This window comes from Calidris pugnax, unplaced genomic scaffold (assembly GCF_001431845.1).
Source record: "Calidris pugnax isolate Ruff unplaced genomic scaffold, ASM143184v1 scaffold54, whole genome shotgun sequence".
NCBI classification, from domain to species: Eukaryota; Metazoa; Chordata; class Aves; order Charadriiformes; family Scolopacidae; genus Calidris; species Calidris pugnax.
In genome coordinates, this window is record NW_015090864.1 from 10367831 (window position 1) to 10512009 (window position 144179).

Sequence of the window (144179 nt, forward strand, 5' to 3'; positions counted from 1 at the left end):
GAAGACTCAATTGTGTGTCTTTACCTATACTCTTTCCCATTCTGGTAGATACATCCTTTGCTATCTTTATGAAATCTGGATTCTAATTTATGTTCTTGATGCACAGAAATAATATCAACTTCTGAACACATTTTGATATGTGCCTAACAGGATATAGCTTAGTGAACATGTGAAACAATTTTCCAGCTTGCTTTTGGCAAGCAATCTATATTTGCATCGGTACCATCTTGCATTAATCCTACCCACACAGCAAGAGATTTCTGAGTATTATCAGTGATATTGCACAAAATTGACATGCAAAGCCCAGTAAAATCAGCACTGTGTTTTCTGGGCAGTGGGAAAACATTTCAACAACTATTATATTCCATCAGATTTCTTTCAAGCACTTCAAGCAATTAGCTCTGAGGACACTGGAATGCCATTCAAATAACATGCATTTTTCCTTCTTTTTTCTGGTTATATGGATTATTTTTTGTATGGGATTCTTGAAGATTGCAGGTGATAATCAGCAAATATTCAGGAGTGCTGTGTCTCTGTCAGACATTCAGTGAGGTATATGAGGACAGCAAACCCTTGGTTTTCCTTGTCCTCAGTAGGGTCAATAGTTATGGAAAGCAGGCACTGGAAGACTGTGAGCTTTGCAATTATAGTTTCAAGCTAATACAGGCTGAGAAAATAAATATCCAGCCAGAAAAAGGGAGTAGAAAAAACAACTCTGGAAAGCCTGGGGAAGCAAGTTTGTGAATATGCTTCATCATAAGGTTGGGTAAGATGTTGTAATGGCTTGGCTTCCAGCACTGATTTCCCCAAGATCAAGGCTTTGTTCTTATATCTGCCCCTAGATCAACATAAAACCTTGGGAAAGAGGCCCTGAGTGCTCACTCTCAGAGATCAAACTGCACAAGTTGTATTTTAAGCCTAATCTAGAATTCATGCAGAAGGATGGAAGATTTATAAAGTGCTTTTAAATTCAAGCTAAGGTGTCTTTATGGATTTGGCCATAATGGAATTTGAGTTGCACCTCCACCAGCACACTCCAGCGGATGGCATGCTTTACACATCAGTTATAGTTAAGCTGGTCACTTATGAAGCAGGTCTGCGTGGATCACAAATATAAGTACTCACCTCAGTACTTGAAGCCAAGCTTTGTGTTATCTGACCAAAAGATCTGGAAGTGCTCTCTCTGGTGGTGACTTGGTGCCCAGAGCAGTGCCGTGCACCAGAGAGTTCTGGACAGAGATGTTTCTGCAGTCTGATAAAAGCTGTTTGATAGTGGTCAGGTCTGCGTGAAATGGGGCACCAGCCATGCTTGGCTCCTTTGTCTTTCATGGGAACTTCACCTTAGTGAGAGGGACAGCACTTGCTCTTCTCCTGGGCCAAGCTGATAGCAAAAGCAAATCATTTTCCTATGTCTGCATAACAGAGATCCCCAGCAAGAGATATGACTATTCTATATGAACATAGACAGACTACAGTATTACCCATATTAGTTCCTTTTCTCCTCTGCCTTCCCTTTCCTCACTTATTATGGACACTCTTCCATAGCTCTTCTGTCTCCATCTCTTCTGCTTTTCATTTCTCTGTCTCTGGCCACATTTCAGTTACCTCTTCTGGAAATGGACTCACCGCTGCCTACTATCAGCAGTGGAAAATTTGAAGGTGATATTTTAGAAGGCAGTAACTAAAATGAATATACAACCCATTAATATTAATTATGGGTGTCAGAACGATACCAACAGCAGTGATGTTGTTAGAAGCTTGAATTAGTACCATTAGGCTGCCCACTCAGCTATGGGCATTTTCAGAGACAATACGCTATTTGCATTTTATTATAATGTATCTTTTCTGAAAATTCCCATCATGGTGGTGACATCAGGGAAACTAATATTGATGGCATAAGGCAACCATTCGGATAGGTGATGTACAGCGCTGGGCTGACAGGAGCACCCTGTGCTTGCACTGCTGGAACAAGGAATGTCCTCAGGATGGATGTCTCTCTGCCAGCTCCCTCTGCCCCCTGCCAGGCTCGCCAGCTCCCTTTGTGCCCCAGCCTTCTCCTTGCCCTGCCCAGTTCCTGGTTTTTCCTTACTGGTTTCTGTTGGGAAGCACCAGGGCAGGGAAAAGGAATATGAGTAGAGCATTTGGGCTTTAAAAAATATATATTACAAAAACAATTACTTAAGAAATAATAACTAATGTTCCTTGTTTCCCTTTTTCTTTCCAGACTGTGTGTGGGCTGAGATGCCTGGGGACCTCAGCCTCACCAGTTCTCTCTCGGCAGTAGGAAGGGTTGCCACTCCATCACCCGGGTGCCCATAGGCATATTTTAAATAGCCTCATCAGTCTGGGTAATTCTCATCAGTTTCTTATTCTCAGACCTGCCAGAATTAAGAAAAGAAGGACTCTCAAGAGGCTTTTCCCAACAAAACTAGGAAAATATTATTGCCACTTTATGCAACATAGTGCTGAGCCTTTGTTGGAAATAGCCTGTCCAATTCTAGCAGGATCAGGGAAGTGGGGGCCAGCTTTGAGGAGACTCGCAGGGCTTCGCTTGTTTAGTCTGGCAAATGAAGGCTGAGAGGGATATGATTTCTGTTAAATACATTGTGGGGTTGACATCAAGAAAGGAGAAGAGCTATTTACACTGAAGAGTGATGCTGGCACAGCATCAAATGGGTATAAACTGATCGTGAATACATTTGGTCTTGGTTCTAGAAGAAAATACCTGCTACCCTGGAGCTATGAAGCCTTTAATCAGAATAGTAGGGGGCGAAAAATAGAGTTAGATTTGAAAAAAATGAGTCCTATGTATTTATGGGGAAACATGTATGAAGCAGTGCTGCCATGGCAGGGGAGTCGATTCAGTGACCCAGAAGGATCACTCAGTCCTATTTCCATGTTCCTCACAGTCTTTGTCAGAAAAATGAATTGATAACAACATTGACACTAAAATCACCCTTCAGAGGCAATCTTCAGAGTCTTCAGCCTAGTGAAATGAAAGGTGGGAGATGGGGAGGGAGTTCATCTTTCATACAGCTATTGATTTACTATCCCAGCTCATAGCAGAGAACAGCACCAGTTTGCACTCACTTCACACTTGAAAGTTTTTTTTTCCCCTTCAAACACTGAGACTAGAAATGATTTTGTTTAAAAATCAAAGCTCAGATTCTGCAGATGTTCAAGAATCTTTGATGGGAGTATGGGAGTGACTCCTGATTCATCAGTGATTGAACTAAAGTGTATTTGAGTAGGATATCATTCTTTCATTATAAAAGATAATAGAAGAAGCAGGAACACCAACAGTAGCTTTCCTCCTTCATTTCATAGTGCTCAGAAAGCAATGATGTGTCCCATTCAGATCTTGGATTTGTCAAGTAGCAGTATCAGCTTTGCATAAAGTCTTTTCTTCTGAACCACTCTTGATGAGAATTGGACATATAATTTTAGAGAGCCAGTCTAAGAGCTTATTGTGTATCACACTTCATACAATTTCTAGTTAGGAAATTGAGAAGATTGTTTTCCTGGCAGCCCAATTTTCCCTTTCCTCCTCCTATTTTTTTCTCCTAAATTGTTTCATGCTTTAAGAATCAATTTAGGATAATAGACTCTCTTCCTCTTTATTTTGTCCTTTCATGCTACTTTAAGGGAGTCTGTCATTCACTATTAAAAGGAAAATATTCTAGCAAAACTTGTGATTGCAATTCCTTGATAATTTTATTCAGTCTGCAGAAACATTGAAGCCTTTCATGGGATCTTCGCCATCGATTTGTTCTTTTTAATATAGCATCCCGTCAGTCAGGCTTTTACGTAACCCTATTTACCAATGGCTGCAGAGTAATTTATACAATGAGGAATGTAGTAAGTGCTCTCATTTGTCATCAAAATATTGAATTACACATGTGGCTTGTGTAGCAGACTACATGGCTGAACTAAAGACACCCTTTGCAGTTGTGTCATCCTGTGCTAATTATTTCTTTTCCTATTTCTTCATAGAAGACTGGAAGAAATAATTTTTGTTGTGTTGTAATTCAAGGCAGATGATTATGAATTAGCTCGTACCAGAAAGGCTGATTTTTCATTGAAGGAAATGAGTATTGTTCGCCTCACTAGCTCATTTTTTTTTTTTTTTGGAGACATTAATTATTAAACTTTGTCAGTCATATTCATAAGAGGAATCTTCCCTCATACAGTTGCAAATGAGGAGTTAGAAACACCAGCTTTCCTCCAGTTCAGTCTTGTCTGGACGAGCATTGGTAACTGCTAGCTAATTAGATGTAACAAGCAATCAATTGAAGTTACGTCAAAACCAAGAACTTCTTATTGAGGCAAATCCTGAGCAGCCTTGCTTGCTGCTGCTTCACACATCGAACAAAAGCTCTTGTCCCTGCCAAGGGACATAAGACTCTTTACAAGGGTGAAATGTTTATGAAAGTGGTGCATCAGTGGAAGGAAGCCTGTCCCTAACCTGCAGTGATCCCGCGTCCTTTGCTGGCCCTACTCCGCAGTCAGGCATGAGGGATGTGCAGCTGGCCCACTGAAAACTTAGACATGAGTGGATGATAAATACACCTTCAACTGTGTGTTGTTACTTGTATTGCAGAAAGCCTTCCTACATTCATACCTCAAAAGTAATCCCCTAAACTTTGCACCTACTGCTTTCCAGTTGCAGACTCACTAAAGCAAGGGCCTTGATGTTCAGTAGGTAGATGGCCATCATACCTTCTGAGCCTGCACCAGAGCCTGGCAGAAAAGCTCTCCCATGTTGCTCTATAGTGACACTGCATCCACTCATGGGAAAGTGTCTGTCTGCATTGCAATCGATAAAACATCAGCCACAGACCCTGTCTTTGCTCTCTGCAGGCAGCTGTCATGGGAGTTTCTCTCTCCTTTCTCTAATGCTGCTCAGTGACCATCTACTCTTGCCTGTAACAGGGAAAGATGCTGGGAAACAAACCTCAGGGACTTGTAATGCTGGGGCATTACTCACAGGCTCACATATATAAAGTTTCATGCAGAGCAACAGACATATGAGAAAGATGGCTTATTTAAATTATAAAACAGAAAATGAAACAAGGCATTGTGTAAATGAATTCTGGCAAGATTTATATTTGGGTCTACTGCTGGTTCCCGGCATCAAGGTAATGGCAAAGGTGCTGTTAATACTTTCAGAAAAGACAAGGCATGATGCAGAGTCTACATGGGAAGAAGAACATAAAGCCAGCAAGCATGGATGGAACACACAGAATGAGATCTCTGTGCACATTCACTGGATCAAAGAAGAACTGATAATATATGTGAAATTAATGGGACATTTCTACAGTAAAATAAAGGAATTTAATCTGTCAGCTACATCCTGAGCGAATGCTCCATACATTGCATTATGTAGGGGACTCAGGACTAGAAAGCACTATAATCTGAGGAAGGTGCAAAAAAAGTTTAAATTCCACCTTTATCTCATCTTTGTGTTGGTACCTCCTGTTCTAGGTACCCAGGTGTTACCCAGCTCCTACCTGAAGGTAGGAAACATCTTCAGCCTGTTAGTTGTCTAGAAGCCAGGCACTGCCACACTTGGTGTGTTCACACCTCCTTTTCTAGGTACAGCTCTCAGATACTATTGTGGTGAACATAATAGGAAGACTAATGGGGAAAGCTCCTGTCAAATAATAGTTTTCTTTAGAGCAGAGTATAAACAGTTTGCAGTACATAATGGAGAGGAAATGGGCACAAATTGGAGTATAAGAGGTTCCACCTAAACATGAAGAGGAACTTCTTTACTGTGAGAGTGGTAGAGCACTGGAACAAGCTGGGTCTCCTTCTTTGGAGGCATTCAAAACCTGCCTGGACAGGTTCCTGTGCAATCTGCTCTGGGTGGAACCGCTTTGGCGAGGGGGTTGAACTAGATGATCTTCTCCTTCTTTGGAGGCATTCAAAACCTGCCTGGACAGGTTCCTGTGCAATCTGCTCTGGGTGGAACCGCTTTGGCGAGGGGGTTGAACTAGATGATCTCCAGAGGTCCCTTCCAACCCCATATGATTCTATTATTCTATGATTCTATGATTCTTGCAATACAGATAACGAATCAAAAATACCTGCACACTGTGTGAGCACGCTCCTCCACAAGTCATCAGGACAAATCTATCAGCTGCTTAAGCTGACAGGAATATCTCATGGTATCTGATGGACCTTAGAACAAATGATGTGCTGGTGCTACATCAGGTCTATGCAGACAAAGCCCTTACCACACAGATCACAGCACAGGTTTGGTTCCCTCCTGGAGGGAATAAGGTCTTTAATGGACTTTGCAACACCCATGACAAGCAATTATGTCCAGGGCTGTGACACTAAATGCACAAACGTGGCAGCACAGATCTTGGAGGCTGTCACAAATTGACACTAAATAAATTGTCCAGGACCCTGGCTTGGTAGAGCAGTTGCTTTCTTTGCAAATAGCATGGTGTTTTTTCTCTGCAGACTGGATTGGAACAGCAATGCAATTACTTCCTGTTATGAGGATTAATTGACCCACTCTGTTACTTCGAGCCAGTGAAAGTTAAACGGGGACATAAAATCTGAGCATTAGTCAGTTATTTAGAGCCTAACCAAGGAATGTTTGTTTTTATCTCATCTAATTCTCTGTATCACCCTGCTGCCAAAATGGAACTGTACTTAAAATGACGACATGTCAATATGTTCTGTGTATGTAAATTGTATTAAAATAAAGTTGTTCAAGCTCCTCAAACACAGAAAAGAGAGAGAGTGTCAGACTTAAGAGTTTAAATGCATTAAGGGTGAAATCTGTCCACTTTTCAGCTCAGTTCCTAGAGCAAATTTGCTTGGCATCCCTCACTAATAAATCTGAATGGGACATACACGCTGGTACAATGTGTAAATCTCATGGCTAGCAAAATGTGCTGTGGAAAAAAGGATCATCTTTTTAATAACTGAAACAACCCTTTGAAGAAGTTTTAGTTTAGTTTCTTGTAACCTTAAATTCAAAACAATAAGCTCAGGGAGCTACAAACTATACTCCTCTTGCAAATTACCCAAGGTCATAAACTAAGATCAATATTAGATACAGAGTGTTACCAACTTGTTTCTCTACTCTATGGATCCATACCCACAGTTCGTACTCCAAAAAAGAGATTTATTTAGTCATCGCTTCGCTGTGTGTAATCTCAGCCTTAGTCACAGCTGTTGGTTGCCTGGCTATGAAGGAGGGATGTTCTATAGACCACCTGAGGTGGATAAACAGGTCTACTTGGGTTACTGAATTCGGTTGAGTTTCCTACTCTTATGGAAAACGTATCCCACCTTTGAAATTAATCAAGCATCATTTTAAGTCCTGAGATGCTTTTTTTTCACTGTAAGATGATGCTTCTTTTAGCTTCTTAAATCTCCAGAATCATCTTGAATGAGTTAGAGCAGTAGAGTTCATTATAAGGAATGTCTCTTCAGATGGTCAAAACCTATCACGTTCCTTATAAAATACCTGCTGAGTTAGGACTGTTTCCAGAAGAAACAGTCACTTCTGTGTAAGGAAGAACAACTTCCAAAAAATGAAGAGGAGATGGGACTGATGCAGCTGGAATTAAAATAGATATATATCTGGTAGATAGAAATACATGGAATATAAAATGCTGGAAGAACAATTCCCATAGAAAAATCTAATTTAAATCAAAGACAGAGTAACACTTGCAGAAATGGTGAGAAACATTACACTGGGAATTATTCTTTCCTGGAATACATAGGTTACTTTGATCTTCCATAGAATTATGAGACTGCAAGTTAGCCATAATTGCTTTGCCCCCTGTTTTTAACCTTATAGTTATTCTAAGCTGCCTCAGACTTTGAGAAAGTCCTAAGAAAAGATTATGTCCTCTCTTCAAACTAGAGTCAAGCAGGATAAATTGTGCTCTACATGGCTCTAAGAAGTGGTAAGTGGCGACAGTTAAATCTACCCTGTAGCCGACACAAAGGACACATTTGGCCCAACAACCCACCACGTTCCCTTTCTGCTTATGTGTGCACTGGTGAGATTGCACAAGAGGTTTGTACCTTGGCACTGAGCTACTTGCCTGTGTTTCTGCATGCCATCCACCCCAACGGGAGCCACACTGGAGTGAGGGAGTCCAACTTCTTGCTCTGGCTGTGAGCAGACTGCTGATCCTCACCATGTGCATGAGCCCCTTGCTCCCCTTGGGGTGAGCTGCAGTATAAATGCCTGAATTAGGTTTTTATCAGTATCGTTAACTTTGAAGCTCTGCATCTGGTCCCACCACGTGTCCTCTAACCCCCTGCCTGTTGCAGAGAAAATGACGTGGTCAGCACCTCACCAGAAGGGAGACGCAGCAACTCTAGGAGTAAATAAAAGAGCTAATCCTCCTGTGCTGGCAAGTGTCCCAGGCCCTTCAGCGAGCTTGTGCTGAGCTCCAGGGAAACGCCAGCCACAGCAGAGACCTTCACGCAACCATGGCCCAGCGTTCCTCACTCCTTGCCTACCCAACAGTGCTGAGCAGGTCTCCGGCTTTCTGCAGACTTACTCATCTGTGCTTGTAAAAGAAATACAGCTGCATTCTCAAGGAGGCCAAGGAAGAGAGGGGTGAGCTGGAAAGATGGGGAAAGATGGATTTTTTTTCTGCAAAAGGGGCCACAAAGCAGCTCACAGTTTCCAAGGTGGTTGCGTGGGATGGGAGCTGCAAAGTGATCACAAGGCATCAGGCACCATTTCCCTTCTGTTTCTGTGTCATAAAACCCTCGTAGTAAATAAAGGCTTTCGTGTGTACCAGGTGTCCCGACGGCGGAACTGAGCATGCAGAAAAGACAAGCACTGTTAAGCGATGCTTTCTGAGCATGGGGATGGTTTCATTCAGAGTTCAGGCTAAGGGGAGGATGATCTTGTACCTAAAGTATTCCGAGAGATTCAGTCAAGCCCTGGCTCTTTGCAGGGAGCTGCGGGGATACGTTTGTAATCCGGTGGGAGGCAGAGCTGAAGGCCATATATGTAGATAAAGAGAGGCTGAAAGAGAGAAGATTTTTTTGATTTATCCCTGCTGGCTCAGGCGTATGTCTTAACCCTTCTAGCGTTGGCCCTCGCGAGCACAGCGTAGTATCTCTGCCTGAGCACCAGGAACCTCCGTGCCTGCCATCCCCTGACCTTCCTGCTGTTTGTACACAGCACAAAGCTAACGGCAGAACAAACGTGTGCAAACAAACAGAGGCTGCATAACTGCATCCCAGGATGGAGAGAAATCCCCAAAGCTCGCAGTCGTTTCCTAGGGAAAGCTGGAATGAAGTACAGGGCTGCAGTCCCGGAGGAGGTTGGATTTATTGGCAGGGAGGTTTCTGATGCTTGAGGGGGTCCTCTCCATGCTGCCCTGCCCTGGCTCCCAGCTGCATGCATGAGGGGTCTCCTCACTGGAGGGTGCACACATATGTGGACCTATCTGGGCAGGGTTAGCCACGTGCTGCCATACATGAACAGGTCAGGGCTGGGCACTCAGCTGAAGAAGCTCCTGAGCTGAGAGGGCTGCAGAGAAAAGCAGTTTTGCTCCCTCTGTGGGCTGAGAACACAGGGTGGGATAAGAGTGGTGGGAGCAATATGCCCCTTAAGTCCCCTCCAGTACTGGCAGAGGGAAAAAACGTGTTTCATTGCCCCTCCTACCTGTCCTTCCCCAGAGGCTGCAGGTGCTGCCTCGGCCGTGGGGCACCTGGACAGAGTGTTTTGGAAATGAGCAGGAGAAAGACCACAGAGGGATGTAGCCACAGCAGCATTACTGCTGAAGCTGCTGAGACCCCACCATTGAGTCCCCTCCTGAGTGAGGGCAAGGCTTTGCACTCAGTGGTCAGAGCAGCTTCACGGCAGCTCCTGACCCTGGAAAGGTCTTAGTGAGGACACCACAAAACCCCTCACCTACTCAGTTGGACAACCAGACCTCACAACAGTTTTCTGGACACCCTTGTTTCATTGGCCATATCCATCCATGCCAGCAAGAGGAGCCAGTGGCATTCTGGTACAGGTTGCTGAATTGCAGCACCTTGCTCTTCACCAAGGCCAGTTTACTGCTGCCAGGCCCTCCTTCTGTGTGCAAATATGCACAGAGATGGAAAATTAATGGGCAATTACTTTTCCTGGAAAATGGTGCTGAGCATCACTTACAGAAACACAGAAAGCCGCAGGGCCCCCACAGTCAGAAGGGCAGTGTGGAGGAAAGGGTGGCCTGCAAGAAAGGCTTGTCCCAGTGCCATCACTTTCCTAACTCAGCTTTCAGTAAGGAAAATGAATGCAAGCAAATCCTGGATGGGCAATAAATCAGAGAATTGAAAATATAGAAAGAAGGTTCCTATATTATTCTAGTTATTGTTACACATGAATTAGGACATGGGCTTTTTTTTCTTTTAAAGTACAGGAGAAAGTGAAAATGATAGTCTGAGACTCTATACAATTACAGGCATTGTAGATACAGATTGTTTACAAAAAACATGTTAATTTAAACAACAGTTGAACAGAAGTGCTCCACTGCGGGTCAGCTTGCTGTGATCAAAAGCTCTACTGGGAAACTAGGCTCAATTCCCTGTCCACTGACATTTTTTGTGTGTGATGCTGAACAGGTTTCTTAATCGCTTCATCTCTCACTTTCCCATTGATAAATAATTGTACTTCTGTTAGTACAATTATTTTTTTCCTTTTCCTTAGAAATTGTATTTAAAAAAAGAACTACTCAAGATGCAAAAATGTGTACTGCAAAGCTGGGAGATTAATGCTGCATTAAAATTTTCTTGATTCTGCCTCTTGAACTTCCATTTTGGACTCTCCCTGAGGCACGAGTGATTCGACAATTAAATTCTGTAACATAATGCAGATAGGGGAGAGAATTAAGGTTGCACACTAATCACCCCTTTCCTTCATCTCCAGTGCTTGACTTTGTAGCCTAAATAGAATTCTTTTAATGTATTGCTAAACATCACTTTCTCTGTAATTTTCAATAAATAAGTAAAACCTCAATTATTTTATGTCAAACTGTAATGTCTTTTTCAGTATGCATTTGTTCTGCAGTATTACTAGAAAGGGCATGCTGACTACTCGACGTTGCTACCCCTCTGCCAATGTCTGGCCATACCTGGAGGTATTTGTACAAAGCTGCCATGTAGGGTATTGATGATGGGACAAGAGGTGGCCCACCAGGACACAGGAGGAAAGGGAAGGATTGAAGAACACCAGCCTCTCTTTCTTTTCATTTCCACAACATCTGATACAGCCTACAGAGCTGGTCACCAGACCTGTAAGGGCCTCACATGGCAGCTAAGGCCACTCCAACCCATGTTTGCTCTGGAGAAGCAAAGCCCTCACTGGAGGAGCACGTCCTATCAGTGGGTGTGGGGCGGGCCCTCCTCAGCACTCCCAGCCCTGCTGCGTGGATGTAGATGTGCTTTGGTGCACAAGAACAGTCATGAACAACTAGTTTGAAAATCCACTATTAACTTGAAATCCACTATAAAAGTGAAAGGACAGAAAAGAAACTGCCATTTTCAAAGTTCACACCTCAGCAAAATCTGGATGATTTTTTATGGAAAAAGAAAATGCATTTCCATTTATTTGCTCCAGGGATTCCTTCTGCAACATCTCAAAGGCCAGCTGCAAACAGCAGCAATGCAGAACCTCTCAGTAACAGAAAGTATTAAATGATCAAAACAGATGGGTTAATATTGACAGTAGAGGTAACGACGCAGTCCTGCACCAGTCTGTCAGATGTTGCTATAATCAGTCCCTAGGTTAGTGTGTGGTTGCTGGGATTCCTTCTGCTCTGTGTGCTTGGATGTCACTGGGTGCCTGCCTGTTGGTGTGTGTCCCCTCTGCATCAGCCGAGTCTGCTGGGGAAACCTGAATGCAGTGAGGAGAACGCAGTCTGATGCTCTTCCCTAGGGAGTGCTGGCAGCTCTTGCCACGGGGGAGAATGAAAATATTCATTGACTCTGCAAAATGTGGGTCAGTGTAGTGTTATGGCTGGTTTTTGTGATTTATTTTGTTTTCACTTAGTATTAAACAATAGTATAAGAAAGCCCTTGTACAGCGATCGCCTAGCCTGCCTGTGTTGTTTGGATTGCTTGGCAACAGGCAGAGATGTCACATTGGTATCAAAAAGCAAGATGATCTAGATGGTTGGAAACCTGCTGGTAACATCATCTGGTGATGGGAGCATCACAGCCTGTCTGTCCTGCCCTGGAGACTGTAGGAGCCAAACCGCGACCAAATTCCTGGCAAATGGACCAAACCTGGTCCTCTCACCAAGAAAGTAAATGGTCTGAGTGGGAACAATAAGGAGAGTGCAGCTGGGATGGCTCCTGTTTATTCACAATTAAAATGGGAGCCATAACCATTTCTAGAGCGATGATTAGAGAGAAGAAAACAAGTAGAGAAATAAATAGAATGAGCAGGATGGGCCATTTAACCTCATTCAGATCTCAGGTTCAGGAAATGAAGAACAAGTGTTTTCTGTATTACAGTAGTCAATTCGAATGGATCCAAGTGCCACAGGCATTTTTCTAGGTGCCAAACCTCCTTATTTTGTTCAGATATTTTCTGAAGATATTTGGGATTAAGTCATTCCAAGATCATCTTTTTCCCTAATGTAGCTTTTCTGATGACCATTTGATGTTAAAACATGGCCTTCCATGTTTCACCCAGTTAGTAAAATGCAAATCTGAGTTTATCAGCCCTTGGAGGGAGGGAGGGAGAAGTGGTGGCTCATGGCTCTGACCTCAAACATTCACATATCTCATCATGGAAAAAGTTAAAGAGGAGAAAAAAGAGAAGACTCAAACCTCTTAATTTGGGAACTCTTATCTCCAGAGTTATTTGTCAGCTATTTCATTTCAGTAGCACTTCTGTCTCAGCTTGGTTTCCAATGAGAAAGGAGTTCATTGTGTTCATTGCTGACACTACACGTGTCTCCTTCAGAGCAGGACTTTCTACTGGGGAGGGAAGTGACTGCAATATTTTGGCTGTGCACCATGCCAGGCCAGTGGCAGCATAAAACCCCAAGCCACTGGGGTGGAGGTGGGTTGCAGAGCAGGTCCCCGTAGTCCCTGACCGTGGCAGAGCTGTGCAAACCAGTTCAAGATTAACCACATGCCTGCCCAGGAGTTCAAGGTGAGACTGCTTTCCTTGATTCACATGCAACACCAAAGGCTCCAGATTCCCATTGAGAAAGGCTTAAAAAATGCAGAATAAACCAGAAGGTGAGTGGGAGCAAGCTTTCCTCCCTGCCCCCTGACTGAAGAGACTGAGAGCTGTAAAAAGAAAAGGTTGGTGTAACTTTGTCGGTATTTTGGCAGTGATTTCACTAGGACCCAGATCCGATCTATTGATTTCTTCCTGTTGAAAGGTAAACACAAGCCCGTATCAGTGGGTAAACATGCTGCACCCAGGAATTTGTTGACCATGGTCATAGCAAAAGATGTAGTAAACTCAGATATTGGATTATTTGCAAATTGCAGCGGTGAAACTAATCTAACCTTTCAGCGGCTCTTTTAAGTGATATTATTATTAGCCCTTGTTCAGAGGATGGCAGGCAGGCAGCCAGTAAAGCACTTAGAGTTTACCATCATCCATCTGCTCCTCTATAGATTTGAAGACTGTAAGAAATTCTCCTTTTTAGGACTTACTTGGAATATGATTAGTGGGCCACTTGCCACATTGCTATACAAGCATGTCTGTGTGCTTTAGGCAGAGGTATGTGACAGGTATTTTATCAATGAGGGACTCCCGATTGAACAGTATTTCCATTCATTCCTCTGCTTGTTTATTTGTGTAGCAAAACCACCCCTGGTGTTATCAAAACATATCAGGATAACAAACGGTTTGCACTGCAATAAGGGGGTTATACAAGCATACACATAACCTTCCAGCTCTCAAGGACATTAAGGTTAAAATTAAAAGATCTTGTTTTTAAAAACCTGAATGATATGGCTTTGTCTTAAATTTTATAATTATAATGGCTAGAATAGCTAGTAGAGCAGTGCCTGGTAGACACTAGTCAGGGATTAATATTATGGCACTGTGGGGTGCTGAGAGACAAGAAAAAGTCCCATGCAGTCTAAGCAGTCATTTTATGCTGCTTTTCCTGTGATTTTTCAAAGTGTATCCTGGCCGGCACTGGCCTGGCAGAGCTCGTTGCAGCTTGGTGTTAACGGGGCTGGGAGCACTGAGGGTGAGTTCAGCCCTTCTGGAGAGGCACCGGGAGCTGGGAAAGGTGATTTACACAATGGATCCCACTTTACGGGGAGGATTCATATAAAGTCAGTTCTTCCTTGCATTCTTTCAGGGTTCCACGTTCACTATTTCATATATATGGAGAAGGTCAAAGGTGTAATTATGTTAAATTATGTTAATTTGCACCAGCCTTCTGTTGCGATATCACAGCTTTTACCTGGGCTCCTGCAAGGCCCTACAAAGCTCCTGCATTCTGCCTGTTGTGCTCCACTGCCCCTGCTCCCCAAGGGTGCCTTTCCAGAAGCTGCCATTTTTCATTTGCTCTCTGATGAGCTTGGGAAGGGCTTTGAGCACGGTGTCTCCAGGTAAGCCTACAATATTCCTATCAATGTCTCCAAAATTGTGTGCCAGAAAGGGGGAGCTTCTGCTTCCAAGAGGGAATTTGAACTGTGGGGAGGTGAGAAGTATAAACGTATCTCGTGTTCACAGCACAGCCCAGTTCACCCACATAGGCTCCTTTGGCTGTAGCACCACACATGCTTCTTGGTTCTTAAATGTGGTGGGGCACCAACTTCAATTAAGAGGTAGTTCCTGCTCCAAAAAAAAAATATAATTTCCTAACCTGGACTAGGACACAGAAGGATTTATCCAGAACATCCCCCGTCAAAGAGACTGGGCAGATGATTTCTAAGAGACCCAAGTCTTTATGCTATAGATAAGCAGGTTCCACCATGAAATGCACAGATTGATGGAGGGACAAAATGACGCCTCCATTAAAATTTTGCCTTGGGAACGGGGATGATTCCTGGAGAGTAGGTAGTACTTGTGAGAAGAGGAGGGCAGCTGATGATGTCAGAATTTGGGTGAGGGACCAGGTCAGACGTGAGGTGGCTGGTCTCACCAGCCTTGCACAGGGTCACACCAACTGGGCACGCAGCCCCTTGAAGCCTTTATGGGCACCTCAGCGGGTCCCTCTTTCTACCAGGCTGTGACCTTCCCCACACACATTTTGAGTGAGTGTCTGCTGACTTAACACACTATCAAACCTTTGAAGACCCATTTTGTGCCTCTTTCACAGGCAAAGTGTGTCGCATAATATTTCCTTGCCACTTCTGATGAAATTTGGGTTGGCAGAGGCCACAGGTTTCAAATGAGCAGGGGATGAAGGGCTATGATCTGCAGGCAGTCCTACTGACTTGTTTGTGTTGCTTTGGTACATGCATGGACCAGTGTGTGAGGAACACAGAACATGGCTTTGAAATCACTGAAGCACGCGTTCAGCTCCCGTGGACTTCATTGGGCTGTAAGGTCCTGCTGCATAGGGCTTCTGACTGGAGTAAATGCACTTGGATTAAACTTAGACAGAGAAATAACAAGCTCTTTCAGGTTCAAAAAATACATCTAGTGGCTCATTAAAAATGGTTTTCCACAAGGGTCCTCTGAACATCTGCAGTTGGTGTCCTGTTCTCCCACACAAACTCAACACAGTCTGATCAAATCCTTTCCTTGAATATAAATGTGGTTTTATCTGGGAGAAGGTCCACTTCACCATGGAGGACCCCTCTCAGCAGGGCTTCACACTCCTCCTCGGCATCAGCCTCTCTCCCCAGAGAATGGACTCTCCTCTGGCTTCCAGGATGGGTGGCCTCACACCCTTAGGCAGGCCCTAAAAATCAAACATCCCGTCACTGGTTCCCACAATCCAGGCTCCATTGTTGTGGGTACACTCGAAATTTACGAATATTTAAAAGCAACAGTCATATTATTTTTTTCTTTGTATTCTTTGTGTCTGGAGAAGACATAAGGCAAGTGGATAAAAGCTTTCAGAAACACCAGTGGCAATAGATTCCCCACCTGAAAATCCTTGACGGAGGCACATCTTTTGTTTTCTGGCTGTCAGGGGTTTTTTTTCAGAAGAGTACTGAGCACCCCGGTTTTCAAATCAGGTTTCTTTGAAGACTTCTCAAATTGGCTGTCCAGGCATACCAATCATTTTTTGAGCACTTAGGATATGAAAATCAGGCAGCCTGTTCCTTCTCTATATAAAACTGAAAGAACATGAGGAATAGTGGGGAAAAAAGAAACTATTTTGCATAGGAAAATGGCAGTTAGGAGCTATGCTTAAGAAAACTGCTGAATATAAAAAGAAATAAAGAACTTCTTCACAAAGAAAATCACTTCCACTGTACCTGCTAAGACATCCAAATTGCTGCATAGGCAATTAAAAAAGACAAGGTTATTACAACAGGTGTAATTCTGGCTTTAATACTATATAGATTTGGCATTAATAAATAACAGTGACCAAAGGCCAGAAGATGTTAATGCTAAAAATATTTGCTAATCAGACTATTTTGAGAAAACATTGTTTTCAGGCATTTTTGTTTTCAAGAGGGCTTTGGGTGAGCCATGTCAGATATAGGAAGGCAGCAGTGAACATGTAAAGACTTTCTTTACTAAATTATTTAGTGCTCATGAAAGGTGCCAGATGGAGAGCCTTGGGGACTCAAGTCTTCTTTTTATCCTCAAAACTGCCATAGAATAAAAAGTGACAAATTTACCAAGCTCCTTTTACAGGCGGCTCCCGTGGCTGTCTGAGCACTGACCTGGAGCTCTCGCCCCCGAGGGGGACAGGTTTGCTTTGTCACCTGCCCCTGCAGCCCTGGCTGTTCCTGCCGCAACGCGTGATGAGGGCGATACGTGGTGTGAGAGACGAGGCAGAGACTCATCTCTCCTCCAACAGAAAGGCTGATTCTCCCTCGTCCTTCCCCTGCTCTGCAGGCAGGGTGCTGATAGACCCAATAGTGGGTCAGCCTTGGGATTGAACTGGTTCAACGAGGTGAAATGCCCGGAGATGAGTGAAAAAAGAGATCGCCCATTGTCAGGGGTGGGGCTGGGTGATTTAACGGGCTATTTATGATCTGTCTCCCGGCTATAATGATCCTGTAAGTAATAAGCCATCCAGTCTGCTGGAACACTTCAGATTTGTAAAGCCCCGTCAGTGTGTGTATAGCGCTTGGTGGCTAAATCAGCTTATGCATCTCTGTCCATATGGTCGAAGCCGAACATATAACAAAATATGATACAATAAACAAGAGGAGGGCTCAGGAAGTCCATGGCTGCCATATGCCAAGGCATTAACAGGTAAAAATATGTGTTTTCTTTACACTTTTTTTTTTTTTTTAAACACAGGACCGAGACAGAAGGCAAACCTGTTCAATTTGAGCTAAGTGCCTTAAAAAAAAAGTGCAGTAAAAATCTGAACTGCTGGACTAAGGGTAACACTGCACCACTGCTTACTCCAGTGGTGCAAATGGCAATCTCAAATCTCAAAAGTGGTCTGAGTCCACCTAACAGAAAAGTTTGCTCTCTTCAAGCCAGAGTGGGATCATTAAACACGCATTAAACAACTGACCATACAAATAGGAGAAACAAGGACAGAGTACAGGTGCTGACAAAGCTCTCATCATGGCCTGCTAGGATATGGAATGAATAAGAGATAAGGAACCTCCAGCCCATAAAAGGTGTGTCCATGACTGATATATGGGACTATGCCGCAGGGGCCCAAGAAGAATGTTTCGTTCTCTGACAGAAGAAACCTGATTCAGGTCCTGAGAAGGTCCTTGTAGGAAATCATGTCAGCTGTCCAGTAAGGTCTGACCTGTCAGATGGAGATAAAATCATTGCCAGTTCCCTCAGAGTCCACAGAAGAGGAGGAGGGCTGTGTGTGCCAGCAGGCTCCATGCCAGACTACAAGCAATAAAAGGAGTTTCTTCAGCCCCTGGAGAGGGAATGTCTATAGGATCTGGCTCTGATGCAGTCCAGACCTTGTCTGTGCTCTTCCAGGAGGAGTCTCAGGACACCTGCAAAGGCTGGACTGTAGCTCCAGACCCCTGCTCTGGAGACTGCCTAGTGTACTTCAGGCTGTGTCTGAACCAGTGCCAGAGCACGGATGAATGTGACCAGCTCTGTTCTCAAAGGTGAAGTGAGGGAGAGGGAAGAGGTTGGCCGTCCTGCCTCCAACCATGGGAAGAGCCAGCTGTAAAGAAGGAAGCAGCAAGAGAGGATGGTATGAGGGAGGGGGAGCCATCTTCCGGATGTTCACGTACCTGATCTTGTGGAAACAACAGCCAGCTCCAAGGAGGCAAGTCCCAGAGGGGTCTTTTCTCACAGCAGTCTGAATCAATGGTCCCAAAGAGACCCAGGCATCTGGATACATCATTTTGTGGATCTGAGCCATGATGTCCTACAGAAACAAATAACACACTGAGGCCTGAGAATTAAAAAAAATTGTTTCCTTGACTTTCCTGGTAGCTTTCCACTCTGGTCTGCTGGTATCTTGTACTGGGGAAACCCCAAACTGGACACTTAGTGCAATCTCACAAGTCCTGCATGGAAGACTTGTGAGAACTACCCTACCTCCCTCGACTTGCTGGCTGCACTCTTAATAATGCAATCCAAGATGTTCTTCTTGCCCCTATTTCCACCTTTTCTGCAGTCCCTTGCTGCAAGAGTTCCTGTCTGAACCAGAAGCTTGTCCTTTCTTTTAGATCATGTAGCACAGGAATGCCAGGACTGGTACTACTTCATTATAGGGCAGGTGAGAAATAAAGGCCATTTTCATTTACAGAAGAATTACATTCATTGCTACAGCAAATAGTGAGTTTTCTGAGGAGCAGCTGAGTCAAAAAACCCTGGCACCCACAAGAGATGAAGCTGTGTCAGTCTGCACATGGATCTCAGAGATTTCCATTTCCCAGTGTGACATCTTGCCTTGACCAGAACCTGGTCAGCTGAAACTCTGTACAAAGAAGGAAAAGCAAAACTCTGACAGAACCAACAGATGACGAAGAGCTTTGGTGTTGGTTTATTGCCGTGAAGAGTGCTGCAGAAGCTCAGACACCATTTCAGGAATCTGGGAAGTGTTTCTCATGGGGAGCTGGAAGGTGTGAGAGCAAAAGCACCTGTAGTGTAGAAAGAACCCAGTTACAGTGCTCAGAATCCAACGGCGCAGGCAGGCAATCACGTATCACAGCGAGGGGCACGCCGCCAGAGCACAACTTAGACGGAATATCAAAATCTTCAGCACAAAGATTCCTAGCAAATACAAAGGAACGGGGTAAGTAATCTCCTATCATAGAAACATCTAAGATTTGAATTAACCTCCCTAGGCCTTAAATTTCATTGCTTCACATGGGGCTAGTGTGTCTCAGGTTAATTGTGTAGACCTCTGGTAATTGGCCCAAATATAGCACAAGGAGATTTTCATGCTAAGCCAACATCAATACTCCGCATCAAAGGCTGCCCTGAATTCTCCCCCTTGGTTGCTCAGTCATCTTTGATCTAAAAAATGAAAAGAGTAAGGGATTTTGTTGTTATTTTTATTCCTTCTCACCTACCTCAAGATTGAGGTTACTGAAAATACAAACAGAGAAAAGGTGGCAAAACATAAAAAAAAAATTTAAAGAGAAGTAGGGATGGTGAAGTAAACAGAAAGAAATAGGCTTAGGGAAGAAAAAAGAGTTGCTGATGGGAGAAGGAGAGATGATGTAAACATGGGATATCACAGTGAATGGGGTGGTAAAGAAAAGCCCATATGAATGAGAAAAAGGGATCAGTCCGTGATTTCTGTAGGATATGAGAATCATATCCTGTCTTCTTAAGCCATCTACCTGCTGGCTATTTGACCTCACTGTCGTCTGCTTCAGAAGCCATCAGGAAGCCACTAAGACCTGCAGTACATATGCAAAAGGGCCTTGTGCTTTGAGTCTTGTTGGGCGTAATAATTATTTGGGAAACCGTTGTTTGGGGGACCCTCTTAATACTCATATAAAAAGCAAAGGGGGCCCATGTCACCCCTCCGTTGCTGGCTGCGGAGGTGGGAAGGAGATGCTTCATCCACGCTGACCTCGAGGCAGTGAACCAAGCCTCTCATGGGCAAAAGAGGGATACCAGAAGAGCCAGAGAGAAGAATGTGTAGAGGGAGATGGGAAGCAGAAAGGAGAGGACACGTGGAATTCGGGGAATTTTGGGATTTGGAGATTCAAAGTCTTTGTTCTAAGATTGCACTGGGGACTTGACTCTCCCAGCAGTCCCAAGTGTTCCCTTTCAGCAGCTCCACAAGAAGAACAACTTGCTTTTAGCGACCGAGACCAAGCAGAGTTGAGCCCTGGGATTATGAGAGTTTGGCTCCAGGAAGCTGTTCACAAGCTTCCCATTCAGACTTGAGCTTCAGTCCCATTAATTACAGAAGGACAGATCCCCAACTTGGAAAGCTGGATGAACTCACAACACTCACAAGGACACTCAGACCTTAATCCTCCAGTCTGGCCTCACTCCTAATTTACAGCCCCAGGAAATCTGTTTCCAAGAAAGCGTCTTCTTCCTTATCCTGTGCTATTATCATCTCTCCTCCCAGCAGTCGTATATTCGCCTCCACAGAGCACAGTTCTGGGGAATGAAGCCCAGCAAAGTGTTTCAGACAACAACAAAAAAAAATCAGTAGAGATGGATTCATGACCTTGCAAAATGGAAGGTTTGTTCTCGTTTGATGCCAAGCTGATTTCTTAAAGGGGGTAAAAATGAGCTCCTGATGAAATACTGCGTTTCAAACCAGCTCCAAATGCATATAGTTCACTGACCCTTTGTTTTCCAACTTGGCCACTAAACTGGAAAACCTGCTATTTGCACAGCTCCAATTATGAATCATTTGTGTTCTTGGTTATAAAAATGATTTTTAAAATATGCAAAAAAGAACAAAGAGAAATAAAAAAAATCAGGAACATCTAACAAGTAAAAAAAAAACAAGAAAAGAGAGAAAAAGAAAATTAATTTCTGAAGCTGTTTGAGCCAGTTTGATAAAAGTATCACCAGAAACTTTTGCTGTATTCAAACAAAATCTCATCAAAAGTTCTTTCTGTTCTGTAACTAAAACCAAAGCACAACATTTCAAAAAGTTACCAATCTGAATCACAAGCAAGAGAGACTCCATGTTTTTTGTTAAAAATTAAAATTATAAAGCAAAATCTTATTAGGAGTGAAAATGTGTTTGTCTGGGCATGTGATGTGAGAGAGCATCAGGCAGCATCAACAAGGTAAACAGATGAAAATATGAAGTCCCCTTCTACATCCCTGCCAGAAAAACAGTGAGTATGTTTGACATACTAAAAATGCACGTACCGTTATGTTGACTTTTAATTGAAATCATTAGAAAAAATGACCTTAGCAAACACGGCTTTACCTTCCCACCTTTTGTTGCTATATTTTTTCCTGTCTCATCACTGTGCTCCTGCATTGCAGGCTGATACTTGAGCCTTGCCTTTGCTGCCCGTTAGGGCTCTCACCAGCGTGCCATCTGAAGCAACATGCTCATATGGAAACCACTATCAATTCCCCTGCAAAGCCAGATAATGGGATTCACTCTCCCCCCTCTTCCTGTTACAGTCTTCTAAGGGCCAAATCCTCCCTCCACTTACAGTCCAGAAAGTCCCATCCACCCGGTGATGCTATGCTGCATTTACACTAATGCAACTGACGGCTAATTTTGGCCCGAAGTTATTTGTGTACTCGGATATTAACTTAATGTAGGCCATTTTCTGAGCTTGCTTCTTCTCTGCAATGTATATCAATTTACTGAAAGCAAGAGCATCCTTCCCAGCTTCCCGTATCACAGGTACCCGTTCAGGGCGTAGGCAGGGAGAGAGTTTTCATTTTTCCAATTATGGCTGCGGTGGCAGTAGGATGAGATTGACTTGCACTTACATCCATTACTGTGTTGCGAGCCTTGTTCGGCGCAGAATATTTTATACGATGGGTTCCTTCTGTATCATTTGGCAATCAGTTCTTCATCATTTGAAGTTCCCTTTCCTCGTTGAACTGCTCTCCTCCCGGTGGAGCTGGTTTGCATGTTGATTTGGAACAGAATGAAAACTCAGTGAACTACAAAAGCCTGTTGCAGAGATTTTTGGTGATGTATGACCAACATCCTCTTTATTCCCAGCCCGTTACTTCCTTCAGCATCTGCTCAGCTGATTAGTTTTAATGAGCAGTAGCTCCACTGGTGCATAAGGGAATTCACAGCTCAGTAGGTAGGGGAAAAAGAAAGAGGGCAGTGGAAAACAGCTGCGTGCAGGTGGCTGTCTCTGGAACATGCACCTTTCTATGCACATCAGATGTGCAACGGGAGGAAACGTCCTGCTTGTGCACTGCAGCCAGGGAGAAACTCTCCTGTACCGAGTAGTGGTTCAACCCAAACACTGGAAGAGGCTCTTTGAGATCCAAAACCACAGGCAGCTGCTACAGATGCATAGGGAAAAGTGAAGTGATGTCTTGGGACTGTTGTGTCTTCAGGTACACGTAAGCCATGATTGGTTATTTCCCTAAAAAATGCCGTGTTGTGCTATGCACGATCAGAGGTGGAAGCCTCCATGCTTGGATTTTGAATTTTGCAATTTCCCACTGCCTTGCACATTTGTCCAGTGCTTTTCCCCGGGGCCAGGATTCCCCCTCCTGCCCTGCCCCCGTACACACAGCAGAGCAGCTCCGTGCTGAGCAGGGACCACAATGACCAGAAACCAAAGAGCAGCTGTGGGAGAACAGAGCACCACTTGCAGGCAGAGCCACTGCCTCCAGCCCCAGCATTCGCTCCTATTTCTATGCCTGGAACAAGGTAAAACCTTCAGGGCGTTGAGTTCCCAGTCATTAACAGGACTCAGAAGCTGGAGAGCACCTTTCTGTAGGTCTGCTCGCTGGCTGCATATCTGAGTTACGGAAATATCAAGGTAAAACCAAGTCCAAACAGCAGCAGAGCTGTCTCACTCCTGGCCTGGTGTCCATCATTCCCTGGAACAGTCTTCCTTTTTCAGTCACTGCAGAAATAATTTCAGCAGGAGACTGAGGATGCCAAACATTGTAATGGAAATGGTAATAGTCAGGTGGGAATTGTTTATTTTCTGTAACCATACAGCACACACCCTGCTAACAGAACCACCTCAGCAAAAACACATGAAAGTGATCTCTTTTTTTTTTTTTCGCTCTCTCTTTTGTCTTTTCAAACTGGGACAAGAGTTACTCAGCAATCTCTACTTTCATCTCCATGCAGAGGAAGCCCTGCACTTCCATCACATGGCAACTGTGTGGTTTTGGGTAAACAACCCCAAAATGGGCGAGGCAGGGGCTGTGGCTGACAAACACAAGGCAGACACAAGCCACCTCTCTGGAGATCGCAGCCCTCAGCAGCAGCGTGGTCCCTCTCCTGCACGGGGATGCTGTGTGCTGCAGGTTTCCAGGGCACAAACCTGCTTACACAGGAGAGTGTGCTTACACAGGCGGCTGGGGTGAGGTGCTGCAGGAGGGGCAGGACAGTGGTGCTGAGCACCAGCAGCACCTTCTCATACCTTCCCCAGGTAGGGGTAAATGCAATCAGACCTTGTGGTCCCCTTCCCCACCCATAAGGCTCATATCTCCCTCAACTTTGGCTGTCTCCTCCTGAAGAAGAAGAAGAAGGGAGGAGGAGGAGGAGGAAGAGGAGAAGGCGAAGGAGAAGAAGAAGTAGGAGAAGGAGAAGGAGAAGGAGAAGGAGAAGGAGGAGAAAAAGGAGGAGAAGAAGAAGAACAAGGAGAAGAAGAAGAACAAGGAGAAGAAGAACAAGGAGAAGGAGAAGAAGAAAAAGAAGAAGAAGAAGAAGAAGAAGAAGAAGAAGAAGAAGAAGAAGAAGAAGAAGAAGAGGAAAAGGAAGAGGAAGAGGAAGAGGAAGAAGAATAAGAGGAGGAGGAGTAGAAGGAAAGAATCTGGCTGTGCTGCTGCATTGTACAAGGGGCTGGGGCTGTCTGAGTGATCCTGCCTGCATCCTGCCAGCAGCAGGACTGACATCCTCCCATGCATCCATCCCAGGTGCTGGTGGAAACAAACCCTTCCCACTTTCACTTCCTCTGCGCATCTCTCCTCTCTAGACTGGTGAGGGCAATTTGCAGTATCAGGTTGCATTTGTAAGGTATAGTTGATAAAATAAAAGTGTACTTATTGTCCTGACCTGACTGAAAAGCCACCTGATGCACTCATTGTCAAAGCTGTTGGAGGAGTAGGTCCACCACGGGGATACCTCTCACCATAGGTCTACTGCTGCCTGAAAAAAGGCCGAGAGAAAAGATCCATGGTATGTATGGTCAGACCGCGCTGCGCACAGCCCATATGGAGTCTATCTTTAGCCATTAAAAAAAAAGAAACAGTGACGGTTGCTCAGAGATACAGATTTTCCTCCCCTTGCAATCTCATGCAGAAGAAGCCCCCAACATAACGGTGCTGAGCTACATCATGTTGAGAAGCCCATTGGGCCCACCAGCACCTAGCTGCTCCACCAGCAGCCACACCAGTCTCTGGAACACATGGAGGTGTAAACACCTGGAAAGGCTTCTTAGCATCTCCTCGGGCCTATAGGACCGAGCTGTCAGCTGCACTGGGGCCAGACTGAGTTGGGCTGCCACAAGCTACATCCCCTCTCTGGGGAGCACCACCAGCGGGACTGCCGGCTTCTCAGGGAACACAGCTGATCCCTAACTCTCATCAGGCCATTTAACTTAAGCACTTTTTTGACTTGAACATTGCCAGCAGAGGCTTTGACAGGTGGGTTTTGGGAGCAGAATGGGCAGGTGGAGCAGTGGCACGTGTGGGTCTGTGGAGGTGCCCATCTGCCACAACAGTGTGAGAGAGGTGGTGGGACAGGCTGGGGAGCCTCCTGTGCCCTGGGGTGGCTGCAGCCAGGCCAGCAGTCACTCTGTGCCCCATTCCAGTTGCCATTGTGAAAGACACTGGAAATCTTCCTCTCGCCTCCTAAAAATTGATCTGAACAACAGAGCTGTAATATCACACCTCATGTAAGGGAAACTCACAGAAATCCTCTTTACTCTCCGTTTTTTCTCTTTCCCCAGCAAACAAACACTAGGCATCCAGCTTGCATATTTCTAGCTGTCTTGAGTGCACTGTTGTACTACAAACCATGGTGACGACTTTTATGTGCTAGAGATGCTGCAGCTGGATTAGACAGAGCCCTAGGCTAACACATGGGGCTGGAGGAAGCCCTGGGTAGCCAGTGAAATGCTCATGCTTTGGCATGGTTCCTGTGAAACACTTGCACTGTGCCACAAAATGATTTGGGAAGCTATCAGTCCCATAGGCAACACAAATCAAAGCAGCCTGTGCCATCCTCCTTCATGTTTCACAGAATCACAGAATCACCATGGTTGGAAGGGACCCCTGAGATCATTGAGTCCAACCACATACAAAAAAAACCCAACAAAAAACCAACAACAAAACAAAAACCACAGCATCCCACCACATCACACCCACCCACAAACCAATAATCTCAGGCACTAGAGCATGCCCTGAAGAGCCATGTCTACACGTTTCTTAAATATCTCCAGGGATGGGGACTCCACCACCTCCCTGGGCAGGCTGTTCCAGTGCCTGACCACCCTCTCAGTAAAGCAACTCTTCCTGATATCTAATCTAAACCTCCTCTGCCACAACTTTAGACCATTTCCTCTGCTCCTGTCGTTATTTCCTTTGGGAGAAGAGGCCAACCCCCACCTCTCTACAACCTCCTTTCAGGTAGTTGTAGAGGGCAATGAGGTCCCCCATCAGCCTCCTCTTCTCCAAACTAAACATGCCTATTTCCCTCAGCTTCCCCTCATATGACTTGTTCTCCAGACCCCTCACCAGCTTGGTGGCTCTCCTCTGGACACGCTCCAGCAGCTCAATGTCCTTCCTGTAGTGAGGGGCCCAAAACTGAACACAGTACTCAAGGTGAGACCTCACCTGTGCCCAGTACAGAGGCACAATGACTTCCCTACTCCTGCTGGCCGTGCTATTCCTGATACAGGCCAGGATGCCATTGGCCTTCTTGGCCACCTGGGCACACTGCTGGCTCATGTTAAGCCCGCTGTCCACCAACACTCCTAGGTCTTTTTCTGCTGGGCAGCTTTCCAGCCACTCTTCTTTCCACTGTATTTAGAATGCCCTGAGCTGAGAATGAAGGAGTAAAGAGAATAAAGTCTCTGTCCTAAAGAGCTTCCAGCTGAAGGAAAAAGGACAGAAATGTGCAAATGTTCCATTAACCAAAATATTTCAGGGAGTGGTTTATGACCAGCCAAGCATTGGCTTATTCTGACAAACAATAAGAGGACCTGGTGAGTCTTGGACTCTAGAAATTCTAGGAAGGATGTACATCTGCCCCATTGGGCGGTCTCACGAGATGGTCACGCTGTTAGCTGTTTCCCTGCAGTGATTTTGAGTTAGTTGGTATTTTTTATGCTATGTATAAATACTGCCAGAGATAAAATTGAAGTTTCTTGTCCGTAGGACCCATAGGTCTAACACGTTTGCTAAGGAACGGAGCAAACAGAGAGAGCTCTGTGGCTGTTTAAGGCCAGCAGGATTGGACACGGACAGAGCACGGTTGTGGTGTGTCTGTACAGGGCTTTAGCCCAGCTGGGACCTGGGACATCACTCTTTCCCAGGTGCTGCTGCAGTGCGTGGTGAGACAAGGGGGTGCTGGAGTCGGTCCCGGCTTCTCTCAGCATTTGGGGCTCCTGCGGTAGGATGTGGTCAGGAGTTGTGACAGTCGTTTTCTCCACTCAGGAAATGCTGATCAGGTGAAACCAAAATTTTCCTTGAAAAAATAGTGCTTTTCTTGAAAAACTATACATAAGAGGTCAAAATGAGTAGACAATAAACCCAATGTCAGCTCTTCCACAAATTAAGTGTCCTGACCAGTGGACTATTTACTAGCTCTTCTGGTACCCTTTTTACTGTCAGCATATGAAAGATTCCTTTTCCTCTGAGCAAAACAGAATAAAATTCATAATCTCAAAAAGTGTGGCAGACTGTGAAAGCCCTTTTCAGTGCAGTTTCATTTGAATTCAAGAAATTTCGTTTCTCTCCACTACCCACAAACTGTCAGATCATTTCATCCTAGTAAGTGCTACACTGAAGAGATGAACCAAATGAGAAATAAAAAGGAAGAAATTTTTAGTCTTACTTTTTGATTAAATAACTACTCATATTATGCATATTAATTGCAGACATAAAAATAATAAGAAAAGTGAAGTGAGTTAGTTCAACAGGGGCATAAAACCAGTGAGTTGCTATCTGCTGCCATCTGCCCCTCACGCTTCAGCCATCAGATAGCGATGGCTGGACAGGCAGAAGGAGCTGGTTCAGTTGGTTTCTGCTTTTCACCCCGAAGCAGAACCAGTGTTAAACCCACCGTGGCTTTCCCACGGTGACCCCTCCTTATCTCCAGACGGCTGCAGAGATGCCGGCGGCCGCGGGGCCTCCTGACCAGGACACGAGATGCTCAGCCTCCCGGGCTCACATGTTCTTTTCTCCTCCTGACAAAGGCAGCCTGGGAGCCGGGGCATCACGGCGGGGCTTAATCCTCTGTGCCACAGCCCTGGTGGCTCCCAGACAGTGTTTCTCTGGCGGAGAGAGGAAAACATGTGATGAGGCGTCCGGCTGTGTGCACCATGAAAATGTCCCTGTCTGCACTGATTTTAATGAGAAATCCCTCGAGCCTGTGAAGAGCTGGTATTTCCTGGGTTGTCACCTGGCTCCATGACTATCTACGGGCAAATCACACCCTGTTCCTCCCCCCTGCCCTGCTGAGGGGCTATGAAACTCCCCCTCACTAGGCTGGGGGGACAAGGCTTTCAAAGGGATTCTAAGGGCAGGCAGGCAGCTTCACCGCAAGGGAGAAAATGCATTCTTCATCACACAAAGTCACTTCCCAAATTGCAGAAGCCACAAATGACCACTTTACCTCCGGAGCAAACAGGGGTGCTGCTTCGGCGCTGTGCCTGTAGAACTGCTTTGCATTGTATTACCTCTGAAACCCAACGTTGAACTATTAAACTTTAATGGCACTAAAGAGGCTGGGGTGTGAAATCCTTAATGCGCATTCATAATGGGCAAAGGGAGAAGCCTTTCAAGCCAGATTTATTTCTGCACCCTCGGATAACTGCTGAGAAGAGACAGGTCTGGGTTGCAAGGCTCCACCGTCCTTCCTTCTGCCCTCTAGTGCCAGATAGAAAAATTAAATGTAAAGAAAGGAGACTGCAGTTTGCTTCTCGCAATGCAGTAGATAAACAGAAGAGGAGGGAGAAAACATTCTTGGTAGCTGCATGCTTTGATACCAGTTAAGAAAAAAGATGCCAGAAAAGGTAATGTCACGGGGGCCACTATCAGGCAGGGTTTGTGGTGCCGGTTGGGAGCCAGCCGAGGGGACAGGGCACGGTGGCATCACTCCTGCTGCTGGACTGGGCCCAAGGCTGCCAAAAGCAATGGAAGCCCCCGGGGAAGACAGGGGCTCTCCGCTTCATGCTGCAAGTTGGGACAGGGGTATCTCCATAACCGCCCGAAGACACGTCTCTCCCAGTCTCACTGCTTCCTTGAGATTAAAACCCTGACAAAACTTTGTGCCAAAATATTTACACTAGGGAAGTGCCTGCTGTTTAACACTAGGAACCTCATTTAATTCACACTTGTTCTTAATCTCTGGCTCTGAACACCACCTCGTCGGGCTGAGTCAGACCTGTTACCCTGACTGCTCTCCTCCAAAAACGCTGTGGGAAAGGCAGCTGTGCCGGGGGAGCGCTCTCGGTGCCGGTGTTTGCTTTTGTGTGATTCCCTACTCGGCATCTTTACGCTCACCAAAGGTGTAAGGGAAAAGCCTCGCTGCTAGAATCTCAGCAGCTTCTGTAAAACAGGGGAGCTGTCACCTGCATATTCAGCTGCCAAAAGCAGACGAGAGCCCTAGGACACCCTGGGTACAAACATCAACAAGAGAAGACACAAAAGGTAGGTAGAGGACTGGCTCAATCTGACGGACGCAGGCCCAGGATGATGCTGAGGACCTGGTAAGCCACTGTGTGAGGCTGGAAATCAATTACTCCAAGGCGACTGATGCCAAGGAAGCCTAATGAGGAATGATGCGGCTGAGCCCTCAAATGGACAAGGGGCCTGTGGGAGAACAGAGAGCACTCCCCGAGCCATGCAGCAGCGTTGCACTGGTCTTGATTCCCATCAGCCTGCAGTTTTGAAGCTCTCTTTTCTTTCATACCCCATTATTTTTCCTCCTGCCTTCCTCTGCTGCTGCTTTGCCTTTCACCTAGGCCAGTGAGGTGAGACCCCGACCCATTCTGTCCAACCTGGGGACCTGGCTGCCACCAATGGCTCCCCTGGAGCTGCCTTGGGCACCAACAATATCCCAAAGATACTGTATCACTCCAGTCTTTTCCCATCCTCTCCCTTTTCCTCCTCTGTGCACATCTTGCAGTCACAGAGGAAGCAATTAGGAGAAGTGGCCAGAACCAAGTCTTCCCTCTTGTCTTTGTTGCTTGACAAAACAAGAGCTTTAAGCCACATCCTCCCTTTGAAAAACCAAGTTGTGATTATGTATGTTTTGCCTAACTACTCCATTTCAATTTCAAAATGCTTATTCTTGGTTTTGATCTATTTCTCTTGTGTATCCTAATCAGGATGTTTCAAAACTTTGGCATGAATTTTCCAGCGTGTCCTCTCTCGAGTCCAAGCCCTGCAAGGTGCCAAGCTGTTCAGTGAGAAATTCAGATTTAAATTGCTGCTTCTCTTGATCTGTTTATTTGTTCAATGAGTTCCTCACATCCTCCTACAAACAGGACTTCTGCCTGCACAGGGCACCGGCAGTGCAAGGTGCTGGGGAAGCTCTCCAGGGAGGCCACTGTCATTTTGGGGTGACTACAGCCCAGGCTCCATGGGGGTCAGCTGCTGAGGGGAGGCAGGAGAGGACACAGCACTGCAGCTTCAGCTGAGGTGCAGGGAGTTGGCCATGACATTGCTACTGGAGAAAAGATAACAGAGCTAACCCCTCCATTTCAGTCAGGGCTCTGCTGAGATCTTTCCTCCAACGTCAAAATTGGCGCTTCAGGAGGACGTTCATTTTCTGTCCTTTTTCTTCTGCTCCCTGCTGTTCTCAGGGGCTTACAGTCTGACATACACTCTGTGGGAAGAAACTATGAAATATGGGAACTTGTTATGGCAGCTGCTTCTGCAGGCTGGTACAGCACATTTCAGAGAAGTTAGTGATGCCTTCAAATACTGGCTGCCACAAGCCGTGCTGTAAGCACAGTACATGCTCACTGCTCCTTTTTCCAGCTGGTTGTAGGAAGCCCCAGCCTTCTCTTTCACTATCAGGCTGTGGAAATAGTCACAATTCCACAGCAAATAGCCGAGATCTGAACTAGCCTGAAAACACAGCACAGGTAAGGTACAGAGGGATCCTCTGAAGGTTGTGAAACATGGGGAAAAAACTGGACGAGGACAGAGAAAAAGCATCTCATAAAAGCAAGCTTGGGTGGAAAAACTGAATAAAAGCACTTCTGAGGTTATTTCTTTGCCCATCAGAGGTCAAAGCCTACCTTCACTTCAGTTACTCCTGCATTGCAGGAAAGCATTACATGCTCTGTGTGAATAAACAGGGCAGCATCGTGGAAAACGAGCTTTCCGACATAATTTTCTCCTCTTCATGGAAACAGTTCTCAGGATGGTTGGACAATTCTCAGGTCACACAAAGAGTAACACAGGTACGCATACATGTGTGCTCCTTGCTCTTGCACCCACACAAGAATGTTTCAGAAGCAGCTGGGGGGATTTGCTGCTGCCTTCCCCAGGAACAGCAATGGTCACCAGAGCACGTTGGACGATGCTGCGGGAGGGTCAAGGCAGCATCCTCTTCCCTCCTGCATGAGGTGGAGTCAGCTCTGCCAGTGCTGTGCCATGTCCCCAGCCACGACAGCCTGCCCACACTGACCCCAGCCCAGCAGCACCAGTTCCCACCCATCATTAACCCATCCAGCCAAACGAGTGCCGCAGCAGCCAGGGGCAGTTCCCTGCCTGAGTCTGATGTCTCTCTCCTCAGCTAGTTGGTCTATTCTAATGCCGTCTCAGCCTGAAATGGTGTTAAAATCTCCAACCTGCTACCATTTAAAGCCTTTTAAATTTTATTTAGAAAACAATCCAAGCCTTCTCTGGTTATCTTCTTAGGGACAAACTCTGAGACAGAGCAACTCGGGGAGAGCAGTGCTGGAAATCACAAGCTTTGCCTTTGTGTCACACAGGCAATTAAAGAAGAGACGAGAAGCTTCTTCCTCCCTCACCTACGACTCAATCTCCCTCAGTCCAAAGATAATGTGCCACTTTACTGCACTGTAGTGAAGGTGAGGCATCCATCTAAGCTGACACTGCTCAATAAGGGGAGGACCCAGGGGCTTCACAGGGACAGAGATAACACCAGAAACATCTTGCTGAAAATTGTACATGGCTGTGCCAGCAGATCAGATGGCCAGCTGGAGCTGGAAGAGGGATAAGGGAGCAGGACCACACAACCATGCATTGGCTGGGAACACCAGGGATGTTGAGATCATCCAAACCAACCCCCAGCTCAAGCAGTGTCAGCCAGAGCAGATTTCTCAGGGATGAGTCTGATCAGGTTGGAATATCTCCAAGGACAGAGCCTCCACCTTTCTGGGCAACCTGCTCCAACACTTGACCATCGCCACCATAAAAAAGGCTTTTTCTTATGTTTCAGTGTAATTTCCTGTGTTCCAGTTTGTGCCCGTTACCTCTCAGTTCTCTGGATACACTGAGGAGATCCTGGCTCTGTCTTCTTTACTCTCCCCAGCGGGTATTTATACATGTAGAAAAGATCCCCCTTTTCTAAAAGAGAAGTTTCTCTTCTCTGGGCTGAACAGTCCCAGCTCAGGACTGGAGAAAAAAGATGCATTAAGAACCATGTATGTGATGGATAAAGAGCCAGCGGCAACTCCATGGGCAGGGCAACGAGGAGCTCAGCAGCAGCAGGTCCCACTGAGCAGCTGCTAGTCTCACTGATGGTGTGAACACCATAGCCCAGGTCCAGCCTCTTCCCAGCCCAGCACAGTCAGTCACTCATAGGCACCGGGGCTGGAGCACTCTGGGTGGCTGATGTACTGGGCCCATCATTGGAATGCAAGGAAAGCAAGGGAGAAAGGGAGACGACGGTGCGTGTCCTCTTCTTGAGCAACATTGTCCTCCTGGGTTTTATTTTGTGTTTTGTTCACTTTCACTTCTCATGTTTGGGTTTGCAGAAACCACCCTACATTTGCTATGTGTAAACAAGTCACCTGTTGAAGCGCTGCCTCTCCGGATAAGCCTTCCTCTCCCAAGCTGAAGATGCCAGATGCCCCCAAGCCCCACATTGTGCCCTCTGCTGCTGTGCCCCATGGTGAGGTGTTTGAGCGTGCAGCCAGTCAGAGTTGCACAGTGGGGACAGCCCTTGCCACAGCCCCTGTTTGCCCATGCTGAGGGCACTGACTGGCGAGTACAGCAGTACCCAATGTGGCCCATTGAGGTGGCCACCTTCCACCTCCTCCACCACCTCTGATAGCGCCCTTGGTCAGGCCCTGCCTGGGACCTCCTCCCACCTGAGCTACCTCAGCTGTGTGCCTGCCCCAGCAAAGATGCTCCCTGCATCCAGCATGGTTTATGCCAACCTGTGCCAGATGAATCATAGAATCATTTAGGCTGGAAAAGACCCCTGGGATCATCGAGTCCAACCATCTACCCTACTCTACAAAGTTCTCCCCCACACCATATCCCTCAACACCACATCTAAATGACTCTTAAACACATCCAAGGATAATGACTCAGCCACCTCCCTGGGCAGCCTGTTCCAATGCCTGACCACTCTTTCTGTCAAAAACTCTTTCCTAATGTTCAGTTTAAACCCACCCTGTTAGAGCTTGAATCCATTCCCTCTTGTTCTATTGCTAATTGCTTGTGTGAAGAGACCACCACCAACCTCTCTACAATGTCCTTTCAAGTAGTTGTAGAGAGTGACGAGGTCACCCCTCAGTCTCCTCTTCCTCAAACTAAACAGTCCCAGCTCCTTCTATCGCTCTTCGTAGGATTTGTTCTCCAGGCCCTTCACCAGCTTCATTGCCCTCCTCTGCACTCGCTCCAGCACCTCCATATCTCTCTTGTACTGAGGTGCCCAAAACTGGGCACAATACTCCAGGTGTGGTCTCACCAGTGCTGAGTACAGGGGGACAATCACCTCCCTACTTCTGCTGGCCACACTATTTCCAATACAAGCCGGGATGCCATTGGCTTTCTTGGCCATCTGGGCACACTGCCGGCTCATTGAATTAAACCCACCCTACAGTTCGTTGCCGCTGGTGCTGATTTGGGATGAGGCCAAATCTCTGCTTCCCAGCCTGGCACCCGGAGGAGCTGCCTGCTGCGGGTGCCCTAGTCCCTGAAATTTCAGTGACGGGGCCCAAGTGATGTCTCCAAGGCTCCTCTGCGTTCCCCGCCGTGCGAAAGCATCCCATTCCCCACAGCCTGGTCCCTGGTGACTCAGAGGCTTCAGAGGCAGCGCAGAGCATCAGCTGCTGCAGAGCAGCTCTGACAGACACGCCGGGGAGAGGAACAGCCGAGGCACAGCCAGAGGCTCCCGACGTGAGACGGTGGTTATTTTTAGAGTGCCGTAGCGCTAAGGATATGGCATGAGCCGCTTCCCTCTCGTCACTCTGACGCCATCGCTCGCCGCCCACACGCCCACTAAGTGGGTTATCGCAGCCCATCAGGCTCCCAGGGAGAGGGGAAGAAAGCAGAAAGGTCACTTCTCTCCCCGTGCCCATAAACAGCAGAATACATTCAGCACTGTGGTATTCATTAATGGACTTTGGTTTGAAGTCTCCTGAAGGTGTCTTGCGCAACACATCATCTCTCCCGCCGCTCAGAGCTCCAGGACCAGCTATAAGTCTCTGTCCTCCCAAATCCATGACAAATCCCAGAGCTACAGCACTTAGAGAGAGCTTTCCTCTGTCTCAGCTGATAAGCTACTTTCAGTATCCTTGATTTTTCCCTGACCTGTCAATATCTTTTCCTCTCTGCTAGACATCACTAAAATCACTGTGATCGCAGCTACCATCCCTCTGCTCAGCTGCCTTCCCTGTCATTTTAATTTTCCCACCTGACATCAAAATTCACACTCGACTGAGATGTTTGTGTGTCCTTTGTGCCACAGTATTTAAAAGGGACTCCCAACTGATGTTGTTATCCTCGTCTAACACAGGGAAGCAGCGCAGACTCCCCATCCTCCACACCAGTGAGAGATGAACAACACGCTCAACACAGCGGAGACCATCCCAGCCCATCACACCTCAGGGTCACGTTTTTTCCCTCCTTTCCTCTTTTTCCTTCATTTAGAGTCAATTCACTGATCCACAGACCTCGCTCCTCCCCAGTCACCGATCTGTGTGTCCTCCCAGCACAGAGCTCCTCACTGGGAAGCTTCAGCCCATTCTGTTGCACTATTTTTTTTGCACATTTTCCTTTCCCCAACTCGCTTTTTAAAATTTCTGGCACCAACAAGGCGCTTGCTGAAGTAGCACATCTCTGCTCTTCATCTGCCTAACCATCTGCTTGAGAGAGAGCGGGGCAGGGGGGGGTTCTGCAGAGATTTGCAGACTGAAGGCCAGAAGGAACCAGCATGGTCTAGATCAGCTGCATAATAAATGCTGTAGACAACCAGGCAGCAGCTCCCACAGCAGGTCCTTCATCACTCAGTGCACTATCCCTAACTAGTGACGACCCAGCCTTCCTGCCTTTTTTTAATGGCATTAATTAAAACATTATTTTGTACTATGAACATATGTAACTTTGCAGGGAGAGGGCAGCTCAGATTTGGAAACCTTAATGACTAGATTTGGGAAGACTAAACTCTTGGGAGAGCAGCAGTTTATACAGGTACATGTACACACAGGCCTAGCATTTTAAGCTTGCACAGTTCTAATTTTCAATTTGCAAAATTCTAATTTAGAATATTCTAAATAAAACATGCTGAAATTCCTAAACCTTTTGTTCCAGCTAATAATGATGCTCGCCTCTTTGGGGAGAGCTACAAGGGGCAGGAGCTGGTGCTGTGTTGAAGCGAATCCCTTGCATAAGCCCAAAGCAGCGTAACGGGAACCTCGTGGCAGCCCAAACACTGTTGGGAGAAGCCCTACCAATACCCCTTGCTGCAGGAAGGAATGCCACCTTGCCATCCAGCCCATGGCTGACAAGCCCTCCAGGCCCCATGGCTAAGGTTACCCCAAAGGGCTCCAGGCAGCTGCACACCCACAGGAACAGACCCAGCTTTGCTCCCAGCCACCAAAAAGCTGTCAGCTCACCTAACCTGGAAACACAACCACCGTTCCTCAGTCTCAGGAGGCTGGAGAATCCAAAGAACCTTAACCTAGATGGAAGTCTGCTGTGCTCTATTCCCTGCTAAGGGGTACACAAGAGCACAGGGTTATTAGTGCAATCTGAGCTCTGCTAGCTGTCCCACATGTCTCCATTTTAATCCTGCCTTCCAGTAGCACTGCCAGACACAGGGAAGACCAAAGCCTCCTCGCTCCACAGCCATAACCAGCAGACTCTGGTTTGGCCCCAGCAATAAGCTAGGTCTTACTGGCTCAAGTCAGATCTCCCAGCAAGTCTCCCTGAAAGCCTAATTATAGCCCAGATCACCAAAACTAACATTAGCCTGGAGAAGTCTGGAAATTCCCTTCTCTGTGCCAGAAAATACCCAAAGCTGAAGCCCAGCAGCACAGGCGTGACCTCCACCCCAGGGTCTGAGGTGGGGTTGGGGGTGGTGGGGATTTAATCAGCCAGTCGTCTCCCCAAATAAAGGGCAAGAGAGGCTAATAGATGCAAGCTCATTAAAAACAGGCATGAAAATATTGATTTTCTTTGTATTTGTAAAGACAGTCTTTTACTCAAAAAATTGATGTTTTCTTCTTAAAAAAAAAAGACAAAAAAATCACTATAGCTTCCCCAGCAAAGGCTAAGTCTCGTTAACAAAAGACAGCGTGATACATGGTGTTCGTTTAGATCTCTACACACGGGAACATGCTGCAGGCATCTCCGTGAAGTGCCTCACAAAATGACTTCTTTTTGTATCACTAATGACAAAGGGCTTCAGCATCTCTCTGGGTAGAAGCTGACATCTTGTGGATAGTGCACTCGGGCCTCCCACGGAGAGGAACACTGAGAAGCAACACGTGGAGCTCCACACTGGAAGCCAGTGGGAGAGGGCTGGTGTGCCAGACTGCTCTGCAATTTACGTCCAAGAAGATTTGTGTAATTGGACAATGTCTTCAATACTGTAAAATATATAGAGGATCCTACAAATCTTTATCTGCGGATTTCTTGCTTAGTAAAAACACATTATTCATGGTCAAAGAGAACCAACACTGATAATTTAGTATTTAGTGCCACATTTTAGTAATTTTAGGAACCAATACAGTCTGAATAGCATGACAATCTGCTAGTGCTGGCAAATCTCTTTTTTTAAGGATGGACTTAAGTAAAAGCAGAGTGGTTGAGAGACACTTAGTTGATTTAGCAACATTGGTGGCTATTTCTGTTGAAAGACACTCTCCTAAAAGAGTACTGCTGTCTCTCCAGACCTCTGGGCTTAGAGGCACGGTTACCACCAGGGAACAGGCAATGTGCAGTAATTGACCCCATGTGTGCTCTTTGTCTCCATCAAAGATGAGTTTATTTGAGTAGTTGCTCTGTACAGTCTTAGACCAGCGCTGAAAGCAAGAGACAGCAGATGCATCCAGACGATTTCCTTTGAACAGAGCAGCTGAGCCACATCCAAATGACTAAGTTCAGATAAATTGAGTCATCAGATGCCCACTTAAGACAAATTAGTTTAGAAAGGCTACGCTGCATTTGTCAATGGTTTAATGCAGTAGAAGTGTATTTATAAGACAGGGCTAATTTCCTACTCCTCGAAGAAGAACGCTTTGAGAAAGCAACTGCTCCATCTAGCAAAGTTTTCTCAGATGCAGTTAAAAAGGCATTCGGAGCATTAGTTTACGACAGTACATCTTTGGCCAAGAGTCACTCTTAAGGTTGAAGAGGTACAGTCTTTTATTTTTATGATACGTACAGCTGAAATAAATGCCAATCCACTGAAGACATCATAAAATCACATCGTGCAAGTTTTATGCTGCTTCTCTTTGACCAGGTTAAGTAACAGCTGAAATGTAAATCAGCACCGCTATTACATTATTTCTTATAAACTGGATTTTAAAATTCCAACAGGGAATGATCCTTTTACTGCAGCATCCGAAGCACCTCACTTGAGCCAGCTCTGCCTGGGAGGGACTTTAATAAAAATGCACCCATCTTTGCCGACGGTGGGGCCAGCAGTATGTCCAACCTCCCTCCATTGCTGGCCACGGCACCCTGCGGCTGCTGGCACACGGGTGTACGGTGCATTGAAACCCTCCTCTCAGCACAAGCAGCAAAAAGCCTTATTCTCTAGGACTGTAAATTTCTTCAGCTTTTCCCTGTCTGTCCTTTCCTTTGCCCCTGCTCGTGCCTGGTTCAGGCTCCTTCCCTGTGTCCCAGAGGATGCACACATCTGAGGGGGCATAGGGGAGGGGGCTGGCAGTTGGGTAAGGACAGGACAACACTGGACTAGGTTGCTTGGGAAGGTAGTTTCCATTGTAGAAACAAAATAAACATAAGAAATAACCTGTCTGGCATGGAGGGAACAAAACCAAGGCAATTGACTCATTTCCTGAAGGCCCTTCTAGCCTTTTTTTCCCTGTACACTGAGATGGCAATCCATGCTTTCAAAAATTTACTGTCTCATAATAGCAGCCACTGGGTACAAGAAAAAAACCCAGACAAGTACTCATCAACTCTGAAAAGCGATGATCGGGGTTATGAGCAGCCACTGTGACTCACTTCAGACTTTGTCAAACGCTACACAACCTCTTAAAAGAAGCCAACTTAGGAAATTTTCTAAGTCTCCAGTTATGCCAAGGTAAAAGACAGCTAGAATTATTCTCCTTTGTGTGGAAAAGTGCTAGAAGGTAGACTGCAGTTAGAGTATTGGGTCCTGGATTGAGCCCCCGAAAAATATCAACAAACTGGAGGCAGTTCAAACTGGAACCAGTTCTGAAGAGATCACCAGGGTTGTTGGGGCTGGAGCACTCACCCTGGGTGGAGAAGCTGAGGAAGCTGGGCCTGGGCAGCCTGAAGATGGGGTGGCAGCTCCCCCATACCCATGGGGAGCCATCAAGGAAACAGAGCTGGGCTCTGTGGATGAGGGAACAGGCACAAGGGCTTAAGGAAAAACTCCTTCCCCATAAGGACAGTCAAACATTGGAGCATGCCAATCAGACAGTGTGTGTGCTCTCCATCCTTGGAGGTTTTCAAGACCCAACTGGATAGTGTCCTGAGAAACCTGCTCTGGTCCTCCTTTGAGCAAAATGTTGGACCAAATACCTCATGAGATCCCTTCAGACCGGAGTTACTTTATGTTTCTCTAGTTTTTACTGAATCCGCATCTAGGAAAAGATTTAATAGCAAACCCAAAAACATGCTGTGAGTTGTAGCCACTTCCAAACAAAGACTATCAATTAATTGTCATTTAGACCACTAAAAATGTGCTATGTGTTTTTATATTAATAAAGAATTGTATCACTTGGCTATTTTCATGTACAAAATTGAGTTCACAGATCAAGACATGCAGCTATAGGTGTCTATACAAGCCGTGTATATGTAGCCTCATATTTCAGTGGAGCCTGAGGAGCTACTCAAGCTGATCAAGATGCAGGATCAAAATGCAGCCGATCAAGATGCAGATGAACAGCTCTCCAGGCTCCATTGCCTATTGATCCAGTCTCCACGGACTAAGCAGACAATTCAATTTATGTACATCTGCAAGCTGACTCCAAACCACTGCCTTAGTAGTTTGTAACTTAATTTCTGTGTATTATATACACATTCCTTGCTCTTTTATGCTGCATTAGCAGACAACGGCCTAACACAATCTCCCACTTAACTGCTTACAAGGCAATTCCAGTGTCATTTGCTTGGGAGTTTTTACCATGCTGAGCTCAGTCTGACGTGGCAGCTGTGGGTAAGGGATGGGAAGACATTGTAAAAAGTAGAGGACACCAACAAAACTTTATACCTCTCAACACAGAAGTGTCTTGCAGTCATGGTGCTCATGTCTCCATAGAGCACAAGAAGCCCCTACACTCACCTGGCTAACCCTGCTCTTCTCTCCCTGGTGCAAAGCACATCATTTCCCCTGCACTCTGCTTTGTTTCCATTTACTAGACAGTACCTTTTACTTATTTTTAAACCATCAGTTCTTATAGAAATGGGATCAAGACAGAAAACACTTAGATGTCCCTGGAACTGCTGCCAAACACCTGAAGGTGGTGGAGGAGCACACCATTAGTGCTGCTGAATCACCAGGATCCCCCACAGCCTGAGGACCCACAGGTAAATGTGTCCTGGCTCAGGGCACACTTGGAGAATTTGGAAGGCACATGGAGATCCCCATCTGTGTGCAAGCATCACATCACACTAGCAAGACGACATGACTGCTTGGTATTTACTCAGTAGTGACAGTGGCAGGTCCCATGTGCTGCCATAAAACACCAGCATCTTGTGTCAGTCCTTGGCCCTACCTACAGAGAACACCACTTTATGTTACCTTTGCTCCTAAAAGGGCAATAATGGCGAAAGTTGGAAAGTAGTCAATAGTCAGAATTTGGACTAGTTACCCAAGTAACTCAGTTTCCCCTTCTGACATGCAATTGGAACAGCTAGATGGAAATTTTTTGGAAATATTGGAAAACAATACTATTTCCTCTAGAAAATTAAGTTACTATTGAAATTTGGTCATTCAATTCAGATATTATTAAATAGCTTGTTATAAAGTAAGTTCTTTAGAAGATTTCACCTTTAGCACACACTTGTTGATGGCTTTGAAACACAGTTAATTAAATGCATCAAATATGAACTGTTATTTCACAACATGGCAGAAAAAACCCACAACCCACATTGAAAACTATCTGCTGCTAAACCAGAGCACAGGAGCCAAACCTCGTCTCTGAAGGGCTCTGTGTGGAGAAAGAACAGTAGGTCTCTCTGGGGATCAGAATACTCAAAGAACAATATAATCTGAATTTTTCTATCAATAACTAAGAAAGACTATCTTACCACCTGGCAGCTGGGTCACAAAAATCCCGGTCTGGTTGAGGCTGGCAGGGACCTCCGGAGATCATCCATCCTGAACTCCTACTCAGAGCCGGGGCAGGCAGAGAAGGTGGATCAGGGCTGTGTCTGGTGAGAACTTGACCATTTCCATGGATGGAGAACCTACAACTTCTCTTGGCAGCCCCACTAGTGTTTGATCACCCCTAGAGCAAAAAAAGAGGTTTCTTCTGCCTGAACAGAATTCCCTGTTCTGGTTTGTGCCCACTGTCTCTTGTCACCGCTGGGAAGAGTCTGTCTCCATCGTCTTTACTCCCCTCAAAAGGCATTGGTACACATGGGTATGATCCCTCTGAGCTGTCTCTTCTCCAGATTGAACAGTCCCGACTCTCCTTGTATGACAGATGCTTCAAATACCTTAATCATCTTCACAGCCTTTCACTGGACTCAGTCCAGTATGTCCAAGATGTTTTTTGGGCTGGTCCAACACTGGACCCAGAACCTCAGGTGTGGCTTCACCAGTGATGAACAGAGGGGAAGGATCACCTCCCTTGACCTGCTGACACTACTTCAAGTGCTGCCCAGGATACCGCTGGTCTTCTATACCAGAAAGGTACATTGCTGGCTCATGTTCAACATGTCACCGACCTGGACCCCCCAGATCCTTTTCTGCAAAGCTGCTGGGCACCCCCTGGGTGCTGGGGTTATGCCTCACCAGCATCAGGACTTTGCATGTCTGTTCATTGAACTTCGTAAGATGTCTGCTGGCCCATTTCTCTTGTCTGTTGAGATCCCCAAGTCTACAACATTCAGGTCAACAAAACAAATTTTTGCTATATCATGGCCAGCAATGCAATAGATAAACATCAGTGACCCACCCTCTTAAAGACCAACCCTCAACAGAAACTACAGCTTGAAGTTACAGGAAAACGGGCTAGGACCTCTGGTTTCAGACAATCCTACATCGTTTGGTGCAGAAATATAGAGGCTTTTCACACCAAAATGATGCTAACATCTGCTGCACCCTGGGATGTCAGAACCCCTGAAGCAGCAGCACCTGCTACAGCTGAACGGCGAAGCATGTGGTGCACTGTCTGTGTGACAGTCCAAGTCCAGCTCTCCTGTACTTCCCTACCTTCCCATTCTGGAACCCCTTGTGGTACCTATATCCCCTTTTCCATCTCAGAACTAACAAAACAGTTCCAAAAAGCATCTCTTGGGTCCTTTTTTTTATTTTCAAGCTCAACATACATTAAACCTGGCACCTAACTTCCATCTATCCAACCTGGTGTGGTTGCCTCCAGATTTTCTGGGCTAGGATGAAAGCGCACACCAGTACACGGGACGGCAGCCAGCGCGGCTGAACTCAGTTCTCCATGGGAAGAGCTAATTCAAAGTAAAAGTAAAATACAAAGGTTTATCCGAAAGAGGATTTGCTACCGAGGAAGCGTTTGATTGCCAGTCCAAGCAATCAAATCCCCTGAGAAAAATCACTCTAGTAAATCGGTCACTCCAGGGTCTGCTGCCTGAATCAATAGGTCTCTCCAATGCTCACTTGCCATAGCTTCGAGGCAGGCATCTTCCCTCACTGCCACCATGAGTCACACTAGAGAAGATGGAGCTAGCATTTCCTGGTATGTAGGAAGGACACAGATTCCAGCAAAGACAGAAATGAAGCACCATAAACCCAGCAACAGCTATAAATATTCAAAGATAGAGCCTACTTTTTTGATTTATTGTATACCTTACAGTTTGGGAACCTAGAGCCTAAGAATTGATACATATCAAGATAATCACAGAATCACAGAATATTCATGGTTGGAAGGGGCCTACGAGATCATCGAGTCCAACCACAAAAAAAACCACAACAAAATACCCACCACACACCACACCTACCCACAGACAGACAAAACCCAACAATCTCGGGCACTAGAGCATGCTCTGAAGAGCCATGTCTACACATTTCTTAAATACCTCCAGGGGTGGTGACTCCATCACCTCCCTGGGCAGGCTGTTCCAGTGCCTGACCACCCGCTCAGGAAAGTAATTCTTCCTGATATCTAATCTAAACCTCCCCTGCTGCAACTTTAGACTATTTCCTCTGGTCCTGTCATTATTCCTTTGGGAGAAGAGGCCAACACCCACCTCTCTACAACCAAACTACTTTCAGGTAGTTGTAGAGGGCAATAAGGTCCCCCCTCAGCCTCATCTTTTCCAAACTAAACATGCCCCGTTCCCTCAGCCTCTCCTCATATGACTGGTTCTCCAGACCCCCTCACCAGCTTGGTGGCTCTCCTCCGGACACGCTCCAGCACCTCAATGTCCTTCCTGTAGTGAGGGGCCCGGAACTGAACTCGAGGTGAGGCCTCACCAGAGGCCTCATCCTCCCGTGAGCACCAAATTTGCTTGAACAAGTGAGACAAAACAAAAAAACCTCCAGCAAACTTGAAATGTTTCAAAACACTCAGCCTATTTCTGAGAATAGGTGTAATTCTTCAGAGCAGGGAACAGCAGCTGCCATCTTCCACAAGCGATGCAGCTCTCAGGAGTGAGAGCCCTGAATCACTAGAAAGGAGGAGGAGGAGAACAGAGCGGGAAAGGGAAAATCTTACACATCCTGTTCCTGAAGGGAAACCAGAAAGAAATCACATTCTTCCTTGTGGAGGACTAGGAGACTGCACAGACACTGCAGATCCCCGAGAAGTGTCATTTAGGAAATAGGCCTTTCCCCCCCCCAGGAGAACCTATTTAACTGCTCATCTCCAAAACCTCTAGCTCCACCACACAGCATGTCCCGCTACCCTCCTGTCCCAGTGAGGCCCAGCTCTCCCAAACCCCTCTGCTCTGCTGCACCCAGACATCCCGAGCCCACACTGAGTATGCTGAAGTCATAGACAAAAAAGCAAGACTGACGATTTCTCACGTGTGTTACAGCCTATGAACTGTAGTTCCCGGAAAACACTCCCAGCCCTGGAGAGGAGACAGGTAGGTTAGACCTGCTGAGCCTCACTTGTTCTGCCCAGGCTGGCATCTCAAGATGCACAGAGAACATACATACGACTTTGGCTCCGTTTTGGAAGACATTAGAGACATTTCATTAGGTATCAATAATTCTGTCCATGTAGATTTCGTAGATCCTTCCAGCTTTGGTATGTTTTACAACTCTAAATTAATTCATTTATCCCTGCTTTCTCAGAGCATCCTTAGCCATAGTAGATTTACTGCTCTGCAGACACCGCCTGCCTACGGTAAATGGGACGTAAAGCCATCAGACTGCAGGATGGTTTCCACACCGTACGTGCGTAACACAAGCACACAGAGCAATTTGCTCTTCAAACTGATGAGAATTTAAGAGAGATTAGGGAGCAATTTTATCTTAGACTCCCTTCCCTGAGCACAGACATGTTTTGCCCTCCATTTGGCAAAACGCTGAACTGCTCCCAAACCAGTTGTGACAAGTCGACGCACAAAGACTTCCAATTGTCTATCACCATGAGACAGATTTCAGATTTAGTTCATTTACATCTCCAAACAATAACCAAAAAGGCTAAAGCAAAACCCAGACCCTTTCTCCTCCCTTCTTATCCTCATTGTGAAAATAAGGCTCAAAAATGACCAAGCTTGATGAGATGAGCCACATTCACCCGAGCAAGACTACAGTCTAAGCCAAGACCTTCTACCTTCCACTCATCGTAAGCTGATGTACAAATACTCAGCTTGCTTCAAAGCCTATTTAAGACAGTCCCTGCCAGGACCATTATGTGTCAGCCTCCTCTGGACACCAATAGCGCATTCCTGTCCTCTCCTCCGTTCTCCTGCTGGTCCAACTGCTTCTGACCTATTCAAAAAATAAACCCTCTCTTTGGGTTACTTTTCAGGCAGGCCAGCATGCTGATGTGATGGGGCCAATGGACACGGCACAGCTCAGCACAGCATTTTTGTGCTTATTTGCCATAACAGTATTCCACGCGCCATCTCAAGAGGAGCAAATTCCTTCCTGGTCAACTGAAGTTGAACATTGAATTATATGAAGGACACACATCCATGCTGGGAGTGGATGTTGCAGTAACTGAGCTACTGTAAGCGGATGGCACCAGGGCTCTGTGCAGCTGATTCTCTCAAGTGCAGAGATGAAGTAGGTAACATTCCTTCCACCTACAAACCAGCAAAATTTGAAATTCAATCACTTCCCTTAAGCGGTTGCACTCATAAAAAACCCAGCCATCGTGATCAGCAGAACAGGAGGTTTTAACTTCCAGGGGTTTGTGAAGCAAAAGCATGTTAGAAAACTTCAAACTTCATAAAATCTTTTTTTTTTTCCTGAAGAAGCCTTAGGATCCGCATGCAGCGAGTCACAGTTTATACGACAGTACGTAATCTCTGGATACTGAACTGTATGTAATCTTCCATATTCACCAGTTCTCCTCATGCCCAAGAGGAAATGAAAGAATTTGTTCAACATGAACATTGGTGCATCCATCATCGAACATCACTTTGGGGAAAACAAGCACAAAGGAAACAAACCAATTTTGTTGCATGAACAAACAAATCCCCACTTTCTGCCAAAGCTGGGGTGGTCCTGAAGAGCCACACCAGGATTATGACAACGTTGCTGACAAATTTCCATGCATTTTTACACGCTAAGTAATAGATACGGAGTTCCAAGGGCAGAACAGGATCCTCCATCGGAAGTGAATATCATATGTCTTCAACTACTTGTAGTCTATGTCACCAAAGCCTGATGTTTCACCACTTTTCTAAGATGGAGAAACCCGCGGTGCCCAGCGTAGGCTGGTGTTCCTGTGCTGCCCTACTCTGCTGAGCAGACGGTAGCAGGGAAATAAAGCAACAAGGCACCTGCCCTGCCCAGCAGCTACAGAAGATCCAGCCTGAAGAACAATACTGCAAAGCTTCCCAAGATGCTTATAAAACAGTAACTGTTCATACTTCCACACTTATGCCCATTGTTATAAACTTGCTCAAAGCTGAATGAGAGACAAACCTAAAAAAAAAAAAAAAAAAAAAAAAAAAAAGGGTTTAAAGGGTTTCAAGTATTTCCAAATTAGACCTCTTACTCAGAGGGAGTATATCCCAGCAGCTCTTCTTTCCTAGAGGCACGACCGGAATGACCTCTAAAACCAGTCAAAGCCAAAAATAATCCCAGAACACCTCCAGATTGAAGAGTCATGCAACCAAAGCACTAACCCAAACGCTAAAAACCACATTTAAGACCAAAAGGCAACAACTTATCTAAGAATTTGAGGAAACCACTAATGAAGATAATCTCTAGTAAACAAAACATCACATGAGCTGGTTTTGTTTGGTTGTTGGTGGGTTTTTTTTTAAAAATGTTAACCATAGTTACCTAATAGAGACAGATATTGCTGCTTTCAGTCATACTACAGGTGTTCTTGCTGCTGCTCCATAGCCTTAGGTGGTGGTTACAACAGCTGTGCTGAACAGTAAAAGCAAGCAAAGATATTTTTTTCCCAAAATCAGAAATATACAATTTCCAAAAATGGGAGCAAAAGACAAAAAGTAATGAAAAATACTGCTGAAGAAAGGTTTAATTAAAAAAATCAGGAATTCAACAGTGCCTAAATCTTTATTTTTCATAACCTACATATTTTTTTTTTTTCAAATTAGACAGTTTTACATTTTATGACACAAAAGGAAACTTAAATTACTGATAGTTTACATGTAAGCTTGATTCCAGTCTTAATGGAAGAAGAACAAAAACAAAAACCCTCAAGAAGGCTCCCATATTACACTTCTATTTCATGAACTGGCAGCTGTTAGGTCTCCTTAGAAATCGTCGATTGTCTGCTGCTATTAGTGTAATAGGTTACAAAGCACATAAAACCCCTAACTGTAGCTAGCTGAAGGAGGTCCAGAGATAGGTATGCACCATTACACTCGGCTGTTGCTCCTGATACACTGCACCACACTCAAACGAGGGCCTTTCTCTGCCCAATGCTGAAGACTTTGAAAGATGATGCGGCAACGTAAAAAAATTTGCTGCTGTTCACAGATTTCTAAGTGGCAAATGACAGCGTCACAGTGGGGAACTGATCTGAAACATTAAGTTTTAAAAACAACCTTTGGGGTTTTTTTTGTTTTTTTTTTTTTTTTTTTTTTTTTTTGTTTGTTCAATGGCCTCTGGAAGAAGAGTCTCAGATCCCATTTTGACTTGTTTTCAAAATGAAAAGCATCACCACACAGTCCTACAAGGTAAAATGCCAATTTTAATTACTGTATCGCCGAACCCTTAACCTCAGCTACTGCTTTTGGGAGGGTTTTAATTTTAAAAGCCACATTTTCATCTCTCTATGTATCATAGCAACAGTCTGCATGCAACTTCACAACTCTACTCCGAAAACTCCATTTTGTCACTGAGTGGAAAAAAAAAAAAAAAAAACTCAAAGTAAAATGCAGTAAGGATAAATTGTATATTACACAGCTATTTGGCGTGTCACTTTTTTTTTTTCTTAAAAAAAAAACAAAACAAACTATAAAAACCACATCAGAGGCAGGTTTTAAACTTTCGATGCAACAGACTGTTGCTGGGTGAGCAGTAATTACAGTGTATTGACCTCACACAAATGGCAGCAGAAAACATTAGAACAGCACGACACGTCCCGCTGGTGTCACCATACCCCCTCGGGTACCAGCGGAGCCTTCTGACTCGTTGCTGGAAGGAACCACCCGAGGTGGTTTGTCGGTGGAAAGCCCTTCGCTGGCAGCAGACACACAAAACGAACCGTACAGCCTGGCCTAAACCACACACAACTCCAGCTACCGTGTTCACTGCCACCGGGGAAAGGAGAAGCGGATTGAAAATGCACTGACAGAACCGGCTGAGCGGCCTGGGGGGGGTTGTCAGAGTCCTGTCTCCTCCCACAGCATTCACAAAGTGCGCTTTTTAAACGTGAGAAATCAACAGATTCCAGCGTGCCCGATTTTGACCAATTCTGCAGCATACAACAGGCTGGATTTAAAAGGTCAACTAGTTCCCAATTGATCCTTGTAACAGGAAATTTATCAGGAGTCAACTCTCTAGTTACCTTACGGTTCTACGAATCATACACTAAGGAAAGCACTGATATTCTTGAAAGCAGACAAGTAAGCTTCAGTGTATATTTTTGTAGCAGTCTAAATTTTTTTTTTCCAATTAAATTTGATTTTATTAACGACTTAAAATTACAGTTTGACTGCTAAAATTCACTATTTACATTGCAGAACACTTTTGAATTGGTTAAATCGCTTGTTTTTAGAGGGACTTAGGAAAACATTTGAGGGCTTTCAAATAAGACTTTCGTTCCATTTCCCTTTTGCAGTGAAGAGGCAGAGTCAGTTCAGCACACCAGAATAAAATAAGAAAAAGAAAAAACAACAAATTAAAGTAATATTCAAACCACAACATTTAGTTTATCTACATCCAGCTCAACAGCAACATTTATAATATCAATAATTTTTATCAGATTTTTTCTTTAGGGTACCTTTTTATATGTTCTGATTATTTACAACTGTACAAGCAAAGCACACACTTCCAAGTGCACATATTTAATACAGTATTGACTATTTGCATTTACAGGTTTTTCAACAATCTGAAAAAGATCAACTGTTTAAGATCTTTAAGGTATATTACAAAAACTGCTGCTAGTTCCTGTACTACAGTATGTTTACCCAGTAAGACCAGTGACAATAGATACATACTGTAACTGAGTAATTCTGTATTCCACTCGTGCTAACCCTCCACGGGGTCAGACCTCATTAACTCTAAGCTGTCTTGTACAAAAGTTAAGGCAAAGTCATTTTCAAGTTTAAATAAAATTCAAGTCTTTAAATATTGGATGGAAATAATTCTTTAAAAAAATCAGTTGTTTAAATAAACATTTTTGTGGAATAAACTGTACTGTCATAGTCAGCAGGAATGAGTTTTGTCTGAACTTCCTGCAGTTTAAACACTTAAAGAAAAGCTTTAGGCATTTTAAAACAAAAATAATTTATATTCAACTTTATTAGAAACTTGCTAATTTAGTGCATCCTTGTCCTTCAGAAAGCGCATCACTTCTAAAGTAAATAAGTGTGAGAAACCTCATCCCAGAGGTAAATATCAGGGATCTCTTCCTCCACCACACAAAACAAACACCATTATCTCACGTCCTGAAAAATTTAAATCCGTATGCCAATGCTTGTAGTTACAGGAAGACGTCAACACAAGGCTGACTGAGATATGGACTCTTTCAAAGAGCACTTGGGGCAGAGTTTTAAAAAAAAAAGTCTACACAGAGCACAGGGGTAACCAGAACATACAGCGCTGACTCAGTTAACTCCCTTACAAGCACAGGGAAGCTGAGGTTATCACGAGAAGGCTACGGTGCTTTCTCCTGATAACATCCACTAACAGGCTTCACCACCATAGAAGCTCACAGACTTAATTCTTTCTATTCACAATGTGCTTTGTATTTGCAAATTATAACATCAGTTTTAATCTGGAGTGAGAAGATGGTTACTCGCTTGCAGTAAGTCAAAAAAGAAACGTTTTAGAAAGACTGCTATGGTGCTCCGTAGGATTCATTTCATGTGTGCAAAACATCAAAAAAAAGATTCAATTTTTTAAAAACGCTAGAAACAACTACTTATTTAACCTAAAAGTGCAAGTTCATTTGCTGACACTTAGTACAGCAGCCCAATAAAAAAAATAATCTTGAAGGTCACGTACTAATTTGTAAAATATATCTACTTCCTTGCACTCTACACACTAGCTGCCGTTACCAGTCGTTTGGACACTTTAGATATGTACTTGCAGACCAGTTTATTAAAAATATTGCAGCAGCACATTTCTGCTTAACAGTTTAGAAAAAACTCACTATACAGAGCTTGCACTCACACAGCCACAGAGAGGCTTAATAAAAAGTTGATTTTTTTTTTTTTAAAGACAAATATTTTACATCTTGAAAAAAAATAATCACACTAAGCTTCACCTCCAATTAAGCACCAACCTAAATGTAAGGTTTAGAACAACTATCCAGAAATATCCAGAAAAATAGAATGTGTGTTCAAGAGGGGAAAAAGTATTTCACAGAAAAATAACTTGCAGGCATTGTTATATGCCTAGTATCACTGCAAGCTCCTAACCAGCAACTCATTCTCAGGTATCTTAGTGGGAACATGGGTTTAATTTGTGGGAAGCAGACCTCTTTTCAAATCCCTCCCAGGTGGTAGTTTCACTGAGGAGATTTTGGAGGGGTACTCTGTTCTTTATTTAAGCGTTTGCCAACGGCTGGAGGGGACGATCTGCGTCCTGACTGTCTCCTCTGGTCTTTGGGTTGTCCAGGATGTGACTTTGCAGGAGGAGGTTCTCTGTTTTTCTCTATTGTTTCTGTGGGCTTTCTTTCTTCTTTCCCACATGCTACAGTGTTTGGCTTCTGTTCTTTCTGGGGTTGCAATGTAGGAGGATCCTTAGTTGTTCTCTGGCAAATTTCTGCATAACTAGGTTTTCGCAGTTCCTGTGAAACCAAAAGCAAACAAAACAGCGGATTAAACAAAGCATCTTAGCAAAAAAAAATATTTACTTTTACGAATAAAAACGTTAAAGTCTTTGTCCCAAAAGATGGCTGCATTAAAACACGCAGGTGAGAGCTTGAGTATGAAGTTTACAGAAGCTGTACAAAGTTCACAACAAAGCAAAATGCAAAACAGTATGCCAGAGAAATGGGGCACTCTAATAAGGCAAAATAATTCCAATACAAGAAAAGTCTAAACCAGCTTAAATACAATGAATACTCTGCTTTAACTATCAACACATGTATTAATGCTTCTACTCCAAGGATCCTAACATGAAGAGACTTCAGATAAAGAACTATCATTTGCTGAGTTGTCTTGAACACTGTTGTGCTGTTAATTGCATAATTGTATTATGCAAGTAACCATGAGGCACCAATATGCAAATTTAAGGATGCTGGGCTCACATGATTAAGTAACCCTGGAAGCAATATTCTGTTAAATACATCAAACCGGATCATTACAAGAAAGTGAAGGAATAAGGTGACTTACTATGGCAGCCCCATTGACTTGTACCGATTTACACGCAGTGCTGAGTGTGGAAGAAGAAAGCCTTTCTGTGCTCTGCGTCTCTCTCTGCTGCTTCTCCACAACCTTGGAGTCCCTGTAAGCGTTCAGCAGGAAGCAAGGCTCATGAGAAGTGAAACTTCAGCACACATGAATGACCTAGCAATGGGTCTAAAACTTTCTTTTAGTATGACTGTAAAAAGTTATAGCTATAATTCACCTGGCTCATTATGACTAGCATCACATTTAAAAAGGCTATCAAATATTCAAAAAACAGTATTCCTGGGGAACTTGACACTAGCTGTAATTTGTGACATTCTGATAGCATTTGGTTATTCACTTATCTTACTCCTATCACTCAAACACCTCAATTTGATTTGCAGGTTCCAAATGAAATCTTACTGAAACCTTCTTCATTGTATGGACAACGGTACTGCCCACACGATCATGGGTTTACTCTCTATGCTTCAAAGCTGTCTAAATACAAGACAGCATCATTAAACTCTTTAATACTTGCAGGCTAAACCACAACAATAAACTTTTGTCTGCTCGATGGCTTTTATAACTGAATCACTATTATGATATTGCTCTGAAATTAAGCTTTATTGCCTTTACTACAAGTAGAATGTAGAACAAAATATCATTTCTTTCATTAAGATTTTAACAGCTATTTACAGTGTTCCATCAAGCCTTCTGATGAGAGGAAATGCAAACATGATTCAGAGCAGAATAACTATAGCCATGCAATTAAGTGCTTACTCAGAAGACTGGGATGGCGAAGGAGACCTTTCAAACGTCCTGGGCAATGTAGAAGAAACTGGCAACAACGGCTCTCGAGGAATTCCCGATGGAGTAGTGTTTGTACTTGCATCCACATTAATGTTCTGAAGGAGGAAAAAAGGCACAGAAAGGCAATAATAATATCCAATTAACATGGTTTTTCTGAAAATTAACACAATCAGGAAACAGTTTACAAGTTTACTTATACGGATAAATTAACTTTAGGAACATACAGAAGGATCTAATATATGTATTTCAACAAGTCAGTTTTGTCTGTGTTTCTAAATAATTGTAAAGGAAAAATAAATCACACATCGTGGCTTTTTCCCAGAAAGTTGGGAGTTAAGTTCCCTTTGGGACACGTCTGGATGACAAGATCCCTTCTTTCAGCCTGGGAATTTTGTACCTGCTGCTGATGAAGCAGGCTTTGTGCCTGTTGACACAACCACAGTCAGCCCAAGACAAGTCTCCTACAGCCTTGCACTAAGAATGGTCTTCTTCAAAGCTCTAACTCTGCATCACCCCAACAGCTGCTGCTAAAACCTCCTAACCTTAAAAAAAAATAAAATTAAGTTTTTGCAAACTAGGATATGACCATCATTTCAAAGTCCCTTTCTTATGCTACAGTGTGATTTGCTACCAAGCAAAAGAGGCTTTTTCTATAACCCTGAAAAGCTTTTGTTAGTGCCAAGTGATGCTGTGCTTCCAGGTAACGGCCAAGTAGGTTCAAGATGCACACATGAATTTAAATTGTAACAAAATAAGAAAAGAGAAAGAAGACTTTGTATCTTGAAAGAGGCATTTCTGATGTTTATAATAATTTTGTTTGTTTTAAAAAAGTGTTATGTTCTTTTTATTGCTTCTGACCTGTCTGACTCCAGAACCAGAACAGAAGGGAGAGCAATGGGAGAATACAAGCACAGAAGGACCAAGACAGCCACCCCTTTCCCCCAGCCCAGCCACTGTTCAAAGGTCATCAAACAGGAGACTCCTGTGGTCACTGTTAGAAAGGAAAGTGACGACACTGTTTAAAATCAGGCAGCATAGGTCACTGCAGTGGAACTAAGCCTAGTTTTACTCCGAGTAACAGTAAAGCTGTAAAAGGTGGATATTTAGAAATACAAGAACCGCTTTTATAGTTTTACTCACTGTAGTAGTAAGTGCAAGGGCTTGCAACTGCAAGTTGCTGAGCATCCTGGCCCAAAGTTCATCAGAACTTGTAGGCACATGGTTAAATGTGAATGGCTTGGAGTCAAGCAGACATGCGAGCGCCGTTCCGAGGCACAACCACTCAGGCCCTGAGCTGACTGTGCTGCAGCTTCCCAGTTAGAAAACGTGGCAAGATTAACACCTGCCATCCCCCAGAGCTACATCTAGAAGAGCACCACAAAGCAAAGGGCATAATGATGCTTGGATAACAACTGCTGGAAATTACACAACCTAAGTTCACTCAGCTTCTGTACTCTGGACTTGCCCGTCTATAAAACAAGAGCAGCACTGTGTAACTCTACTTCAGCACTTCATAACTCTGTATCAGGTGACATGAAAAAATGTTGAGATCAAGGTGAAAGGCAGCTTGTATACATTGGCAAGATTCTAACCTTAACTCAAACACATTTGTAGTAGAACACAATGGCTCTTTGGAGCCAGTTGCTGTTATCTTATTAATGCCAACAAGGAAAGACACCGCAATCCCTTTCTTCCACACAATAGCACAGACTAACTTGTGTAAGCTGGAAAGAGAAACTGGGAAATCAAAGGAAGCTTTTTTAATGTGACTGTACATTGCACTGTCATAAAACCTCAGTGCCTGACTGATAGTAAGACTGCCTCTACAGGGAACAAGTCTTAAGTTCTGTACAATAAGCCCAGTGCAAAGCAAGTACTAGATTTGTAGTGGGAGGAGCACTGGGTTTTCAGATCCAGTATCAATAGCAAGTGCTGGAATTATATTTAAAACCTGAAATATGATAATCAAAAACCACTTCAGAAATAATAGAGGTAAAGTACTTTAAAAATAGATAGACCTTGGCCAAGAATAGGCTACATATAGTCTGTGCTACTGTACTGGCAAGTTAAATGCTGCTGTTACCACGGCACTGGCCTGCACATTCCCTCTGAACTCAAGCCTGGAGCGTGGTTCCCCCTTTTGCCACTTGCAGGGGACACACCAGGTGGCCTGTCTGCACAATCACTGCTGCACAATCACTGCCCTGCTGCTTCCTCTTTCCTTTACCAACAAAGGCCCTCCCTGCCTACCCTGATACGTGGACACCAAAGAAAACACTTCTGCAATAGACTGGGTTTAGAGACGAGACATGAGAGAGGTTTTGGCATTTCATTAAATTGCCTTGCACTGCTATACCCAGGGGTAACTTCTTCAGTTGTGGTACAGCTAGAAAAACACTAGTTAAATTAGAACTAGCAAAAAAAGCCAATATGGACTTCCATAGACTGTTCCACAGTGCACAGGGTTATGCGAGTCTTGGGGAATATACTGTCACTCACAGATGGCACGGCAGAGACAGTTCTAAGAATGAAATCCACAAACAGCTACTCAACATTAATTTTCAACTGCAACTCTACTACATCTAGAAAGCAGCGGTTGCCAACTCATTCTGGTGTATTTTTATCTTGCAATATGACAAGACAACACTGGGATCCAGCTGGTTTTGGTAACAGTTCTTGTTCCAGCTATCATACCTAGTGTGCCCAGATTATGTAGGCAGCTTCTTTATATTTCAGTGCTTAAAAGTTTGTCCCTGGCACTTTAAAGTGTTTTATATACAATTCCGGAGTCTGACTTTGAAACAGGAAGAAAATTTATCACGTATCTTCCACCTGAGTCTATAAAAATGCCTGAGGCAATTATGAACAGCAAAGACCATATTTTCTAATCTCTGCTATTAACATCTACTTATACTGGTGCTCATACTTCACACTATTTCAAAGAGAATACCCAACAAATTCTAAGATAAGTGAAGAAGGCAGTGGCATATAATTTGACAGCTGTTTTTTAAAAGCATTTCTTATGACCCATGTAAAACCACACTTTTTTTAATGTGTGTAAGCCACCAAATCTGAAAAAAACCCCCCAAAAAAAAGAGGTGTGCAATTCTTTGTTTTCCCAACAAAAATGAACACTGGCTACTCACTCTTTCTTTTGACGTTCCTATTACCACACTGGACAGTCTGTTTTCAAAAAGGTCTTCGGTCTTTAAATTACCAGCAGCCCCGGGTAATGGAGGAAAGCTAGATAAACCCAGTTCAAAGCTAGGAGATGGAGGTTTTGGGGGTGGTGGAGACTGTGTTTGGCCTCTCTGGAACAGAAATAACACATTGACGTTACTCCACTGCATGACAGAAAAGAACAACATGGGACTCTAAACTGTATTTTGCATTTGATTTATATCTGTGAAGCCCTAGAGATGCCTCCCCGACCCCACCTCCCAAGAAAACTACACAGTGCCGAGAAATAGGAACATTTTCCACTGTTACCCTTAAAATATTTGACTGTTATTTAAATGGCATGGCATAAGCATCCTTAAAAATTTCATACACATAAGTTTTAGTGATGCTGGTACAGTAAGCAAAGTCTTCTCACTGACCCACCCTTCCAGATGGAGACTCAGACAGGTTTAGATATCAAGATACAGTGAAAATATCAAGCCCGTTTATGTGCAGTTGGCAACATTCTAAATGAAAGACAGAAGTCAACAAGAATCATATACCATATTCAGCTATATCAAGAAATGGCAAGACAGCATGCTTGGCATGTAGTGTAGTCAATGGCCATTTTAATTTAATTAATATGAATTTATATGGTCGCTTTGCAAAAATGCAAAGATAAATGTCAATACTGTATTTGAAATGGGGAGAATTTTTCTAGTTAAATCTAAGAAAAACAACATCCCAGTCAATAAAAAAAAAAAAAAAATCAATGGCCTAAATGCAACTACTTTGCACTAGAAACAGCAGTTCAGGAGTAAAGAGTACCACAGTTGAAGATCATTTAAGAATTTGTAAAGCTAAATTCTATTTACACTGAAAAAAATAGAATTCCTTTGTAATGTGCTGTAACTGAAGTTACCCATTAACTTCATCTACATCATGTAAACAAAGAAGTAACTGTTTCATGACTGCACTCAGACCTGTGCTAAGATGATGTCTGCTGCAGAATACCAAATGCAAAGCAGTCTTTGAGACAACTCCCATCTTGAAAAGGAAAATATTTACGGGCAGATAGCCAACATGGTCTGAACATGAGAACAACGCTTCTGGACAGAAAGGTGTTACATTACTTACTTTTTTTTTTTCTTTTCATGAAGAGCAACAGACACAAAACCACCCTTGAGGTCTTTTTACAAACTACTGTTTATGACGAGAGAAGTGTGTGTCCAGAGGGAATTAGGGAAAGAATAAATACACAGGCAAAAGCAGCTGCAACTCCTAGGACTGCTACTGACCCAGCGTGACCCCCAGAACACAGTTTAAGAGTGCTATAGCAATAGAGGCTGCAAACCTCCAAAAATAGAACTCAGATGACCCATCAAAGGGTCACGGAGAGAGACTCCACTTATCCAGCTCAAACTGCAAGAGGAACAACCATTGTCATTTTTATTTTTTTTTAAGAACAGTTCTTCAAATCACAGCAGTTTTCTTAAAGAGGACAGAAGTCCTGCAATAGCTAATGCTTTTATATTCATTACAAACACTAAGTTACACAGATGAGTCCTAAAAAACCCAACATATTAAGAGACAAGCAGCATTAACATCTTAAATTAGTGAGAGAAGGTATTCACCTTGAATTTAAATTTACCAAAACTGTGATATTTCAATAGTGTTAAGTATACCTTTACCAAATGGTACTTGGAGAGGCATTTAAGAAACAGAACTGACCACTTAATAACTAACGTTGTAGCTGTACATTATGACACATGGATCCATAGAATGTTCTTCAACATCTACATGGATGAAAATCAAGTACCAAGTGTCTTTCACTTTAGCTTAGCTTTTTAGCTCTCCCTGAGCACGAACAGTGGCAAAACCATGAACATGCTGACAAAGTAACACTGAGATGGAAATTTTTTTCTACTATGAAAGAGTAATTTTAACTTTTTCCTGATGTCTGCATTAATAGACAATCCTCTCTGAAACCCAAATGCAGTAAACTCATGTGACTCTAATGAGCTGTTGTCTTTAGTCAACTGTGACATACAATTGCTTGCACAATAAGTTATCCCACCTGCTACTCCACATAATATCCATACTACTGCCTTGTTACCCTACTTTTATTATAGATGAATACAAATCATGAACACTCACTGTAAACTTGTCTTCCCTTTTCTTTCGGTAGCCATATGAGTTTTTCCTAAATGAAAGAAAGCAGTTATCAGAACCTTGCCTACAATGAATGGAAGGCAGTTGGTGAAAACAGGAGAAATTAATTCAAATTGTTATTTCATCATCTTCATTCTAGACAGGTTATTAAAAAAATGTTTTAGGTTAAAATTTCTAGCAAGCTCTCATTAAAATAAAAGTACGCATCTTATACAAGTCAGCACAGGAATACATTGGTAACAAATAATTCCTGCATTAAAAGCATCTCTCAGTGCCGATTACATGTAAGGTTTAGACAAAACCTTTCAATATCCAAATCAAAGGTTTTAGTCTTTGGGTGTTTTGGGGGGAGGTTTTGTTTTTTTTTTTTTTGTACCTATGGAACTTCTGAAATATGGCTATTTTCAATCGAGATAAAGCCCCTCCAAAACATTTTCAGTCCTTCTCCCCCAGCCCTTCTTCAGGCAAAGCCCCTCCAAGCAGCAGTTTAAAATTTGCAATGCCTTTTAAGTCAGTTTCAGTATTTTTTTGTTTTCTGTTTGACTTCTAATATTTTAACTGTATTGAATACCAAAACATCAGAATGAAAGTGTACTGACTATTCCCGTACATTTTTGTAGTCTAGTTTGAGCAACCTTATTTCCCATTTCCTTAATCATACTTTCATCCACTAGTTAGAACACAATTTGGCAAATTAGATTTAGAGAAGCATTACAATTCTTGCACAAATCCCCACTTAATTTTGCAATGACACAATACAAGTCTAATATAGGATCATCTGCAAAAGAATCAAGTTATCTTCCAATTCAGTAAGTCACTCAAAATGTGATTTACTTGGAGACACAAGCATTGTGTCCAAGCATTTACTTGGAGACATCATTAAACAAAGCTGCACAGTACTTTCATAAAGCTCTTAGTAGAATTGTTCTGTATTTTAAAAATTCCAAAATAAGCCTGCTAAATTCTCGCATTAATATTAGTGCCACCAGTTTTCAGCTCCCCAGGTGGGTTTTTTTGGTAGTTCGGGGTTTTTTTGCCTTTTTTTTTTTAACTGCATAACAATAGTTTTAGCTGCACGCAATCCTTTTTCCTCCCTCCACACCAATGCATCATCTTTGTTATTGCAAACATCTAATTTGGGCAAAATTCTGGTCTTTTCACTGAAAAAATTAATAATGAGCACTGCTAGTACAGGTTCAGGTGCACAAGCTACACAGCTGAAAAAAGGAATGGGCAGAACTGCTTCATTAAAATCAAACAAATAATATGCAAAGACTTTCTTAAAATTGATGAAGAGAGGATAGAGGATTAGATGTTACAGCTGTAAATTGTTCATCAGTTGTCATCAATCATTTTCATTTGGTAGGAAAAGATGAAAGTCCACTTCATATTTGTTCTATATTTGGCACTTTCTATGAAGTACTTTCCAAAATTTTAGTTTTGAGGGGAGATAGTCTCCATTTAAAATACTAATGAGAACAGTACTAGTACCATACCTCTTTTCTGAAAGGGGTAGTTTAGAAGCAGCAATACCAGGTTGTTCAGAGAACAACTACAGAGTACACTCACCTTCCTCTACCTAACCCAGGAGAGGAGTCTACGCTGGTCTGTTCCATCCGTCCAGTTCCTACTTCCCTCTTGGTGTAACTCGTGGTAGCATTCTGCATCCGTGTCCTGTTTTGTCCTGGCTGCCGCGTCTGTGGACTCCTGACGCCATTGATTAAACGATCAGCAGAAAAGTTGAATATTGTAGGACTGTCTAGAAGCCCAGGTCCCCTTTCTGCACTGGGTATTGTATGTCGTATATGAGACTTGCTAGGATTCCTATAAATTCAAAAGTCATTTCAACATACGTACTATCAGAGATCTTCTGAGGCCTAAGACTATACACAGAATTCAGAAGAAGCAAGATCTTTAGTCCTTTATTGCATATTTCATTTATAAGAATGATAAACATTCATTTTAATAGGTTGTGTGAATTATCAAAGTTAACCTTTTCACTGTATTTTCAATGATGGCTTTACTAAAAATGACTTGAAAGTGAAAATACTATATGAATAATCCTACTCATCACATGCCATCATTCAGAATATTTCATCTGAATACACTAAATCATGGAACAGACAAGTTCCCAGCTTTCAGACAGTCCATTTAGAAACAGTACATCCACTAACAACAGGAGCACCATCTGCCCTTTGGCCTCACTTAACCTTGCACTAGGTTGAACTGCACAGGTATTTTCAAGTTAGCTGCTGCTACTAAAATTAGCAGATTAAAACCCCACATGCCAGGTAATAAAATAGTATGTATATTGTTAAAAGATGGCTGAACTTGCCTGTTCCTGGGAGGATATTGTCTGAGTGTAGTCAATGGAGAAGCAGCAGGCTTGAAGGTTGGAGATGTGAACCCATTGATAAACCCAGTATTTGGAAATGGTGTCACCTAGAGAATATATTGCATGATCAAGTATAAAGAAGCTGAGAAGTATTTTTGCTTAATACTGTATTTTATACCATTCTGTGCAGGGCAGAACTGAAAATACCAGCTCAAACAGCAACAAAGCGTTTGTTCAGTGTCTTGCAAACAACGTAGATGCTGTTTTTAGAGAAGATGGCTACTACACATAGTCAAGTTCTGATAATTTGTTAAAAGGACTGAAAAACATTAAGCCAAAACTCTTGGCTGTAAATTAAGTAACACTCCTATTTCACACCATACTATGCATATGATCGATACAGAGATACTTGTTCATCAACAAGTCTCTAACCTACACAGCCTGAAATTGCTTTTCTTATAATTTTTAAGTAAATCCCTCCCTAAAAAACCAAACCAAAAAAACCCCCACTTTACTCCCTCATTCTATTTATCTTCCACATGACACCAAAATAAAACCTAGAGAATAAGAGGATGTTAAGTGGACCTCTAATTCTATTCACATCTTGCCACCTTATTCTACAGGTGAATTACTGCCTTGTTCCCTGAAGAAGCAACATCAGCAAAAGATTTTTTTGGGGTGGGTGCATATCAATGTCTGCCTTATACTAACAAGATATCTCAAAACCTGAAGCATGTTCATAGTAACTTCTCCAACCTCACTAGCACAGTTTTAAGTTTCAAATGTATGAATGAGTTTCATTTAGGAAATATTATTAACAACAGCAAATGCTTGCTTGTCTTCTCCCCCTGAAAGGAATTAAAATGCAGAACAATAAGACTTCTATGTAGCACTCTTTCTACACTTAATTAAATTATGAGAAACAGCTGGGATTAAGACTGTTTCCTATAAAGGTATCTTTAATCTTGTCCAACCTTTCTTGCAAAACTTAAAGCAAACCACTAAGCAACGAAAAATAAAATTTAACACCAAAGCTGTCGTGCCAAACCACTGTTAGCCTGACCTCATACACATGACAGCAAATGCTGCCTCAGATTCCAAAAATAGGCCATTAGCAGTTTAATGAAGTTATTTTAGGAACAAAGTTTCATCAAAATACTGCTTTGAAGTGTTTTCTGCTTTAACAGTTACAACTTGAATGCTGTAAAATTCAATCAAAGCTAGTAAGCAACCACTGAACCTGAATAATGGAAAGACATTGAACATAGTGAAGGAAAACAAGTTTAGCTCGTTGCTTAAAGGGACACTAGCAATGTTAACAGCTTCTTTGTAAGAATGGGTGACCTTTTTGGGGGGGGGAGGGAAGTAATTTTCATTTTCCAACAATACCAAAAGCATCAATTTACTTTCTCCACAGAAATCATCTAGCTCACCAAAAGTACACTTTTTTTTTTGAAGCAGGATCTTTTCCCAAATTAAGTACTTGATGAAGAAATAGGTAGTTTTAGCATGTTGAAAACGTGTTGCCGTATTCTAGTTTCAGAACTAAAACTGTATGTCCACATTAATGGGTATATTTAAACTCCCATTACAGGTGAGACAAAGCACTGTCAGTGTTTACGACAAAGTAGAAAAGAGAAACTTCTGTTATATTTGCACACAAGTGCCTACATGCAAACTGCAGCCCCATCTCATGAATATTACTCCTGTGTTATTGGTCCTTGTGGTCCCTGTTCTCAAGTAATTTCTACTCAAATATAGCTCTTCCTATAAAAGGTTCAAGAAACCTCATACTACATTAATGTACACAAAATGCAGCTAACCAATGACAATATGCTACAAACCAGCTCTGCCACATAATTTTCTGATTTTACTGTGAAAGGTGTGAGATCTTTAATGCTGGCAAACTTGTAATGTCTTCCCCCAAAGGCCAGGACTAGTAAAGCTCTCTGGAATACAAAAAGTTCCAGGACGACACAGGGCAGATACACACTATGCTCTGCTTGAACCTATGGTCAATCAATCTACGTCTTCTACACCAGTGCTACCTGACTACTTCACTATTCCACACCAAGACTGTGGAACAGTCACTCAAGTTTATCTAGAGGAGGAATCACATTCATGGCTGCTTAATAAGGTGGCTTTCTCCTGGAATAACGTCGCTCACTATGCTACCTTGTCTCCTCCGCGTTCTTCATCCCCCTTAAAAAGCCTTTCCCTGCAAGGCTCTGGCTGCCTTGCCTGTGTGTGAAGTGTTTAGCACACCAACTTTTTAATTAGCTTGCTGTTTGGTACACAGGAAGTTTGCTCAAGTTTGTTCAAGGACACTTTAATCCTCTGCCAAAAACTCTCTAAAAAGCTTCTGATTTTGAGCATTGCTACCCTAGTTTCTTTTAGCTGCAGGTAAAGAGGCTTTTACAGAGTGGGGAAAGAGGTTACACGTAGGACAACCGTAGTCTCCCCAGTCATTACAGAAAACTATACTCCTATTAGCTTTTGTAGGACAACAAAGGCAGACTAAAAGGGGCCAAGGTAATTCTGATGGGACTGTCACAAGATGAAGATGGAGGCAGCACTGCAGGATGCAGTCTCTGCCCCATTAGAGTACGTAAGGACTTACTGCTACCATCCCAGCTCTAAGGTTTACTGATAGCCCCCCCCTTAATTATTTTTTTTTATAAATTAAGCAATTTTAAAGTGAATTTCTTTTTATTAGCAAAAGTAATTTTATTTATTGCAAAAAAAGATGTTACTTTTGCACAGAAAATATTTTGCTGTAAGAATATGCCAAATAGGGTAATCCAACATGTTAACCTAGAACTTACTTTCCTGCCGGAAGATCAAAATACAAAGTTAACCTTATTTACCCAATTCCATTAAGTTTATTCACGACATATCAGAATTGCTTTTTCTGGTATTCATGTACATATTCTGAAGATCTAATTTCTAAATAGACTTTTAACCATTACTAAAATAAGTCTTTAGTAAAGATTTCTTTTGGTAATGGTTAATTAATAATCTCTAGTAAAGAACTGCCCCAAAACCTAAAAGGTTAAGAAGAGAATCCCACTGCAATCTGAGATCAGATGAAATTTTCAAATAATTAATCTTGTACACCCTCGGAAGAATTTTGAAGAACTTTTTTTCAAGAACAATTAGTATCTTAAGCTTCAGGACACATATGCTTCCTACTCCTCAAGACTTCATAAGAAAATAATACTGACTTTGAGAAGAATCCAACTGTTTTGTAATTCTGAGACTTACCAATGAAGGGTCAAGGTAGCTGTGTGTGGCTGACCAGGTCTGTGGGCCAATTAAGCTGTACAAGGGAAACTGCTGATGAGGACTGTATACTGGAGGTAAGTAAAAGGACGTTGTGTAACGCTGCTGCGTGTAGAGGTTCATATCCAGAGGTCTATATCCGTTCTTTGGCAAAAACGTGTTTATAGCTATTGCCTTTGCTTTTATCCTCGCCTGCAAAGGAGATTAGGTTATTTATTACAGCAGTCTTTGAAATTAAATCAGGGTGGTTCAAACTAGCAGCTCTCAAACTTTTACTGGACACACGTCAGTCACTGCTTTCTCCTTCAAGGCAGGCAGGAACAGCTGAATGCTTCCCTGCTGGCCTGATGCTGGGATGGATATACCGCTGCCGGAAAGGAGGAAAAGGAGAAGTAAAATGGGGTGTGCTACATTTCAAAACCCATCTCCAGGTCAAATGGCTGCTGAGACTGGACCGCTTAAATTTATATTAGAAAACACCACGAGTCCCACAAAACATATACATACATGCCCCCCCAAAATCTATAAAGGTCCATTTACCTTAATTGGTTTTCCCTGGAAAGTTTTCACTTCTTCTCTAAGATATCTGTAAGCCTTTAAAAAAGGTAATTATAAAATTATTCAAATATAAACAAATGAAACGTAAGGTTTGAAAGGCTAAGCCTAACAATAATTCTTAAGTATCTGTTAATGCTAGACTATAGAAAATACTCATATATAATCTGCATTCAGCAAGATTCAAATTATCATTTATCATCAAATACTTCAGTGGCATTAAAATAATATTTTAATTCTTAAAATTGAAGCACTTCAATATGTCATCCAAATTACCAATGTTCTTAGTACAAACAATTATAACTTTGGCCAGGAAGGCAGGATATGCAAACAAGATAAAACTACTATGGTGTGATGTTTAATAGCACTGATAATTGGATTTTAGCTAAAGGGAAGTATTACTCTTTTTAGAGGTTTGCGTATTTTTCTTTTTAATTTGTTAGACATTTGTAATACAGTTTATGACCTGTCAATCCACCCTCAACCCAACCTTGTTTATTGTTATATTCTAAAACGCTTTAAAAAAAAAAAAGTGTTACCTGCTGTGCATCAGCTTCTGATTCAAATGTGATGAACCAATTGTCATTATAGGCAAACTCACAGTTGATAAACTTAGGCAAATTATCTCCTTTGAAAAGTGCTTCAACCTCCTAAGGAAAGCAGTTTTGGTAAAAAGGGAGAGAAAAAGGTGGGAGAAAAAAATGGATGGACAGAAGAAAACATCAATTTAAACTCCAGGTAAGACAGATAAAAAGCACTTTCAGGCTTACAAAAGAGAACTGAGAACTTCAGAACACCTGCATTAGCCAGAGGAGATCCTTAGCAGCTTGTTGATACCTCTACCTTCAGCATTATGGAAATGTTTGCAAAGCTTAAAGTATTGTAACTTAACAAGCTTCAAGGAGCAGCAGTGCCATTTTCCATTCTAAGACTTACGCTCCTTCATCTTTGCTTTTTATCCAAGGAGCTGAGTGCTCAGTGCATATGGTAAGTCAGAGTCCAAGAAAATTATGGTATCTCTACCAAACACAACATTGTCAGTTTTTCAGCCTTCTGCAGAGCTACAGATTTTACTAGTCTTCCTATGACCAACATGCCTCCATCAAATATATTTATTATCCAAACACATGCAATAAACTAACGTTTAGAAACATTGTTAGAAACTATCTAACAATGTAGTAAGAAATGTGACATGCTTATTGAAATCTGGAAGAAATCTAAATTCCAAATCCTAAGGGGGAAAAAAGCATTCTTTACTGAACAATTAAAGACTTACTTCAATGGGGGTAGATTCAGGTACTTCACGTAAAATCACAATACAGCGATTCTGATTTGGCCTAACTTTTTCTCCCTTCTCATCCACTTGGACTAAAGGCAACGCTAAGAGAGAAAAGACAAAAATGTATTTAGCTGTCAGCAATCATAATAGCTTTGCACACCAAAAGATGTGGATACAGTTTTACAATGCAAAACTTTTTGTGCTAAACTTAAAATATTTTTGAATGTTAAGAAACAAGCAGAGGATACTTTCAGTATGAAACTGAGTAGACGTGTTCTTTAAAATCCCCACACTCTTGCTACTCTTCCAGCCCCGAAAAAACCAATTCATGAGCTTTTTCTTCTAAGGCACACATGGAGTCGTGTTCTTTTTTGATTCTTATTTTAGTAGTAATGTCCAGTAGCCTTTTTCTGATAATTTATATTCACAATATTCTCATTTAAACAGATCATTACTCAATAGCTCAAATGTGAAGTAGGTTTGATAAAACTGCAGTCCTATAATTGTGATGGTCTAAAGTGGAAAGTGTTTGCTCTATTTCTTTACGGAAAAAGGATGGCATGAAAATCAGATTACTGGCAATAACCAAAACACTTTCTAGAATTGAGGGACTTTTACTTACATCTCAGCACTTCAACAATCAAATCCATATCAGTACTGAGTTTCTTGACATGATCAAGATTTGCTACTGTCATTATTGGCACATACTGATCACTGTCCATCTGTGATATAAGGTACATGTCACTGGCAAGATTTTCTCTGTTGGGAGAGAGAAAAAAAATGAGGAAATAGCAGTTTTGCCAATAAACTTGAGACAACTCATCACATATTAGAAGGCAGATTCCTATGCTAAATTTATTTTCAGCATTTTCACCAACTCCCCAGTCCATTCACCTATTTCACTTCCTAGAAAACATCAAAATGTCTTTTATTCATGCAACAGTACTGGCATCTTCCTGTTCAGGCAAGACATTACCCCCACAAACACGTGATATTGTTAGGAGTTTATTCCTTCAAATGACCACTGAGTGTAACTGGTTATGCAGGAGTTTAGGGATTAGGAATTGTTCTAGGTTATTAAGACGTGTTTAGGATGTTTTTATCTAGACATAAGCACTGACGATAATTAAGTACAAGCAAACTGTTTCCCTGATCTTGCATCAGTCTGTACTGGAATGCATATGATTCAGAGCCCTTAATTTACTCTTTTTCTTTTTAAAATTGATCCTTAACTTGAAATACAAAGGGATCTACAGATGCACACACAAAAATCATAGTTTGTATCAATGCAAATTTTAAAATTATTAGCTTAAAGAAAGCTTACCAAAAGGCTTAAGCTACTCCATTTTAACTTGCAAAAAACCAGAAAGTCATAAAAATTAATCTGATCTGTAATTGTTTACTGTAACTTCAAAACATTACATTTGACAGTTTATGTTTTAGGCCCAGAAGTTTCATGTAAGCTTTAAGAAGCACATCAATAAGATACTTTGGAATATGTGTGTTATTTCCCCCAAATTCTCATCCTTTCTACTCAGTTTTAAGTGACAGCTGTGAATTAACTTACATCCCAAGTTAGATACTGGATCTTGTTAGTTATCCTCCACTTTGCTACGTTTATGTATATTGCTACGTTTATGTATATACATACCTAGATAAGCAGAATTCCAGTGTTTTTTTCAGTAATTCTCGTAAATCTTCCTGACCTTCTGGCTGCAACTGTTCATTTCCACCTAATAATTAAAATACTTAAGTTTAAATTTGGTTCTGCTATATCTTAATCAAGCCATCATGTCTACTACTGGCTGTATAACCAGTAACAAGTTTTCAAATTTAATACATGTTCACTGTTCAATAAATGATCACCACCCATCAAAATAGCACAGGAACACTTGTTTTTTTAACGACGAAAAAGAAAAACTGTATCTGACTTCCCTTGTTAACCTCTGTTCTCCAAATACATAAAAATTTGAAGCAGTTTTAGAAAAGTAGTTGCAAACACATATCAAGGTAAATACCGAACTGATCTAGCTCATATATTTGTCTTCCAGTCTTAGGATCCTAATTAACCAATTTCTAGCTGACTAAAACCTGACTAATGCATCTAACACAGCAAGAGAGCAATGTAGAGGAGACACTTCGTACTTCTGGCCTCACTTCAAGTTCCCAACACAACAATTCAGAAAATAGAGTTTCAAAAAATGTAATTATGTGAAATATCAGCAGATACCCAATCAATTAGCAACAAATATGAGATTAATTAACAATTTATCGGTTAAGGAGAAATTAATTTTTTTCTTCTACCTGGATGTTTCAAAATTATCAAACGGAAAACACAAATTTCATGTTTCTTTTAATTTAGACCCAATATACTACAGTCAGTTGAGGGTAAACTAATTGTGTCAGTGGGAGAACTGTTTAAAGATCAGAAGTTTAGTGTGGCTTTCAGAGATTTACAAGACATTTAGTAACATGCTACGTAAATTAGGTTTTTTTAAAAAGTATTTCACATCAACTATTACCCTCTATATCTTTCCCTTCTTCAGTAACTTTCATCCTTTTCTTCAGCTCTCTTTAACCTTTCTTCTTCCTAAAGCAACTTCTAATTTTCTCCCACTGTTTTGTCCTTCATATGTTCTATTCTGATACAGATAATGCCAACACCTGAGAAATACACATATCATGTACTAACCACTACTTCCCTTCCCCATCTCCTCTTTCTTCCTTACCCAGAGACCAAAAATGCATGCGTTTTTAAAATAATAATAAATTTAAAAAAAAAAATCAGATTTCAGAGTTGGGACCACCTATGTTATAAATCATCATACATCTGACCTGCTGTTCAGCTGCTTCGCAATGCTATTTGATTCTTGCTAAAAGTTATTTATTTTGAGCACGTAAAGGACATGCTGCCAAGTTCTAACACTAAGGTGAGGAACATTGTTCCCTTCCAGAGTGCGAGGCATCGCTGATATAATTTCCTATTTGCCAGTTAGTTATTATTTAATATTCCCCAATAGTACTTTTAAGTAGAAGGGTCAAAGAGAACTTTCAGTTTTCAACATGAGCAAGGATGATGCCACAACTGTGATTTCAGTCTTTCTTCATTTCCAATATTATGGATGCTGTACTGGTCATTTTTAATACATGTTATAAAAACAGCTAAGCACAATGAACAAGGAGCAGACCTCTCATGAATCTCAAGAAACACCCAGCACATTTTCCTCCTTCCCATCCCTCATCTCAGTTCAAGCAGCAATCCCACATGCATCTTGCAGACCTTCTGTCCCTTTCAGTGAAATACAAGCATGGCTGAATCTCTACACTACTTTCCAGCAGTTTCTTAAAACATGCCATCTGGTACAGACTACAGCTACTAACAGTTGAACTGGAAAAAAACCATGAGAGTTCATTAAAAAAGAATGCAAAGAAGTTAGACTAAACTGTTCTTATTTTAGCATTTCAAATACAAGACTTATCTTTCAACACATTGAGATCACAACCGGAGACACAAATGGTATGTGAGTTTTACCTAACCCAACTGAAAACAAGCAGTTTAGACAGGCAGGTATCTAAATGTAAGTGTCTACACTAGGGACTTCCATTCAGAATAACATTTCAGAAAACAATACTTGGTTACATCCAGAACTTACGACCGATTCTGTGCAGTATCTCATAAGGCCTATACTAAAACAGGAGGAGATTGGTTAACAAATACATCTAAGCCTGACAGCAAAAGTGACAGGATTTTCTGGGGTCTGTTTACTGAGTGCATATGTTGAACAAAAGTGGTGTAGGTTTTTTTTTTTTTTTAATGGATGCTCACTGTTCTGAATCAAAATACGTTTTCTTTTTTTAAACCAAGTCCAAGCAAATATCAGCTTTCTCGTACCTGTCTGGGTGGTTTCATGCATAGACTCATACTCCGAATGATCAAGAGCCAAAGGGTTCATATCTGTCTGGTCTGACACTGAAACAGCTGGTGACGGCTCCTGCAGCTCTGTCAGCACTGCATTCTGATGCTTTTTGTCGCCATCACCGTTGGCATCCAGTCCTGTAGCAGAGACAAACACACTCAAAAAGCATTCTTTCTAAGCACGGTAACATCACAGTTAAAACTACATCTGAAGTTGCTTACATATTTGCATTCGTTTTTTTAACAGGAAATTAGATTTGAGAACATTCTCTACTGAATTTTAGCTTTAGCTTGAGCAACAGCTAGCATTTCTTACTCATACCTTCTTTACAAGAATCTGGAGGTTGGTCAGGTATTTCTTCCCACGTTTTGCTCACGCTACCATCAGTGGCACCACTGGCTTCCAAGTGTAACATATGATTTCCCCACACCTTTGCATTAGGATTTAACTCAGAAACCTTGGTTGACTCCTACAAAAAGAAATGACTTTGATTACGCGCTTTGTGGATGCACAGCGCACATCTGTGCATATGTATGTACAGTTTCACATAACAGCATCAGACGTACAACTCAAGATTAGATTGTCAAGTTCCCTTCCACATCTGAATATATTAACTGAATTCCCATCTCATAATCATTTCAGGTACAAAAATAACTGAATTGTGCAGCACAGAATTCATTTCCCTGATTAAGAATCACCAGAAAAGACCAGCCAAGCAGAGCAAACTACAGAAAACACTTCATTCTTCACCTTTGACAGACTAACCCAATCTGTACTTGCCCGAGACTTCAGTCAGTTCTCTAACACACGTTAACTCAAGGTTGATTATATTGTTATTGTATCTGTTTCTGTGAAATAACAAAAAAAAAAAAATAAGAAAATAAAAAAGCATGGGGGGGTTGGTGGCTATTTGTGGTTTTTTTTTTTATTTATATAAAAAATTAACAGATTTAAGGAAGCCTTATGGAACATTTAAAGCAATGAGATGTACATGACACCTTCTGTCACTACTTCAAGAGATAAACCAAAGCATTAACAAAAATCTAGGTTAGTTTTCCTCTAGGCAGGACAAAAAGGATGAATTAACAGATCCAGTTAAATCATCTTAGGCCAATGTCCTTCAACCTGGACATATATGGTTATTATAATCACTATATAAATTGTTATATTTGTGCTTCAGAGAGATTGCTCTCTGCAGAGCCAACATCTACAATACTTTTTTTTGATAGTAACATGAGACAGTTTTCTCTTGTTTTGCTAATGTTTGAGCAAAATGTATTAAGTTATTCCATACCCAGAATATCTTTGGTGTGTTTTAATGCGATGATTATATTGGGAAAGAGTATTGCTCATGATAACACATACTGAAAAGCTTATTAAAATTTGTTCTGTGAATTTAAAGATGCTAGGAACATTATAGAGTTTAAGGCACTTCAGAACTTCACGAAGCTTTAATTACTCTGAAACATGTGCACTCAGATAGTGATTATCATAGTGCAAAGAAAACACATCCAGAACGTAAAAAGATCTAAGGAATCTCAACCTAAACACATCTACTGACTGACAGAGAAAAGACTTTATAAGAAGTGGAAGTGTTTGACATAACTACTTGAATAGTGAAGATTAAAAGGTGACAAAGTTCCACCAGCTTCCATTTTTAATATAACAAGTTTCCCCAGGAGGCAGCGAATTTAGCCTCTAGGGCACTGGGACTGCGGGCAAGGTTGGAGCAGCTGCTGTAGGGCAGGGGGTGCAGAGAACACCACTAAGTGCCAGCTTGGCTCAGCCAGAAGAGGAGCAGGAGCTGCCACAGGTCGGCTTTGTCTCTCTTGTACTCCAACTGGCCAAGATCCAGTTTACCTCATGCCCCACGCTTCTCCTGCGGCCACTCCTTTCTACAGCACTTCGGAAGATCATCTTTGGAAGTGAGCAAAAGGTTTCCTAATTGCCACTAAGCAAGAACTGTAAGAATTTCAGGAAAGCCACAAACATTTCTTCCTATATGAAGGTAAAGAGCACTATCAACAGTCTGTAGAAAGTTGCCCTTCCACATACTGAAGTGTTCATCTCAAGTTCATCTAGAATTGAGAATCTGCAAGTAAGAGTCTTTGTCCAACATTTAAACTTTCACACAAGGTAAACAGAACAACAACAAAAAAATAATATCAATGTTCAGCAACATTTGAATTAGTACATTCTCTATCGCATTCGGTTTTGCAAAGGAAAGACAGAGTGGTCAGCTCCAGGACAAAATAACATGATAGATTTAACCATCTAATGAAACCACAGTTTGACTTGGCTTATTTCAATTCCTAGCTTCAGCTTAAACATCAAATCACTTCTGCAGAATACTTACAAAGTCATCTTTATCTTGGCATTCCCAAGTACCAATATTTTCTGGTGCTAGCAGCTGATATGGGTATCTTTCCGCTGCATATGAAGCACCTGTTAAATCTTCAGGTTCATTCTGGAAGTTTTCACTAATTATACACAGTCTGTCATTCTTCATGGTATCATTAGAAACTGCATTATTCCATAAAAAGCCCATTAGATATTCACCATTTCCAGCTGGAACAGCATCAGAAAATAGCTGATTTGTCCAATCAGCATTTCCAGTCTGAAGACTGATGAAGTGGGGCCACATTTCAACTTGGGGATTGTGTCTGTCCAGCCCATAGGTGTGCTCTGGGTCACTCGATGGATCCATGGGATCTAAGGCGCGCCGCTCACTGCCACGCTGGAACCCCGCGGCGCCAGGAGAGGCACTCTGTATTTCGTAGGAAGGAGTAGCAGCGTATTTGTCTACCTGCTCTGGGTCAACAAAAACTCCAAGCTCTTTGTTTGAGAGAATCTTGTGATCTGACTGCATCTGTTCCCAACTTGTGGGCAAGTCACACATTTGAGTATTTAATATGTAACCGGTGTTTTTCAGTTCAGTAGTCTCGGCCTCTAACTGCTTTAAATTCCCTGTGGTAAAAGCTTCTAGATTCCCAGTTGACATACTAAAACCAGTGAGGTTCTCCTCCTCTGAGTGGACACTGAAACACTGATTTACTTCACCATCCTGAAGATTACATTCATTTACATCACACACACTTTTTTCAGGGGCTTCTGGTCCTACTTCAGTAAAAGGCCCAACAGAAGCTTGGGTGTTCCTGGCCTCTGGCTCTGGACTGGTATCGTGACCTAACTCGGGCTCTTCCACTGGTTTATCACACACATGAGAATATGAATTTTGACACAATGCAGGTAAACAATTATGCGCTTTATGTAAGAGACTACTGGCATCTTCCAGATTTTTAGTGTCATCTATCAATGTAACACTCTTGTGCGTGTCATTGTCCAAAGCAGCAGGTACAGCGGAGTCAGTGTCCTGATCACGAGTCAAGTCTTTACTGGAATTTAAGATGTTTTTATCACAATCAACAATGTTAGCATCCAGATTCTGTTTTACATTTTCTGCCTTGTTATCAATTGTCTCATTTAGGTGAACTTCAAATTTTATCTGTTCTACAGATTCTACTATATCCCCAGCTATTTTAGCTGGGTCAGTCCCCGCATGCCATTGATTTTCCACTGTGTGGAAGGAATATACGTTCTGTTCCTCCTCTTGTCTACAGTTCATGTCCATTTTATTCATATCCTTATGTTCCACAGACACAGAAGAGACACTGTTTTTATCTGAATTTGAATATTTGCATACTTTACCTTTATTCCCTGGTGGCTCTTGTGAAATCTGAGATTCCAGGCTGTTTTCCTTTACGAGTATTTCTTCTGTGCTTGTGTTATTTAGTTCCTGAGATATCAAAGTGCCATCACTTACCCATGATTGAGTTCTGCTCAAGCTATCAGCTTCCTCAAGCACGTGGCCTTTTAACTCAGTGGTACTCGCACAGACATCTTCCTCCTTGCCACTATGGTTTGCAACTTCAGTTGATGTCTGGTTTTTAGTGGAACCCTTAATTTGAGTTTGAAAATCAGAACCTTCTTCCAAGTTTTCATGCATTTCAGATATATTCAAAGCTTCACAGCTATGCAAAACTGTACCTGTGCATTTCTCTTTATCTTTCAAGAATTCATCTGTAACACTGTGATGTTCACTAGAGTCAGGTGCAGCTGCTTGGCTATCACCATGCATTCTCTGATATGTTCTCTTTTCCACACTCGAGTTTGCTTCGCCTTCTGGCTTTAGGAAGCAGCCATCTTCATCAAGTTTTTCTACATGTTGACTCACCAAAAAAGAATCATTGTCCATTTCATGTAAGCCTAATGTTAATTTAAAGTTACCACTCACATTCTCTTCCCCCTGTTTAGTATTTATTTCCCTTACAACACTTAAGGGATGCCTGCTTAAACCAAATGGTACATTCTCAGAATCGTGACTTCCCTCAGTTTGTCCTGAATTACATACTCCAGTATTTAGCAATGCACTGGAAACACAGTCACTGTGTTTCATGTTTTCTGAATGAGGGCTGTATCGGTCTTCTTCAACAGCATCCACAAATTTAACAGAATCACAAGCTCTATGGAGTGATTCATTCCAACAGACAGCATTACCTACAGTACATACCTTCTCCCGTTGATTCTGAGGGACAACTTCATTGTCTACTTTCACTCTTAAGCCATCTGTTACTGCACTGTCAGTATTTAACCTATGCACTTCACACCCGTTAGCCAGTAAGTTATCATAAGACGACTGAATGTCTATGCTACAATATTCCTTTGTTTCGTTTTTCTGCATGTTTGATCTATCCTCTTCTTTATACTCAAACAGTTCTTTCTGTGAATTAAACTTAGCTTCCACTTGTGCTGATTGCTGCATTGGAAATTCCTCCCCAGTGTCTAGAGGTCGTGCCATGCTGCACATTCCTTCATCAGTAACAGCTGAGTTATCTACGTCTGCAGTCTCTTCATGCACAGTAGCTGCCACCTCTTCATCCCCTTTCAGGTCTTCAGCATCTACGACACAAATACTGTAAAACTCCCTGTCTTTTGTATTTTGTCCGTTGTCTACATCAAGATAGGAAAATGTTGGAGACATCTCTCTATGTGAACCTGAAACTTTCTGTAGGCTGTTACTCTTGCTGTCTTCAACGTTTATTGTTGTTTCACTCTGCCTTGAATGGTCACACGTAACTGCATAATCCTCCAGAAAATTTCTATTTAAGGAAATTTCACCCTGTAAGCCTTTGTCTAAGATGTCTGGTACATTTGTAGTAGAAATTCTATCAAACAAGCAATGCTCTTCTGCAGTTACATTTTCATTATTAATATTACTATTAATATTTTCTGTATTGTTCACGTGCTGACCATTAGTATTGGATTTTTTAGGTGCTCTTTTTTTAATAACCCTATCTTTCTTTTCTTCATTTTTCTGCAGATTTCCATACGTACCAGAGACCTTCAGGAGGTGACTAAAGGAATTAAAGAAGCTGAAAGGTCTGTCATACGTTCTCCTAGAGCTCTCACAGGGAGTATTCTCCATGCTTTTGTATGACGGATATTTTGCCTTTCTGTCCCAGAACCCAGATTTAGAATTTGACTCTGCGCAATCATCGCTATGAACGCCTTCAATGCCGACTATCGCAGCTGCCCCATTAACCGTCCTTCCCACTGTACGCAGATCCTGGCTTTCCACAGTTCCTAAAATTGAAGATAAAGTTTTACTTATCCTCGACTCTGGTGCTTCCTCTTCCACGGATTTTTGTAACAAGCTGGTTTTCTCCTCATTCGTGCTGTTACTCAATTCTTTACTGAAGCAGCAGCCCATGTTTAGTAGTGTCAGAGGAGTCTTCTCATTGCAAATCACCTTCCTCTATACACTAAACTAATTTTCTGCTGCTACTGAGGAGACAAGCCAACACCCAACTGCCAAAAATAGCGCACTTAAAAACCATGCAGGGGTTCACATGTCATTGCCACTCAAAGTCCAAATCCCAGTTGCTGAGCAAAGTTTCGGTATTTCATCATATGCACTGTAATATTCAAGCCAAATAATTTTCCTAATGAGATTACAGTCTGTTTACAAGTATTACCAAGTCTTATGAACTTCCATTGTTTAATTTCCTGAAGAGTTTCCTTCATCCAAATCATTAAAATATTTAAATGACATGTCTCACAGTGTGCATGTGTGCCAAAAAACTGCTTGCCTTCACATTTAATACAACTCTGGCTTTCTATACATGGATAAATGCAATCTGGCTTCACATGTTTAAATCTGATCTGAAGCCCAAACTAGTAGAAGCTATTAGGATCAAACACATTTTGGACTGTTTTCTCCTCCTCCCTTCCCCCAGAGCTGAACCTACACCAAGATTACTTCTTTAGGAAAAACAGGCTAAAGATAGATAAGACCTCATGTATTCCATTGAACAGTCATTGTACGTTATCAGAAGCTAATTCTGTTCCAAGCCTTTTTTTTATTTGTTATCTGCATGAAAAAAAAAAAAAAAAAAATACATAATCCCTCAGTGATTTACAGCACTGCAAGGGGCCTCATGATCATCTAGCCATCTCATGGTACTGTGGCAGGACTAATTGTAATTAACCTCCAAAAAATTTATGTATTCTTTCACAAAGAATCTCTAACAGATTTAATAAGTAGTTTGACTAAATGCTACTTCTTCCAAAAGTCTGTCCCCAGAAAAAGTTTTCTTTGTTGTAGGAAAAAAGATTTCTTTCTGACCTTATGATACATCTTTATACACATGTATTTACATACTGGAAGACTTCTGCTATCTTTTCTGCTCTAAACAGAGTTGTTCTTATTTGCCTTTAAATAACCTTACACCACTCAGACCTACTCTACAATCCATTGTTATTATCTCAAATTTGGATCCCATCCTTCAGGGAGCTCACAGACTGTACCACTACAGCACCACTACTTTGTTACTGAAAAAATAATGAAAACACAGAAGTAAAAGAGTTTAAGGGTCTGTCTTCTCTATTTCAAATGTTCTTTCAGCTGTGCATTGAAATGAGTGCTATTTTTCAATTTGTTGTGCACCTTAAGGCAACTTTAATCAAGATGTACTTGAAGTAGAGTTGTAAGCTAGCTTGGCAACTTGCCTTCATTGTATTCAAGTAGCCGTATAAAGGGGTACTAAGGCTAATTAAAGCAGTTGCCATTCAACTAACTAGTAAGAGATCTATTTTAATTTCTACTGTAAACTATGCTTCCAGGGTAAAGTGTGTTTAACACAGAGATCCATGCTCTAATATTCCACTATCGTTATTTTTTTTTTTGCATGTTTATCATTGTGACTTATTTACAGCTGCTTTCATGGCATGTCACATAAGGTTTAAGATATGATTCAGTCTTATCTATGTTGTCTGTAAGGTCCCTGTCACTGCTGCGCTGCAAAATTTCTGCTTTATTTCCAAAATTCTAAGAAAAAAATTCAGTCTTTACCAGAGAAGCCCACAGTCATTTTTTCCTTTCAATCTCCTTCGCTTACTTCCCTTGTGACAGAAAATCCACTACTGTTAACATAGAAATAAATTAAGCATCAGTTCCTCTTCTTCATATCTACTTGGCAAATTAAGTTAACATCTGTTAAGTCATGAACCAAAGAAGCAAATGGTTTTTTTTTTCTTGTTGTCACCTGAGGATTAAGGAAAAAAATGATGCTGCACTGAACCCAAGGAAGCAGAACAAGGCTGGATTAAGATCAGTAGAAGAAAATATGAAAATAAAAAAAACCTCTTGCTATCCCAAACTGGTCACCATCTCATGATAATAACTTGCAAGTACAAGGTAGTACTGAACAACCGCAGAAGTACTCTAGAAATCCAGATATTTCAACTTTAGCCTGCACGGCAATCACTATTAAGTGATCCTGCAGTAATAATAGTAGAGTTCACATTTAGCAGCATAAAACAGACTAGAGGTGAACGTCTCTTCCTTATACAGTGTGAAATGCTTCCATTTGCTTCTCTGAAGCTTTTGCAAGGTATTTGAACATTTGAGTCATTTCTTATCCTATGTCTTTTTATAATTATTTTGTGTGACTCAAAAAGAGCAAAGCTCTAATATAGCTGCCAATGTAGCTCTTCTCCCCAGACAAGTATTCTGCTTACAGGACAAACGAGTCACAAAAAAAAAAAATCTGCTTTAGATTCTTAAGCACAGGTTATCATAGTTATCATATACTGAAATGCCATATAAATTTAAACACCATAGATAGACTCAGATATGTATACATGACAGAACCATATAGGCTAACTTTCTTTCAAGAGAAGCCTCCTGTTCACCACTAATCCTATGACCATTAAAAAAAAATAAAAAAAATTGCTGAACTGGCTGGGGAATGCATTCCCTCCTCAGCAAGTCCACTTTGAAACTGCGAAGTAAGAAAAGAGGAAGACTACCCTGCCCCCCTCTCCCCAGCTCATCCAATATGTGAAGCCTCAAAGTGCCTGCAGATATATTGTTGTTAAGGATAGGAAGTCTGATGCATCATTGCTGCCATCTGCTGCATTTTTTTTAATTCTCCCAGGGGACAAAGTTATTCAACATACTTGGATCCAGACTTAAAACTATGCCAAGTCACTCCTCTCTTTAGTGTTCCCTGGAACCAAGAACAGGGAAAGGGGGAGGGGAGTTACTTAGAATAGTTTTTTTGAAGAAAGGCCGCAAGCAAATAATTCAACTATTTTTAATGTCAGCATAAAGTCACAGTACTACTTGCAAAGTTTACAACTATTAAGAAAACTCCCTCATCAAGTAAACAAATAGCAAGATTTTTCCTTCTGTGATTTTGCCATTACTAACTACGTGCCTTCTAGAGAGGGACTAAGTGCCTTTAAGAGACGAACCAGGGCAAAGTCCACTTTTCCAGTGCCTTAACAAGCACTTCTGCTATCAACTAATGGGGAGAAAATGGGTGAAGCAGTTCAGGCAAGCAGAAACTTCTTCCAGTTTTCCCATACCCTTCTCCTTACGTACAAAGGCACATTTTGTACTCATTCCTTTGGTTTTATCTAAGAATTCCAGGGATAACTTCTATTTTTAAGCACCTATAGTGCACATTCATTAAGTCACATTTCTCAATACTGTTCAATGCAAGACTACCATTAAAAAAAACAACAGTAACTTGAATTTAAGCAGAAAATACCACACTGTTGTCACGCTACATCATCTGAGGTTGGCTGTTTAACTTCCCAGACTCAGTAAGTCTTAGAAACCTCCTGGCTAAGGTAAACACCACCACCTGACTTGAACAGCACTTCAACAGAACTTGTGCTCCATCACTTCAGAGCCCAGCTCAACTGGGGGTGGGTTTTATTTATTTTGGTTTTGTTCCTTTATATATTTTGGCTGCAATATATTACTCATCTACTCAAAGCCTAAATAGGGTTTCCCTCTGCATGAAACAAAACTGCTCTGAAGCAGCACTTTCAGAACCTGAACAGGATTTTTGTTTGGGGTTTTTTTTGTTGTTTTTGTTTTGTGGTTTGTTTTTTTTTTTTAAAGTATTTTAGTCCCATGTCCTGCACACACCTACACAGAAGGCAAGAAGTCAACATGCTTATTAACAGGGGTATACCTCCCCATCTACTTTCATTTCTACACGTTCCTATTCTTTGTCAAGGAGTAAGGGTTTAGCCCTTATATAGTCCAGACCTAAGTCTGAAAATATAGTCTAGCTTTAAAGTTACAATATCACAAGTTAAAACAGTCCTTACAACCTTCTGACGTTTAACTTCATTTATCCTTTTTCTATAATGAAGCAATGCAAGCATAACAAGTCCTGAAGAAACAGTGATTGTCTGGCTCCCAGGCCATACCTGATGCCACCATGCCCACGGCCAGGTAACAGGAAAGAGAAGAGCAGCACCACTACTGTAGGTTTTTTGGACACAGCCGATCAGATTGCTTAACTTTCCCTCTGATATATTCAGGTCAAATGGACTGTTAATAGTCTAAATACACATTTAAATCAATTAAACATTAGATTAGAAGTCCTCTACAGATGCAGAACTACTCGGCACTTTTCTTATGAACTAAATTTACAATAATGTGACAGAAAGAGCAAACACCAAGCAGTGTTTCATGATGCTGATACCGTACATGTTCAGTTTAAGGTCTAATCCTCCCATCTCTCGTTTAAAGCTATTCATGATCTCTTGAATTATTAAATATCACCTATGGGTTACACAAACTGCTACTTAACTCTTAATTGGCACATACTGCATGTAGTACTACTGTGTATTGCCACATATATATGCTATACTGAATTTTCACTGAACTCTTACACAGGTTCCTACATTAAACTAGTAAATCTAATTTCCTCAGTCCCTTTTCATTCTATGAGGCTTATTCTTGACGGATTTTTCAAACAACAAAACCAAGCAGCTCTAAGCCCGAGACATCCTTCCATATTTCCTCCTATGAACAACATTTTAGGAAGTACAATTAAGTTCCATCTTAAGTTTTCTGACTTGCTAGCTATTTTTCTTGTGCTTAGAACCAACAATATGATCAAAAGCATTGAAAAAAGCAGCACATTGGTGTGAATTCCCATTCACAGAGGCCCATTTCAGCACCTGATAAGTATTGAACTAGAGAGAGAACAGGTGATGCGCATCTTGCAATCAGTCAGCAAGTTTCAACAGCCCCATGGTAATATTCTCCACTGGAACATACTGACTTTCACAGAACCTGTTGCAGCTTGATGGCAAGAATCCCTTAGAAGTTAATTCCAAACTTCCAGATCAGGTCTTGGATTCAGCCAGCCAAGGAAAGAAAATTCTTTGGTCCTTGGAAAGTGCTCTGAGAGGTCACATATTTAAATGTGGGCATGGCAGGGGAAGAGTTTAGGATCAATGAGCAAGGAAAAAGACTGTGCCTTTAGCACTAAAGGTTAGTTAAATCCTGTCTGGCAGAGACAGGTCATATCAGCTACCTCCAGCATAGTCCTCTTCTCTAGCAGCAAGGTGTTACTGATTGAAAAGGAAATAGAAGTGAGTCAAAGGGAGTGAAACACTTCTTACCTACTGACTTTATTGGGTCCAGTCTAACAAGGGCTTTCTCAAAAAGAATAACCTCAATCAGAATACAAAAAAAATCCAACAACAGATGTCACCTCAAGTGACAAAGTCCATCACTAGGTTAAAAAAAAAAGCCAGAAATACTAGCATATCAAAGCTAGGAATTTGCTAGTATCCTCTAAATTATCTACCTCCAATTTGTAGGTGTAAACTACTATTAACAAGAAATTTACCAGGATCCTTAAGTTGCCAATTTCCTTCAATTGACTTGTCTGCAAAACTACTGAAATTCTGCTGTTAAATACTACTAAAATCAGCCAAATTCAAGAGGAGCTGTTGTTGGCCATGAATAGTTCTTGGCTTGTGATCAATCTACATTAGGCATTAAACAGCATATAGTTTTATAGCTACTTCAAGGCAGAAAAAATTACTTTGACTCCCTCACCATGAGGTAAAGCCTTTGAAAACTGTTAGTAAGAAAGTGACCTCTATACTGTTAACAGAAGCAATCCTGGAAAGTGATTTCTGAAGGGTTCCATCACAACATCAAAACTTTCATTTTAGTTCGGTCACTACTGACTATCTGTTCAACGTTACAACATGCGTTTTATTCCTGCCAAAGAAAACAGACTGACTAAAGTCATAATTATGAAAATTTATTTATTGTTAATCTTTAAAGATATAATGAAAAAACCTTTATACAATCACTTCAGAATTAAGACTAACATATAGGGAGTTACTTCTCCAGGGTCTACAGAGGTGCATCAAAAGTTCCAGTAGAAAGTCTACAACTTTCCTCCTGAAGTGCCACGAAAGCACTCTGACTAGGTATCACCAGATTGTAGAACAGCATAGCCAAAATAGCTAGGGAATGTAATTCTGCACATTTCTTCCAAGTCTGTAAAAACAGATTCCTAAAAATCTTACTAGATACCACAGCAGTATGGCCCCATACTAAATACACACTGAAGCAGGGATCATCACAGACACGAATCTATACCTTTACATAATCTGGCCCTCTGATCTCAAAATAATTAAGAGACACATGAAACAGCAGGTGATTTTCAGTTAATCTGAAGCTTGTACTTGCTAAATGCAATTGAGTCAGGACTTCAGAAGTTTTTCTCCTTCCTATCACATTTTTTGAATGATTAAAGTGATTTTAGATGAAATTATTTTAATTTGCGAACTTCTTCCTGCACTCCATGAAGTTTTTCTCAAACTCTATAGCCTTGTTCCCAAAACTTGCAAGCGAAGCCCTGAAGCACTGGCAAAACATACACAAATGTGCCATTATGGAGGGACCATCTTGAAAATAACACTTTTAACAGCATATATTGGCAATGATTCTCGTACCACAAAATGACATATTGACGTTGTGCTTGTAAGAGTATGATACTGATATAACTTAAAGCTTATTAAGCAACAGGACTCATCTTTTGAAATAAAATATTCAAGGGGAAAGCTTTAATCTCAAAAGAATTAGTTATTTGAAATGCACCATTATAAGACTATGGATACATTCCAAGATATCTAAACTGACATTAGTCTCCTCTACTAAGGGAGCAGACAGATTTTCTGAAATGGAAAGAAATGTTTATTCTCTTTCTTCAAGTACAAAAGAGCAGAGATTAAGATTTAGATCCAACGTTATATGTAGTTTTATAAACATTCTAGTATGCCAAATTAAAAGAACTTCACATCAATGTGAAGACTAATCAAACCACCTTTAATCCTACTGCACCTGTTGAAAGTGCATTGAGAGTTCCAAGCTTTCGAAACAAAATCTGAAGGAGTCTCTTACTCAAGCTTACACACTGGTTTCTTGGAATTACTGCCCTGAATACGGGAAAAAAAATTAAAATCACAACAGCTCAACTTTCAAAAGTATGGCACTAAAGTGGGTTCAACTTTTTCCTCTACAGTCAGATATACAAGATTAACATCCAAGAAAGCTAAACCAGAGCAGAAAAGAGCCCAGAATAAAATAAAAAAAAAAAAAAAAAAGGTGTAGGGGCGCAGGGGGAACCAATCAAACAAACACACACCCCAGCTTGCTTAGCAAAGAAAAGCACAAGTTCAGAGTGTTTTTCAACATCATCCTTAGTGTTTAGTGCAAGTTAAGTCAAAGCAGCAAGCACTTGCTGCCTAGCACAGCACAGGCCAAGTGCCCAGAAGAACATGCACTGGAACTAAACCCTTCAAGATGTCCCAAGTGGAAACATTCATCTCCATATACAGTTTTCACAAATGAAAATATAATGTTATGAGTAGAGCTTACACACAAATCAAGTACTGAAGACGTATGTAACATTTACTGCAACTTATATGCACACAGTACTATTTGCCATATGATCTGCCAAAAGCATCCCATAAAGCAGCTCGCTGGATCCTGCACAGTAGCACAGCAGCCGCAGCACGTGCCATTTGGCAGAACTGACTGAGCAAAATTCCTGTTACAGAAAGCAATTTCCTCTTTGTATGGGTTTGTACTTTTTTTTCCTATTAGAGATACATGCCAAGTGCATTTCCTGCATTTTCCTCACATGTTGATGCGTGAGCTAGAACCCAACTCAAGATTGGTAATACTATTCCTGCATAGCCTAAAAAGCCCTGTACCTTAAATGAGTACAAACTGTTGTAACTTGCAGTTTAATTAAATCCGCTGTAGGGCTGAAGAAAAGCTAAGTTGAGGCTCCTACTCGGTTTGGAGAATTAGCCACCTTCAACAGCTCTGTTCTAGCACTTGATGTTGCAATGCTATCAGCCCACTGGCTTCTAAAACGCTCCGCGATAAAATTTTGATTAAGTCATAGAAAAATAAACAAAAAACTGTTTCATGCAAGACTTATACGAGGGGAATATGTAACCATAATACTTACTAGATGAGAACCGTCTTTAACTTCTTGTACTTGCTGCACCTGCGGTTCAGCCACAACTTTAGTGTCCTGATCAGAAGTCATGAGCTGTCTGCTTTTTGGCTGCTCAGAGAGAACTTTACTGGTCACCTTTGTAAGCTGCGGAAACAGGGAGACAAAAGATTCTGTAAGCGGTTGTTGAAATTCCTGAGAACTCCCAGCCATTCCAGACATGCCATGCCCCTTCAGACCAAATGTCCAAAGAAGTTCCACACACCATGATCAGGATTAGGCGTCTGGAGAAGACGCTGGGGCAGAAGGAGAGGATAAAGCCATCTTGCAGACACACTCAGCTCCCCGTCGCCGGCTGCCCGGGGAGCAGACAACACTTGCCACGGCACCGGGCAGGGAAATTCCACTGGGAAAGTTTCACTTGATTCTCACCTTAATTACTCAGATTGGTTTTCAAACCAGGACTTCTTCATACCACCTGGTAGACTGACTTAACTTATTAAGACCCATTTAGTCACAAACCAACCTTTGTCTTCTACAACTACTATGACAGTCAATCTTTGCAAGTTTGAAGAAACATGTTACAACAGTTCTGCCAGATTAGTAACGCTCAACAAGTTGCTCTGCTCCACCATCCTAAAAGGCTATTTTGTTTGATTAGACAAGTAGAAAACTGAGTAGAGTTGAAAGTCTGACAGCGACTTCACTTTGAAATTTGAGGCTATTATTTAATACTGTTATTATAAAAAACACCTGGTCTTAAAAAACTAGAAAAGCTCATTTAAAGCATAAAGTCTCAGAAGTAAACATTGGGTTGTAAAATCAAGGTAATTTTTTAAAAATTTTTCTTTTCTAAAAGGACTATGAGCAAGTTGTAATATGCTTTTTGAGTTACTTATTCACCCAGAAATTCCAGTACTCCACCTGCAATAAAGTGTGAGAGAAACTTATTGCCCTCAAGTTGGTGACACTGAACTTCGGGCTGAGATTCTCTATGATCTCCTTAAAAAAAAAAAAGTACAGATTTGCAGCACACGGAAGGTACCCATGTGATTCCATTCTTTAGCAGCGTAAGTTCCTTTTAGGGTATCTTGACTCCCAAAGACTGGAGTTAAAATGTATTTCTTTCAGTCTATGGCATTATGGCCATGGAATCTCCTCCGCGCTGTATTTTGAAATGGACAAAAGCAAAGACCTTTCATACAACTGACAGAATAAATTCCACAATTTTCAAATAAAATTATGACATTCCCCAGTTCAAGCATCTGTATTATGGGATTATGCAGAGGGTATTTTGCACACAAAGTTGAAGAAACAAATATACTGACATCCCTGCCGGGACAAAATATTCAGCTTAGATGAACAGTTGCTTATTGCTTCACACTACCAATGTAAAGTCAGCATGAAAAACGTATTTTTAAAGAAATACATGTACTGTGTCGCTGTTCTATTCCCTAAAGGTTTTTTTTCCATAGCACCCTACCTCTCATCTTGGAATAGAAACTATTTAAGTAAGGGATAAATGACACAGACAAAAAACAACACAGAAAAACAAACCAAAACAAAATATACTGCCCATCACATACAGTGTTACACACGCATAAACATACACAAGAGTCTACATGGCAGAAAGTCTGAAATTCATTCAGGATGTTTGCATTTTATTTAAAAAACAAACAAAAATCATCCTCAGTATGAAAGCAATTTTTCAAAAGCAAGTATTAAACAGCTATACCCTGTGTTGCTCAAACCCACGCATGGGAAACTATATGCACGTTGAGACTGCAGAAGGTGTCTAAGCTTCTTGGAGAATGTTTCTGTTAATATTCTTTAAAGAAATTGGTTTTAGCCTTTTAAATTTTTGAATTAATATTTTTCTTAAAAGAGCACAAGACTTCTTGCACAGTTCCTGGTTGCTGTATATAATCTCCACCACTGTTCATACTAACCTTGACCATGCACATTAGCCCAGATTCACAAGCTAAACGCTACTTTACAGGAAGACAAATGTCTTTCAGTCAGCAATGATGACATTTCAGCATTTTGATCCTCAAATCAATGCCAAGGTACTTCTTTGCATCCCTCTGTCACCTGTTTATCTTACACATTCCCAATTCCCTTCTAGGATCAGCCTGTCCCCAGTCATGCTGCAATATCTTCCATCCTCCGGTACGTTGTGTTAGCACCAGTACTTTGCATATCTATGGATTGTGGAAGGAAAACAGCTAAGATCACGTGAGTCTAACAAACAAGAGTAAAGTTCCACTACACATATGTCCTTTAAAGCATTTGCTGACTGGCCATCAAGCACAAAATATTCAGCTAAATCATTAATTTCAGCGGAGGGTAGACAAGTTGTTAGCCAACTTGATAGATAACACATGACTGGAATGTGCACACTGCAACTTCAAATTTCTTGGGCAAGCCACCAGCAATCAGAGCAGCACATCACTCTACTGCTTTTCACAAGTCCTTTAGATGAGGTTACACAAGATGCTTATCACAGGCCAGGTCTGGATTGAAGCTCTAGGTAACTTTGTTTGCATTGCTGAGGCTAATAATCTATTCTCATGAGTTACAGATTTTTTTTTTGTGATACACACTGCACTAAATCCACATCTTGTGATCAGATTATTTTTAATAATTTCATATATTTCATTTGCATTTTGAACATTAAGGATCAAGATGGCTCTCAAAACAAGTGATAGTACTACAATATTACTGTTAAAAGAGGATAGTCGACCTGCCTTCTAAGTCCCATGCTTTTAACATTGATTAGCTTTTGCCCTTGTGCAAATGAATAAGCCATACTGAAAGTCCCCAAGGCAGAAGGGGTTTCCTTGCAATGTTCTTCACTTAGTATGTCACACTGCTACAAGTTCCCAGGATGTCAGGTGCTCTGCTGCAAAATCCCATCTGTTGCAATATTCAAAATGACTTCATGTGCAGGGCCGTTCTGGAAAGTTAGTTGCCATCAAGTTTTCCACCACAGAGTTACCACTTACCAGTCTCTTAAAGCACAAAACCTGTATGACAGCAGACTTCCATGACTGTCACATCAGATAATACAGCATTGGTGGAAAAAGCAGTGTTGTTTCAGGGAGAGAAACAATAATGACCACAAAACGTTTAAGGCTCTTCACAGGATGTGTTTTAGCATGCTTTTCATTATTATTGATACATATACACAAGCTTATTTAGAAGAACCACAATCGATACCTGGTAGTCCTAGAAACTACAGATAAGGATTGATGGTTTGAAGACAGTTTATCCTCTTTTGATGCTAGTTCAATAGCCAAATTAGCAAGCAAGTTAAATGTGGCATTTTAATGCAGCGGTAAAAATTATCATCAAATTAAAGAGTTAACTTGCTCACCACTTTAAAAGATACACTGAATTGCTGATCGGTAAACCATATCTTTGCATAAATACACCTGCAGTGTAGGAGGACTACCTGTAAGTAGGAGGATGCTGAAGAGAACGGCAGACCTGGTTGGGACAGGGGCAGCAATACCTACTGTGGAACATTGAGCCATCAGGTGTAGACTGCAATTTTTTTCCATCCAAATTGTTTAAAAAAAACAAACCACAAGAATAGAACTTGAGAAGCACACAATCTCTTAAATAAGCTTTTAAATAGGATTTCTAGTCTATAGCAAGCAGATTCACCAAAACCAGCTGTCTTCCACATATTATGCCTAGTCACATAGTGTACAGAATGGCCTGCATTTATGAGTTGATTTAGAAGAACATAATTATAAAATGTTAATATTATAATAGTTTCAGTTTTGTAAATGCATATAGTAAATTCTTATTTTTCCTTCTCACTTGCCATTTGGTCATCATACAGTAATTTTGACAAGTGCAGCAACTTCAGATCTATTACATCAAGAGCAAAGTTACTCTCAAGACAAGCAAGTATTAATTCCACAACTAACTAATCCAAGAAAAACTGCATGGATTTTTGAAGCTTATCAAAAGCAGTTTGAACTTGGTTTTTAAGTAGGCAAGACACTAATCCCCCCACAAGTTTAAAATACAGGTAAAAGCATGTTTCTTTAGAAGCCACACAACATTCAATACTGAAGTCTTTATTGTCCCCAGAACTGTAACACAGTGCTCAGTCTGCTAAATCAGGAACTGCAACAGGAAGGGGATGAGGGCTTTAGTACAGTTGTTTTCTCATTAGAATGAGGATGATGGGGGCAGTAACTCTTTATTTGTACAGACCTGTCCCTGTGGGCACCTGGTCAGCAGTGGTTAATCTGAGGAGTTACAAGAACATTCTCAGGATGGACTGAGACCTCCTGGCTGAGAAACACAGACAGCATGTGTTCCAGCCTACTGCTTTCCCTCCAAAACATCCACAACCACCTTCACAAATAAAAAGTCACGGGATTTGATTATTTGTTTTGTGGGTTTTTGTTTTTTGTTTTGTTTGGTGTTTTGGGGTTTTTTTTGTTTTTTTTTTTAAGTTGACAACATGATTCATTACTGGCAAATATTTTCAAATGTGTCTTGTTATAAGAATTCCATCATTTCAGAAGATACCAGACAGAAACCAGCAGTGGTCCATGAGATGACTACAGGGATAAGCACCCACAACACATGATCCACGCTTGTCTGGGTGCCAAGCCAAGCAGAGCTGGGACAGCTCTCATCCAAAACCCGCACGTGTGTGTCATTGTGGTGCCAACATCAAGCTAACCTTTACACTGCATTTTAGTTCAGGTTCAGTTAGCTTATAGTACTGGCAGAGTTAATGTTCAACTAGCTGAAGATATACATATATATACAGACTGTATCCACATACACCACAGCCTTGCAAACAGCTTGGAAGAGACATCTACTCGACTGTCGTACAGCCAAAAAAATCACTGCTGCTCCCACCAACCCCCCCAAAACCTTTCTCCTGTGTAGCCCCCGATCCTCCCACCTCTGCTTTCATTAGAAGTAGTCTCTAATTTTTCTAATTCATATTCAAAGCGTGCTTTTATGCAGTCTGCTTTGCTGTCTAGTTACAAGAGTATGAGTAGCAGCGTGCGTTCTCTCAATCAAACCAGTCAGATAGATCTGTTATTTAAAAACACGCAAAACCCCAAACAATGCTCTAGGGCTGAGATCTTGCCTGCCAACTTTCAGCCCAGAGTAATCAGCCCTTAAAAAGAGATTTACAAATGCAAGTGCTGACAACTAACTTTCACACTGCAAACAGCAACACCATAAAACAAAAAAAGCTCACTGGAATAAAAGATCTTTTCATTTCTCTTCCAGCAAGCACAAACAAAAATAGATTTGAGTTTGGCTTTGTGTAGAACTCTTCCTAGCAAACATTTTAGAAACTTTAAACACAGATTAAGATAAACTTTTCACAAGGCTAACACAGAAATACACTTCCAGTAACATGAGAAAGCCTAAAATGTTTTCAAAACAGAAGGGCACCGCTTAACATAAGCCTCACAGCAAACTTCAGTTGCAGGCCAGGAACTCTCTTGCTGCTCTCAGAGATAATGCCGTTTCTCACCACTTTTCAGGCCCTTGTGTATCCAGCAGGATGATGCCAGCCCAGCAGAAGTAATCAGAGCTACCACTGACTTCAACTGCCGAATGCACCACATAGTTAATATGAGAAATAACAGATGCCTCTTCCGAAAGTATGCTATTCATTTAATACATTAATTCCTGTTTAAACAAAGTTTACCTTTCTTTATTACCTTCACAAGTGTTTTGAAGACCCAAGGCATATGTAATATGTCAAGAGTTAATCTTGTTCTCAGTCCAGGTAAAGCTGCTAACTCAGATATAGGATAATTAAGCTTATAGAGCTTCATCTCAAAAAACTGACAAATCCAAATCCTGAAGGGCTGCAAATTCCCCTCCGGTCTTGGTGTTATGAGCAGTGATACAAACTAGAGCTTGCAATTTTAATCAGATGGCTGTTTCAGAAGACTTTCAAAGAACAATTTCAGCTGTTCATGTAAGAGTTGAACCGTTATCCTGCTGCATGGGCCACACGTTACCATTCTGTAGATGAATAACCGTTCACCATTCTGTAGATGAATAACTGTAGAAAGCTGTATCCTTTTGATACAGAAAGCCTGTGACAGAACTCAGGGGTTTCCATCTTCCCTTTCAAAGCAGGAAATCACTCTCTTTACAGAGCAGATGTGACAAGCAATCTATCATTCAAAGGATGGCATTATTTAAAAGAAAACATACTGTAAAGTGGTTACATTACCACAGACGACAAAATAGCTGTGAACAAGAAAAAATAAACCTAACAAACTTAAAAAGCACATTGTTGGTGGCCATCTCTGCAGACATCACTGTGCCTACGTCAGTTGTAAACTCCCTATTACACAACAGCAATTTAAAAGCTGACATGACAAATACTTAATCACAGCATGTGTCTACAGAAGTTAAATACTGAATACGCTACTATTTTTAAAAATCGTCACAAGGCTATGAACTTGTTTAACTACTAATTAGCTAAACAGTTGGGGAAAAGTTGAAAGTTTCACCTCTGGAGCTTAGTCTGACCCAGACATTTATCAAAGTCTGCCAGACGAAAGTTTCAAAACATAGATGCATCCAGCATGTGTGCCAGCACAGAGGCTAGAAAGTTAGATTTTGAAAAACCCCAGAAAAGGGCTGTTTGATTTTTTTTCATTTTCCTTCCTGGCAAGAAAAGGCCCAGAATGACAAAACTTTTTGGTTCATGAAGAAGAACACAGACATAAGCCCCAGGGGCAAACCCTCAACAGCACACTTAGAAGGTGCAGTGCATTTTAAAACCCACATGGCACCCATGTGTCAGTAAGAAATGCTCTGTGTCAAAAGACCATCTAAACCTTAACACTGCATGTTTTCAACATTCTGCAAAAGAAAACACCAGCTCAAATGGTTTAGAGCTGCTGCATCTACCTCACAAGCTTTTTTAAAAAAAAACTTCTGTTCTTCATATGGCTGATAGCCTCCAAAACTGTTCTGCAATTCCGTTAATTATCTCTTCAGACTTAGCCTCTCCTTTAAGTATGGCTGAGATGTCAAGAGAAACAGCAAACCTTCCTATTTGAAGGGAATGCAGCATTTCCTTATTTAAAGATCTATGAAACATTTCTGCACTAGGCATCACGAGCAATTTGCAACTCCATCATTTACTGAGCCTTCCAACTCACACAAACTGCACACCAAAACTGATTAGTCTGCAAGTACAGAAATTCAGATCATTAGAGTAATTAGCTGTCCAAGAGATACCAAGCAATAAGTTACTAAACAAAGAAGATAAAAACCCAAAAGAAATCTGATAGTGGTAAATGATAAGTACTCTATACAGAGGTACATGAAATGCTCTTTCAGTCAAGAGCAAGAAAAATAGGAAGGGCATAAAGTTACAGCCTTATTCACTCACCTAATCTCTAACAGGAAGAAAGATCTTCATAGTACACAGAAGATAACAGGATGAGTCCTACCAACAAATAATCCTGATTATCTTTTTTATGTCTAGGCTTTTACGCATTGTATTTTAAATATAGATGCTTAAAATAAAAGGAAGCCTTTTCATTCTATTGAGAGGTCTCACACAATTTCTGCAGTCCTCCGCACACCAAGAGGAGAACTTTTATGTGCAGGTACTATCTGATGCACACTCAAACATCACTCAAGAAACAGACTAATAAGCCTGTGGATCACATCCTCCTCAGTAACACAATGCAGGAATTGTTTAATAGTATATAATCTAAAAATATCTTACTATTTAGGAATGCTAGGAGTGCCTACCAAAACAGGAATAACCCACTGGGAAGAAATTTTTGTGCCTGATAACAGTATCATGTGCCTTGAAGACAAGCGTGATTTTGTCATGAGCAGTTTTCAGTTTGCTTACAGCTTGTTCTCAGTTTTCAAATCTGAAGCAGCGCTCTCCTGACTGCAGGCTGAAGCACATAACATTAAGAAACCCAACTCATTAATTAACAAGGGTTGCTTCATGTAGCACATCCATCACAAAGCCACAAGCTTGTTTTCCTCGCTGTAAGTGGACTAACAGCACACACCCTGCAGGTTATCCATAAAGATGTACATTTAATTTCTATTATAACTATCCTGTCAGATAAGATATTCTTTTATCAGATGATTTCAAAAGGTACTAAACTGTTAATTAAAATAAACCCTTCACTTCCATTTGTGCATTATCTGAGCAACCCCTCAAATAGCAAAATTAAAGTTAACAGCTCAGCCAAACCATGACAATTGTGAAATGAAAGGTGGGATGCTACCTTAATATAAAGCATCTATAATCCTAATTCTCCACAACCCTATCCTCTCTCAAAAAGTTGTTTTATCTAGTTGAATGTAGAATCAGAAATTCCATATTCATCACTAAGGCCTATAAAAAGCAGAAAATATCTCACACTGGAGGAAAAAGGTCTTTTATCTTTCTCAGGAAAGACGTAAGGAATTTGCCACTCAAGCACATCAGGGAAGTACCTCAAAATACTACCATTTTCCACTAAAATACTCCGTCACTTGCCCTCAGTTAGGTTCATAAGCATTTGACCTCCCTACCCCCCAGCCCTAGTGTCTCTTTTTATTTTTCAGGAAAGAAAACATCACCAGCAAGAACTAAATTGGAATAAATTTGAACAATATTTTTTCTACAATCAGTTAAACAGAGAACTACACAGTACCTGCTTGCACACACACTTTACTTCTGTGCCCAGCAGAAGAGTAGTAGAGGAGAGAGTACCCAAGCTGAACCAGTGCCACTAATCCTTCCTTCCTGTTCTCCAGGAAACTATGAGCAAAGTTCTACAAACCAAGTCCTGCGGTACCGAGTCAAACTTAAGAAGTCAAGAGCACAATACTCTGCTGCTGCTGTTACTCTTGCCTACAAAGCATCACATTCCTACTGCAAGACAAAAAGAAAAAAAAACCAAACAAAAAAAACAAAACAGAAAAAGAAGACAGTAACATACCCGCAGGACTTTCACAAGAGAAATCCCAGCAGAATGTTTATACTGAATTAAAGAATGAAAGAACAGTCAATGCAAACCATTGCTCTTTTGCATTGAAAAAAACCAGAAAACCAATTAAGCCTGAACATCGGGCAGCAATGCTTCAAAGTACCTACAGAAGGACAAGCTTGGAGTTCCAGACTGCACAGCATTTCGCATCTGCCTCTGCTTCCAAGCTGTGTCATAGAGAGTACATTTGTTTAATGACCCTAACCATAGAAGGAGACTAACTTTCCATACAATCCTCTAAAATAAGCCAGCCTAAATAACGACCAAGTATAAAACCCCCAAGTTTATGCCCAACACAGGTTGACAAAAATTGCAGAATGTGATGTAAGCTCCCCTACTTCTGCAAGATTTTTAAAAATTAAAAAAACTGATGAGGCTTTCATCAGAGCACAGACATCATATATTATACTAACCCACTGCTCACAATAATATCTTATAATGCTCCTGTCCACCTGCATTTACCTGTTATGCTTCACTAACCTACGAGGCAACAGTCTGCGCTTGCAGTGGCCAGTGCAGCAGGATTCTGATCTGCAAATAAGTCACAGCTGAGGTAATGCAAATAAGAGCGTTGGTATTTTTACTAATATACATCACTTTAACAACTAAAATTATTTACCTACTACACAAATATTAACTCTAGACCCTCTGATGTAATCTTTGATAGGCTAATTGCATTTTTCTCTGAAAGTCAAAGCTTTTCAATATCTTCAGATGTCATTATGCCTACAAATTAGCTGGGAGACAATTCCAGGCTTTTAATGTAATAACAATATTTAACGTCAAATAATGTTCACTGATGCGGAAATTAATTTTTTCACTTAATGCAAACATTAGGAAAGCATCACAAAAACATGCTTCTGAAGTTCAGCACCAGCAAATGCAAAACCTCACCTAATTCATCAACTATCATCATCCATGTTGCTGGTCTGCACTGAGGTCACATGAGTTAACAATTGCACAACAGCTCTGTACACACAGAAAGCAGAAAGCAAAAAAGACACAATTGACTAGAAACAGTAAATTGAATTGGAAAGAAAATTAAAGCCTGCCCTGGAGTGGATAAGGCAGGAGCTGATACCTATTAGTACTAATGACTATGGATTTCACAAAATATTGTTCATTTCTGTACTATTTTTAAACAGGCATTTTCAGAAAGCTAGATGGCAACTTAAAGTCTTAAATGGATTTATTTAAAAGAAGAGAAATTTTCCAGAAACTTTAATGTATGTTCACCCTGTATTACTCCTTCCCACAGCCAACCAAGATCCACACGAAGAGCTTAATGTGGCTCTCGGGAAGAGCCACACGAAAGGCTTCTCAGATATTTTTTCCTATAAACTCTATAGTTCTTCATTTTGACACACGTCTTATTTCCTGCAAGTGAGTTTACTTTGGCACTCTGGATACTGTCTCATTATATCATTTCTTCTCTGAACTCATGCACACATGAGGAATTATTATGCAATGACAGTATCTTGCATAATAATGTATTTTCCTTGTTTCCCTTCCCTCCCCACATAGCTGGCTCGCTCCCACTTAACCAAGGGGGGTTGGGTGTTTTGCTTTTCTTTAAAGTATCTATTGAAGGACCGTCACAGAGATTTATCTTCCTATTCCACTGCTCAAGGAAGCAACAATTAAGCATGTTAAGAGCTCACAAAAAGCAAGAAAGTTTCAGAAACTGTTGCACTTTCATCAGGAGAGGCAGTTTTCATTGGAAGACTGAAACTGATTCCTGACTTTGCCGGCGAATGGACCTGCCAGGGTCTTGGTGTGCCAGTCTCACAGTAAGGGGACTGGCCATTTTATAAAGTATGTTTATTTCACAGAACAACTGCTACAATATTTTACTAGCTGCTTCAAATTTTTTAAGTGAAGATGCAGCAGCTGATGGTCTATTCGGCCTTTCCTAATTCTTCAAAAGAAACACTAAGCCTTCAAAAGATACGACACAGGACAAAGTACCAGCAGCTTTAGCACTTGCTTAGCGGGAACCAGTTAATGTTGTGCATGAAGAGTGTCAGTGTAGCAATGCCAGGAACAACGAACTTCCTTGTTTCAATTACTGAAGGTTCCTCCTCCTGATTTACCAATACAATCTTTTAAGTTTTCCACATATTTCACTACCCTGCAAGCCAGAAAATGGCCAATGCACACTCGGGGTGCTGCCTGTGACTCTAAGCAGTACAGTTCTCAAAAGGAAAAGAAATAAACTAATCCCAGGGTGGGATTTTATGGACAGCACCTTCAGGAAAATTCAGAGGCTGGCAGAAGAGGATGCAGTATTTTATGATGAAAGACAAGACTACACACATCACTTGAAGCTCTACAGTTAATATTTAGGGCAGTTCCAAGGGTGAGGCTAGAAGTCTGACGTTCTTTAACAGGTCTTAATAGGCTTATCATCTTAGAATATTGCTATTATTTGGATTCCATGTTTCAAGTCTGCAATCAGTGCTGTGCCTGAGTAAGAGGAGGTCAAAAACTATATTAAGGAACTTCTAGGACACTTAATGCTTTTAGTGATTTGAATTATTCTTTAAGACACACATTCAGCTCCAAAGCTGACTGTGGAGTTCTTTATCACCACATTCTCAGACCATACAATAAACTCCTAGTTCAGGGAGGCAGAAATCTTATACTAAGGATCTAAAATTCAAATGCACACAGATCTAGTTTTCCAGAACTGGAATTCTGGAAAATACTTGATATAGACTGATGGGACAGCTGTCACGGTACTCCTAGAATACGTCTTTGGTCAGAAAAGATCTGAGAAAAGTGAGAGAGAAAAGGGTCTACACCCCAGCCCAGGTGAGAGGCCTACATGGAACCAAATAAGATTTTGATAATTACAGTGATAAATGAAAAGATACAATGCCATGTTTTCTTCCAACAGGAATGTATACAATAATCTTGACTATGCAAAGCTTATTTTCATAAACAGCTGCTCTGCAAAACATACAGCCTCATACGAACTCCCCTCAAGCTTTGGGGTTTGGCTTTTTTTTTTTTTTGGATGACTTGAAAGGCATTCGTTTATCCAAAATATGTTAATTTAAGTTTTGAAACATGTTCAGGACCAAATCTAAACTACTTTCAGAAGAAGTGTCATTTAACAAAAAGCTGATGTTTTTGCCAATGATTACTTCATTAACCTCTTTGCCAAAAACAGAATTTAACCCAAATAATCCCGTCACTTCAGTATTACTTCCTCTTTATATAAAAAAAAACCTCACCACCTTCCATTACAAGCTTCACTGAAATCAGAAGCAACTTTACTTGTAAAACACCATGTGAAAGACTATCACCTACTGGGTGCACATTTGTTCACAGTTAGAACACCCCACCTTTTTAGAGTATCACTGTAATCAAAACTACTGGTAATTCAGGTTTTGACTCACTGTTAAAAGGATGGACTGTTCCAATATTTGAGCTTGGATTTAAGGACAACAATTCTTCCTTGCAAGTCAAAACAACTGGGCACAGACTATCCTAAAAATTCCACTGATTCCTTGAATCCAGGCAGTTAAAATACACAACGTTAATTAAGAAACAGAAAATTACAATAATAAAAAACAGATTATAAGCTAAGCTTCAGCAACAGGTTCGTAACAAAAGGATCTCTCTCCCTCCATTATAATACAAGTCTCTTACACATCTATTATAAAAAATTGGACAACAAGCTTTTAACAGGAACAGGTACACAAACCTAAGAACTTGGAGACATTCCAATGTAGGCAATGATATTTTGCCCAAATTGTTTGCTTTGCTGCTTTAAACAGCAACGTGCTGACCATTTTCTACCCCTATCTATTGGGTAGCAACAACACTGAATGGGAAAGAAACGCAGAGATAAGACTGCAAATTCTGCACATATAGGTAGCTATTTCGTAAGTTTTGTCCCTCAACACTTAAAGTAACTGTGTCCTGATGCATTCTTCACTTTTGCTCCATTTTTCTAATTCTAAGAAAAAGAATCAGAAACCAGCAGGATACATCAAAACATTTGAGCATAAAACCTTCAATGCCAGGGTATGAAAAAGCCAGATACTTTGGACATTGGCCTGTTGATTCATCAGTTCCTTGTTTGAACAACAGTCAGACTCTTGTTGTGGGGCAACCTGCAACAGCATCACAACCTGTAAAAATATGCTTATGGATACCAACACTAACTGGAAACAAAACCAGAAAGCTGCCAAGAGACTTCACTGTAAAGGTTCTCCAGCATTTCATTAATTTTGTGACAAGTGAGGTTTATCAAATGGTTAAATATTTTTTCCTCAACATAATTATCACTTAACTGGTAATTTGTTTCTCAGGATTCCCTGTCAGATCACTGGCATCCTATGATTATAAAATACTTGGAAATAGATTGCAGAATGTTAGGTCTGCCTAGAAATATGAAGAAATACTTCAATGGAATAACAGAAATCTACAATTTTTTGAAATTTGTAACTCCATTACTAAGACAGGTGGAAGTCTGTCTGATGAATACTATCAATAAAGCATTAATATTGGTCATTGTTGCTTATTTCCACACTAGCAGGCAAGGGCCTGTATGAAGTTGAGGGAAAATTTATCTAAGCAAAGGTAAAATACTGTTATGATACTTGTGCACGAAGACACAGGAAATCTAAAAGCAAAATGAAGTGATACAGTATTTAGACTTGTAAAAAGCCCAGCACAAGCTTTACGTAAAATAACCGTATGTTCTACAACTACACTCAAAACTCAGTATATTCCTGAATGAGTCCCATGTGAACTGCTGATAGCATCTGGAGATTGTAATTTCCAAAGTCTTTGTATCGCCAGTGCTTGCTCCTTTCAATAGTGAAAGTGACATAGGCATTTTAGGAAGGAGTCCCTAACAGATAAAGCAATTCTGGGTCTAATTCTTCACAACCTACCATGCCAGATATCTACAGACATCTATATTTCTATCTATCTATATATGCAACAGTCCAGAACTAAAAGCTGTGTATAGCTACTACCTTAGGTACACGTGCACTGAACAGGACATATCCATGAACTCTACTGGGCCATAAAGATAATCCAGAATAAACCTTTACTGTAGGATATATTCCCAGGGACACCAGCTCCTTACATGCCAACAGCCTTATGCGAATAAAATCCGAGCTGCTGGAAGCGCAGAGGCAGCAATCCATTCAGCTTATGAACGAATGATTCCTTTTGTATTACATCATTCAACTACCCATTAAGGAGCTGGACTGACAGGATCCAGAATATGCATAGCCCAGCCCTCCATGGTAAACGAGCGTTAGAAAAGATTAAGGCTCAAAGAAATTGGTGATTCATCAGGGCGTCAAAACAGTGTTTCCCCAATTCCCTGCAATGTTCTAGGCCAAGTAGCTAGCCACATATTAGTAACCCCTGTCAGACTTCCAATTTTGGAGTTAATTGCTGTTCCTGAAACACATAGCCAGACACAAAATACCTGCAGCAGCACACATCACAGAACCAACACTGTCATGGCTATCCTAATCGCACAATTATGCTGTATTACAGTCACACCTAATTTAAGTACTCCAAAGTACCTCTGTTGTCTGCAGGTATTACTCTGTAATGCCTGCTTCCTAACAGAGGGAGGGGGGATACCCTCCTTTAGAAATGGTGCGTAACAGTAAGACAGACAGAGAACACACAAACGTGAAAGACGGATAAAAAAAAAGAGGATTATAAATCCTTAGCTCCACCACATCACCAAAACTTAAGAAATATCAGCTATGAACCAATAAACAGAACTAGTTTCTTTCTTTCACTACTTTATGGAACTTGGCTAGATTAACTTAAATGAATTTTTGGTGCAGAAATCAACTTCTAGTGTCCTGTTTCTAACAAGCTCCTCAAACTTACTGGTTTTCGGTAAATTTTTACCATGAGTCAGTCAAAGTCAGCATATCCCTAAAGAGAAAGAAGTGGATTGTTGGAATAGCAACGGGGCTTCTTCAGTTATCAGTATTTGCAACACTGAATTATTGTATTGACCAGGTGAAATATCACTGAGTTTTACGTTTAGAGAAAGTGCTCAGAAATATTCTATTTTTGTGTTTGACTGTTATGATACGCTAGTTTGGACTGAATTTCACACAGAGGAATTAATACATAGGAAAAGAAAACAGAACTTCCGCAAAGAACTAGCTTACAACTGTATTTACAACACTTTCAACTGGTACCTTTGATAAAGCATATTACTAGTTCGGGGGGAAAGGGGTATGTATGTGTGTGTTTTCTCTTTTTTGAGGTATCACATAAAACTATTATTACAAATTTTAAGTTTTACATCACCTTTCCTTCCCTAATTTAATGACTGGCTTATGTGGTGAAATCCACCTTGCCTAGATCTTGTTTTATATGGACTAAAATGATAGTATTGGATACAGCATGTGTATGCCTTGCTTGGGGAACAACATAGTTCAAAGACCCTTCTGGGGCCTTTACTACAAGAGTAGCTTTTACTCTCATCTTCTGTGCAGTTCTCCACATACTATTGCCTCTTACAAAACTGTAGGAGGAGGGGCTAATTTTCTTCCTTACAACGTCTATTTTGTAACATCCGTCTTTTTCTACTCCTACCTGTGTGCGCCCATTCGGAATGCAAATCCAAGAGTCTGGCAATGTGTGTGTTAGTTTAATATCACAGATTACATACAGGGATAAATGCAGCCAAAGATTAATTGCTATAGTTATTTCTAAGAGTTACACTAGCCTCTTGTCTAAAAATGTCATTTTGCTAGTAAATGCTTAAAGGAACAGAACACTATGTAAACCACACTTTTTACGTCGTCTTACGTCACATAACAGTCCCTCAAATGTGCACATACAGGCATACACACACAAAAATCACACTCCCAAAGCCTGATGCTCTCCAAGCTTGAAACTGTTTCTGGGTTTTCTTCATCTGGTCTCTTTTGCCTTTTTTCCTGTGCCAGCGATAGTCTTCTTGATGCCGCATTTGTCAACTGCCCCTACAGCCACCTTTGCACCTGCCTTCCCAGAGGCAGAGAATCTCCAAGACAAGAACGCTCTTCTTCAAGGAGATCAATAAGGACCCTGCCCTTGACAAAACCTGCTCCTTCCAATGCAGGCACAAGAAAATGTAAGTCAAGTGCTCTACGTGCTTATTTGTGTACCTTACCTGTTAATTTAAGAGAATGTGAATGTCTGATGAATATATACAGGCACCATGGAATTAAACATTAATAGCACTGAAGGGCTAAAAAAAACCACCTAGTTTAAAAAAATTAAACTGATGAAACACATCTACACCTAATTACTTTGTTCTTTCTAACTCCTTTCTTGCTACCTTTCAGCTGTCACTTTAGATTTGTCACGCACTATGACCAGAAACATGCCTTTTCCGTGTCTAGCATGTGCATTTTGTGAGGTAATGTAATAAATATTTAACAAAGAGTTTATATTACCATGACAATTACGCTCACAACTGATTTAAAGCCAAAGCCACTGCAGATATGAGACTTAATAACAGACGCAGCAACAGATCTCCACAGAACACGTAGATTAGACTAACCTGATTGTATTTATTTTGCATTTCAGTAAAATAAACCAAGTACTTAATTTCACTCTAATCAAGTAAAGCATTAGAGTCAGAAGTTGCCTACATGGTTACCACATGTCTCAAACTAACAAAAAAAAAAAACCCCAAAGCCCCCACAACTTCCCCCAATTCCAGACCTTCCACCTTGCTCTGTACTGAAGAGTATTCAAGTTTCAGCCACATATCTAAACAATATATAAACGTACGTATCACTCATCCATACCTTTCTATGTGTATATTTGCATTACAGCAAGCCATAAAAAGCAACCAAGGCAGACACCTTTATTCCCTTAAGCCATCTGTGTGTAAACTCTTGAAAAAACATAAATAATTACAAGGGAAACAATTCAATCTAACCCAGAACATTGTGTGCGCTTAAGGACCTGATTATATACCATGAAAATATACAGCCACTTATTCAGGAACATCCAAGAGGTCAAATGTTTTCTATTAATTCATTTATGCAAACCTTTTATTTCAGTTTCAATAAGGACTTTTTTTCCCCAAAATGAAAGACCAATTAAACATAAGAGTAATTTTGGTTTCCATAAATAGCATACACATCCAAATGGCAGCATACCCGTAAGAATAAAATTTCCTATAGACGTTACATATAAAATATATACTGTTTTCTGTATGTGCTTTATCAGGCCTCGCCCTAGTTTCCTCCTCCCTTTCACTTCCAACAAAAAAAAAATTAGAAAATATCAACGTTCTTCTAATATCTTGAGTGATTAAGCTGATTAGCGTCGTATCTCAAGAATTAACTTGAAGAAATGCTTACAAGTCAGCAGGAAACAAGTGAAAGTTCAACTGATAAAAAGTTACCAGATCAGAATCAAAACCCTAGAGTTGTGAAATCCCAGCAAGTTTAAAAAAAGAACACAACACACTTTGACCTTTGAAAATTTATCCAATCCTTAAAAAGCAGATAAGTTTGACATGAAACTTAAACCACATGAAAGGTTCAAGCCTTTCAATAGCGATCCTGAGGCAGTACTTAGGAAAGATTCCTACTCCAGTTTTACTAAGGATTCAGTCAGAGGCCAACAAAAGTAGGCCAGAGACAAGACGCAGGATCGGAAGCCAGAATTTCCACGGTTTTACCCCAACCGTGACTCAAGTTTAAGCAGTGGTTTTGAAACCAGCTCCCTCTCTGTGGCCACAGGCAAGTCTTAACCGCTTTGCCTCAATTCCCTTACCTGCAGAATAAAAATAATTATACTTATCTGCCACACAGGAATCTTGTACAACATTGTTTGGCAAGCGCACATCTGTTTAAACTGCGGACAAAGCTACGTAGTAATTTCGAGCATCTGCACAAACTAAAACCGAGAGTGAAAACAACTTCACTGAGCAGTCAGCCAAGGCCCAACGACGACAAAATCCTAAGGGCAAAACACCGTTTGTCCGGCGGCTGCTTTTGCAAGTGGATTTTCGTCACCTGCGAGCACAGCCGGCCCGCTCCCTCCCGCACCGTCGGTTCAGGCTGATCCCCAGCAGCCAGCCTTACCCTGCCCCGCTCCCGCCCGCCGCCGCCGCCGGCCCGGCTCCTCCAGAGGGTCTCAGCTCCCCACCCGCCGAGGGGGCACAGCCGAGAACCGCCGGTGCTTCAGGCCTGCCCCCCTCCCTGCTGCCCCCAAAGGTGGAGCTCCCACCCGCTGCCCACGGGGAGATCTTCGGCCACGCCAAACCGGCGCGGGGGGCAAAGCTCACCCTCCGGGGCGCTGCTCGGTCAGGCCGCAGTGCGGGAGCGGCCCCGGCGGCCCGGCCCGGCGGACTCGCCCTACCCCAGCACCACCATCAAGGCCCCAAGCCGGGATCCCTCCTCCTCCCTCCTACCTCTCCCCCGGGAACCGCCTCGGGTGGGAAGATGGCGGCTCCGGCCGCCTCCCCGGTGCGAGGGGGGTGGCGGGCGGCGGAAGAAGGGGGGGGTTGTCTCACCTCTCCAGCTCCGCCATTCCCCCCTCGCACCGGGAGACGGAGGAAGGAGGGGGGGGAGGAGAAAGCGGCCCGAGCGGCCGCCGCCGCTGCCGGGCGGGCGCGGGCCCCGGGCGGCCCCTCGCACTCACCTGTCACCAGCAGCCGCCGCCGCCCTCGGGCCGGGCCTCGATGGGGAGAAGTGGGGCGGGCACAGGAGTCGGGGGGGCGTCTCCGCTGGCGCCGGGGCCTCTCGCTCCTGCCGGGCTTTCCGCTACGCCGGGGCCTCTCGCTGCGCCGCCGCCGCCGCCGGGGCCTCGCCGCCGCCGGATGCCAGGAGGAGGAGAGCGGAGAGCGGGGCGGGGGCCGGGAGAAGGAGCAGGCGGCGGCAGCACGGCGGGGAGGGGGGGCGCGGAGGGAGGAGGCGGCGGCGGCGGCTCCGGGGCCCGAAACGTCTCCGAGCCGAGACTCAACCACCCGCTCGCATGAGAGACCCGCTTCCGGCTCCCGGCGGAAGTCCCTCCTCCGCCGGCGGAAGAGATTGGCCGGCGGCGCCGCGCGGAGCGGCGCGCTCGGCCGGCACCCGCACCCACGGATTGGCGGAGGGGCCGCCGCGCGCGGCGTGACGCGCGGCAAAAAAAAAGCACGTGATGCACCTGACGTCACCCTCTCTGAACGAGCGCGCGGAGGCAGGCAGGCGCCGCCCGCCTTCCCCAGGCCTTTTGTCTCCTCGCGCTCGCCGTAGCCCCGCCGGCGGGGCGGGCACGGGCCGGGCCTTCCCCTCCCCTCAGCCCGGGCTTTTCCCCGGCGGCGGCACCTTTACTAGGCGTCCCCTCACGGCTCCTCGGTCCTCTCGATCGCTTCCCCGGTGAGGGGGAACCGGTGCCTCCGGGCCGTTGGGCGATCCGGCCGCGAGGCGCCGTTCGGCCTCCCTCAGGAGCGCTGATAGACTTTCGCTGTGGCGCTGAGGGGAGGTCGTCCCCCCCACCCCATCCCCTTTCGCACTGGGAAGGGGCAGAATGGGGCCGAACAGGCCGTCCCCGGGGCAGGCCGGGTTAGCCCTCGCAGAGGGCTATACGTCTAGGAACGCCTTCAGGCCTTCGCGTTGACACAGGGCGTGTTGTCACCTTGTGAAGCGCTGCCACAGCAGCAACGGGAGGGTCCAGGTGCCTGTCCAGAGTCACAGACCCTGCCGCCGAGTATTCTGGCTCAATACGGCAGCTTCTGTGGAGCAAGGCTGAGTAGTTGTGGCTGCAAAAGGAAACGATAAACATAAATAGGAGGATTTCAGGAGAAGGATATTTCATGAAAGAGCCTTCTCTTTTCACGTGGGTTATGAAAGGCAGGAGACTGTGCTCTCAGTAGAACTCAGTTCTGACTTCCCGGCCTCAGTTTACCAAGTTGGGGAATGGAGTACATCTTCAGTTGAATTCAGTGAATTCCAAAAGCACTTTTTGACCAAAAGAACAAGTCTTGTCAAACAGTTCTGGTTATTTAGTACAGATCATAATTTGTTTTTAACTACAGTGAATTAGGCAAATGGGAAATGTATAGTTTCTTCTCAGAACTTAAAAAACCACTAGAATCATGCTCCAGGACTGCTCCCAGTCCTCAGCTTGCCATCTGCCTCAACTGTGGCAAAGCTACATCACCTCACAACCAGCGGGCAAGGCTTATCTGTACCATGCATTGCTGCCTATCTTTGCATCTCAGAAATGAATCCAGATAGTGCCTTCTGCTTCCTGTTTTTAATCCTTACTGATAAGGGTCATATTCCTGCCTTCAGGGTATCTGCTAGAAATTCCCATAGAGACAATACTGCAATTAACTTAGAAGACCTGTTATAAGGACATCCGAGTACCCTTTGGAACTGTTCCTGAGATTGCTGTATTGTTACAAATCCCTAGCTAGTACAAGCAATAAAGCACATCTTCGTGCCTGAAATAAGGTCAGGTCTTATCAGACACGAAGCTTTACTGTTCATCCCAGGGAAGTGTGTCTCAGCGTTCATTCTTGGGCAAACAAGTGATTCTGTGAGCACGGATGGTGTTTTCCTTAGTAAGTTTTTTTTTCCGTTTTGCAGAATTGTTATGAGGAAGAACCCCTGAGCAAAGGGAGATGGCTAGGGTAAAGCCTGATCGGGAAAAGGAATAAAACTTAGCTTTGAGAGTTGGTATTTAGAACTTCAAGATGTGCAGGAAGTATGACTGATCCATTAGGTGGTCACCATGCAGCTGCTATGTAAAGAATTGATTAATTAAAAGTCTAAAACAGTGAAATTATTGCTATTACTAATTCTTTTTATTTTATAAAGAAGCTCAATATAATTTTATTCTTTAATACCAGACTGCTTTTCAGCAGACTACAGTCTTGTCAAGAAAATGAAAAAAAAAGGTATAATTTTAAGCTCTGAAACATCATGGAACCCATTATATCCTTGTTCTAGAGTGGCCTCAAAATTCCTGATACTTATTCCTTCAGACATACGGTCTTTGTGTCTCCCCTGGGCAGAAAACCATCAGACCAGAAACATCAGACCAAGAAGAAGACTTTACTATATCATTCCTTCTGCTAACCCAGGGTTTATGATTGCACAGCCCATCTTCTCCCTTTCTGTAACCAAAGGAGTGTGTGAGAGAGAAAATGATTGTTTCCTGTCAAAGACTAGCACATGGAGACAGCCTCGTTGTCGGTAGTTTTCTTTAATGGATAGGGTTTGTTCTGTTTGTTTGGGATTTTTCCCCAAGGCAGCTTAACTGTGTTATTAAAGGAGAAAAACAATATCAGACTAAATTTCTTAAAAGCCCAATGTTATAGAAATCTTGATAGACATATCAATATAGGTGTGTTGGGTTTATGAGTTTTCTTTCCTTATTGTGGTTGAGTAACAGTCAATCTAGTGCACTTTTTCCATAAAGTAATGCAAATTTTCTACTTGCCTGGGCCAGTTCTAATTCTCTTCTCAGTGTGGGGCACGTAGAAATAACTTGCTGAATCCTTCCAGTTTTTAGTGGCACACTGCTGAGATCAAAGAGATGTGAGTATTTCCTTGGTAAGCTGGTAGCTGAGGAATGTGGGCTCAAATATGGGTAAAATATTACAAATCAACAATAGATGCTGTGTGGTCATACAAACTACTCCTGTTTCTCCTACAGCTCAAACTCAGCAGTCTGGAGGAAGAATGCATCTCTGAAGAAACAATGTGCATGACCAATAGGATTGTTAGTCCACAAAAATCAAGCAAGGTTAGACCAGCTGGATGATTCTTTCTTCATCTGTGGTCAAACAGATGTAGAAGGGACTCTATATTAGTGATATATGGTTAAAATATATTTTAATAATAATAATGCTAAAAATAATAATAATAATAACAAAGCTAATAAGTGTTATATTTTATAAGTTGCTTTGTTTTTTTAAATTGGGATTTCTTGTTCAGCAAAAAAGAATGAAATACTTAATATAGTTAAGAAGATAATTTCTTATGAAGAGGAACAGCAAAAAATACAGTATTCCTGGAAGCTAAACCAAGAATTCAGCAGTCAGAAACTCAAACCCTTAAAAATCAGTAAATGTACTGGAATGCTTGGGCTTCACAGACTTTATGATTTCCTCTAAGTATAATGTAAAGAATAAGATTTCCTTCCTCACAAGAGCATAAAGGATTAATTGATTAAAGTCTGTGCCGCACTCAGGTGTCGTGATAAAAACTTCCACTGAAACAGGACTCAGATTTCTGCTTTGCAAGGAAGTTCCTGTGTTGGGCTACCTTTTTTTCCCCTTTTCACTCCTTCAAAACACACTCTAGTGGTTGCATTCTCAAAATATTTTATCCTGCAGATCTATGGGATAAGGCTTCATGAATCACCAGCATTTAAGACCCGCAGACCTGGAACATTTGCCAAAACCCACAAACCACTCAATACTTTGCAGTTTGTGAGATCTTATGAGCCAAGTAATATTTTACAATTCCTGACGCTGTCGACCAGTTTTGCAGGAAGAGAGAGATCTTTTCAAATGTAAGATACTAAATAATTGCACGCTAAATGGGCTGTTCCTGTCATAAAACTGCAATTTAAGTAATCATTCTGCATTGCATTGATTTGATGAGTGGCATTTTAAATATAAATTATTTCTATGTCAGTATCTTTCACAGGTCACAAGTAAATATCTGTAAAGGAGAGTCCCTATTCCAAGTAGACTGTCATCTCAACAATCAAAGCAGAGAAAGATGAGGAGAAGCTAAATACTGCTTGCAAAGTGAGGGGAAAGGAAGAGAGATTAAATGACCTGCCAAAAATTATACAAGATATCTACCTTTGAGTCTCAGCTCTATCTGAAATCCTATAGTTCAGTGAAATGTTCAGGCTTCCTTTGTAGCTAAATGAGAATTAATTATCAAGTAAACTGATGAAAGTCCATTATTGCTTACGTAGTTTTATGATCCTTGTTACTCATGCATCTCTAACTGTAGAAATGATCCAGATTCAGGTGAGGTAGCCAGAGATAAGTTCCAATATAACTTTTCATGTTAGTCGATTTTTAATAGCATAACCTTTATTTTCTCCGCTAAGTGCAAGTGTGTAAATATGGAGTATTCAGTCCTGATGAAACAGATGTGATAATTTGGATCTGTTTCTGTTCTGGTTGAAGAATCAGTTATACTGTAGTGGTGAGGCTATCACGAGACAATTTCTTAATTATATCCTTGTCTTGGATCAGCTGCTGTGTTCGGTAGCAAACCTTGTAAAGCGCTGCTGTAGAACTAGTTCAAACAAAACCACACTTAGCAGATTTATATTATATCTTAATTATATTGAGTTTGGCTGCAGTGATATTGCAATGCACAGGTAGCAGCACTCGGTACCTCCACGGGTGATTGACAACATGAACATACAGACTTTCTGACTGTCTTGGATCAGCTGCTGTGTTCGGTAGCAAACCTTGTAAAGCGCTGCTGTAGAACTAGTTCAAACAAAACCACACTTAGCAGATTTGCCCTTCTAACCTTCAGCAGATTAGTCGGACTTTTTTAAATAGAGATCATTTTAAAAGAAGCTTGTGGTGTAGGTGTCAGCCACTCTTAAACCTTGGTTTTCATTAATGCGGTGTAAAAAAGTCTAAGCTCTAGATGGTACCATAAATATTAAAACCATTGTTAACAGCAGCTGATTATAAACTTTTGAGAGGTGGTTTAATGGTAATAATTACTGTTAATTTGGCATAATCACAAGTCTGAAAATTACCATCCTATTTCATGGGGTTTCCACTATCGTGAAACCAACTAGTTTACAGGCCTTACACTGTCTAGGTATAGCAGGTCTGTAGCAGAGCCAGGACTTGAAACCAGATCTCTCACGTTGCAAGTTTGAGCAATACACTGTCTTCAATTTAGTTATTGTTCGTCTGTGACAATACTTTTTCTTTAGTTTGAACCCATTTTTAAAAGCTAATTAAGCCTTAATGAGAAATGGTGTAATTTATATAAATTTTGTGGCTGAGTAAAAATTTTCTGAAGGGATCTGAAATCAACTCAGTTTTTCTTAGCAGTAAGCACGTTAGCAATTTTCTGCTTTTGTACTTATTTTTGTTATTCTGTCACTATTGTTTCTGAGCACTTCACAACATTTTTCAAATATAATTGTAACCACTGCATAAAATATGAGTGTATTTACCCCCAGTCAAAATGGATGAATGGGAGCTGCCTTGCTTCATAGACCATCAGGGAAAGAAAAGGCTTGAATGTCCCTGCTGGTAATCCAGCCTCCAGCTTGTGAGAGACAGACCTGAACCAGTGGTATGTAAGTAGATAGAAATTATAAATGTGAAAAAGAATCTTAAATAGGATTAAATGGAAACTTAAAATTATTTGAAGTGCAATCTTTCTACTGAGAAATATAAATTGCATTGAGAACCAGGGAGGGGAAAAATTTCCAAGAAATGAGGCACGTGAGGTTTTTTTTAAATTGAAAAGAATATAATTTTTAAAAATAAACAAAGAGTGGGATAAAAAATATTTTGTTTCTCCTGACTTTGTGACTAGAACTGTTACTTCTTTTGCTCATCAACTTTCTGTCTTCTTTTAAACTCCCGGCATCTTGTTTTATAATTAAATTGTAAGCTCTTCAGGGCAGAAGCTATATTCAGATATGGAGCAGTCAAAACCCTGCAGCAATAAATACTTACCCTGATTGGCACCACTGAGCAATATAAACACTATGTAAATAATGAGAAAGCCTGAGAGGTGCTGAGTCCGGGATAAACACTGTTCCTTTCCAATGGTTTACATTATAGTTAAATTAATTCTAACCATATACAAAACCATGCCAGTGCATCGGCTAAAGGCAGGCTGGGTACTGCTTGGAGGTACAGAAGCTCATGAATAGCTGGGTGAGCCCCACGATGCCCTCTTGGAGGAGAGATGCTCTGGGGAGAGGCTGATTTGGAACGTGGAACCAAACTTCCTGCCCTTTGGGAAGGAAAAAATTCATAGACAGTCCTCTTCTTATGTGACATTGAGCGTGGCATTTATCTCATGAATTAAATGTCTGTGGGTGAGATAGATCCAAACTCCCATCATAGGCAGTGAAATCTGCAGAGCTACCCAGCTGACTGATTCAGTTGCCCACGTGTTTTTGTCTAGTGCCATTTGAGATGTCCTGTAATAGGGCTGACAGGCCACCCAGGGAAGTGGTGGAATTGTCCAGGTACTTAAAAGATGGGTAGATGTGGTGCTGAGGGACATGGCAGGTGCTGAGGGTGTTGGCAGTGTTAGGCTGATGATTTGACTCAATGAAGGTCCCTTCCAACCTAGACGATTCTGTGATTCTGTAACTTCTAACTGCCACTTCGGAGGGAGAACGGTTATGTTTAATATTTGGAAATTCTGCGTAACTGTCTTGGATACCACAGGCGAAGCTGGCACTGGACATCTAAACTTACCCAACTGGTTTGTGTGCCGAGAGGTCTGCTTTAGGGTGAGGTGGGCGGATCTCTGGACTACACTGGCTGTAACAAATGCTTGGGCATCCAGTTCACATGTGGATACCTACCAGGTGTCTTAATCTGCAAGGTGAACCTTAGTGTCCCTTAAGATGTGCCTCAAAACAAGATATATCTGGGTCTTCTTTAAGATAATATATAAAAAATTGATCGATGCTAACATTGTGAAAATGCTTTAACCTCCTTTTAAAAAACAGAGGTCTTAAAATGAGCCAAAGTTGCCTGTGAGAATGTAGGCTTCAGCTCTGCTCAGGGTGAGCGTGTCCCCTCCAAACAGATGAATAGAGCCCGCACACGTTGTGCAGAGACACGGGAGCTGGCTGGGCACCAGCAGCACTCTGGTGGTGTTGGTGTAGTATCGGGCAGGCTCACGGGGCATGCGGGGAGGCAGGGCAGAACTACCTCACGTGAAGAACCACTGGCCTTGCATCGTGCACTGACTTGTGCAGAAGGGTCTACAGAGAATGCATCTTCTCAGATATTGCTGAAAATGCATTATACATCTCCAGATTTTTTTTTTCCTTTCTTTCTCCTTGATTTTACTTTTTTTTTTTTTTCTCAGAAAGGGTTTCTTTCTGAGTATGTGAACTGCAGCAACAACTATCTTTTTATGTTTATACAACACAAACACAAGGAGCATCTAGTCTCTGACAGGGCCATGGTGGCAAAACAAATTGAAAATACAGATAGAAAAACTAAAGTGCAGAGAGCAGTTATGTGCCAAAGATGACACAGGCCCTCTGAGACAAGGCTGAGGTCTTCTGAGGTTTGATTCAATACTTGAACTATAAAATGTTTCTTTTCCATGCATGATATTATATATCAAAAACTGGTATTTTGGTAGTGCCTGAAAGTTGCTTTTTTTTCTAGATATAAGAAAATGGAGAAAAGAAACACTCCATGACCACAAGGGACTACAGCATGAGGGGTAATCAGACAAAGGAAATGAGAAGGATATTTAACCTCACAGGTATGTTGCCTAAGTGTTGGAACAGGACAGATGGACTGACTGTCTGTGTATTCCCAGATGTTCTCAAAATGAGCAGGAACTGACTACCACTAAGAGTTTTTATCTGGAAGTCAGTACCAGTATGTTTTTTCACCTCATATAAACAAAGAAAAAGAAGGGTTTGTTCTGCTTCACTGGAGCAAAAAAAATAACACAATAGACTTCCATTCAGGCACACAAATAGCAACTGTCCTGTGACTTTTCTATATAAATGGGTATCCATGGTGAGATCTGCAAAGCTTTCGTTAGATGTCTGCGGAACGGTGCTGTGGTTCACACTGAAGACAGGAAGGAAAAGATGGCTGAAAAATTCCCCTTACAATGAATGAATGAATGAATGAATAAATGCAGTAAGATACCAAGTCGCTGTTGCATCACACTGCAAAAAACGATGCCTGTGTTCTCCACCGCTGCTTTACCATCCCTCCGCTCTGCTTTTCCAGGCCCATTCAAATGAAATGCTAGTCTGTTCTTGTGGGCACAACCCTGACCAACAGATGGTACAGAAATAGGTGTAAAAACCACAGCGTTACAAGGGGCTGCTTTCCCGGGCTGCATTTCTTGTTTGCTTTCTCCTTTCCTTGTTGGTTGTTTGGATTAGTAATCTGCTGTGGGATATCCGTGCCTGGGTCAGACCCCTCGGGGGTCTTGCCTGGCTCAGAGCACAGCAGGATGACCTGGTACTGTAGGTACCAAGTGCAGATGTCTGCTGAGCAGGTGGCCTCTAGTGGCAAAAGGGAAAGAGAAGTCAGGGGCAGGATTGTCAGACTTCTTGAACTGCCTGGTTTTGGGGGGAGGGTGGTAGGCCTGCCTAAAATTTAGGATACTACTGATGTGTCATCAAGGCTGTTTATATCAGGGACCCATGAAATAAAAATGAAAAAGAAGTCTGAGCTAATGAATGACAACTTCCTGGTGTTGGAGTAATGATTCCAATTGTTCACAACAAAGATCAGTTTTCCTGCCAAATAAGGGCTTTAAAAAATTGTGAATGCACCCCAAAATAGGTCAAGACTGGGTTAAGGAGTGAAATATGAAAATATTACCTTTGAGTTGTTATTTATGTTCTGCATTGAAATATGGAGGATTCACACTTTCGAGATCTTACCTGTACATGTATCAGCTAGAAACATTTTAAAATGTCATATTCTGATAGTAAGTCAAATCATAGAATCATAGAATAGAGGTTGGAAAGGCCTCCAGGATCATCTGGCCCAAACTTTCTTGGCAAAAGCATAGTCTAGACAACATGGCCCAGCACCCTGTCCAGCTGGATCTTAAAAGTGTTGAATGATGGGAATTATACCACTTCCCTGGGGAGATTACTCCAATGGATGATTGTGCTCATCGGGAAAATTTTTCCTCTTGAGTCCAAATGGACTCTCCCCAGAAGTACCCTGTACCCATTACCCTTCGTCTTTTCCATGTGACTCCTCACAAAAAGGGAGTCTCTGTCTTCTTTGTAGCCACCCTTTAAATACTGGAACACGGTGGTAAGGTCTCCCCTAAGCCTTCTTTTCTCAAGGCTGAACAAACCAAATTCTCTCAGCCTTTCCTCACATGGTGGGCTTCCCAGTCCTTTGATACCTTTGTGGCCCTTCTCTGGACCCTCTCCAGCCTGTCCACATCATCTTTGTATAGCAGGGACCAAAACTGAACACAGGATTCCAGGTGTGACCTGACAAGCACTGAGTGGGGTAATGACTTCTTTGGCTCTGCTGGTGATGCCCTTGTTGATGCAACTGAGCATCCTGTTGGCTTTCCTTGCCACAGCAGCACACTGTTCACTCATATTGAGCTTGTTGTCCACCAGGATCTCCAGGTCCCTTTCCACAGAGCTGCTCTCCAGATGGGTAGATCCCAGCATGTGCTGCACTCCAGGACTATGTTTTCCAAGGTGCAAGACTTTACACTTGTCTTCTTGAACTTAAGAAGGTTCTTGTTAGTCCACGCTTCCAGGCTATCCAGGTCTTCCTGCAGGGTGGCTCTCCCTTCCGTAGTGTCCACTTCTTCACTCAGTTTGGTGTCATCAGCAAACTTCATCAGGATACATTTGATCCCATTATCCAGATCACTTATGAAGACTTTACACTTGTCTTCTTGAACTTAAGAAGGTTCTTGTTAGTCCACGCTTCCAGGCTATCCAGGTCTTCCTGCAGGGTGGCTCTCCCTTCCGTAGTGTCCACTTCTTCACTCAGTTTGGTGTCATCAGCAAACTTCATCAGGATACATTTGATCCCATTATCCAGATCACTTATGAAGATACTAAACAGTGTTGGGTTCAGTATTTATCTCTGGTGGTCTCCACATGTGACAGGCTGGTGATCTCCACATGTGACAGGCTGCCAGTTTGAAAAAGCTGTTTACCACCACCCTTTGGGTTGAATGTAAAAATCCTTTTATAGATCATAACATTCACCATAGAATTATTAGCAATGCCACTGCTGGATACAAGTTGGGGGATACTGATACACCAGTGATACTGCATTGAACTGTAATTTCATCAGAATTAGTAGAAGAGCTGACTTAACTGAGACCTGGATCTGACCCACATATTTTTTTAAATGTTATGCCTACGTGCTAAAAATTGAAAATATGAATACAAATGGATTCTGTCATTGCTGTTATCAAGGCAAAGCCCCAAAAGCTGTTGTATATACTTTTTACCATTCATTTTTGTATTTTGCTTCCATGTACAGATGGAAAGCAGAGTGATCAGTAAGCATTCTGTTTATTCAGACCAAGTCAGGAGTTAGGTGCTAAACCCAGCTGCTACCGATACAGCAGCTACTGAAATGTGAAAGTGTGTTCAAAAAAATCTGATTTAAAAAGTGTTTTCCTGTGGAATCCAGCCACATTTTGAAATCAGACTTTCATTGTCTTCACTAAGCTATCCAAATGTTACAAAATCTGGAAATAACAGCTAAAGAATCCTGCCAGCCCCCTGGTGCAGAATGATCATCTCACATGGTTTCACCGCTTGGCTGTCAGGGCATGCTGGGGTAGATGCTTGTGGCATGCCGTGGTCCTCATTTCTCTGAGGGAGCAGCAGAAGAGATGCCCCTGCTTGTTCCTCTGGGTCTGTGATCTGGAGGTGTGCTCAGTGCAGGCTCCATGGACAGACTGCCCCTCCAATTGGGGAGCAAGTATGGGAAAAGGCAGAACTCAGCAGTGCTGGCAACAAGGATCAGGCAATAGGAATGAAATCAGATGTCTGGGGTTTGGGAGGAAAGGGAGAGGGGCAAGATTTATCCTGAGGTGGAGGCGAAACAAGGCTGGCAGAGGTAGATGTTTGTGTGGTCCTGTGGGAGGGTGTGGGCATCCCCACACAAGGAGGCACAACCGAGGGGAAGAAAGTGCTAAATGGGTTTGCTCTGGGGAGGCCCAGTCAATGGCCTGGGTGGTTCTGATCTGTGCTTGGGAAGCAGCTGCCTATAGGGTTAGAAGCAAACTGCTGTGGTTTCCAAATGCTCATATTTAGCATTCTGGCAAGGTGGAGCAGATGGCAGGTCTGACTACCCTGGACCCCATTTCTGGGCAGCGTCTGGGAACCCTTCAGGCCTCTGTGCAGAGTGGTGTGGATATGCCTGCTTAAGGAATGGCATCCTGAGATTTCCCCATCCCTTCCACTCTCTCCAGCTAGGTTTTATACCACGCTCAGCACTATGGAAGGTGTGCTCAGCACCGCTGTCACAGGCTGGGGACACCCTGCTGCATTGCAGCGGGTGAGCTCATGTGCCTCAGGTTGTTCAGCAGGGGTGGTGTGGATCTGTCTCTGTGCCAGCGGAGTTACTCTGCTTCTCAGGTGGAGATGTGTGAGAGCAGACATATCTGGACCGTTTGAATGCCTTCCAGAAGCTAAATCATCTGTAAGCACTGCTGAAGTGAGTTCAGCACGCTCAAAATACAGGGCACAGCTGATTTCCCATCACCGTTCACCCCCAGGAGCAGAGTAGAGGAAGTTTCAGAACAGCCTTGGTCACCAACTGGGAGGATCTCCCAGACAAGGGTCACCACCAGGTGCGCCCACCTTCTCAGCATGGCAGAGGGACTGAGGCAGGAACAGGAGTTTTGTGACCGTTCCCCTGACTGCTCCCCTAGACAAGCCAAAGTAAGTGCTCTTTTCCCTTTGCGGTTTGAGAGGACTTGCACAAAGGAGGTGGAACTGGGGGTAGGCTTTGACCGTATGTATGTAGCTTGCACAGAAACCTGCAGCCTTTTAACAAGGTTTTCTAAACTCCGTTTATTAGCTTGTAGCAAATCTCAGTGTGCAACAAAACAGCTACCCTCACATAAGTATTGTCTCCCTGAATGAGGCTTCTTAGATTCTCCAGCTATTGCTAGAGAGTCCGTATGATGGACTTTGCCTTTATGTCTTTCACAGTTTGTTATATCTGTGCCTGTGGGGAGAACCGAAGCAGAAATTGTCCATCATACCAGCAGCGTGGCAAGTAAGGCATGTGCTTGGGTTTTGTACAGGTATTCATCACAGACAAAGAGAGAAAGCAGGGAAAAGGCAAGAACCTGTCAGAAGAATTGAAGGAGAGGCTGGAACCAGTTCCCATCAATCCCCTTCTTTGCCAAATTCTACGTTGGGTAACCTGAACTGGTCAGGGAGGGCACTCAGTCACTGGGAGGCTTGCTCACAGAATGGAGCTTTGGGAGTTTTCTATATGTTCACCAGTAAAACTGATTCTGAAAGAGGAAGGAGAGGAAAAGCAACTCGGGAGGAGAAGGCTGTCATCGCTACTAGATGAGACACAGCAAATGAAGTAACAGGAAAATAAAAAGACGAAAAATGGAAAGAACCTATTGAAAGCTGATAAGTAGAAAATTAATTTTAATCTGAACCTACCACTTTACCAGGATGAAATCAGAGAAGTTCTCTCAGAAAAGAATCAAAATGCTCAGAAATCCAGGTTTCAACAGTGAAGCTCAACGTGAGCTGCAAATGCCTCAGGGAAATGATGGGCAGATCAGCAAATAACGAGTTACAGAAGTGAAGTCAGGATGTAATAAAAGCGTCAGTACCCCTTTGAGATAACATTTGCTTTTACCTGGAGAGGCTCCTGAGAGGGTTGTGGGAGCTTGAAAGAAAGCACAAGCTCCAAAATTGCAAACCTCAGAAGCAGGAAGAAAATAATTGCCTCCCAAAGAAACATGTAGGTAAGAAGATGCCTCCGCTGGGAGAGGTCAAGTTAGTAACAACCAAGTCTTTAGTCATCACTGCAGTCCTGAAATCAGAAAGGCAGTCATGCAAGACATGTTTTTTTCTCTGTATACTAAAGATGGAACCAAGCCATGAAGTACAGCTCTGACTAGATCTCCAGATCAAAAATCTGTAGAAGATTTGATTTTTGGGCCAGACAAATTCATCTGGACCTATCAGAGTTTGGGAATGCTCAGTTCTGAGGTTTTTTGGTTCAGGGTTTGCTCCAGTTCACCTATGACAGATGCATAAAATCCTCTGCAGAACTGAAGCAGGAGAAGACTTGGGGCACATGAATTTTGTGCAGTCATCCACTACCTGTGTTCATGCTCTGAAGAGATGGGATGTTGCTGCATTGTCACTGTGCCTGTGCTCATCCTGCCTCTGGGTTGAACTCAGTAGCACTGCATGGTTGCTGCTGCTCTTGCAACTCCATGGCCATGCGTCTTTAATTATAGGGGTGCTAATAGTGCTAAATGCTAGTAAGCCTTTGGGGCTGGAGGCATCAATAGAAAGCTCTCTTTCCTCGCCAAACCCTCTGCTTATCAGCTAATCTCCTCTTGCTGGGACACACAGTCTGCTCCTTGGAGACTGCATCATGGGAAGCCATAGCAGAGGATGTCACAGGGGACAGGAGGAACCTCTTGCCTTCTCACCCTTTCCATTTCCTTGTGTGGGGACTCGAATTCATCAGTCATCCTGACCCACAGCCATTTTGGGCTCCTCTGATTCCTCCTGTGTATTAAAGAAAGGGAGGAATGCTGTTGGTAAGGAAGCAGGAAGCGTTGGAGGGAAAGACAGTTTGCATGTCCCCACAGAGGAGCAGAGGAGGGAGGAACCGTGCCATCAAGGTGGCTCAGAGCGGGGCCGCACTCAGCGCTGCCGAGTGGGACAGGTGACTGGTATTACAGGTAGTACTACCAGCGCCACAGGTATTATTAGTGCCTAATAACTGTGGTGGTGGTGGGTACTGGCTCCTTTCAGAGTCACAACCCCGGGGGGATGTCACCTGTCACTTCTGCAAAGCTTCTGACGTGCAGCCAGGTTGTGCTCCTGCCACACAGAGCGTGGGCAAGCCGGCGTGCAGCTGCCTGCTTGGAGCACAGAGGCAGCTCCATCGCTTGTGGCTCGCTGACGGTACGGCAGCTCAACAAAACATCCTTTTATGAATCATACTGGGATATGACTCTCCCGAAGAGCTGTGGCCCAGGCCTGCTGCCGTGCAGGGCGGAATGCTGGAAGCCCTTGCCTTGCGCTGGTTGCAAGAGGATCCTGAGGAGTCCTCATGGGGGTTTCAGGAAGTGGATGGGGAAAAGCTGCCATGGCCAATATACACGTGAAAGTATAGAAGCGATGCTGGAAGAGGGAAGGGAAAGGGGCAGGGGGAGGGGAAGTGGGAGAGGTTGTTGCTAGAAAGGTCAAGATATGTGGATAAGAAACACCAAAATTAAAGAGGTTTTGTCTGGAATATCCTCGTCATCAATTTCTTCATTTTGGAGAAGGGCAATAAGCCTTTCTTCTAGGTGAATTTTAACTTTATTGGGTAAAGATTTCTTGTCTTTTTGATAAATTCAGCCAAAAAATATCAATGAGCAGCCACAGTACAAATCCTGCATATTCATATATCCTTTATGGTTTGTTCTTGCCACGGGTGGTTTCAGACACATAGGAAGGAGCTCTTTGCTGTATTCTCTCTCACCAGAAGGCTTTGTCCAGGTGTATGCAGGCTGTTTGTGCTCTTAGACAATGAGCTGCAGTGTCCAGAGATTTCAGTCAAAGGTCAAGGTCCTGTTGTGCAAGACAGGATATTTTTCCCAGGAGTTAGTTCCTTCCCTGAAGAACTTCCAGAGACAAAAGACGACTGCGGCTCAGCTAAAGGCAGAGAAGCAGAAGCCACTGGTGAGACACTTATAATTAGTGTAATGAGCATCAATCGGATGACAGCAGCTGCCTAACCATTGTCAGCTAGTTTTATGGACATTACAGCAACAGCGTGATTGTAAAGAGAAATGATAGGGGTATTAAGTGGTGACTACTTTCAGGACAGCTCTTTCCACTCACGGACGCAGGTTTATAGGAGATGGTATGAAATGAAATGTAGAGTAACACTGATTAATTGTGGTGTATCCAAACTGTGTGCTGCCTGTTTATTGAGTGCTGCGATCTCCCATCTAATGCCCATGTAATGCCTTAATAAGGCCCTGACTCCTGTGCACAGATTCACTACACTCATCCCCATTTATACCTTTTCACATGCACTACAAGACTGATCCAAAATTAAACCTGGTCTTTGTGAGTCTAGAAAATAAAGGCACTGAATCAATTATATCACGAGAGGAGAGTTTTAGTCAATGGAATTACTCACCATTTACAAGAAATTTTTTTTTTTTAATCCAGTTCCTCATTGAGATGTTCTGGGAAGTTCCATCCAAATTTCTCACAAGGGGTTCTAGAACTTCTCAACTGCCCACCCCTGCTTTACATTCACTGCCACCGACCAGTGAGCTAGATTTTGGCAGTAGTTTTTCACCTTGCAGCCTCTATGTGTTCATTCATAATTTCTCATGATTGAATTCCTTTTCCAGTGAGGAATGAACATTCATGCACAAATTGCAGTGGGTTGAAATGTGCATTGAGCCGACTTGGAACCTGTGGTTTAACAATCTCCTAAGACTTTGACCTGGAAGGGACATTTGCCTTGTATGTTGTATGAAACCCAAAAGAGACCAGGGGAGGGGTATGAATTCATTATTCATGCATGATTCGGCATTCATTGTTCTTTCCCCTTTGCTGAGAACCCATCAGGCGTCTTAACTCACTCTGGGCAGTGGAAGTTTAATCCATGTGGGCAGTAGACCACAAAGCACGAGTTGGGTGACCAATGTTGGTGTCTGGTTTGGGGAGAGCTAAATCCCACCCTGCCTACTAAGCTGGTGGACATATGTGTTCAGTGACACAGCTGCCTGTGAGTTGAACTGAAACTGTGCATTAGGCGTTGTGTATTGTCAGCAAGTCAGAGAAACAATGTGCTTATGGAAGTTTTATCTCTGCTGCTGCTGAGCTCACTGGAGCAAGGCTATGAAGAAGCAAACTCACAGGCCATAAAAAGCTGAAAACCATGTTGTGTGTAACTAAAAGGTCATTTCCTTATGTTTGAGATGAAAGGCACAGACCTGCTACGGCTAAGCCTCAGAAGGTACAATAACTTGTGAATTTTTCATATGCCCGTTTCCAGGATTAGTGCATCATTTAATTTATTCTATATGTAATATGGAAAGGTTGAAGTGATGCAGCATAAAGGCACGCAAAAAGAGCCACATACTGTATCCATACATATTAATAGTTATCTATAAATAGATCATGTTACATGCTAATATGCTTTAAGTTAATATTATTTAGCTAAAATACAAGCAATAAACACTGTTCTCTAAGGTACAGAAAATGCATGCAAAACCGAGGTCTATGTTTTAATAGATTTGTGGTGTCCTTGATAGCCTGAAAGTCAGATAATCAATATACCTGACATAATTTAAGCTACCAAGGCAAATGGAAGCTGTTCTGTGGTGAGGTGATTGCAGAGCCATGGCAGTAATCATTTTTGTCTGTGAATGAGAAAAGAAGGAGGTGGGGAAAACTTCTCAGTATTACTTCCTTGGAATCACAGAAATACTTTTCCAAAGCCTTTTCTAATATTTAATATTCACTCTCAGTGCGTTTATATGCCTAATTCCCTTTTTCCCCATATGTGCAATCTAATACTGGGTCTGACTGAAATGGGAAACACCTATCGAGCCCAGTGACTAAACAGTTAAAAATGTCATTCAGCAATTTGCCAGGTCACTGTCACAAATATGTTGCTAGGTGACTGCAGATGTTATCAGCCACTAAAATACATGCATTTTCCAGATGTAGTCATCAAATAATTTTCAATTGAGTGATTCTGTGTTACCATAAAGTTGAATGCCTATTTAAGTGTCTAAATACTTAAAAATATATAAACTAATTTTAATTATATTGAAAACTGTTATCTGTTGTGAAAGTACAGGAAAGGGATTTCAAATTTGGGATAATTTGACCAAGGGTTTCTAGAGATTCAGCTCCCTAGGAACTGCGATTTTACACTATCCTCTTGGGTTTTGTAACTTCTGTGCATACCTAATGCTCACATTCTGCATCTAATTATTCTACAGCTGATCCCTGTTGATTGGCATTTCTATCAGCTAGTGATATGACTCATTAACCCTTTTGGAAAGCAGCCTTTCAAAAGTTAATAGCTGTAGAGTTTGAAACTTCAGACTGATGTGCTACCCAGGCGTAAAACCACATGAACTTCCAGGCAGCTTTGGATGTCATTCTGGGAGCTGATTTTATCCATCATAAGGAGACTGGTTCACCTGGAAGGCCAAGACTCCCCAGGGTGGGCTGGCTTTCTGAGCTCTCATTCCTGGTAGTGACAATGTCGCCCCTTTCACCGGTGGGGCTGGGAGTGCTGCTCAGCTCAGCAGATGTAGGTCTTTGCATCGGGGTGTGTACGAGCTGCGTTGGCAATGGCTATAGCACAAATTGAGATACTTAGCTCAGGTGTAAAAACCTACGTTAAAGGTTTTAATCTGCAAGCTGACTCCACGCTCCAAATAATAGATGGAGTTATTGGATACAGTTATTTTTTAGAGTGGAAATCAGTTTAGATGATCTACAGATTTATTCTGGCTTCAATATCTGTGAATGTACATTGAGTAGATGTGAGGTAGGGGTCAAAGAATGTGCCACTGCTTGCATTTTTCCTAGAGCTTTGAACTGTGACATCTGTGTGTGCTCCCTGTTCAATGTTTGTTCTAGAACGATACAGAGATTACTTGGAGTAGTTGGGCAGGGACTTGCAAGATCACTGTCGTGGTTTGGGCTGGGCCGGCCTGGCCACTTAAAAAAAACACCAGATGCTCTCTTTCACTTCTCTTCAGAGAAGGGATAGCACCTCCCTTTAGCGAGAAATGCATGAGACAGAAAACAGACATATTAGTTTAAAAAGAAACTGAACTACTTTAGTGAAAATATTAATGAAATAATAAAAGAAAATAATGAAATATATACAATATATACAAAACTGTACCAAGCTCCCAGGATGATGATCATATCACCAACAGGCACTGGGAAAGTCAGAGACGGATGACAACTGAATTCCAGATCTGGATTCAGGAACACACAGATTGAGATCAAAGGCAGGTGAACAGAGTCCTCCTTGGATGCTGGGCTCTGGAGAAGTGGCTGACCCGTTTGATCCCTCGGCTTTTATACTGAGCATGGGGTAGATGGGATGGAATGACCCTGTTGGTCAGTTTTGGGTCACCTGTCCTGTCTGCTCCTCCCTGCAGGTGGGACCTCTCTATGCTTTTCTGCTTCCCACACTCCAATGGGGCAAATAACAAAGTCAGGGGACCTTGGCTGTTCCAGCAGTAAGTATAAGCAGGAGCCCCTCTGTGTACCGTTCCTTGGCATTAACACAAACATCAGGCCTTACCTCTGCTAGAAGTGCACAGTGTCTGACACATATACTGTTAATTTTAGAGAGTTCAGTGAGTCAGAAGAGGCTTAAGTGAAAAGTGAAATTACTGAAAATTGGTTTTGTTTTACCTCAAACCAGGACAATCACACTTTTCAGCTTTAACCAACCTGGATCAGAGGTATCTAGATGTGCATGGATTTAAGTGTAAATTGTCCATAAAGAGTAATGGGCTAGTATTATGTCCAAAACCACCTCCCTAGCTCAGGAAGTTCCTAGGCCACCAGTGGTGGCAGACTGGGCATTTATTCTGAGAAGACACCACTATTTATTATTTTTATATATTCTGCAAATGTTTCCCTAGACATCCACTTTTGGCCATGTATCAGAGAGGAAATACTGCACCAGACGGATCTTGGCCTGACCTGTGTGGCCATTTTTATGTTCTTAGGCCTCTGCAGCGCCGACTGTTATCCGTCAGGACAGTATTGGTGACACAGGGATTTCCAGCAGTGTATGGGGTTCAAGTCATTGGTCTCCAGGGAGTAGTGATAGGTATGGGAAGAAAATAGCACAGAATAAATCCTTAATCTTTTTGGCAAAGCTGAAGGGAGGACAGCAGTTTGTGAAGTTTATGGTCCCTGTAGGTGCAGTGTTTAAATGTAGCATAGACAGACAGCTGTATTTGCTATACCTAAGCTAAATCTGTTTCTTAATATCCTCGTCATCAATTTCTTCATTTTGGAGAAGGGCAATAAGCCTTTCTTCTAGGTGAATTTTAACTTTATTGGGTAAAGATTTCTTGTCTTTTTGATAAATTCAGCCAAAAAATATCAATGAGCAGCCACAGTACAAATCCTGCATATTCATATATCCTTTATGGTTTGTTCTTGCCATGGGTGGTTTCAGACACATAGGAAGGAGCTCTTTGCTGTATTCTCTCTCACCAGAAGGCTTTGTCCAGGTGTATGCAGGCTGTTTGTGCTCTTAGACAATGAGCTGCAGTGTCCAGAGATTTCAGTCAAAGGTCAAGGTCCTGTTGTGCAAGACAGGATATTTTTCCCAGGAGTTAGTTCCTTCCCTGAAGAACTTCCAGAGACAAAAGACGACTGCGGCTCAGCTAAAGGCAGAGAAGCAGAAGCCACTGGTGAGACACTTATAATTAGTGTAATGAGCATCAATCGGATGACAGCAGCTGCCTAACCATTGTCAGCTAGTTTTATGGACATTACAGCAACAGCGTGATTGTAAAGAGAAATGATAGGGGTATTAAGTGGTGACTACTTTCAGGACAGCTCTTTCCACTCACGGACGCAGGTTTATAGGAGATGGTATGAAATGAAATGTAGAGTAACACTGATTAATTGTGGTGTATCCAAACTGTGTGCTGCCTGTTTATTGAGTGCTGCGATCTCCCATCTAATGCCCATGTAATGCCTTAATAAGGCCCTGACTCCTGTGCACAGATTCACTACACTCATCCCCATTTATACCTTTTCACATGCACTACAAGACTGATCCAAAATTAAACCTGGTCTTTGTGAGTCTAGAAAATAAAGGCACTGAATCAATTATATCACGAGAGGAGAGTTTTAGTCAATGGAATTACTCACCATTTACAAGAAATTTTTTTTTTTTAATCCAGTTCCTCATTGAGATGTTCTGGGAAGTTCCATCCAAATTTCTCACAAGGGGTTCTAGAACTTCTCAACTGCCCACCCCTGCTTTACATTCACTGCCACCGACCAGTGAGCTAGATTTTGGCAGTAGTTTTTCACCTTGCAGCCTCTATGTGTTCATTCATAATTTCTCATGATTGAATTCCTTTTCCAGTGAGGAATGAACATTCATGCACAAATTGCAGTGGGTTGAAATGTGCATTGAGCCGACTTGGAACCTGTGGTTTAACAATCTCCTAAGACTTTGACCTGGAAGGGACATTTGCCTTGTATGTTGTATGAAACCCAAAAGAGACCAGGGGAGGGGTATGAATTCATTATTCATGCATGATTCGGCATTCATTGTTCTTTCCCCTTTGCTGAGAACCCATCAGGCGTCTTAACTCACTCTGGGCAGTGGAAGTTTAATCCATGTGGGCAGTAGACCACAAAGCACGAGTTGGGTGACCAATGTTGGTGTCTGGTTTGGGGAGAGCTAAATCCCACCCTGCCTACTAAGCTGGTGGACATATGTGTTCAGTGACACAGCTGCCTGTGAGTTGAACTGAAACTGTGCATTAGGCGTTGTGTATTGTCAGCAAGTCAGAGAAACAATGTGCTTATGGAAGTTTTATCTCTGCTGCTGCTGAGCTCACTGGAGCAAGGCTATGAAGAAGCAAACTCACAGGCCATAAAAAGCTGAAAACCATGTTGTGTGTAACTAAAAGGTCATTTCCTTATGTTTGAGATGAAAGGCACAGACCTGCTACGGCTAAGCCTCAGAAGGTACAATAACTTGTGAATTTTTCATATGCCCGTTTCCAGGATTAGTGCATCATTTAATTTATTCTATATGTAATACGGAAAGGTTGAAGTGATGCAGCATAAAGGCACGCAAAAAGAGCCACATACTGTATCCATACATATTAATAGTTATCTATAAATAGATCATGTTACATGCTAATATGCTTTAAGTTAATATTATTTAGCTAAAATACAAGCAATAAACACTGTTCTCTAAGGTACAGAAAATGCATGCAAAACCGAGGTCTATGTTTTAATAGATTTGTGGTGTCCTTGATAGCCTGAAAGTCAGATAATCAATATACCTGACATAATTTAAGCTACCAAGGCAAATGGAAGCTGTTCTGTGGTGAGGTGATTGCAGAGCCATGGCAGTAATCATTTTTGTCTGTGAATGAGAAAAGAAGGAGGTGGGGAAAACTTCTCAGTATTACTTCCTTGGAATCACAGAAATACTTTTCCAAAGCCTTTTCTAATATTTAATATTCACTCTCAGTGCGTTTATATGCCTAATTCCCTTTTTCCCCATATGTGCAATCTAATACTGGGTCTGACTGAAATGGGAAACACCTATCGAGCCCAGTGACTAAACAGTTAAAAATGTCATTCAGCAATTTGCCAGGTCACTGTCACAAATATGTTGCTAGGTGACTGCAGATGTTATCAGCCACTAAAATACATGCATTTTCCAGATGTAGTCATCAAATAATTTTCAATTGAGTGATTCTGTGTTACCATAAAGTTGAATGCCTATTTAAGTGTCTAAATACTTAAAAATATATAAACTAATTTTAATTATATTGAAAACTGTTATCTGTTGTGAAAGTACAGGAAAGGGATTTCAAATTTGGGATAATTTGACCAAGGGTTTCTAGAGATTCAGCTCCCTAGGAACTGCGATTTTACACTATCCTCTTGGGTTTTGTAACTTCTGTGCATACCTAATGCTCACATTCTGCATCTAATTATTCTACAGCTGATCCCTGTTGATTGGCATTTCTATCAGCTAGTGATATGACTCATTAACCCTTTTGGAAAGCAGCCTTTCAAAAGTTAATAGCTGTAGAGTTTGAAACTTCAGACTGATGTGCTACCCAGGCGTAAAACCACATGAACTTCCAGGCAGCTTTGGATGTCATTCTGGGAGCTGATTTTATCCATCATAAGGAGACTGGTTCACCTGGAAGGCCAAGACTCCCCAGGGTGGGCTGGCTTTCTGAGCTCTCATTCCTGGTAGTGACAATGTCGCCCCTTTCACCGGTGGGGCTGGGAGTGCTGCTCAGCTCAGCAGATGTAGGTCTTTGCATCGGGGTGTGTACGAGCTGCGTTGGCAATGGCTATAGCACAAATTGAGATACTTAGCTCAGGTGTAAAAACCTACGTTAAAGGTTTTAATCTGCAAGCTGACTCCACGCTCCAAATAATAGATGGAGTTATTGGATACAGTTATTTTTTAGAGTGGAAATCAGTTTAGATGATCTACAGATTTATTCTGGCTTCAATATCTGTGAATGTACATTGAGTAGATGTGAGGTAGGGGTCAAAGAATGTGCCACTGCTTGCATTTTTCCTAGAGCTTTGAACTGTGACATCTGTGTGTGCTCCCTGTTCAATGTTTGTTCTAGAACGATACAGAGATTACTTGGAGTAGTTGGGCAGGGACTTGCAAGATCACTGTCGTGGTTTGGGCTGGGCCGGCCTGGCCACTTAAAAAAAACACCAGATGCTCTCTTTCACTTCTCTTCAGAGAAGGGATAGCACCTCCCTTTAGCGAGAAATGCATGAGACAGAAAACAGACATATTAGTTTAAAAAGAAACTGAACTACTTTAGTGAAAATATTAATGAAATAATAAAAGAAAATAATGAAATATATACAATATATACAAAACTGTACCAAGCTCCCAGGATGATGATCATATCACCAACAGGCACTGGGAAAGTCAGAGACGGATGACAACTGAATTCCAGATCTGGATTCAGGAACACACAGATTGAGATCAAAGGCAGGTGAACAGAGTCCTCCTTGGATGCTGGGCTCTGGAGAAGTGGCTGACCCGTTTGATCCCTCGGCTTTTATACTGAGCATGGGGTAGATGGGATGGAATGACCCTGTTGGTCAGTTTTGGGTCACCTGTCCTGTCTGCTCCTCCCTGCAGGTGGGACCTCTCTATGCTTTTCTGCTTCCCACACTCCAATGGGGCAAATAACAAAGTCAGGGGACCTTGGCTGTTCCAGCAGTAAGTATAAGCAGGAGCCCCTCTGTGTACCGTTCCTTGGCATTAACACAAACATCAGGCCTTACCTCTGCTAGAAGTGCACAGTGTCTGACACATATACTGTTAATTTTAGAGAGTTCAGTGAGTCAGAAGAGGCTTAAGTGAAAAGTGAAATTACTGAAAATTGGTTTTGTTTTACCTCAAACCAGGACAATCACACTTTTCAGCTTTAACCAACCTGGATCAGAGGTATCTAGATGTGCATGGATTTAAGTGTAAATTGTCCATAAAGAGTAATGGGCTAGTATTATGTCCAAAACCACCTCCCTAGCTCAGGAAGTTCCTAGGCCACCAGTGGTGGCAGACTGGGCATTTATTCTGAGAAGACACCACTATTTATTATTTTTATATATTCTGCAAATGTTTCCCTAGACATCCACTTTTGGCCATGTATCAGAGAGGAAATACTGCACCAGACGGATCTTGGCCTGACCTGTGTGGCCATTTTTATGTTCTTAGGCCTCTGCAGCGCCGACTGTTATCCGTCAGGACAGTATTGGTGACACAGGGATTTCCAGCAGTGTATGGGGTTCAAGTCATTGGTCTCCAGGGAGTAGTGATAGGTATGGGAAGAAAATAGCACAGAATAAATCCTTAATCTTTTTGGCAAAGCTGAAGGGAGGACAGCAGTTTGTGAAGTTTATGGTCCCTGTAGGTGCAGTGTTTAAATGTAGCATAGACAGACAGCTGTATTTGCTATACCTAAGCTAAATCTGTTTCTTCCACATCAAAAAAGGTTTAGACAACATATAAAGTCCATGTGCTCTGTTCCAAGAGAGTTAGGCAGCATTTCACAGGCTGTGTGCTAGAGGCTGTGCTGTTAGGCCATTGCTCCAGGGAGAGGTGGTGGTGTAGGAGAATTGTTGCTCTTTCTCTCTTAGCTTCACTATACCAGATAATACAATAAGAGACATGGGCCACAAATTGTGGCTTGGGATGTTCAGGCTGGACCAGATGACCTCACAAGGTCCCTTCCAATCAACATTTCTAGAGTCCATAGAAGACCTACATTCATCTGAATAATTAACTTGAGGAGGATATTCCAGAGCATCTCAAACGGCTTCACATATTTGTGCGATGGCAACTGAATCATGACCCCTAGTCAACACAATTCATGCAGAGTGATGCAGCTGACCAGCTACTATATGACCTAGCTTTTTGACAATTCACCAACCAAGCAGGTGGATATAATCAACACCTTTTGGGATAACCTGGTGTATCCAGCCTGCCCTTCGGATGTCGATTCAGAAGGACGTGTATCTATAATAGGTCCTGTGTCATATCTATCTATGTGAATATCTCAGCTGTCCCATGGTGTTTCCAATGGCACAACACACTTGTGTTTAGGCAACTGAATCAAGCCCTGGATATCTCCTGGGGTAAGCAGAAGGGATTTTGCCTTTTCATCATCAGCAGAGTAAGTTTCAGGATATCCTCAGTGGCTTGTTCACCTTAAATATTTGTTCTCTACGAGACTGTGGTTGGCACTTTTAGCTTGCAGAATCCCAGCACCAGGTCAAAAAAATATGCAAGCACTCCGCTCCACAACGTTGATCTGGGATAAAGCCCTGCTGACAGGTCACATTTGTTCAAAAAAATGTAGTTGCCTAACCAGGCCACAGGTGAGAGTCATGTTCACGGTAGCTCATTTACACATTGTTTGGATTTGCCTCATTCTTTTTACTGTCATCCAAATTGGAGCTGGGCGGAGGTACCGGGCCTACTGGTTTTATGAGGAAAAGCCAGCCTGTGGCAGTTCCCCCAGCAGCAGTACACATAGTGACACAGCCTGCATCTCATTTCCATATTGATGTTTGAGCACGGAGACATACAGGAGTATGGACTGTAGGGACAATAAGGTGTCCATCTGTCCTAGAATGGGTTGGTGGCATCATGGGCTGGGATGTCCACCTTGTTCCAGAGTGTAGCATGTCCACGGCTGGACATTATGATCCCTGGAGGCTCTCACTGCTGGTGAGAAAGAGGGAATGCCCAACTGCTGTCCCAGATAAAGCCACCCTGGAGAAAGAGGAGATTGCCACTAGCCAGCACCTCTTCCAGTAGGTGGTGTCTGAAGGACTCAGGCCATCACCAGGCCATGTGAGGAATGCTGCCTTTCTGAGACTTTCCTGGTTTCATTTTTGTGTTTACTTGTATTTGTATTTTATTTGTATTTGTATCTCCCCTGGGCATGGCCAGGTCTTAGGCTCTTTTTTACCAGGTTATATTAGCACAGCCACTTGTACGATCACCAGCCCCGGCCAAGGAACCTGCTTCCAGGCCTGCTCCAGCTTATTGGCTTTGCTGGGTGTAACACCCTGTGGAATCCTGTCCTTTTAAAAATGGAAAGTTGTTCATTTCACAAAAAAGTGGTATTTGGAAACCCAGCCATGTCAGTTGAGTCGGCATACTTAAGGGGAATCATAGAATGGTTAGAATTGGAAGGGACCTTAAAGATCATTGAGGGAGCATGAGGTGGGGACAGGACTGACTGGGAAACAGGACAGGGAAGGCGGTGCCAGGCTGGCAGCAGGGAAGCTCTGGCCACGAGCCCACTGTGAGCCTCATCTCACCACATGATGCTCCTTCCCTTTATCCACCTGCAGTGCCTTGGTTCATTGAGCCAATGAAGGCCATGGGTCATACATGAGGTGCTACCACAAAAGACAAATGCTACCTTAGCTCCGCCTAATTAGTCCTTTATATTGCTTCCAGGGACAACCATAAGCCACCTGTAGATTTAAGTTAAAGTTACTTAAATCAATTGTTAGTCAAGTGTAAGTGCTTATCTCCCTTGTGCACCATTCATGGTGTTTCCCAGAAGCCTGAGTACCCTTGCTTTTCTCAGTACAGATGATGGCATATCTTTAATAAAATATGTTTCTCCTGAGGCTTCAGAAGTTTCCAGAAAAGTGTTTAAAATCTAGGAATTTAAGTTAACATTACTTAAAATTAGAATTAATTCTTTCTCTTGAATCTGGAAATAGATTGCTCAGATCTTGAAGCAAAACTTGCAGAAGGAGCCTCCCACAACATGAAGTGGAAGGGCAGAGATGTGCACTACACACTCCGAAAATGGAGGGCGCATGGCAGGTACAGGGGCTGGTTCCACGGGCCAGCACATTTCCCCGCTAACGAACTACCTAAACTCTGGTGCTGTTAGCAGAGCCCAACCGCCGCTGTGCCGGTCCCCTCCACTCCTTTTGTGCCACCTCAGTGGGCAAAGAGATGTTTGCTGCCTGGTGGGAAGAACAGTAGCCCTGGTACAAATACTCTTCTTCCATTTTCCAGAAGTTTAGACCAACTCTGTTTCTTGACAAAGTGCCAGGCGGGAATCTTCCATCTCTATTAAGAATTTTGGACACATCATAATAACAAAGGATTATTATAGCTTTGCCTGAAAACAGAAGTTAAATGAGGTTATTTAGGAAAAAGCAATCATATTTCTTCAAAGTACAAGTTCATTATGTGAAAACATCATGAACTAACATTTATTTGGAAAATGCATATTTGTATTTTAAGACTCCTTTTTAGCGTTTCCAGACTGAATAATATTTTCTAGAATATATTTATTCTGGAATGAGCTATTGCAGTTCTGGGTGATAGGATCAATCAAGAAATTACCAGTCTATATGCTTAACAACAATAATAATAATAGTAATAATATTATTAATAAAAATCAGCTTTTCTTAATGCTGAATAAACCTGAAAATGTTGCAAAAGGTCAGTTTTATATTTTTTCTTTTTTCTTCGTGAGAGAAACATGAGTTTCTGGTGCATCATTTGTTCCTGCCTTACAAGTTATTTCAGTCTGCTGAGATTTACAGGGAGCTGTTTGGTTTATCCCTACTTTGAGAGATGACTTGATTACAGTATATAAGCATTATCAGAGGAACAAACCTCTGGAAACAAAGAGCAGTTTAATCTAGCAAAGACAAGAATAACACGGAAGAAAGGCTAAGAGTTAAAGCCTTATTAGCAATGAATACTATTTTAACAACACATGCAAATAAGATTAGAACAGATTACCCAATGTCAGTGGTGCCTTCTCCATTACTTTTTGTCTTCAGAACAGGCACTTGAATGTCAAGGTGATGGTGACCTTTTCTGTAATAGTCTTGTATCTGGACCACTCCATCAGGCTAAGGGAGATCTAGGTGGGGGGGACCTGCCCTGGGGACAAAGACAGGAACACCAAACTTTCCTCTTCTCCTAACAGTTCCCTAATCACTATTGGGCAATTATCTCTCTTCATTGTCTCTAAAGGGAAAACAAATAATAATTTAGATTAACTTAGATAGCTAATGGTTTTTCTTGTCTACAAGAACTTCCCTAAATTAAGCAGACTGGATGCTGCTGTAATATAAATACGCTTTTGGTGACCAAGGCTTCAGCATTTCTCCCTTCGATTCAAGGGGCTGCACACAGCGGTAACTCTGTGCTAACAGCCTCATACATTTGAAATAAACTGTTTAAATGGTGGGTTGTAGTAACTGTCACAAAATTTTTAAAAGTGGAATTTTTCCTACAGCCCACTAGAGAGGTGTTAAAGTAATTAAAATAATGTGTGTGTGTTTATTTATATTAACCGTAGTTTAATGGGCCAGGAGACTTCGCTGTTTCAAAATAAAAAATGATTAACAGTTGAATATGCTTTCTAAATCTGTTGCATCAGCATCCGCTGTTCAGACTGTTGGCACTTTAGTATTTTGAAAAGCAAATTAAATTAACTCTCCCGTGTTAATATACAGCGCACATATACACAGGCACCCAGATTTTCTCATTTGGGATGAGACCATGACTGCATTAACAGAAATGTTTCAGAGAAATCTGTTTACTGGTTTATCTTCAGCACAAAGCACCAAATAATATAGAGCCAATGTTTTGTTTTTTCACGTGAAGCACTGCAGGATGGTCGCACACGTCCTAAGGCAGGTGCTGAGGGAATAAGTCAGCACTCTCAGGATGCAGTTGTAGCTCCTTGTTGTGTGTAGCTCGTGCTTCCCAGAAGCCTGCCTACTTTTGCTTTCCTCAGTACGGATGTCGGGTTACCTTTAATAAAGTGCATTCCTACTGACATTCCTTTTAATGCAATGGCAGAAGATTAAAAAAAAAAAGTTTAAACTGTAGAAATCTGTATGAGTGGGAACACTGAAGGACCGAGCCCATCTACTGCACCCCTGACAAAATCCGCTTCACTCTTTGAGTCGCTTCTGCTGTTACCGAGGGCCATTTTGTACAACAGGAATCATTAAAAATAAACAGACTAATTCTTATTCCTAAAGCCTGTATTATTTGTCTTATTCCTAATGACTTTTGACATAATTCTGTAAACTTCCATCGCTCCCACTGTGCTGGAAGCGTGCTCTCCAGTGTTCCCATTCCATCTGTCCATCAGGTGAATTTAATTTTCCCATAGGCTTTACTTATCAGCATTTTGCTGCCTCTGAGCCTGATTCAGCCTGAGTGGCATAAGGCTGGTTTTGAGAGCGCGTGTGGTCCATGTGGACTGCTGAAAGCGGGAGAACTAGCCACGGTTTAAAGTTTGTGGTGTGCTGATAAGTCGGTATGTAGCAAGGACGGGTGGTGAGAAGTAGGCTAAGTTAATGGGAAGGCTACCCTTTGGCTCTGAGGTGCTCAGGGGACTAGAAAGCATGGGCTTGGAGAACTTTTACTGACACACTGATGTTCTGTCAGAGAGAACACATGCTTTGAACGTGGTATGAAGTAACTGGGATCTGTTTTGTTGGGTTTTTTTTAATCGTAATTTGACCTGTCTACGCACGTCTAAGCCTCAAATTCCAAACCAAGCTTTAATCCATTCTCCTCTGGAGCCCTTGGAGGTGGAAAACAAACTTGTGGTAAATCATATCATTAGACTTTAATAGCCAACGAACAGTAAGTAACATTTTTTCCTCCCAAGGGAGTTATTTAATGTTTAATGAAAATACCAATTTGCATAATTCCCTTGCAGTATAAAGGTCACCATCAGTCTGTCACTAGGATAACAGGATAATTACCTAAGATAACTATCTTCCAGCCATAAAAGAATATTAATTTGTTGAAAAGGACAATTTAAAATTATTGTATTTTAATTATTATATCATCTTCATTCTATTTTTAAGAATGTCAGAACTCGTGCAGCACAGCACTCAAAAGCTGTGTATCACTTTCTCAAAGGCAGTAGATAGTGACACCAGGCAGACCAGGGTTCTGTACCAGCTCCTAAAAGCTTCCATTTGCTCCACTCTTCCCTCTGTCTTGTTCAGTATTTGGCAGCAAACATCTGCAAACCTAGATAAATGGCAACAACACCTGTAAATATGAGAAGTCTGAGGGAGTCGGAGGGATGACCAGGTGTCTCGGGCAAAGACGTGGCAATCCCACACCGTGTCCCCTCTGAAGATGGGGAATGTTTTCACTCTGAGCCGGGGTCAGGAATGTCCTGCTCCAGGCAGACCACTCTGTCATACTCCATCACCAAACCCAGCTGCGTCACAAATAAAAACATTATCCGAACAATGGCCCATTTCTTTTTAGGTTGTGGCCTAAGAGGAAGTAGAGTGGTTCTTAGTAAACCAGGTTGTGGTCTTTTTAGGTTGTGGCCTAAGAGGAAGTAGAGTGGTTCTTAGTAAACCAGCTGAGCCTTTGCACGACCCAGCCCAGCCAAGGACTTAGGTATCAATACATTCATGTAGGAGGAAGCAGCTTATGGGAACATCTGCTGGAACAGCATGTGAACCCCAGCTATGGACTCCCCCACAGCTGCACACATGGCACTGCTTAGGGCCAAGGTCCACCAATTGTGCCCAGACGGTTTGCAAGGAAGATCCAAAATTGGCATCCAGCTGCCAGCTGTGCCGGAGCATGCTGCATTCCCAAAGGAATATGTGTCAGAACTGGCCTGCAACAGGGATTTCCTAAATTGTGAGTACGTGCATTGCAGCCACACTCATACGGGAGTATTTGTGGTGTTGGAGCAAATGGTGTCACTTCATATGTCAGAGTATGTCCTCCTGCTCCTCTGGGGAGGCTTCTACCAGGGCCGTAAGCAGTGCTTGTAAAGATGAGATCATGTAATAAACTCCTTTTCTCCTTTACTGTAAAGCCAGGATGGTTTTTCTCTCATGGATGCACCATAAGGGTGTTTTAAATACTGGGAAGTGACCCTGTCAGTGAGTTACACGCTGTTTATAGAGGGACAGAGCTGCTTTTTCAGCTCAGCACAACAGACCAAAACCACACTATGTTTCATTTAATGATTGCTTCTGCACAAAGCTTTCAAATAATAAGCACTAACCTATTTTAAACCTGAGCAAGCTAAACATTTCATTTAGTATTCACTTGACTCCACTTTAGCTCATTAAAACCTCTGCTGCATTGGAGAAGGTGAAGAGGGCAATATGATTAAGACAACATGATTAGGACAGGGCAGATGGGGTTTCTCTCATCTGAGCACTGAGGAAATCTTTTTCCTCCCTTTCAAGAGATGCAGCGCTGGTCCCTCTGGCCAGGCCAGGATGGAGGTGAGCTCCAGGCACCAGGTTTCTCTGCCTCTTGGGTATTCTGCAAGATGATGCTTTAGGGATAAGCCTTGCTCTGGGCAGAATTACCCCAGATGTTTACCTACATATCCCCCAAGCAGTATTTCTTAGGGATATAATACTGATAACTCTTCAGTTCTCCTTTGATATGATTTCAGAAAGCATCTTACTGCCTTTACACAAATAATCATATACACACATGTTAGTTGGCACTGTGAAATTAGAAGAGATGCAGCAACTGTGTTAATAAAATCCTGGCAGCTATGAAAAGATGGGGGATGCCAGCTCAGTCTGTTGTGGTGTCCCTGCCACCACAACAATGAGGTCCTGCAGGTGCTGGGGCTGATGTCCTGGCCTGGCCCCATCCCCAGGGAGGTGCCTGGTGCCCAGGGCTGGGTCTGCCCCCTCTGCCCCCCACCCACCCTACTTCCTCACAGGGAGCGGAGGCACCACACCGGCTTTTCATGGGCAAGGATGTAAATGTGAAATTCTGGTAAAATCTTTCTTGTTTGTGTTCAGTTACAAAATTTCTTCTTCTACCTCCTCCCAAATGGAGACCCAGGACAACAGTATAAGAGTCAATGCTGGATTTAGGCAGATTTGTGGTCAGAGATGACCCTGCGTTGCAAGCCCTCCACCATCCCTGCCAGGGTATGACCACTCCAGGCGTAATTTCCACCTCCCTCCCGGTTCCCTTCTCAGGAGCCAGCCTGGCTGGGATCTGTGTCTGGTCACTGCAGTTTTGAATGTAGGTCCCGTGTGATTTCCAAATGCAGAACTCTCATTAAAAAGGATTAGAGCACAATAAAATTAGGATTTATAGGACTGGTCTGTCTAGTCAATCAAGAGGGCAACCCAACAGCACAGGGAAAAGGAAGGTCCTTATGGGATGGTAGTCCTGACACATTGAGGAATATAGGTACACACCAGTGGCTTTTTTGGTATCCTTGACAGCGGCCAGTACCAGATATATGGAAGATCTTCCAACAGCAGCATTTCCATACAATATTCCAGCCTAAAGCCATCTGTAGCTTATGTCTCCTTAAACCACAGGTGGCATCTTTGTCTTTAAAACAATTAATGTAACTCAGCATCTAAAAATAATCCCATGGAGTCAGACGTTCCCTTGTTCTTCAGTGTTTTGATCATGCCAGCTACTCTGCAGTGTCATAAAGCACATTTTTGAGAAAGAAAAATATCCCCAAAGTTCCCTAGAGTGAAATACTGAAAAATAAACGCAACCTCTTACTGCTTAAAGCACATACCTAAGTCACATTGTTTCAGAAAGGGCTGAAGGCTTTGGATCAGGATAGGGAAGTCCTGGCTGCTCCTCAGTGCCTGGAGGTCACGCGTGGCCAGAGCCACTGACACCCCACCAACCTCTGTACAATTCATCCTGTGCCGAGCTCTCACTCATGGTTGTTTATCCACATGAGGTCGAAACCTGAGAACAAATAAACCAGTAAAAATCTGATTCTTCTCCAAAATTGAGATCCTTGGTGGAATTCCCGTGTATGCGAATGGAGGAGTGTTGCATCAGCACAGGGCTTGGAGCAACCATCAGAAGTGCTGCTGGGGAACTGGAGCCATCCCCGCTGTACTGCTCTGCAGCAGCCAAGAAAACTTACTGTGTAGCTGGCAACGAGTAACATGAAGTACGGAAATCGTCCTCATTAGTTCTTGTCCCTCATCAACCAAAAGTATAAAGGAGACACAGGGGCATGGCTGGACCTCAAATACTGTGTTAGCTGAGTTTGCCAATGTGTAAATATTGTTGTTCAATAGTCTGCTGCTCAGGTGGGTTTCTGGTAGCCCCCAAAATGTCCAGAATCATCTCTAGAATGCTCAAGTTATTTATAACAACAGTATCCTGTTCTCATACGCTATAATTTTATATCCATTTTCTTTGGGAGTGTGTGAAGAAAATAAGGTTAAGCCAAGACCTGGATTTGGGCATGCATTTTTTCTTTGAGTACAAAAAAGGAAAAGGTTGAGACACCTCAATTTAGGTGGCCTTGATTCATCATCCAACGCGAGCTCCTGAACTTGTTTGCATCATGGTGTGTGTGTGACGAATACTTTTGAACACCCAAATTACAGTTGGTACCCAAGAACCGATGCACTCTTGTTTAGGAGTGGGAAGCACTGCCATTGGAGAATGGCAGGTCTCTAACATGAAACGCTTAAAACAAAACCAGTCTCCGAGGTGCTCCAAGGGAGAAGGAGGCAAAAGCCAGGCAGCATCTCCCCCTGCTCCACTCCCTTCAAATTAATTATGTGACCTGAAAGCTCATGCCTTAATTAGCTGGGAAATAAATTGCACTGGCTCCTCCTGGTGGCTGATCACACCAAGCTCAGTAGGCAGGGATGTGGTGGTTTGCGATTAGCGCTCGTCTTCATTTGGATGAGTAGCCATGCGTTTCATCTGCACTGCAATGGAGCCTGGAGCCTTCAGCCAAAACCACCCAGCCTCCTGTTGTATCTGTCACAAATACTAATGGCCACCACATCTGACATGGTTAACTTTTTGCTAATCGTTGGCTGTTGATAACAGTCGCAGGAGGTTGGGGGCTGCAGGGGTACAGCTCACTATGGGGACATAACTGGTCTGTGCTGCTGGGATTCAGCTCCTCATAACACAGCTAAAAAGCCTACTGGTGAAGATGGTAACACATATAGCCAAATAATAAAGGAAAGCATATAGATTATAGTTTCAACCGGTTTGTGTCCCCTAAACAAGCCCTCCTAGGAGTCATTTTCTTAATGGCACAACTCCCCTCTGCAGTACGGAGGAGCCAGCGTCCCCCCGTCTGGGGAGACTCAGCTCAGGAGGGGGAGTGAGGGCATGTCAGAGGACACTGTGAATTTTCATGGTTAAAATTTCAATAAACACTCTGCATGAAAGCAGGCCCAGTGACTGAGCATGCTGGCAGGCTCGCCCGGAGACCTGACTGCATTTGAAGGACTGTGGTTATAATTACTGTCACCATTGCTTGCATCAAGGATTACAACCACATGAATTTGGAGCCTCATCACTTTTAGTCAGTGCTTTAAAGTTGTCTCTCTCTTACGCACGCCCAGTGGTTTTCTTGACCTATTTTTGGACAGTGAGAAATTATTTATTTTTATATCTAGATTTCCCAGTCAGCCATGATAATACAATAAAGAGGGGACTGGGAGAGACAGGAGAGAGATACCTGGCTCTGCACTCTTGCCCAGACTACATAATGCAACAGGGAGCAGCCTTGGATGTAGTGCTAACTGGTGCGATGGAAAAAGCATCTTACAGACAATGCTGATTGGGGCTACAGAATACAGAAAGGGGATGGGGATTACCTCAGGCTGTGTTTTGTCTGATGTTCTGTGAAGAAGAAGCGGTTCACACAAGCCAGAACGTGTTATGGATCTGAGATACGAGACCTCTACCAGAACTCTACCAGTTCCCTCTGCATCCCTTTCTTTCCTGGCAGCTGCATTGTTTAGTAATTGAATTGTAACAGAGGTCTATCTGGTTGTTATGGTGAAATCATATAACAGCTCAGGGGAGCATTTGTATTTATTCCAGCAGTAGGATAAGTTATTTGGTTTATGGTCGAATAAAAGGATCTGTGCTCCCCCTTACATCTGCATGTTCTGTTGTAGCTCCAACATAGGTGCTGTGGGAGCAGCCCTTATATACAGCCCTTATATACATCCCCTCTTCCCTCAAGAATGAGAAAAAAAATCCTAGAAAAAGCAGAGAAAAGACACAACAATGGATAGACGTGGTCACAGATCTAGGTCAGGGACACTGGAGGACCTATCTGCTAATCTTCTCCTGAGGAACAACACATTTTTCTCACTTTGGAGACCAGATGAGTGATGAAACTTGTACCCTAAAATGCATAGAAAGGAAGAAGGTTTCAGATAATTTAGATATATATTTTAATGGGGAAATGTAATTTAAACATGCAAATATGAACAGTAGTAGAGGTAATATGTATATAGCCAGTGGGAAGCCCTCAGAAGTTGGGTGTATTTGTAAAACTCAGCTTCCCCATGGCTCAGGGGGCTGGTACAGGACTGAACACCTCTTCAAGTGCAGTATCTCTTTGAAGAAGATGAGCGTGGGCACTTGGGTTAGACTAAAGCTCTGTCTAACCTTGTACTCTGCCTCTTTTACTGTCTTACAGCAGATCTCCAGAAAAGCGTGTGAGAACAAGACAACATGTAGTTTTACCTCCCTGAATTAAATATACTGTAGTCCAGCCTCCAGCAATCTGTGGCTCAGGGACTTCCTGAGCCAGAGGTAGTATCTTTACGTTTAGCAGTTGCTCATGGACACTGGGCTGAGTCTGTTCTCATGCAGCATGAATCCACTAGTGTGCAGCTGTGCCAACTCACTAAGAGATGCCCCCCTAGTGTTGCTGTCCTAGTTCAGTGGCATGTGCTATATTTTCACTTTATCTAGGCTATAGAGTCAATATGAATTTTTTATAACATACAGCACTGAAAAATTGAGAGGATTATTTCTATAGGTGTGGAGACTTTGAAGGTGACAGTACTATATTTCTTTGGGATTGGCTTTGTGTTTGTTTCTGCAGTGTCCGTTATGAGGAGATAACATGGTATGTTGGGAATAGCTCTGTGCTGCAAAACACATCTTTTTTTCCAAAGCATATCTGTGTGTCATTCCCTTTGTTTCCATATTTAAAGCAAACAGTCCATTTTCATATTATTGTTATGTGGAGTCAGAGGCAAATATTGATAGATAATGACAGAATTTAATTTATTTCTTTGTTGAAGATTGATTTTTCTTGGGCTTCGACAGCACTGGCTGCTTTCCCAGAAACATCTCTGAATTTATCATCGCGGGGTGCTAAACTGAGACAGAAGGAACAAGTTTTAAATATAAAAATGCCTCAAAGCGTGGGGACGTTTCAGTATGATGAAGTTCCAGCCATAACCCTGAGTGCATAGAGTGAGGACAGCTGAGAGGAATCCAGGCAGTGAATTAACAGTGTCAATGGAGGGAGATCAGCTTTAGAGAGGGGGTTCCCTTTCTGCCAAGGCGTAATTACTCCTCACTCCTAACCTTTGGTTCATGCTGAAGATCATTTCCTTCTCTGTCACAGTTGTGTCTAGGCAATGAGTGAAGGAAATGAGAGTGTAAACTAAGGCAGACTTGCCCATCTGCAGTATTTTGCAGGCTCCAGCACTCAGAGCCACCATGGGAATCCAGCTGCTGAAATCATTGATGGGCACAAGTCTCACTTCGTACTGCCTGCCAGAGGAAACCTCATGGCCTCGCTTTCTCAGTCTTCCCTGCTGACCAACCTCGTGAGCTTTACTAGCTCTCTCCTGATCATTGATTCTGCAGAGGAGCAGGCTGAAGCCCACTACCAAGGCACGTGCAAGGTGACATTCCTCGGAGGCAGACAGAGATGCAGTTGCTGATGTGATATGCACTGTAATTATCAGCATGAGTCACTGGAGCTGTGCACACTGTAGCACAGCTGAGCTTAGCTGTGGTACTCATCTTAGTATCATCCCACAAGACAAATTAGGAGCCAATGCAAAGTAAGTTGAATTTCATATTAAACTGGAAACATTAAGTATCCTATTGACTTCATTAGACTGGACTTAGAGTGAAGATATTTAGTGCCAAGGCCATAGAATCGTAGAATAATTTAGGTTGGAAGGGACCTTTAAAGGTCACCTAGTCCAAGCCCCCTGCAATGAGCAGAGACATCTTCAACTAGATCAGGTTGTTCAGAGCCCCATCCAAGCCCTGGAATGTTTCCAGGGATGGGGCATCTACCACCTCTCTGGGCAACCTCGGCCAGTGTTTCACCACACTCATTGTAAAAATTTTCTTCTTTATACCTAGTCTAAATCTTTCCTCTTTTAGTTTAAAGCCATTACCCCTTGTCCTGTCACAACAGGCCCTGCTAAAAAAGTTTGTCCACAGCTTTCCTATAAGCCTGCATTAGGTACTGAAAAGCTGCAATAAGTCTCCCCGGAGGCTTTGCTCCTTCAGGCTGAACAGCCCCAACTCTCTCAGCCTGTCCTCACAGGCCCCTGATCATCATTGGGCCCTCGTCTGGACCTGTTCTACTCCTCACCAGAGCGGAGTAGAGGGACAGCATCACCTCCCTCAACCTGCTGGCCACGCTTCTTTTGATGCAGCCCAGGATACAGTTGGCTCTCAGGCTGTCCACAGTGGGTGAGGAACAGGCTGCCCACAGTGATACTTGTAAGCACACACTGCACCGTTCAGTCTGTGAAGTGAGCATGGCATCTTTCTGAGTAAAATGTTAACAGCTACTCCTTTTTAGTTTGATCCGGCTGGACAAGCTCACAGCACATCCTTCGTACAGGGCTCACAGCGGGGGGATGTGGAGCAGACACAGCAGAAGTAGAGAGGAGAGACTGTAGAGCAGTGTCAGGAAAAATGCTCTCTTTCACAGAAAAAGATCAACAAGGCAGTTAACAAAAAGTCTGGGTACCCGGCAAGATCAAACCAATCTCCACTACTCGGTCTGTGCAGAGATCTTGCCCCCCTTGCAGCAATGCTGGCCAAGCCTCTCACTCCATCTAACATTAAAACAGTCTGATTTAAAAGGACCTCCAATTGTGGCGACCTGTGGTTTCTACCACCAGCGTGGGGTGCACTTCTTACTTCCCAGGTGGGAAAATGAAAGCCCACAACCCAAGCTCTTCCCCAAAGAAGTCCTTTCCCTTTATAGTGAGCTCTTGTTGTGATGAACTGAATTTCCTCTGAGACGCAGAAGAGGTCTTCGTGCTGGCAGGAGAACCTGGTTGTCTCTCCTCTCAGTGAGAAGCACCTCCCAACTGATTCATTCTGTGCTGAAGAGAAGCAGCTCTCTTTTTACCAAGGATCTCACCTCTCTGAAGACTGTTCTTTATATTCTGCTGCCTCTGAGCAGTAGTGCCTGGCACTGTGAAGCATGGCAGCCTTTGCTGATAAGCCCTGCACCCTGCGTATCTTCCTTTCTTTGAATGTTTTCTACCAGGAGAGCACCCGATCTGTATTTCCTACAGAAATTGTGTCTGGCTGCCAGGCTGGACGGGCTTTTCACTGATAGGAGAAGTGACACTGTAGGGTTGTGTTTATTCCAGCTGTGGCATCGAATGAAGCAGCATTGTCCTGGGTTGAGAGACACAGGACTAACTTTTCTTCTAATGCTGGGGAAAATTACACCTTTAGAAGACTCTAGTGTCAGAATTTGTGAAAATATTTACTTTATAGTCAGCCAGGCTCTGTGGGATTCAAGGTTCTAGTGTTTTCAAGCCTTGCCAGGTGCAGGGACAAGGAGGAGCAAGGCCTGGGCATTTGACCCAGGCTGGCCAATGGGATTATTTCATACCATGAGCATCACATTCAATATAAATTAGAAAAGTTTGCAGTGTAGCTCTCTCTCCCTTGATGGCGGTGGGTCCAGACAGCTCCTTGCCCTGGTGCTGGACCCCTGAGGCCTTCCCTTCCTCCTCCATTGCGCTGGCAGTGTCCGCCATTTGCTGTCCCTGCTGGGAGTGCACAGCTTCCCGCTGGTAAAATTGGCTGAGTATAATTCTTGTATATCTTACATCAGTATTGGGATTAATAGTGGTTCTTTAGTATTATTGTTAATTATTTAGGCTTCAACTGTTGTGTTTCTTTGTGTTCCCCAATTCTCCTTTCCAGGTGGGGAGGGTTCATCGGGTGATAGAATAATTGTCTAAACAACAATAGATTGTTAGGGGTTTTCTCAAACTGTAAGAAGCATGTAATGTAGGAAAAGGACAAAGGGAGGCAGTTTGCTAGCAGTGACATCTGAAGGCACAGGCTTCCCCAGGACCTGGTGGGGCAGCAGTGCCGGGGAGCATGCCCACCTCCCACAGAGCCCGCTGCAGCCCACCCGGGGCAGAGCATCCCCCCTGCGCCAGCCTGGCTTCCATCACCTCTGGCTCCTGCCTGCCCTCTGAGCACAAGTGCAATGAAAGGTAATTGTTTCTGGCCGAGCAAATGATTGTCAATTAATTTGCACCCCTCTGGTTTCATGCACAGCTCGGGTCTGGCATGTCAGTGCGCTGCTTTTGCACTGATCGACGGGCCAGCGGTGTGGTGGGGTTGGGACATCAGTCAATGCAAATGCTGGTCTCTGGGAGACCTGGAGACCAGCTACCACCTACCTCGGGTAGGTTTAGCATCACATTTACCTTTCCTGGGCATTGCCCACTGCTCTTGGGACATCGGTCAGTAGAAATGCAGGTCCCTAGGAGACCAGCAACCCACCTCAGTTAGGTTTAGTGTCACATTTACCTTTCCTGGGCACTGCCACTGCCAGCTTCTCTGGGCATGAAGAAGCAGGTTCCTCCATACGGCAGCTCTCCAGCTATACTTCCAGACAGCCCTGAAAATCCCAAATAAATACTGTCCCTTGCAACACTGGGTCTGAATATCAGCTGCTGTCATATTTTAGATGAGCAAGATTCAGGGCTTCTTGCCTCAACTGTTGTGTTTCTTTGTGTTCCCCAATTCTCCTTTCCAGGTGGGGAGGGTTCATCGGGTGATAGAATAATTGTCTAAACAACAATAGATTGTTAGGGGTTTTCTCAAACTGTAAGAAGCATGTAATGTAGGAAAAGGACAAAGGGAGGCAGTTTGCTAGCAGTGACATCTGAAGGCACAGGCTTCCCCAGGACCTGGTGGGGCAGCAGTGCCGGGGAGCATGCCCACCTCCCACAGAGCCCGCTGCAGCCCACCCGGGGCAGAGCATCCCCCCTGCGCCAGCCTGGCTTCCATCACCTCTGGCTCCTGCCTGCCCTCTGAGCACAAGTGCAATGAAAGGTAATTGTTTCTGGCCGAGCAAATGATTGTCAATTAATTTGCACCCCTCTGGTTTCATGCACAGCTCGGGTCTGGCATGTCAGTGCGCTGCTTTTGCACTGATCGACGGGCCAGCGGTGTGGTGGGGTTGGGACATCAGTCAATGCAAATGCTGGTCTCTGGGAGACCTGGAGACCAGCTACCACCTACCTCGGGTAGGTTTAGCATCACATTTACCTTTCCTGGGCATTGCCCACTGCTCTTGGGACATCGGTCAGTAGAAATGCAGGTCCCTAGGAGACCAGCAACCCACCTCAGTTAGGTTTAGTGTCACATTTACCTTTCCTGGGCACTGCCACTGCCAGCTTCTCTGGGCATGAAGAAGCAGGTTCCTCCATTCGGCAGCTCTCCAGCTATACTTCCAGACAGCCCTGAAAATCCCAAATAAATACTGTCCCTTGCAACACTGGGTCTGAATATCAGCTGCTGTCATATTTTAGATGAGCAAGATTCAGGGCTTCTTGCCTTCAGAAAAAAATTCTGTAAAACATTAAACATTTCTGGCCATCTCAGGCTGGTGTGTCTGGTCTGTTCCTGGCACTACTGATTATTCTTGCAAAATCAGACCTGGGGGGCTACTTCTCCAGCCTTGCCTCCCTTTCCTTTTGCCTTCCCCAGTAGCTGGTTCCTCTGAGTGAGCAGGGAACTGACTCACTGACACTTTCTCTCTTCTAGCATTAGGCTCTCCTATTAAATTTTGAATTCTGACAGCACTCTGCTGTAAAGGAAATGAGTTCCTCCATTAACCTCTGCCCTGCCGATGGGAGCTGCAGACCCTACCAGCCCCTTTGAGGGGGGAGGCTGGATGAAGCGGGGGAGTGCTGGTACCTTCCGACCCTGGAGAGGTGAATTCCAGCCAGCCCGTCATACCACTGGCTGAACGACAGCCACTGCCATCACATTAAGTTGTAAAAGATAGGAAATGTTCTTTATTGCTTTGCCTGGCAGTTTTCTTTAAAAAAAAAAAAAAAAAAAGAGTCACTCCAGACGTGCTGGTTTTACTAAGTTTAATGCTGCACCTGGAGGTCCTGTATGCATTATGGCCCAGCCATGCTCCCTGTTCTCTGAGTCCTTTATACCTGGTGGTATCGGTCTCTGCACTTGGTTTATCTGAGCATGTGAGGATGCATGGTCAGGGGGACACAAAAGACATTCTTCATGCTAAAAGGAATAGCACATGTTTTTTGTTTGAATGAACAAAGTGCTGGGTGGATTTCAGCACGCACAGATGGGAGAGAAGTCCACACCCACAGGTCTTAGATCATACATTTGTTTAGGTCCTACCATGATTCTCTTTGCAGCACACCAATACCATATTGGAAGAAGGTCTTCTGAGATACTCAGTCTGACTGAGTATACGGGCACCCTCTTTCCCATCTAGCTAAGGGTAAGATTTCAGCTGTTTAGGTAACAAATGCATTTCCTGTATGAAAAAAACCCAATGACTTGCCCATGTTCTAGAATGCAACTTTAGGCAGGTTTAAAACTGTAGAACACATCTTAATGCTTGAGAAGTCATGTAAAATATGGTATGTACAAGAAAATTGGAGTAAAGAAATGGCAGTACACTGTAATGCCATAGCACACTTTAAAAAAAAAAAGTGATCCTGGGCATAATCATTAATATCTCGGAACTTAGCCCTCAAGAATTAACATTAAGAGGGATAATAATTCACTAGCTGTATCAGAGCATAACAAGTTCACAAGCAAAAATTCATTAAGGAAATCTCTTTCTTGATAAACTACAGTGAAAATGACTGGGGGGATTCACGCTTGTGCCCTTGAGATGTGTCAGTTCTCTGGAAATTTAATACAGAATTTAGTGTTCTCAGGCACCTTCCTCAGAAATAGCAGAGATAAATCACAGCTATGCTAAGCCCAGCCAGCAAACTCCATTTCTTTCCTAAATCAAGTCCTGGTGCCCACAAAGTGAAGAAAAGGAGAGAGCCTGGAGCTACCTGGGTGTCTGTTCTCTGAAGGGGACAGACCCATGGCCAGAGACTCCCGTGAGCTGGCTGTTAGCCCATTGGCTGGTGCAGAACTCATAGGGGTGTATTGGCAAAAAAGAATGACAAAGTTTCCACTATAAGGTATGTAAGAGGTAAGACAAAGCAGAGGAAAGGAACAGGGGGATGTCCACGAAGGTTTTCTTCCAGTGAGATCAGCAGGACTGTGGAGGAACACTGGGCATGCACAGGAGACCTTTTCTATGCACCACCACTTACAGCTGCACCCGAAAAAGCCCTAATACACACACAATCAGAATTCCCTAGTGTGCCCAAGGGAGATCGAGTAGCTGTTCCGTATACCTCTCGAATGTCAGACTTTAAAATAGATTTTTAATTCCTTTTAGCCACAGAAGTGGGGTCTACAGATAGGGACTAGCTATGTTACTGAAAATATTTTTTATTCAGGGACACTCCTAGAAAAATTGCATTAATGACTCAATGCCAATATACAATAAATATTGATGTATTTATGAATAGATGAATGTATATAGAAGGTCAGGTAAAATCCTTCCTCTGCTGAAATCAGCCAAAATCAGCCAAAATTAGTACATTTGTTTATTTGTTATTACCTGAGTACTCAGGAGTCCCTAATCATGTATGAGGATATACAGAGTTCCTTCTAGAAGAGGACCTAGTCCTTGAGTCCAGTAGAACCAGGATTTCATCTTAACTCTGTGAGTTTCTCTTGAGTTACGATTTCCCTAAATCCTGAGAAAAGGGCTTTTAACCATACTGGTTTTGTCAGGGCCACAGGGGTAGGGCAGCAATGTCCTCCTAAAATCTATTTCCTAGTGTGCAAAAAGCAAAGATAATGGTGGTGAAGGTTTTGCGAGATAGATGTGAGGGCACTACTGTGATATTTCTAAAGATTCATCTGGTTATCAGCATAGGTTGTTTTGTCAGTATTTTGTTTCTGTTGAAGATAATCTTCTGGCATAGGCTGTTATGTTCACAGAGAACTCTGTGGTCTATAAAACTGATGTCATCCTATCTGCACACACCCAGAAACTTGTCTTTCAGTGTAAAAACACAGTAAAAACATCATGAGATCTGAAGTGTCATTAAGTATCAACTTCTACTTATGCCCTTTGGCTGCATTTCTTTCTCGGCTCTTGCACTGAGTTGAGTTTTCACCCTGTGGGTTCCTGACAGAAGAGCCAGGCTCCTACTCAGCGCAGAGGCAGAGCTGGGTTTTGGTGCTGAGGCTGAAATGCTCAGCCCGGCTTCCTAAACCTGGGCTCACAAAAAGGGCATGGAGTGAATACAGCATGTTCTTCTTTGATTAAAGGAAATGTAATGGTTAGATATTAGTCCTCCACCCAGAGGGTAGATGCCAGTGGTGGAGGGTGGGGGGTGAGGGCAGGCTGGCTTACTCTTGCTCCAGTCTCTCCAGGCAGAGCCAGCCTCTACCCCTCTGCTCTTGTAACACATCAAGAGACGCTGAGAACCACTGATGTGAAACACTCAAACTGGATTTTACTTATGAACAAACAGTAGGAAAATAAATACTCCTTTCTTTTGTAATGCAGAAATGACCAGATACACCGCTGTCATCTGATGCCCATCTCACCCAGCCTTCCATGGCGTGGAGCAAGGGACTGGCTTTAGGGCTGGAGGACAGTGCCTTCCTCATGGTGTGTCCTCAGCAGTTGCACCACACACCTGAAGCACAGCCAAGCTCTGTGGGACAAGCTGGCAGCAGAGCTGGTGCAGGTCCTCGCTGTGCTGCAGGAGGTCCTCGGAGCAGAGACCATCATGAAAGCATCATCTCCATTCGCTCCCAGATTCCTTTAATCCAGTGTCATAAAAAAATGACCTTATTTTAACTGATAGTCATAGCCATCCAATGTCCATCCTACTTAGAGGTAATTGAGCAGGGAATGTATTCAACCTGTACAGAATTTACAATAAACAGCCAGTAGACTGTGGTGTTGTTGACTGGAAAATATTGTACTCGTCGCTCCAGCTGTTTCTGATTGCTAGTTACAAATATGTTATGAAATACCCATTTATGTAGGCATTGTGGGTCACTTGACAGGGAAAATGAATGATGT

General features: G+C 42.5%; 1 protein-coding gene across 4 annotated transcripts; it reads right to left on the reverse strand.

The window, feature by feature from the left end:
* Window positions 1-45883: 45883 nt before the first annotated feature.
* On the reverse strand, window positions 45884-100728 carry LARP4B (La ribonucleoprotein domain family member 4B). 4 transcript variants are annotated; one of them, XM_014945050.1, is made up of 17 exons: window positions 100396-100728; window positions 81734-81868; window positions 68181-68328; window positions 67835-67996; window positions 65594-65675; window positions 64565-64701; window positions 63940-64043; window positions 63203-63313; window positions 62649-62702; window positions 62091-62300; window positions 58827-58933; window positions 58061-58315; window positions 56477-56522; window positions 54307-54471; window positions 51131-51255; window positions 50357-50468; window positions 45884-49809 (listed from the first exon to the last, which is right to left on the reverse strand). In XM_014945050.1, the coding sequence occupies exons 2-17, from the start codon at window positions 81812-81814 to the stop codon at window positions 49528-49530; spliced, it is 2181 nt and encodes a 726-aa protein (XP_014800536.1). In that variant the 5' UTR covers window positions 81815-81868; window positions 100396-100728; the 3' UTR covers window positions 45884-49527. The 4 variants fall into 4 exon arrangements, with proteins under 4 accessions (XP_014800536.1, XP_014800535.1, XP_014800534.1 ...); XM_014945049.1 differs by lacking the exons at window positions 81734-81868; window positions 100396-100728 and adding an exon at window positions 72430-73656; XM_014945048.1 differs by lacking the exons at window positions 81734-81868; window positions 100396-100728 and adding an exon at window positions 70216-72418 and having other exon boundaries at window positions 58061-58198.
* Window positions 100729-144179: the final 43451 nt, after the last annotated feature.

Bases quoted from the DNA above. Each gene is read 5' to 3' on its own strand.
- LARP4B (XM_014945047.1), bottom strand. From the start codon at position 72,315: ATGAAACACAGTGACTGTGTTTCCAGTGCATTGCTAAATACTGGAGTA. The intron at 63,314-63,939 runs GTAAGTCTTTAA...TGCTTTCCTTAG, and splicing joins CTGAATCTACCCCCATTGAA to GAGGTTGAAGCACTTTTCAA. The intron at 58,316-58,826 runs GCAAGTTCAGCC...TTGAATTTATAG, and splicing joins CAATATCCTCCCAGGAACAG to GAATCCTAGCAAGTCTCATA.